Source organism: Giraffa tippelskirchi, chromosome 2, assembly GCF_054371585.1.
Source record: "Giraffa tippelskirchi isolate mGirTip1 chromosome 2, T2T-mGirTip1v1.2.pri, whole genome shotgun sequence".
Classification (NCBI taxonomy): Eukaryota; Metazoa; Chordata; class Mammalia; order Artiodactyla; family Giraffidae; genus Giraffa; species Giraffa tippelskirchi.
The window spans coordinates 96,155,039-96,299,217 of record NC_137276.1 but is presented as its reverse complement, the minus strand read 5'-3'; the positions used below and the strand labels follow the sequence as shown (position 1 = coordinate 96,299,217).

Here is a 144,179-nt window from a genome sequence, read left to right as displayed (position 1 = left end):
GGCTCCTATATCCCTAACTGGGTGGTACCCAACAGGCACATTTTTAAAATAACTCTTCTGCACACAAGTCTCAATCACCCACAGGCTCAGGACTCAGGAGGCCCAGGTCATAGCCACCTCCTTCCTTTAGTCCTAGATCCTCCTCCCTGAGTTAAAGATGGTGAATCTCCTGAATGGAGTTCCATCTCCAGCCCTCTGTGCCTGGACTCAGGTCCCAGGGCACCTATGCACAGAGCAGCAACAGAAAGTGGGCATAGATAAAGAACCGGGTACTATGCTTCTCTGGGGGACACCAGATGGGCCTGCCCTTTCTCTGCGTCTCCTGACCTCCAAAATGTATTGATCACATGGAACCAGCTTCCAGGCTCTCTCTGCACAGAGGAACCTTGTAGAAAATGCGCTCGGCCATGCAGGGCAAAGGAGTGACAGCTGTGATGCACAGGCTGGCCTATTAGCTTCATAAGGATTTATTTGCTTCACAGATGGGTCATGTTAACAAAGAAAACTTCCAGCCTCAATAGCAGAGATTGTTACAAGTGTCTTTCACTTAGGTATCAGAGTAAGACGATAAATACGCTTATTTTTATTTCTTAGTTCTTTTTTCCCTTCATAAATATTCATCAAAGTCTGGAGAGAGGCAATGATGTAAGGTGGGCACAGTAAGGAGGATCAGAAATAGATACTAGGATTTCTCTTCCAGGAATTTCCCACTGAGTTGCAGAGCTAAGACTTAGGCCCACACAGAAGGTACAAGGTGAAGACTGTCTCATAGCGATTCAGTCTTTCATACATTCCACACTTGGGGATGGAGAGCTCAGAACAGCCTCAGGATTCTGTGGGCCTGGCACCCACAAAATGTGAAAGTGCACACCAGGGTGGTATAATAAGGTGACAAGTAAGGAAGATAGAGGGCTAGTGCTGCAGGAGATGAGACGAAGATGACTTGCTCAGGAAGAGACCCACTGGGAAGGAAATCCCACAAGTGACACTTGAAAGGTAGTTACGAGTTAGAGGTGCAGCATTACAGCAGTAAAAACAGCATGGGCAAAGGCATGAAGGTGCTTCCACCTGAGGCTTACCCGGGAGAAAATGAAGGAATGACCTTGGTAGGAAGAGAGGATTTATATGGAGACGACAGTGGAGAGCACTGAATGCCAGGCTAAGAGAGCAATGGCCTGTATACAAATGAGAACATAAGCCAGATCCCTGGGTGACCAGTGGCTGATTCAGTGGGATCTCCCTCCTCCAGAGACTGGAGAAAGATCAGCCACTCCCATGTCTCTATGTCCTGCTGACCCCTCCTGAGCTCCAGGTATAACCATCTTCCCTTGGAATTCACCCTCAACTCAAATGCAAAATGCCCCTGGTCTCTCAGAGACCTCAGCTCATGGGCCTGGGTCCACACAGAGCTAGAGGCCTTGAAGGAGAGAGTCAGACTGAGGCAGAGCACCCAAGTGACATCTGAGGGGTCATACAGCTTCATAAATTGCACACAACAATGGCAGACCAGGCGCTAGCACTTGAGCCAACAATTGCCTTGAAGTACTTTGTGTAATCTCTACAAGCCACCCCGTCCATGAACTTGTTGCTATCAATACCACCCTTTTAGAAACAAGGAAGCTGAGCTGGGGTGACTTGCCCAAGGTCACATGCAGATAGAGCTAGGGCTCAGACTGTGCCCTACCTGCACCCCAGTCCCAGCTCACAGCCCTCACAGGGAGCCCCTCGGCTCTCAGACACAAAGCAGAAATCCCCAGTGCAAAGGCACCTTCCTAGCCTCACCTCTTACCTAAGACTGAGGCTGCAGTCTTGGGGGCATCTTAGAGTAGCAACAGCTATCAACACCCCCCACACCATGTTTATTTTGCAGGTCAAGACATGGAGACTCAGAGAGGCAAAGTGACTTGCCCACATTCACAGAGCTAAACTGAGGCCAGACTGAAACTGTTTTAGGGCCTTCTCTTAGAACCTTTGTGTGTGTTCATATGTAAAGATCCTGCCGCTAGATAGTTCAGAGAAGTATTTTTCAAAAAGAATTTTGTAGAAATTTGTTTTAAAAGAAAAAAATTCTTGCAGCCCTTCAATATTGATTTCAATTATACTCATTTTATGTCACTTTAACATAGACACATATAACAATAGATTTAAATTCCTAATGCACATAAATTTTATACAAGGAACCAAAACCACATTTGCAATTGTAATGTAAATACCACTAAATAAACCCAAATGTCAAAATTCATTTAGTGTTAGGGATATTATTGGTTTCACTTGGAGTTTAATAAGACAAAAATACAGTTCAATTTTGTATTTCACCTCTCTCAAAGCTTTGACTTTAGTATTATTAATGCAGATTCCCTATTCACATGAGTTTGTTTTACAAAGTGGTATTAATAAATTCAAGGTACTCGCATCTCTCACCCTTAGCCACCACTTCATTAGGGAATTGTCCTCTCTTATCCGTGGTAATGAGGCATCTGTGACGTGATGCTTTTTGCAATGGTTTTGTTCAGTTGAGTTGAGGTTGGGATGCGGTGCTTCTGAAATGTGGCTCTAAGACTATTGACTTGATTATTTCTGGGATCTGGGGAGGAAAATTTCTCTGCTGTGTATTTGCAAGTGTGTGTGTTCAGTCGTGTCCCCCTCTGTGACCCCATGGATTGTAGCAAGCCAGGTTCCTCTGTCCATGGAATTTCCCAGGCAGGAATACTGGAGTGGGTTGCCATTCCTTTCTCCAGGGGATTTTCCCGACCCAGGGATCAAACTCAGGTGTCCTGCTTTGAAGGCAGATTTTTTACCATCTGAGCCATCAAGGAGTGGGTTGCTATTTCATACTCCAGGGAATCTTCCTGGCCCAGGGATCAAACCCAAATCTCCTACGTCTCCTGCATTGGCAGGCAGATTCTTTACCACTGTGCCATCCACCACTAATTGTTGCAATCAGGTTTGTGCAAAATAGGACGTGCAGTGCTTGTTGGTGATGCTCCTGCAGAATTGACCACCAGGGCACAGGTGTCTAAGTAGTAGTACCAGTGCCACAAGGTGGGAGAAATTCCCCTGACTCCATTTCTATTTGAGCTGGAATGAACCCTTTGTTCATGGATCAGTTAAGGCTTTCACTTCACTGACTCCTGGCATAAACATGATCATATATACCTACGCAAACCTAGACTGTAAGTGGCCAGCCTGAGGGTCTGGAACATATTTGCTTTAACTTTTTTCCATTGCCATTGAAATGAAAGCACAGAATTTTTTAATTTCCGTGGAGAAGCTACACACTCCCAAGAATGCAAACACAGATACTTAGGCTCAGAGGGAAGAAGTCAAGCACAACCGAACCCTCCAGAGAAACGCGAGGTACTGGACTGACAGTCAACCTTCCTAGACAAAGTCATTTCGCTAGAACCAAAACTGGCACCCACCCTATCCTTGACTGACCGAGTTTAGACAAGGTCCCCTCTTGGCAGGGACAGGAAGGAAAACTAAAGCCTTTGATCTTCCCATACACACAGAAGTAATAAGGAAATAACTGTAACACACACAAAAAAATAAAAGTAAAAAATTTTAAAACTCAGTAACACAGAAATCATGGCACTAGAAAGAACATTTATGCATTCAACAAACATTTGTTGAGTACCTACTATGTCCCAAACTGTCTGCACATGGGGAAAGGCTCATAAATCTAAAAGAGAGACAGAGGATAAACAAACCATTGCAATGCGAAGGTTCTCAACCTAGGCTCTATTGATACTTTAAGCCATATAATTCCTTTTGTATGGTGCTGTTCTCCACATTACAGAATATTTAGCAGCATCCCTGGCCCCCACCCACTAGATGGGAGTAGCAGCACCTTTCCCTCCCTAGTTGAGACAGCAAAAATGTCTTCAGACTTGTCATATATCCCCTGGGGGCAAAAGCGGCCCCAGTTAAGAATCACTGTTATAAAGCACAGTCAGTGCCTCATATGGTGCAGGATGTAGACATGAGGGAAAGGAAGACTTCCCAAAGGAAATGACAGCTGAGCTGAGTTAGTTATGACATGTATGAGTCACCCAGAAAGACAAAGAAGTAGAGGGTTTTTCAGAAAGAGAGAAACATTATTGGAACAGACACAGTGGCATGAGAGAGTGTAGTGTATTAAGAGAATTAAAATAACTTAAACCTCTTTGTGAGGCAACACAATACAATGTTATTTGTTAAACACTAGGAATAATATCTTTAAATGTTAGGCAAGAAAAAAATGAAAAAGGAAGTTTACTAAGGAAAATTTAAATGTCAATTAAAAGGAATATATACTACAGGATCCTAGATAGGGATATTATAAAAATGTGAATTTCTTCCTAATTAATGGATAATAAATAATATATTTAACTAATTGTATTATAATAATAATAAAACATATTGAGACCTTACTCTGTCCTAGGCATTGGTTTGAGAAATTAGCATATGTTAACCTCAGATATGCAGATAACACCACCCTTATGGCAGAAAATGAAGAAGAACTAAAGAGTCTCTTGATGAAAGTGAAAGAAGAGAGTGAAAAAGTTGGCTTAAAGCTCAACGTTCAGAAAACTAAGATCATGGCATCCGGTCCCATCACTTCATGGCAAATAGATGGGGAAACAGTGGAAACAGTGTCAGACTTTATTTTTTTGGGCTTCAAAATCACTGTTGATGGTGATTGCAGCCATGAAATTAAAAGACACTTACTCTTTGGAAGGAAGGTTATGACCAACCTAGATAGCATATTAAAAAGCAGAGACATTACTCTGCCAACAAAATCCGTCTAGTCAAGGCTATGGTTTTTCCAGTGGTCATGTATGGATGTGAGAGTTGGATGGTGAAGAAAGCTGAGCGCCAAAGAATTGATGCTTTTGAACTGTAGTGTTGGAGAAGACTCTTGAGAGTCCCTTGGACTGCAAGGAGATCCAACCAGTCCATCCTAAAGGAGATCAGTCCTGGGTGTTCATTGGAAGGACTGATGTTGAAGCTGAAACTCCAATGCTTTGGCCACCTCATGCGAAGAGTTGACTCATTGGAAAAGACCCTAATGCTTGGAAGGATTGGGGGCAGGAGGAGAAGGGGATGACAGAGGATGAGATGGTTGGATGGCATCACCGACTCAATGGACATGGATTTGGGTAAACTCCAGGAGTTGGTGATGGACAGGGAGGCCTGGCGTGCTGCTATTCATGGGGTCGCAAAGAGTCGGACACGACTGAGCGACTGAACTGAACTGAACTGAATTTATATTTTAAATCTAATTTGTGTGATTATATAAATTAACATAAATTACCTCATACTTACTTTAATTTTCACAACAACCCTATGAGGTAAGTAGTGGTACTATGTCCATTTTATAGATGAGGAAACTGAAGCACAAAAGGGCTATAGAATTTTCCCAGCAACACTGTGATAGTAAGTGGCAGTTGAGAATTCAAACCCAGGCAGATTTTTTGCAGAGCGTAAGCCTGTAAGGATAATATTACAAGAATTCTAATCAAAATGCTAGTGAGAGTTTTCCCTTGGGAGCTTGGCAGAGTGGTTATCTATAAGAAGAAGCAGATGAAATTAATTTTTAAATGTTTTTTTAAGTATAATATTAACATAAAAGTAGAGAGTTAACTCTGCCAGATATTCAACCAAATTCTAAAGCTGTGATAATTAAAAGCGTGCTTTGTCCCAAAGATAGACACAGGTAATTGGAGCAAAGTTTAAAATTAGGAAGACATATATGTGAATTTAATATAGGTAGAGGAGGTTTTACGAAGCATGAGGAAAGGGAAAGTTATTTAATAAGTGCTGTAAAAATTATTGATTAGCTTTTTTGAGGGAAAAAATGAATCATAGACTACAAACCAAAACAGGTTCCAGATTAATTAAATGTAAAGATACACAAAACACTTTTAAATTTTCTAAAATTCTAAAAATAATTCTAGTATCATTTCTAAATGGAAAATAAATTTCTAACCATAGAAAAGAACACTCATTTTACTACATCATTTAACAGATTTTTATTAAGCACCTATTATGCGCCAGGTACTGTGAACATATAAATGGAAAACATTGTATTTTTCTAAAACCACGAAAAAAATTAACAAGCAAATATTCAATGTGAAAATATCTTTTTAGTAATCATAACACTATATTAAGACCCTTAACAAATAATTCATGTAAGTTGATAGAAAAAATGCCGAATTCCAGTAAATATATGAGGAAGAAGTATAAACTGATAATTGAAGAAAAAGAAAAACAAACTCTCCACAAATATTTGTTTAAAAAATAGTTTCAAACTCATTAATAATCAAAGTAATGCAAATTTAAACATGCGATCATGTAAATCAACAAATTTGCAAAGCAGGTAAGGGTTTCAGTGAGGCAAGATCTTTCAAATGCTGTTACTAAGAATAAAATTCATAGAAAAAAAGTCTTCCTCTACATAAAAAAGATTTTTTTAAAAAAAAGTTTTTTTAAAGCCTCATACCCTTTGACATCTTAATTCCTCTCTTAGGAATTTGTCTTAAAAGAGTAATCAGAAATGCTGGCAAAAGAGTCATGTGAAAAATGTTTATCATTAACATTGTTTTTCATACAAACTAAAAACTGCGGGAGGGGTAAAGTCTAATTATCTAAGAATAGATGCTGTTTTGGTGAATAGTTGCACTTCTATATGAAAGTGAAAGAGTTAGTCGCTCAGTTGTGTCCGATTCTTTGTGATCCCATGGACTGTAGCCCATCAGGCTACTCTGTCAATGGAATTCTCCAGGCAAGAATACTGGGAGTGAGTAGCCATTCACTTCTCCAGGGGATCTTCCCGACCCAGGGATCAAACCAGGATTTCCTGCATTGAAGGCAGATTCTTTACTGTCTGAACCACCAGGGAAGTCCAGCATTTCTATATAATGAAATACTACTGCTAAGTCACCTCAGTCGTGTCCGACTCTGTGCGACCCCATAGACGGCAGCCCACCAGGCTCCGCCGTCCCCGGGATTCTCCAGGCAAGAACACTGGAGTGGGTTGCCATTTCCTTCTCCAATGCATGAAAGTGAAAAGTGAAAGTGAAGTCACTCAGTCGTGTCCAACTCTTAGTGACCCCATGGACTGCAGCCTACCAGGCTCCTCCATCCATGGGATTTTCCAGGCAAGAGTACTGGAGTGGGGTGCCATTGCCTTCTCCGAATGAAATACTAACATACTCATAAATTAAATATTTAAGATTAAATATATTAAACAATGTTTACAAAGTACTTTAATTGTATATGTATGGAATTAAGTGAAAAGAGAAAAACATTAAATTGTATGATCTCTTAATTATGTAAAAAATATATACAGAGAATAGATTAAAAAGAAAGTATGCCAGATATTTTGTCTAGGGTTTAAAACTATGAGTAAGATTTGTTAACATTTTCCCGCTTCTAAATTTTCTATTATGAACACCAAAAGGTGGAGTCAGAAGTTAAGAATATAAAGTGTGTTAATATTTTAAAAGAAAAGAATCAATGGATATATGAATCATTTGTCTTGCTAATAATACTAATTTAACTCCTCCCATATTCCTAGCTATAATATTTTATATTGCTATTTGACTGCCATTTTGCCTAATAGCATAGATATTGTTGTATTAATATTCCTATAACAAGGTAAAGAAAAATTAGGGGAAATGTTTTCTCCAAATCAGTAAAATAACATAAGCTCCTGAAAATGTACAACCTGAAATGGCAACACCAGAATCATATTTAAAGTTGAATATAGGGAGGATTCCCCTCAAGAAGTCAGCAAAATTTTTTGCTCCATTGTAAAAGTGATTAAACAAAGTTGAAACAGACCCATTATTGTTAAACACAATGAGATCATGGATTGTTATCATTATTATTATATACTATTATAATCAGACCATGAACTGTCATTATCATTAGAGATACATTTAATATATTTTAACAAAGCCTATTGCCATAAACAAGGAAGCCAGATGTTCCTCTGTGGACCCCCAATTACTCTTTAGCAGTGACTGCTAAAGCAGCAATCCACTCATTCTGGAGCACAGAAAACTCACCAGGAAGTGAAAAATCCCATCTTGCACATGTTTTAAAGCATGTTAATACTTGTCAACCCACTCCAGAATTCCTGGCTGGAAAATTCCATGGACAAAGGAGCCATGGAGTCACAAACAGCTGGACACGACTGAGCTTGCAGGCATGTAAACATATACTTATTTCATATTTTTTAAAGTGTGTACACTTAGAATCGGGAGAAGGCAATGGCACCCCACTCCAGTACTCTTGCCTGGAAAATCCCATGGACGGAGGAGCCTGGTAGGCTGCAGTCCATGGGGTCGCTGAGAGTCGGACACGACTGAGCGACTTCACTTTCACTTTTCCCTTTCTTGCACTGGAGAAGGAAATGGCAACCCACTCCAGTATTCTTGCCTGGAGAATCCCAGGGACGGCGGAGCCTGGTGGGCTGCCGTCTATGGGGTCGCACAGAGTCGGACACGACTGAAGCGACTTAGCAGCACACTTAGAATCCCTCTCTACTCATTCAATATTCTGCCTAAGTAGAGGGAGCTTTACTTTAACCTTTAAAACTAACTTTTCCTTCCTCCAGAAATATAAAGTCACTGTCACCATTTCAAACAAGAAAGAAAGCTTAATTCATTGTTACCTGAATATCTTTTTATTCTGTCTTGAAATTTTGCATAAAAACATTTTCGTAGGGAAGAGGTAAAACTGTCACGAATGAGACTAGGTAACTATAATAACCTTTTCTTTTTAATTTTGCCATTTTCAGTCTACATTTGGGTGGTCAATGATGGGGGTGAGGGAGTAAACAAATGTCATAAAACGAACAACTGGAAACCAAACTCTTATAAATCTCCTTGTGAATAAAAAGCCTAACTTTTAATTGAAATAAGAGTGAAATGAGCTCTGTCCACAGAAACAGTGGCAGAATCATTCCTGAATTATTCCAACATTTTCCAATCTAATTGGTGAATCCCCATCCACCATCAGAGACCAGAGTCACTTCTTCTAGCTGCCCTCTCCCCACCTTTTAGACTTGGCCTTGTAGCTCAGTTCAGGAGTTACAGAGCCACCAACAGAACTTCACCTAAGTCATATAACTCTTGCCTACTCTCTTCTTTGGGGTTTTCTGGCTCATTCTTCTTACCGTGCAAACCCTGATCACAGAACCTAAAGCAAGGTGTGTGGTTGAGGGGAGTGTTGCCCCCATTCAAATCAGAGGGGAGAACTTGCATATTTGCTTTCTGTGTTTGCTGGGAATAAAGCCATGGGAGTGGTGACTGGGTGCACCCAAGATAACATTGAAATGTCCAGATGCACAGGCTTGTTTCCTGGAGAACGTGTATAGGCTAGAGATTGGGGTATAGGTGTATGTGGGTGTGTATCAGGGCCTTGACATCCAGATTCGAGGAACATCTCGCTATAATGTGTCTGAATTCAGACGCCAGACACACACCACCCACAGGAAGTAGCAGGTCCATCAATTCTCTAATGTAATTCTAAAATCAAATTATGTAGACAAAACACACTGGCTGATCTCTGGCCAAGTCTCTGTTTTGGTGATTCTATAATTCCTGACATTTTGACCAACTGTAGCAAAGATTCTTTTGCAAAATGTAGAAGAGAACAGTGTATGACACCTGAAAGGGCTCTGAAGTGTTTCAGCTTACCCTGCCCATGTTACAGATGAAACACTGTGACCCACATAAGTGGAGCCATTTGCCCCAGTCACCCAGCACACAGCATGTTAGGGACAGGGTCAGGAGCAGGTGCTAGGCCTCTCAGTAACCAGGTCAGGGTCTCTGGTCCAGCCTGCCTGTTTCCTCCTCATGGCCTTTTGTGGAACTTTTGTGTCTGCTTGCCACATGGTCTTCATATGGTTCCTGCAGCAAGAGTGAAAGGGTGAGATGTCTGTCAACACAACGCCCAGCTTCTTCCCAGCCCAGATCCAATTCCTGAAGACCCAGAGTATAACTGTAGGATATGGCTGCCTGTTCTCAAAAGTGGGGACAACTCTGCCTGCCCCAGTCATTCCACATGGAAGCAGAGAAAGAGTCCCAGACTAGAAGCTGAGATGGGACTTCCACCTTTGCCATCTTTTAAATTAAGCAGCTGTGGTGCAAGGCACGGGGGCAAGTACCTTAACCTCTTTGTACCTTGCTTGACTCACCACCCTCTCCCCCTAAAACTATCGGTGGGGAATAATTAATACTTGCTCTATCCATTTCTGAAAGACCAAAATGGAAAGATGTCAGTGTAACGGTGGTTTGCAAGTTGTGAAGAGAAAACGTCCGGTGTGAGATGGAGATTTCTGGGGCCGTGTTTTTTAAGTGAGGTCAGTCGAACTGGTTTCCCATGAGAACAGGGCCTCAAGGAAGGCTTGTGTGTGTGGTGAGGGGTGGAGGGACGCGAGTCAGCTGCGCTTCTTCCCTCGGGGCAGACCCGAGCCGGGGTGGGGCGGGGGGTCCACTCAGACTGCCGCGCCCTCAAACCAACCCGGCCTGTGCCGCTCCCCAGACAAGTGCCTCTTGGAGCTGCTTCCCTAACAAATGAAAAAATAATGTCCTTGAACCAAGAGTGAAACTGAACTATCTAAGGAAAACACTGTGAACAAACACAGAGGGCCGAGGAAAACCATCTGATCAGAGCAGCTCCCCGGGAGCACAGCAGGACGAAGGCGGCAGCTGGGCGGGAGGACGGGGAGCGGGCCATGTCCACCACCAGATGCCAAGTGGTGGGCTTCCTGCTGTCCATCCTGGGCCTGGCCGGCTGCATCGTTGCCACGGAGATGGACATGTGGAGCACCCAGGACCTATACGACAACCCGGTCACCGCCGTGTTCCAGTACGAAGGGCTCTGGCGCAGTTGCGTGCAGCAGAGCTCGGGCTTCACCGAGTGCCGGCCCTACTTCACCATCCTGGGCTTGCCAGGTAGGCGTGGGCACAGGTGAGGCCGGGAACCGGCTGCTGCTTTCACCGCAGCCAGGAGGGACCTCGGAGTTGGGCTCAGGGCAGGACCCTCACAGCACTGGCTCCCATCAGAGGTGTAAGAGGAGAAGTTGGCCCCGTGTCAAAGAGGGCTTTGCAGACCTAGGGAAGAACATCCAAGATTTTACACTCTGGTCAAAGGAATCGCCAGTGAGGAAGCGGGTCATGAGAACAAGGGGGCTATGGTGAGGGCAGGCTCATGATACTAGAATAGATGATATTTCTCAAGGAGAAAAGTATTCGTGTGCAGGTATGTACATGTGACTTGCTCTTGCCTGCACATACCTGGGGCTAGGTAGGATGGTGTATATTTTCTTACCATCAAAAAAATTTATCAGGAGTTAATATAATTTCATTATCAATTTGGTTAATTTTTCCTTTGAGAAGTCAGAGTCTCAGTCGGTGCCAGAAAGTATATATTGCCTTTAAATTACAAATATCCTTTCTCTGCATTTGTGTGGAGAGGTTCTGGTGTGCACTCTTAAAAAACAATGCATGTCAAAATATAATTACAGAACTAAGGTAATCATAATAATCTCAGAATATAAATATAATTATAAATGACATCCTTTCACCCCTGAAGATGATATCAGCTAAATCCTTGTTTTTAATAGATAATTAGTTCAAATAGGAATCATAGGAACTTTGCATTCTAGATATTATGGGACCTCTACTTGATTTAAAGAAAAAAAAAGCAAAGAAAGAAATAAAAGGTTAGACTTATCAGTGGCCCCAAGGAGTGGCCCTGATGTGAGTTTGTTGAAGAAAGGAAAACAGGGCTAGGTTTTGCCTCTCTGAAACATACCTTGTAGACAGGTAGATGGGGATAAATTTTCAGGAAACTGCAAGGCCTATGAAGCCCTTGAAATTGAATTGTCAAAAGCAATTCAATTAATTATCTCCATTTGCATAAAGAAATAGAAAGTGGGTGTCAGAGTAGAACTGGGCGTTTATTCCATCTTTAGAAGTCACTTGTATTGTGAAACAGACTGATCAGTGACTGAAATCTGCTTAAAGCAGTAAGGGAGGCTGGCTGGAGGGAAGGAAGCCCCAGAGAGGGGCTGATGCTACAGGGCAAAGGTCAGAAGGCAGGAGATGCAAGACCATGGATTGCTGAGTTGCTAGCTACACTCAATTTTAACTATTAAATAAAAAAGTAAGAATGACCTTGTATTCAAAATTAAAGCATGACATTCCATAACTTCAGCTCAATTACCTCTTTCCAGGACCCCATCACACGTTATCAATGTCTGGCTCATTCTGTATCTTTTCACACATGAGGATCCCAAATAGCCCCACTCTCCAACATGGTCAGATCTCATTGCTACCACTCTCATTGTTTTTCCTGTTCTACTGAGGGATCCCATCATCCGTAAGCCCTCTCAGAATCTCTCCTCATCGCCCATCAACAGTCTACTCTCTGCAGAACAAGATTCCTTCCCTCCCACCTGTCTAAGACCAGCCTCTCCACCAGGGCTCTGAGGGCCCTGCACCCTCTTGTCTGGCCACCCCTGCTGATCAGTCCCTCCCCTTCTTGCCTCTTTCATCTTTCCTCCTCACTTACGCTTATATCATCTTTTCCTGGAAAACCTTTCTGATTCAGAGCATTGTCAAGTTCTCTCTCTCCCTAGCTCACTGACGATCAAACTAAAAGACAAAGTTTTTCTCCCATCCCTCCCTCCTCACTCTTAACTTCTCACATTCAGGTTTCTATCCTTTATTCCTTAGAATGTTTGCTCTTTTGACTATGGCAGAAGGTCAGGCAGAATCTTTCAGTCACCAGCTTGCAGTTCTCTGCTCTCCTCTCTCTGGATATTTCAAGGCCCAAACACCTTCCATGGTCCCTCAGTCTCAGCTTAACTAGGTGCAGATGTGACAGCCTGACACACACTTCCAGCATCACTCACCTTCCTTCCCTAACCCATCTCTTACCAGCCCGCTGCCCCCAGCCCTTGCTTCTCCCTTCACAGAGGGAACCCCTGCCCTGCCTGTCTGCTTCAGGAAAACTGCATCCCACCAAAAGCCAGGAAAGCAATTTCCTGGGACTGAGTTTGTGGAAAAAGAGATACTTTAAATCACTAATCATGTGCGGCCATGGAGAAGAGTGTGGATTTAAGAGTAGCCAGTCCTCAATGCGGAGAAGGAAATAGCAACCCACTCCAGTATTCTTGCCTGGAGAATCCCGGGGGCGGGGGAGCCTGGTGGGCTGCCGTCTATGGGGTCGCGCAGAGTCGGACACGACTGAAGCGACTTAGCAGCAGCAGCAGCAGCAGCCCTCAATGCAGCAGGAGTGACTACAGTGCAAATTGGCATCCTGAAATACAAATATTTGTTTGATGACTTAAAATGTGGCTGAGGTAAGGGAAGGGCGGGAGGATTACTAGAAGGAAAAGACTAGGAAAAAAACCTCAAAAGTTGCAGGCAGGATCATAAGGCAATGAAGAAGCCAGAGAGGAGGCCAGAGGATGGCTTGTGGATACTTATGGGGCTCCCAAGGGGGTTGAAAGGATTAACATGAACCAGCCAGGACCCAGCACCTAGAGGGGATGCAGCCACCAGAAACAGTTGCTGAAAGCACATTCTTGAGCATGATAAAGGGCCTTGGAAAGAGACATCTGAAGCAGAGGAGCTGGGAGGAATGCCTGGAGGTAAAAATGTTGCAGAGAGCTTAATTTTGACCTGGAACTCAGGGAGGAATATTATCTTCCTGCAGACAAGTAAGCCTTCAAGTGCTATAAAGGCATGAGGCAGATACCACTTTAATGCTTTAATCATCATAATCACCACTACCAATTATTCAATTCTTCTTTGCTCTTTACTTGCAAAAATCTCACTTAACTTTTCATTCATCTGATAAAAATGTATCACATTTAGTTGGAACTGACAGCCATAGAATAACTTAATTCCATTCATCTAGGTGTACTATACCTACAGAGAGATGAATGAGGTAAATGGTGGTGGTACCAGGACTGTTTACCTGTATATTACCAGCACTGTATAATTTATAGCCCAGGATTCTCTGCACTGGAATCCAGACAGCCAGTGTAGCATGCAATTCTCCAAAGACAGTGCCCAGAAATAAAAACAGCTATGGTTTATTGGACTGCACATAAACTCTCTGGTTTAATCTTCACAATAATATAAGGAAATATGTATTAGCTTTATTTTTACAAAAGTGAAAACTGAGGCTCAGAGAGAGTGGCAAGGTAACATGCCCAAGTTCCCACGGATAGAGGATGGCAGAAGTTGGCTATAAACACAGACTGAAAGACTTCCAAGTTCTGTCTTTTCCCTGCCCACACTCATTCCAGCTAGAAGGGGCTTCCTTATGGTTGAAAGGATTGGTCTAGGCTTGAGCACATAAGAATAGAGGGTGCATTGGCACTCTGACCCATTGATAGTAATATCATTAACAATGCACAATCAAGAATACTAAGTATAAAGATACTTACAAAAATGCTAATTTCCATTTCCCCTCCCTGGAGACTGGAGACTGTGGCAGGAAAACACAAAGGGCTGTCAATGGACAGGATGGAGAGGAGGCAAAAGCCTGGCAAACTCATGTTTCTGGCCTCCATGATGGTATCAGAGTCAAGTGATGTTTTCTATAGCATGTTTGCAAATATTTGGACTGAATTTGCTGCTGTAGCAGGATCTTGTATTTGAAGCAGAGGAGTTGGGATCCAGGGCATAGCTTGGCCACCTACATCTCTTGACCTGGCTTTCTCTAGGTCTGTAATGCCTCACAAGAAGGCATTTGTGTAAACATGCTCTGTGACCCATTTACAAGATCTGGCTGTTTTTATTTTTTTGGCCTTACCTTGCGGCATTCAGAGATCTTAGTTGCCCAACCAGAGATTGAACTCTCCCTGCTTTCATTCAAAGTGCTGAGTCTTAACCACTGGATCTTCTGAAAAGTCTCTACAAGATCTGGCTCTTGGCAACATTAAATCATTACTGTCATGTCTACACCACCCAAAGCTCTCAGTTAGGATATTTGATCTTCCAGGTTTTTTTCTTCTCCAAAATCAGATGCCTTTTATGAATCTAAATATCCAAAGTAAATATCCTAAATATCCTATATATCCAGATTTATTTAGGGTCCTTTTTTTCTCCTTTCCACCCCCCATCCCCTGTGTTCTGAACTCTTCACTGATTCTCAGCACCGTTGCAGGCATTGAAATCTTGATTTTTTTCACACAACTGAGTGCATTTCCCCTTTACCACCTCAATGTGCAAAAACAACAGCCACTGGAGAGCTAGGGAGTTTCCCATCAACCTGTCAATCATATTGACACACACAGCAATGGGGGTGTTTAAGGAAACCATATTAAACTCAGAGAACAGTTTCACAAAATCTGAAATCCATAAAGAAAAAAATATGAAACTGCTCTTATGTATCCTTTCGAAAGGAGCTATCTTGTTTATTTCTTCTTACTATTAGCTAATGTTTCACATAAAGTCTAGCGCTCCTGATGCTGTATGTGAAACCAGCTTGTCTTTCCTCAATGTCCAGTGGAAGAAATTGGCCCTGAAAGGTAGAGCTAGTATAAGTTAGTTGTAAAATTGAAATGAGACCTGGAGGAACCTCTTGGATTTGGGTTAAGCTGCTTTCCCTTTCTTCTAAAAAAAGAGACATGTTTTAGCACAAACATGATTTTTTAAGTATGTGGACAAACATCTGATGTGTACACATTATGACACATCTGAAGGAGATTCCACAGAGAACTGAGAGCACATCTACAAAGCTGAAGAGAACCTGTACCATGAATGTAAAAGGAGGCTGTTGCTCTGACTTCTTGATTCTCAAAGCTATGTAGACCCAGGAATCAAGATGCCTCCTCAGGTTGTGGTTGTAGAGGTTGTTACTATGGTTTTGTTTTTTTTTTTTTTTTTAATGTTTATTTATTTACTTGGCTGCACTGGGTCTTAGCTGCAGTACTTGGAATCTTCAATCTTCACTGCAGCTTGCAGGGTCTTTAGTTGCAGCATGCAAACTCTTAGTTGCAACGTGTGTGCCAGAGAAACGTGTGCTAAGTCACTTCAGTCATGTCCGACTCTTTGGAACCCTATGGACTGTAACCCCCCAGGTTCCTCTGTCCATAGGATTCTCCAGGCAAAAATATTGGAGTGGGTTGCCATTCCCTTCTGCAGGGGATCTTCTGGACCCAGGATTGAACCCACGTCTCTTATGTCTCCTGCATTGGCAGGCGAGTACTTTACCACTTGTACCACCTGGGAAGCCCCTGGGATCTTTAATCTTCATTGAAAATTGTTATCTAATTCCAAATGTAAAACATACAATATCTAATTAGAACATATCATATCTGACTCCTGACCAGGGATCGAACCTGGGCCCCTTGACTGGGAGCATGGAATCTTAGCCACTGGACCACCAAAGAAGTCCCAAGGTTGTTAATTTGATAGCAGGGGCATCACACCCTGGCATGAATTGGTCAGTGGTGGGGCATCGTTTCTTTGTGGGAACATACATGGTCATAGCTATGTAGTTGGAGCCCACCTTGGAGTTGAAAAGGCCATAGGACAGAGCCCACCTACACTGCATCAGCCTGCTCATTGCCCACCAGATCCTAAGCCCACTTTTCCTGATCTCTTCCCTGTGTTGGTCCAAGCCTTTCTCTTCCTCCTCTTCTCAAATCTTCTTCCACTCCTGCCCTTCACACTCTCTCACACATGGCTTTTTCAAATCCTCAACTGTATTTTAGCAAATGAAAGGATTCAGGTTTGTACACGATTAGTACAAGCCAAAGCCATGTAGAGTTGGAGAGAGATAACTACTTTTTTTAATTGTCTTATTTTTAATTAATTTTTATACAATTTTTAAAGATTACTTTCCATTTACAGTTATTACTGAGTGTTGGCTACATTCCTCGTGTTGTACCCTACATCCTTGTAGCCTATTTACATCCTCCACTCCTCTACCCCTATATTACCCCTCGTCAATCCCCACTGGTAACTACTACTCTGTTCTCTATGGAAAAATAGCTTCTTTTTAGGGAAGGGGAAGAAACTGAATCTTACAGATCCTGACTTAGTTCTATGCTGGACCAAGCAGCATCTGATCTTCATAACATTTCTTTGCAAGAAATCTCTCTATCCCACTCCAGAGTTGGGGAGACTTGGCTTCTGTGAGGTTAAAAGACTTGCCTAATGACACTCACTTGGTAGCATGAAGTCTGTGGGATCTCATGAGATGCAAAGGACCGCCATATGGGTTCCTCAGGATCTCTGGAGAATCGAGGCCCTCCCACCTTGTTCTGAAGGCCCTTCCTCTAAGGTCTGGCCTCAGACTTCCCTCTTCTGGGATCCCCCTCTTTGGACTCCTCCACCAGACCTACCTGCCTCCAATCTGAGGCCAAGCTTTGCCTGAAGATATGGGTCATCTCCCCTCCCCATCCCAAAGAAGACTCCATGTCCAGGCTTTGGCACTTGGTGACTTGCTGTCTCATCAGCCCCACCCCTCACCCTCAGTGATATCAGCTACTAGAAACTCTTTCCTCTCAGCTCCCCATTCTGAGTACCTCTTCCTATGCCCTCTTGAGGGCTTTTTTCCCAGATTATTCCTTGCAGTTTTATGTTATTGAACAATTAAATGAAAGTTCCTAGGGATCAGGGCAAAACATAAATATTTATCTAAAAGTTTCCCCAGGAGATGCTAAGGTACAGCCAGGATTGGGAACCATGTCCAAAGACACCTTGCCTGTCAGTTCATAGCTACTTTGGGAGAATAAGATATATAGCAACAGGGAAGGAACATTCTGTTCCCATTTTTCTGTTTGCTTCTGTCAGCTCTGAATCCTGTCCACCCTTCAGCTCTGATAATATGTCTTTGTTCATTGGAAAGAATGCTGTAGTCACACCTTTAGTGCAGGGAATCAGTCTACAGAGCTGGTTGACTCACCTGTTATCAGCTGATAAACCTATGCCTCTTGCTCAGAATATCAAATAAGACACAGAGTAGCTAAAAGAGAAATGTACCTCCTTTAGGAGCCATTTCTCTGGTTATGTATCTAAGGAGAAGGATTAGAATCCTGGATGGTAGAGTCTTCCAGATGGAAAGGAAGTTCCAGTCACCACCAGGCAGCTCCATGGTCATTACTAAACATAGGGGATCTAGCAGTGAGTAGTAAAGAACATTGTCCCTCACTCTGGCAACTGCCCCCATCACAGCCCCCACCCTCAGAAGAACCCCTCCCCAAGGGGTCTCCAAAGCAAGGAAGAGCTTAATTCATCCATCCAGGTTCAGAGTTTTGGCTCTGACAGTGGTTCCACAAAATATAAAACAGGGTTATCTTTGTCCAATCACAGGCTAAAAGAAAGTGGTAGGAGTAAGCTAATCCTATCCATAGAATGAGATTCTAAAAATAAAAAGGATCTCAAAGTCACAGTGGACCTGATTCAAAGCAAGTACCAGTGTTGATCAGAAATCCAGAAATCAAGAGAAAGCAGAAAAGAAATAAGATCTTATTTCTGACCTTAATCTGACCCAGCAGAGGCAAGAGGGCATCTGAGAGTCCGAGGCAAAGACTGGCCAAAACAGGCTAACTGGGGCTCTGGTACCCAAGGGCTCCTGTGGCACACACAGCAGCAGCTGCTGTCCACATCAGGCAAGACCAGAGCTTTTATTAATACCTCCTACCAGCTGGCATTGCCATCCCTTCTAGTCCAATAATGCCAGGGTAGACCACATATCTCAGCCACAGACACAGTCACAGCATATATGTGATACATTTTCGAGACTAAATACTAGACCATTCAATTGAAAGAGATTCAGTGACCCCATCCCTGCTCAGGATAAATATAATGTTCATAGAATGAGGAAGGGACATTTCTTATTCTACTTGGTTAATATTGTTTGGTTCGTTGGTTGGTTGGTTAGTTGGTTGATTGAATTTTGGTTGTTTTAACCAGATGCCTTGCCAGATGCTTCCCAAAATGGAAAAAAGATTTTGTTCTCTGAATGGCTTAAGGTTTAAGATATCAGAACAAGAGCAGTTATTACAACTTTAAATAGGCTTCTGAGTATATTTGAAGTTCATAAAAGGCCCATGGGGACAAGATAGAAGGAAAGTCAAAGTCTCTTCCTCCTCTCATATGTCCGGTTTTCTGGTAGCAACATTCAAAAACAGAAGAGCCCTAAGGATATTTCCTGAAGTCTGGGGATTCCCCACAATGTCCTCTCCTGAACTAACCTTCTTGAACCACAGTTCTGAAGCTTAATTGTGTGTGTGTGTGAAAGAGAACTAGAACCACACAATGGGTGATGTCAGAAAGTGGTTTATTATGATTTCTTAGCCAAGGTACTTCCAAGGTGAAAAGACATTTAAGGTTCAGTATTTCCAATGAAAATATAATCTTCCCAGGTTGTAAACTGCTTGAAGACAGTGATTATTTCTCATGAAACTTTATTCCTCATACAGCACCTGGGAAAGAGCTTGGCAGAGAATTTGAGCTTAAAAAATTCTTGATGAATAAATGAATGAATTCATGGATGAGTGCATGAATCTGTTAACATATGACTATGAGAGTATACCAACATGCTGAGTGAATACACAAAGGTGTAAATGAATACATGAGTAGATGACACACGCTTGCATTTGCCAGTGAGGGAATGGATGGGGTGTTTGTTCTCAGTATGTATGAGGCCAACAAAGCCATTGGGCAAGGCATTGGAAAACAGAGGTAAAATGCTAGAGCCCTCTTAAGGAGTAGAACCAAAGGCCATTCTTAAACCCTCATGAGTTCTTTTCAGCTTCCTGGGGTCACCATGACACTAGCATCAGAAAGTTGCAAGCCCAAGATGCCAGTGTTCATCAGTTCTCCCAGGAGTGAATGGTCAGATCCTAGAGGACTGAGCCACACTGTAAACCAACACATTTACTCTGGGAATATACTTGTTAACAGGACCAAGATTGATGATGGATGCCTACAGAAATCTCTTCCCAGCAAGGAAGCAAAGTTAAAATCAGTTTTCTTAGAGAGAAGAATAAAGGGAATGGAGGTCAATGGCATAGAACTAGAGTATCTGGTTTCCATTGTCTCCCTACCTGGTGAGAAAGTTCCCAGGGCTCCATTCCTCAGACACAGCAGAAGGCTCTTTAATGAATTCCGCATGATCTACCTCTCCTCTTTTCAGTGTCTTTCATTGATTGCCAATTCTCCCATCATGACAAATTGCTTTATGATACGCATCTTAGAGTGAATAAGCAGGCAGTTCCATGGATATTGGCCATATTTGAGATGGAAATCTTTGCATAGAGATTAGAAAGAATTTCTCCCAGGGCTTCCTTGTCTTGTGAGTCACATTTATAAATACGCTCCTGGGGCAGGTAATTCCCTGAGATGACCTTTGGAAAATATTACTTTATACACTCTTAGCATCCATTTCAGAGGATGACATTTTACGGCCGAGTCTCCAAGTTTGAAGGATACATTCTATTAGGAGTTTACAGGACCCTGTACCTTGCTGGCAGCCAGAACTCTGCCTGTTTTTCCAGGATAAAGTACCTCAGAGCAATGTACTGTGATGGGAAAATAACTATTTTGGGACAGCTCCAGTTTTACCCCCCAGCTCTGCTTTTCCTTTGATATGTGTGTCTGGACAGGTTATTTAACCTCTGAGTTTCTATTTCTTTAAATAATATTACTTACATTGTAGGGTTTTTAAAATATGGATTCAGTTTTTTAATGTCTGAAAAGTCTCTAATAGCTTTCAATTAAAAGTAGCAATTGGCTATGACAATTTGGATAGGACAGAGCTCTCTGCTTTGCTTCACATGGTTCTTCAGTTCTGTTCCACCAGAATTACCCACCCTACTGGTCTCTCCCTCTAGAAGACACAAGAACTCATTTGTCTTCCTTTTATAAAGTTCATTTTGCTTGTAGTGGACATGTTTGATGACCGTCTTTCCCCACTTTGGCATAAGCTCCATGAGGGCAGAGACCTGTTAATTATTGTCATCCCATGTATAGTCATGGCAGGGGGGTTCACTCAGTAAAAACCTGTTGCTAAGACTCACTGCACTTTAAGGAGGCACTAGAAACCACTTTAGAAGTATCTGGAGGGGAGGTCACTGCAAGAGAGTCCCCAGAGGACAAAGAATTTCCATTGATTCCTGGAAAGGGAACTGCTGATAAACTGTGGTTGTGCTGAAAGACCTGAGATTAATATAATCATCTTTTTATATAGGCCCCAAATACAGCTCACCATGACCTTAATAGTCCCTTTGGGAAGAGGCAATGATACAGTGCCCTTGGTATAGCATCTAGTGACTTTGCTTCATTATAGGCTATAAATTAAATTGAGTTTTCTGGAAATGGACACAACGCTATGAAGCACTGAGCCCCTGTGAAAAGACTAGAGAAGAAACATATTTGAATTGGAAGATAAAGCAACCCAGTTTTACTATAAGTTCTATTAATAATTTTTTTCTATCAGTAATCTTTAATGTCACCTTAGTCAAGCCATTTCCCCTTCTTGGATCCCAGATTATCAGGTTTTAAAATGAGGAGATGAAATATTAATAATTAATATTCTTAATAGCTAAATTCCCTTGACCCTCCCAGCTCCAACAGTCCATAGTTTTCTCATTCTATAGACATCAGCATGCGTGTTTTTCATCAATCAGGGGAGTGTAAGTGATGGTTTTGCACTTTCCACAATTTTGTATCTCCTAACAATGACAAGGTTCACAGTTTCTGGACTTTCTGCCTCTCAGAAGTTTGGTATTGGTTGGTTGTAGTTTCTCTGTTGTATTAAACCAGAGCCTAATCAATCTGGCTGAAGTGGTCTTATCTGTCTGCTTGTGTCCTGCCCCTTGTCCCACAGCCATGCTGCAGGCAGTGCGAGCCCTGATGATTGTGGGTATCGTCCTGAGTGTCATCAGCCTCCTGGTGGCCATCTTTTCCTTAAAGTGCATCCGCATTGGCAACATGGATGACTCTGCCAAAGCCAAAATGACACTCACCTCCGGGATCATGTTCATCATCGCAGGTAAACAAGGAGCCTGGGGATCCCTCTTTCGGATACACATCCAGGAATGTCAAAGCAAAATCATTCCGGCAGAGAAAACACAGCTTCTCCCTACTTAGCATAGTCTGAACATGGGTAAGAGCTTTACACACTGGGCTTCAAGATCTGAGATTAAGCCTTGATTACACTCTACAGAATTACCACGAGTGCTAAGGTCCCTCTTAGCTGCCAGCCTCGACTCATTATAGGAGATTCTCAAGTCTAAGGTAGTCATGTGACTCTATTCCTAAAGGCATTATTTTGGTGAGACTTTACAAAATGATTTTAAGGGAAGAGCCCTTGACATTGTCAAAGGACGAGGCCCCAAATATTAATATTTGTACTATTGACCCCTTGTCCTGAGATGGAAAATCTCTTTCTGCACACACAGCCATTCTTCCACAAGTAGAGATAAGAGACAACCCAACTCATAGTGAGAAGTCAATAATCAGTGCTTGAATTGACCATTCTGTTATAGGAATGGAATATTCTGCAAGCTGCTCATCTAAACTCATGTAAGCATACACTGCCTCACAATGTGATCCCTTTAAAGCTGACCCCGGAGTCTTCTTGTTCTTTGCTTGCAGGTCTCTGTGCGATCGCTGGAGTGTCTGTGTTTGCCAACATGCTGGTTACTAACTTCTGGATGTCCACAGCTAGCATGTACACCAGCATGGGGGGGATGGTGCAGACCGTTCAGACCAGGTAACCTCCTAATCTAGACTCAGTATTTCTCAGTGAACATTGTTGTAAAAATCCGATTAAGCACATATGCCTAATGTGACTGTCAGCGCCTGAAATAGCAAAAATTTATCAGAGGCAACCATGCCATATCATAAATCAACAATGATCTGTAAATTCATAAACTTCATTTCAGTGAAATATCCTTGGTGATATGACTTGAGGCTGATCTGACATTTCCATTGAAATACAGCGACAGTTCACAGTATTTATCTAACACTCTTACACAGGCCCCATTGTGGTGGCAATGAGACAGGCACTGTTAACCCAAGCATGTAAATGAGCATCACCCCCACATCTCCAGTCAGTGACAGGAACCCAGCTAGGGACAGGGAAAAGCTAGAATAGAAATGAGTGGGGTGCAATATAGGTGAAAAAGTGATGTTTCTTCCTTGTATGGCTGCTCTTTCTCTCATTCATTAACTCATTCATTCTACAAATGTATCGAACACCTGCTGTGGGCCAGGAATCATTCTGAGTTCTCGGAATAACAACAAAGTCCTCGTTCTCATGGAGGTCACAGCCTAGCAGAGGGAGATGAAACCTCACCTGTAATTTGGTGTCACAAGCAGAGTAGAACTTTTCAAAGATGCAAGAGGAATTCCAACACCTGTATTCATTTAGCCACTTCAAAGGAATGTATTTCATAGCAAGAAGCAGCAGCAAATTCCTGAAGGAGAAAGATCTTTTTCTAGGAGAGCCATGTAAATATTATACCTAAGTGACCCATCATCTCTGGAGTGGATATGATTGGTATTTCTCCAGCAACACCATCATGGAAGACAGATGAGTATGAGCATGTGATAAATCCATTACTCTCTGGCTCCCTGGAACTCCATTCACCATGTGTGTTCCTGCATTGTTTTAAGAATGGGAAGGATATGAACCCCATAAGGTGCCCTCATCCTCTTTTACAGTCCTCCCATGATCTCTTGACTACAAGGACAACTTAGAAGCATGCTGATCAACTCATCCTGGTTTCCTTGGGTGGTGGTTGTTGTTGTTTAGTCACTAAGTCATATCTGACTCTCTGTGACCCCATGGACTGCAGCTTGTCAGGCTTCCCTGTCCTTCACCATCTCCCAGAGCTTGCTCAAATTCATGTCCATTGAGTCGGTGATGCCATCCAACCACCTCATCCTCTGTCACCCACTTCTCCTCCTGCCTTCAATCTTTCCCAGCATCAGGGTCTTTTCCAATCAATCAGCTCTTTGCATCAGGTGGCCGAAGTATTGGAACTTCAGCTTAAGCATCAGTCCTTCCAATGAACATTCAGGGTTGATTTCCTTTAGGATTGACTCGTTTGATCTCCTTGCTTCCCAAAGGACCCTCAAGAGTCTTCTCCAGCACCACAATTCAAAAGCATCAATTCTTAGGCACTCAGCCTTCTTTATGGTCCAACTCTCACATCCATACATGATTACTGGAAAAACCACAGTCTTGACTATACGGACTTTGTCAGTGAAGTGGTATCTCTGCTTTTTACACACTGTCTAGGTTTGTCATAGTTTTTCTTCCAAGGAGAAAGCATCTTTTAATTTCATGGCTGCAGTCACTGTCTGCAGTGATTTTGGAGCCCAAGAAAATAAAGTCTGTCACTGTTATTCTGGAGCTTACCCAGTTTTAGCACTGATAGGCCCAGATTCTGGGAAACTTCTCTGTTACGGGCAAATCAGGATGGTTGGTCACCCTACTTAGAAGAGCCCACCTTGTCTGCAGTATCTGGATGCCTAGTATCACTGCCCCTGCCTGGAAAAGTCACCCACTACTGGGGATCCAGGGCTAATGCCCACCATTGGTCTCTTACATTATCTCCTTAGAACCTGCCTATGTCTCGTGGACAGGCAACTTCAGAGATTTTTGTTCTCAGATAATCCTGTTTCGATATAATTGACAAGGGGAAGGTCACTAGTTTTAGAGTCAGACCTCCACAGGTTAGAATTCAGTGTGGGCTGGAACAGAAGCACCATGAGGGTGTGGTCTGTGTCTGTCTTGTTCACCCCTCTGTCCCAGTACCAGGCAGTAGGAGGCACATAGTAGGAGATCAATAAATACTTGTTGACCAAGTAAATAAAGAAATGAATGGTCTCTTCACATTAGGTCTTTCAAAAAACAGCATCCATGCTCCTGGCATGGATGGTTACCATAGTTACTTGAGTTAGAGATGATGAAAGCTTCTTGGTCCACAGTAAGAACTCAAGAGACCAAAATTCCTTCTGAAATAATAACTTGAGACTGATCCCATATCACTCAAACTTCTCTTACCAAACCTTCAAGACACTTCCCTTTGCCAATAGGGAAGAAGTGGAATTTTCCTGAAGTGTTTCTCTGAAATTAGAGACTCACGATGAATTCAATGCCTGAGTAATGTTAGGGGCATAAGAATCGCACAACTGTTTTGGTGAGTAGCTTCAGTTCCAATTCTGATCTCAGAGCACCTGATTCAGTTGACTGTGACCAAAAGGACTGTGTGTTCAGAGGCGGGCTGGAGTGGGTGTGGAATCCGAAAGTAGGGACTGAGAGGATGAGCGTGGCCAGATTCACAGGGTAGAGCCTGGGCAGTTGAGTCAGCCTCATTCATAGCCACTGTCTCCCCACCCAGGTACACCTTTGGTGCGGCTCTGTTCGTGGGGTGGGTCGCTGGAGGCCTCACGCTGATTGGGGGTGTGCTGATGTGCATCGCTTGCCGAGGTCTGGCCCCCGAGGAAACCAAGTGAGTCTCCCCATCCCAATGTAATCAGACATTGATCCAAGTCCATTTTAACATATCATTTGCAGCCAGAATGATCAGCATATGTATACAGAAGAATGCTGTTGACAAAAGGATCATGAACCTTATCTTTTACAGGGAAGCCTAAAGATCAGAACAGGAATATGTCAGCCTGAGCAGATTTAGAAGTGATGCTATAGAAGGAAAAACGAAACAGCCCTCTAGGCAATCCCCCAACTCCAGTTTTCTGTAACTCGATGATTCTCAGCTGGGAGCAATTGTACCCACTTCCCCACCTCTCCCCACCCCCTACCTCTGCCCTGGTCCCCAGGAGATATTTGGCAACATCTAAAGATTCTTGATTGTTACAGCTCTGGAGTGGAGGGTTGGGTGATACTGAAATCTGGTGGGTGGAGATCAGGGATACTGCTAAACATCCTGCACAGCACAGGACAGGCCCCTACAACAAAGATTTTCAGTTTCAAAACGTTAGTAGCACTGCTGCTGAGAACACCTATTGTACTTCTCTCGCTGGGACTGGGATTGGGAGACCTGGGTCCATCTGGTTCTCCTGCTCACCAGTCCTGTGACCTCTAGCCAGTCATCTGCCTTCTCTGAGCCTCTGTTACCTCATCCACATACTGAGCAGATTAGCAGAGATTGGTTGCTCATACGTACTGATCAGCTTACAAATTCTATGATTCTTTGGCATAACCATGTTCCCCTGAACATTGTTTCTGGTTCAGCTTCATCTGAATTGATGAACAGATGGAACTCACTGGTCACTAACCCCCAGCTCTAATACAAAGCAAGAAATTCTGCTCCACTGCAGAGGCTGAAGAGCCAGTGTCCCAAAGCCCAAAACAGCAGCTGTCTCAGTTTACCCAGGGCTAAGGGTTTCCTGGGACACTGGACCCTCAGTGCTACAAGTCAGACATCCTAGAGAAAATGGGTAATTTGTCCTGCTACCAAATACATCTCTAATTGGTCACAGAGTGTTTCTTTTTCTTTCAGCTACAAAGCCGTCTCTTACCACGCCTCAGGCCACAATGTCGCCTACAGGCCTGGAGGCTTCAAAGCCAGCACTGGCTTTGAGTCCAACACCAGAAACAAGAAGATATATGATGGGGGTGCCCGCACAGAGGATGAGGGACAGTCTCATCCTTCCAAGTATGACTACGTGTAGCCCTCACCCCAAGTCACCCGGGCAGGGGCAGAAGAAACCCCTCAACAAGATCTCACCCCAAAACAAGGAATTCTACCTTGACTTCGCATAGCTTTTGACTCACAGTTGGAAGTTAGAAAGCCTTGGTTTCTCCTGTGGTGAGGCCAGATGGTCTTGGCTACATGTCTCTGTCTCTAAACGTTCCATCACAAAACGCTAAGTTATCATGTGGCATTAGAGGCTACAGCCCACATCTTCCAGTCCTCTTATTTCTTTTTTTTTGACATAACCTTTTTAATCTGATGATAGAATATGGTTTGAATTCCTATCAATCACTTAGATCACTTAGGCAAAATGTCCGTCCTCCTTCTAGCCAACAGCTCATTGATGATCTATTTCCCAACTGATCCCCCAGAACAATTCTGAAAGGAAAAAATGAGTCAATCAAAAGATATCATTTTCTGCTATTTGATTTTTGCCTCCCCTCCCACCCTCAGCCCTCACTTGGCTACTAATAAACACTGATTGAAGAAGAGATAGGGAAAGGGGAAAATATTTATCATATCTGCAGTTCATTATCTGAGTTTTCTTACACTGTGATCTTTAACATTACTTGGCCCAAAGTGATTTCACTTGGAGGAAACCAACATTTCCACCTCTGCTAACATCTGCGGGACTCCCCACTGCATGTCCTCTTTCTGTCACAAGCCAGAAAGAGTCTCTGGAGGAACAAGAAAAGGATTTTTTCTTTTTCCTTTTTATTTTTTTTGTAATCTAAATATATTTGGTATTCTAAATATAGTTAGAATAAATAATGTATTAGTGAAATGATACACTGTCTCTGTGAATTAGCCTCACCCCTGCACATGAATAGAAGAAAACGAAAAAATAATTGCTTTGATGTTGTCTGTATTGTACTTGGTAAAATCACATTGAAGTCTGAATTTCATGAAATGCTCACTGATCCTATTTCTTTCCCTTTGAGGTCTCCTGGACTCTGGTTATGGATGATAGAACCAGTGTAAGCCATGTAAAAACCAAATAATGGGACACAGCAGGTCCTAGGAAGTGAGTTGAAACTAGCTGTTTTTTGAAAAGTGATGAGCCTGAATGTAATGCTTCCCAGTGACATGTGGCCACACTCACAAGCCTACAGGCCACTGAGAGTTGAGGGTAGCGCTTACTTGCTGTTCCCTTCACTGAATTCACCTCCACTGGTTGGACCATTAGATGTTCAAGAACTCTCTGCAGCGACCCACCTTCCCTGCATTTGTGTCACTACTGCCAAAAGCCTAACCTCCTCCCTCCAGGCCACCAGCATCCCATCCCAGCACCAGAGCCATAACAGGCCCCCCCAGGGAACTGTGGTAAGGGTAATCTCTCAAAACTACCTAGTCAGGCAGCGGCACTGCCACTGAGGGAATCTGACCAGTGCATTATTATTTGAGGGGGTGGGAGAGGAAGTCCTCATGCCAATAGTGCATATGAAAGTGGCTTCCAAGGAAACAAGGAATATTCATAGGGGTCTTCAGGATCAAAAGACTATGTTCAGGGGAACTCCAGACCATGGCCTGTTAAACAGAGAGGAATCATGTTCACCAAGAACCCAGATAGTCAACCCAGAGACCCTACTCACTGAGACAAGCATGCGTGTGTGCTCAGTTGCTTCAGTCGTGTCTGACTCTTTGCAATCCCATGGACTGTAGACTCCCCAGACTCCTCTGTCCATGGGATTCTCCAGGCAAGAATACTGGAGTGGGTTGCCATTCCCTCTTCCAGGGGATCTTCCCAACCCAGGGATCAAACCCAAGTCTCCTGCATTGCAGGCAGATTCTTTACCACTGAGCCATTGGAGAAGCCCTCTCACTGAGACAGCAGTGTTTAAAGACCAAATCAGTACTCATGAAACTCTAAGATGGGATAAAGAATTGACAGATAAAATCAGGATGGACCTAGAAATGATCATACTAAGTGAAGTAAGTCAGAGAAAGATTAATATCATATGATATCACTTATATGTGAGATCTTAAAAAATGATACAAATGAACTTATTTACAAAACAAAAACAGACTCATAGGCTTAGAGAAAAAATTCAAGGTTACCAGAGGGGCAGGGTTGAGGAAGGGATAGATTGGGAGTTTGGGATTGACTTGCACACACTGCTATATTTAAAATAGATAACCAAAAGACCTACTGTAAAAAAAAATTTTAAGTTAAAAAAAATAATAAAGTCAGCAAATGCATGCACACCAAAAAAGTAGGGGTTGGGAGAGAGAAAGCTGAGCAATGTAAGACATGGAGATTGTTCAGAGTCCTCAGGGTTTGAGTTGAAGGCCATGGGCACATTCTCCCTCCCACCAGTGCAAAGTCCTGGTCAGTTCTGAGGCTCTGAGGTGTGGCTCAATTGAGTCTTTAATGAGCATGTTCTCTATCAACACTGAATTGTTTGAAAGCTTCGATGTAGTTACAATGTGGTTTGTAATTTTTTTGTTGCTCTGTCTTATTGTATATGCATTGAGTATTGACCTGAATGTTTTGTTACTTATTAAAGATACTGTTATCTCACTTTTGAACAGCTTCTGCTCTTTTTTCCTAAGCTTCAGAAAGTGGAGTTAGGAGCCTCAGCACCTCAAAGCTGAGTGTCTCTCCCTGGGATGTTCCGTTTGCAGAATCCATGTCTTCTCAGCAGTAGCCAGGCTGCCTGGAGGTCGGCCAGGTCTGTTAGTAGTTTCTGCAGGTTGGGAAGCCTGAATAAAAAGGGATTCCCAGAGCTGCCAGGCATGCAGCGAGGGGTCCAAAAACCAAGATTAGCTTGTCTGACCCTGAGTGCACCAGCCTGGATGTCTAATGTCATAGGTCAGCCCAGGAGCTAGTAAAACAAGATAGCCAGTGCCTGTGCCCTTGATGACATCAAGCGCTGGCTTGACCAGCTCAGTTAGCCGTACTCACTGAGGCTGCAGCAGTCTTTGGGAACAACATGAACTACAGAATCAGAACGTCCCAACCCCTAATCCAGGCCACATCACTTCTCAGCTGTGTTAGCTTGAGCAAAGCAGTTAACCTTTCAGAGTCTCAGTTTCCTTATCTATAGAATAGAAATAAAAAGGCTAATGGAATAATGTAAGTAAAGGATCTATTTAACTGAAAACATTTGACTTGAACAACTTTAAGACAAACAGGGCCTTGGCTTTGTGTAGCTAGGATATGAGGCCAGGGTAGGTTTCAGGCACAGCTGGATCAAGGGATAGGATCAAGACTCTACCTTTTTCTCCCCACATCTCACATCTGCTTTCCTCTCAGTTGGTGTGCTTCTCCGGCAGCCTGTCCCCATAGGATAGCAGTGATGGATCTTATTTCCAGGCATAGGCCATCTTTCAGCTAAGGAAACTTGCCAAACTTTCTTGATATCTGTAGGAGAAAAAAGTCCTGATAAAACTCATTGGACTATTTGAGTAGTGCATCCATCCCTAAACCTCTTCCTATAACCAGAGTGATGGTATTTAGCTTAAATAAGCCTGGGGCCCTCAGTCAAAACATAGAGATTCGTCACTTGCCTCAGAATCTGCCTACAGTGCAGGAGATGCAGGAGACACAGGTTTGACCACTGGGTTGGGAAGATCCCCTGGAGGAGGAAATGGCAACCCATTCCAGTATTCTTGCCTGGAGCATCCCATGGAGGGATTGTGGGAGCCTGGTGGACCACCAGGGTCGCAAAGAGTCAGACGTGACTGAAGCGACTGAGCCCACATGCACAAAGACTGTATTCTAGGGACCCAGAGTCCTTAGCAATCAGACACTTACTGCTTTGCCTCATTTTTTAGCCCCTTTGGTTGAACCTGAACTCCAAGAAAAGCCTCAGAGGCACAACCTCTGAACCTCTCTGATCATTTACCAAAGAGCACACCATTTACAGTACAGAGAGGGAAGGTCTGGGGGACTGGTTTTAGTCTCACGGGAAACTGATAATTATAACCTAAAAATGACAACAACAACAACAATGAAAAAACCTTCACATTCAATTTTTAAACAAGTGGGATTACCAAACTGGATAGTAGAAAACTAAGATTAGGGACATTTTGAATACTGTGCAAAAACAGAGTGTGCAAGTCACAATGTACATGCTCAAAATATGCCTCATCACTGTTACCCGTAAAAATCCCTGGACAATCCTGAGGAGTAAGCTAGTGTTTTGCTGTCATTCATATTGAGGCAGAAAAGAAAGGCAGTTAATCGATGTTTCCATAGGATGTCCAATTCTTTTTCTTTTTTCTTAGGTAATAGCCTCATCCTGCCTCCACAGACATTATACAGGGTCACCCACTGCAATGACCACACCTATTGCCAAAGTGCCTCTCATCTCAGAGTTGGAGCATTTCACTGGAGACAGCACTTGGAATCCAGTCTTTGGGGAAACCTGAACTCCTGGTCCTGACTCCACGGCCAACCAGTTGTGTGACCTTGAAAGGATTCATCACAAAGATTCCCCAACATGTTTTCATTATTTTGTTTCTTTATTGAGTCTTTGAGATTATCAATACTGCATTCAGGGCTTTACATACTTTAATCTTCCAACACCCCTGATCTCTCCCCACCAACCTTCATTCTGTGACCAGATACTCAGAGAACACACACTCACAAACATGTACTCATAGATACTCACACACACTCAAACATTCAGCTGTATCTCTGGGTGCTGAGAAGAATCCACAGTTTCCTTGATTTTTCACTTCTCAGGCATTTGCAGACCCCTCAGAACCTCTTTTAAACTATTTAATTGGTCCAGCTGAAGCCAGGCTGATTTATCATCCCTCCCAGTCCACACTAAAGAAAGTGAAATCGCTTAGTCGTGTCTGACTCTGTGCAACCCCATGGACTGTAGCCCACCAGGCTCCTCCATCCATGGGATTCTCCAGGCAAAGGTACTGGAGTGGGTTGCCATTTCCTTCTCCAGGGGATCTTCCCGACCCAGGGGTCGAACCCAGGACTGCCGCATTGTAGGCAGACGCTTTACCCTCTGAGCCACCAGGGAAATCCACGCTGAAGAAGGAAAGGGACTATTTTCTTCAGAATACCCAAAATTAATATTAAACAAGTAAAAGACATATTAGGAGTTAAGGCTACACAGAGTTTCCTTTTGGTTTAGTGTTAAGTGCAAGATACTATATCGTGGAGACAAAATGTCACTAAAATTCTTCAAAAGTATTCAACCCTACTCTTGAGCAAAAGTATTTAATCTAGATACAGAAAAAGGATCTAACAGTGATGGTTTTCAGTATGTACACCACCACAATATTCAATACTAAAGGAAACTACTACCTAACGATCAAATAAGACGAAAACCTAGCCACCTCTACTATAGGATTGCTAAGAGAAATCAGAGATTTCTTCCTGGAGAAGGAGGAGTTGGAACCTGCTTGGAGATGAGGAACATGCAAGTCCCTTCTATAGAAAATATTGTATTTTGTCTTATCCTTTAACTTAGATTTTGGGGGGAAATGTAAAGATAATGGAATACCTAATATGAAACAAGGCTAAAAATATTTGTTCTTTAATCCAGCAGTTCCTTTTTCATATTCTCTAAGGAAATAATCATAAATATTTATACCTAAAGATATACATCAATTGTTTGGAAGAGTGAAACTGGATCAACTTAAAATTCAACTAGAAGACTTAAGTAAATAATTGTATTTATTAATCATAAATTAATATACAACCATTAATATAGTAAGATATTTTAAATATTAATTCTTTTAAGTAGTGCATTGAAAAGGCTATGGAAAGAAATATATTCTAAAATATGTTAAAGTGGCTGCTCTTATAGTGATATAATAATTCTTTTTCTTTATTCTTCTCAAGATTTTCCAAATTTTCTTCAATGATAATATCTTCATTTCATACCCAAAGGGAAAAAAAAAAGACTAAAAATTTATGGAGAAACAAAAACTTGAAAATGAGATCCAGACATGGTACAACAATATGAATATACTTAAATATACACTTCAAAACAGTTAATATGGTAAACTTTATGATACATACCTTTTTAACTATAATTTAAAAATAACATCCAAGCAGGAAGTCCACAAGGGCAGGTGCAGCCTGTTACCTGGAGACCTGACCATCTCAGGCAACTTGGTGGGAGGAAGCTGATAAGTCCTGGCTGAACAGAGCTCTCTGTTTGTTCTGAACCAACAAAATGAAAATACTCATGAGCCCAGAAACTGGACCTCTATTGAATTGTTTCTGCTTGTCTTCCCCTATGCAGATCCTGTGGCATTCATTTCTCCATTTCATCACCTTTACTCATCCTTGAAGATGGGAGACAGAGGCCCACACCCCATAGAGGATGAGGACCAGCAGAGAGCTAGGGGAGCCAGGAACAAGAGTCCACACCTACGTTTAATCTCTAGCTTTCTCCCCAGGACCACACATTCCCACTCCATTAGCCTCCCAGTTCCCAACTCCTTTTTCTGGGAAAAGGACCAACACAAAAGAGCAAGGACAAACTTGCTGTGGGGCGGATGATCTAATGTCAACAGGTGGTCTAGACCTCCACTCTCCTGTGTAGGGAAACATCCCGAGCAGACTCTTAGCTCCCAAGCCTTCAACGCCTGGAACACGTCAAAACTGCATCTGAGAAAAACAGAGATTAGTGTAAGCTGTGTGTCTTGTATGTGAAGAGGAAGCCTTTAGGGGCCTCAGTGAGTTTCTCGGGTTTCTAAAAGATAATCTGAATCTCAGTTGGTGTGTCATCATTAGGCTCCACTCAGAGATGTTAGGAATCAGGCAAAATTTAGCAGTTTTTTTTTTTTTTAATTGGGGAAAGTAAAGTTTTAGAAACCTAGGACTTACATAAAAATGAAAAAAAACAAGGATTTCCCTGGTAGTCAAGTAGCTAAGACTCCTGGTTCCCAGTGGAGGGGCCCAGGTTCCATTCCTGGTCAGGGAACTAGATCCCACATGTCGCAACCAAGACCCAGGGTAGCCAAATAAATAAATATAAATATTTTTTAAATATACTTTTAAATGAAGAAACCAAAATAAACTCCCCTTTCCTGAACAGACGTTAGAAGTTAAGAGAAAAGTTTTGATGGCAGAAATGAATAATGATGAAAGATCACTTTGAGGCAGAAAATTACTAATATTAATATTGCTATCATTATCATGTATTGAGATCTAGTAGATTTCAGATACAGCTTCAGGCCTTTTTTTTTTGTACTCTAGCCCCAATCCTTAAAATAATTCATGAGACAAATATTACTATCCCACTAAGCCATGGAGATGGAGAAGGCAATGGCACCCCACTCCAGTACTCTTGCCTGGAAAACCCCATGGATGGAGGAGCCTGGTGGGCTGCAGTCCATGGGGTCTCAAAGAGTCAGACACGACTGAGCGACTTCACTTTCACTTTTCACTTCCATGCATTGGAGAAGGAAATGGCAACCCACTCCAGTATTCTTGCCTGGAGAATCCCAGGGACGGGGGAGCCTGGTGGGCTGCCATCTATGGAGTCGCACAGAGTCGGACATGACTGAAGCGACTTATCAGCAGCAGCAAGCCATGGAGGAGTAGGACGTGTGCTCATCTTCTCCTGTGAGAACACCAAACAGCAACTAGTTGCTGAAAAACCATCAACAGGAAAATGTTGAATCCCACCAAAAAAAGATAGGTTGCATCCAAGGGCAAAGGAGAAGCCCCAACGAGACAGTAGGAGGGGTGCAATCATACATAAAATCAAATCTCAGACCCACTAGAGATGCTCGGAGGGTGCAAACAAAACCTCATGCACACCAGGACCCAGGGAATGGAGCAGTGACCTCCACAAGAGACTGAGCCAGACCTGCCTTTGAGTGTTTGAGTGTCTCCTGCGGAGGCACAGAACCTACCATGGGGATGGGGGCTCTGGCTGTAGCAGACTTGGGAGGCGTGGCACGTGGCATAGGTCCTTTTAGAGAAGGTCACCATTGGCTCCACTGAGCCTCTGAGCAGACAACCCACAAACTGGAGTACAACTGTATCAAAGAAGTTCTTGCACTGTTGCAAAAGTTCTAGGGCTGACAGCAGATTTCCCAACCTGGGGATCTAGCAAGGGAACGGAGAAAACCCAGGGAATTTGACTTTGAAGGCCAGAGGGATTTGATTGCAAAATTTCATGGGACTGGGGAAACACACTCTTGGAGGGCACAAAGAAAACCTTGCACACACCAGGACCCAGAAGAACAGAGCAGTGACCCCATAAGAGACTGAGCCAGACTTGCCTGTGAATGTCCAGGAGTCTCTGGCGGAGGCGTGGGTCAACAGTAGCCTGCCGCAGGGTCAGGGGCATTGACTGCAACAGTTCTAGGAGCTGTGGCATGCTGGCATAAGTCCTTTTGAAGGAGGTCACCATTACCAACATTACCCCACCATAGTTTGGCTTCAGGCCAAACTACAGGGAAGGAACACAGCCCCACCCATCAGCAGAAAATTGGATTAAAGATTTACTGAGCATGGCCTTGCTCACCAGAGCAAAACACAGTTTTCCCCATAGCCAGTCCCTCCCATCAGGAAGCTTCCACAAGCCTCTCATCCTCATCCATCAAAAGGCAGGCAGCATGAAAACCACAATTACAGGAAACTAACCAACTAACATAGGGCTTCCCTGGTGACTCAGATGGTAAAGAATCCGCCTGCAATGCGGGAGACCTGGGTTTCATCTCTGGGTTGGGAAGATCCCATGGAGAAGGGAACTGCTATTCACTCCGGTATTCTGGCCTGCAGAATTCCATGGACTGTATAGTCCAAGGGGGTCACAAAAAGCTGGACATAACTGAGCGACTTTCTAAAGTGAAAACGACTTTCACCTTCTAACCAAACTGATCACGTGTAACATAGCCTTGTCTAACTCAATGAAACTATGAGCATGTCGTGTAGGGCCCCCTGAGACGGATAGGTCATGGTGGAGAGTTCTGACAAAACATGTTCCACTAGAGAAGACAATGGCAAACCACTTCAGCATTCATGCCTTGAGAACCCCATGAACAGTATGAAAAGGCAAAAAGAGAAGACATTGAAAGACGAACTCCCCAGGTCAGTAGGTGCCCAATATGCTACTGGAGAAAAGTGGAGAAATAGCTTCAGAAGGAGTGAAGAGGCTGAGCCAAAGCAGAAACAACTCCCAGTTGTGGGTGTGTTTGGTGGTGAAAGTAAAGTTCGATGCTGTAAAGAACAATATTTCACAGGAACCTGGAATGCTTAGGTCCATGAACCAAGGTAAATTGGAAGTGGTCAAACAGGAGATGGCAAGAGTGAATATCAACATTTTAGGATTCAGTGAACTAAAATGGACTGGAATGGGCAAATTTAATTCAGATGACCATTATATCTACTATTATGTGCAAGAATGCCTTAGAAGAAATGGAGTAGCCCTCATTGTCAACAAGAGTCCAAAATGCAGTACTTGGGGGCAGTCTCAAAACTGACAGAATGATTTCTGTTCATTTCCAAGGCAAACCATTCACTATCACAGTAATCCAAGTCTGTGCCCCAAACACTAAAGCCAAAGAAGCTGAAGCTGAACCGTTCTTTGAAGACCTATAAGACCTTCTAGAACTAACACCAAAAAAAAAAAAAGATCTCCTTTTCTTTTTTTTTTTTTTTTTTTTTTTTATAAATTTATTTATTTTAGTTGGGGGCTAATTACTTTACAATATTGTAATAGTTTTTGCCATACATTGACAAGAATCAGCCATGGGTTTACATGTGTTCCCCTTCCCGGACCCCCCACCCACCTCCCTCCCCCTCTCATCCTTCTGGATCATCCCATTGCCCCGGCCCTGAGCCCTTGTCACATGCATCGAACATGGAATGGTGCTCTGTTTCACATATGACAATACACATGTCTCAATGCCATTCTCCCAAAACGTCCCACCCTCACCTTCTCCCTCAGAGTCCATAAAATTGTTCCATGCATCTGTGTCTCTTATTCTGTCTCGCATATAGGAAGATCTCCTTTTCATCACAGGGGACTGTAATGCAAAAGTGGAAAGTCAAGAGATACCTAGAGTAACAGGCAAGTTTGGTCTTGCAGTACAAAATGAAGCAGGGCAAAGGCTAACACAGTTGTGCCAAGAGAACACATTGGTCATAGCAAACACCCTCTTCCAACAACACAAGACACTTGACAATACACATGGACATCACCAGATGGTGGTTACCAAAATCAGATTGATTATATTCTTTGCAGCTGAAGATGGAGAAGCTCTATACAGTCAGGAAAACAAGACCAGGAGCTGACTGTTGCTGAGATCATGAACTCCTTACTGCAAAATTCAGACTTAAATTGAAGAAAGTAGGGAAAACCACTAGACCATTCAGATATGACATAAATCAAATCCCTTACAATTATACAGTGGAAGTGACAAATAGATTCATGAGATTTGATCTGATAGAAAGACTGCCTGAAGAACTATGGATGGAGGTCCATAACATCGTACAGGAGGCAGTGATCAAAACCATCCCCAAGAAAAAGAAAGGCAAAATGGTTGTCTGAGGTGGCCTTACAAGTAGCTGAGGAAAGAAGAGAAATGAAAGGCAAGGGAGAAAAGGAAAGATATACCCATCTGAATGCAGAGTTCCAAAGAACAGCAAAGAGAGATGAGAAAGCCTTCCTAAGTGAACACTGCAAAGAAATAGAGGAAAATAATAGAATCAAAAGGGCTAGGGATCTCTTCAAGAAAATTAGAGATACCAAGAGAGCATTTCATGCAAAGATGGGCACAATAAAGGACAGAAACAGTATGGACATAACAGAAGCAGAAGATATTAAGAAGAGGTGTCAAGAACACACAGAAGAACTATACAAAAAAAGACCTTAATGACCTGGATAACTGTGATGGTGTGATCACTCACCTAAAGCCAGACATCTTGGAGTGCAAAGTCAAGCAGGCCATAGGAAGCATTAGTATGAACAAAGCTAGTGGAGGTGATGGAACTCCAGCTGAGCTGTTTCAAATCCTGAAAGATGATGCTGTTAAAATGCTGAACTCAATATGGCAGCAAATTTGGAAAACCCAGCAGTGGCCACAGGACTGGAAAAGGTCAGTTTTCATTCCAATCCCAAAGAAAAGCAATGCCAGGGAATCTTCAAACTACCACATAATTACAGTCATCTCACATGCTATTAAAGTAATGCTCAAAATTCTCCCAGCTAGACTTCAACAGTATGTGAACCGAGAACTCCCAGATGTTAAAGTTGGATTTAGAAAATGCAGAGGAAACAGAGGTCAAATTGCCAACATCTGTTGGATCATAGAAAAAGCAGAAGAATTTCAGAAAAACATCTACTTTAGCTTCATTGACTATGCTAAAGACTTTGACTGTGTAGATCACAACAAACTGTGGGAAATTCTTCAGGAGATGGGAATACCAGACCACCTTATCTGCCTCCTGAGAAACCTGTGTGCAGGTCAAGAAGCAACAGTTAGAACTAGACATTGAACAATAGACTGGTTCCAAATCGGGAAAGGAGTATGTCAAGGCTGTATGTTGTCACCCTGCTTATTTAACTCATATGCAGAGTACATTATAGGAAATGCAAGGCTGGGTGAAGCACAAGCTGAAATCAAGATTGTCAGGAGAAATATCAATAACCTCAGATATGCAGATAATGCCACATTTATGGCAGAAAGCAAAGAAGAACTAAAGAGCTTCTTGATGAAGGTAAAAGAGGAGAGTGAAAAAGCTGATTTAAAGCTCAATATTCAAAAAATGAAGATCATGGCATCCAGTCCCATCACTTCATGGCAAATAAATGGGGAAACAATGGAAACAGTGACAGACTTTATTTTGGGGGGCTCTAAAATCACTACAGATGGTGACTGCAGCCATGAAATTAAAAGATGCTTGCTCCTTGGGAGAAAAACTATGACCAACCTAAACAGCATATTAAAAACCAGAGACATCACTTTGCTGACACAGGATCCATCTAGTCAAAGCTATGGTTTTTCCAGTAGTTATGAATGGAGGTAAGAATTGGACCATAAAGAAGGCTGAGCACTGAAGAATTGATGCTTTTGAGCTGCGGTGTTGGAGAAGACTCTTGAGAGTCCCTTGGACTGAAAGGAGATCCAACCAGTCCAACCTAAAGGAAATCAACCCTGAATATTCATTGGAAGGACTGATGTTGAAGCTGAAACTCCAACACTTTGGCCACCTGATGCGAACATCCAACTCATTAGAAAAGACCCTCGTGCTGGGGAATATTGAAGACAGGAGAAGAAGGGAATGACAGGGGACGGGATAGTTGGATGGCATCACTGACTCAATGGACATGAGCTTGAGCAAGCTCTTGGAGATGGTGAAGGACAGGGAAACCTGGTGTGCTGCAGTCCATGGGGTTACAAAGAGTTGGACATGACTGAGCAACTGAACAACAACATTTCACAAATGAATAAACCAAGGCTCTGAGAGGTTAGGTGTCTTGTCTAAGTGAGTTGATCAACTGTCCTGATTTGTTCAGTACTGTTCTGGGTTTAGCACTAAATGTCCCACCTTCTAGGAAAACCCATAGCCCTCAGCAAGTTAGGACATCTGGTCACCCTATGCCAAAGCTACATAGTTAATAGGAAAACATGAACTTCACACCTTGTCTGGCTTCACATCTCACTCTCTTTCCACTATGCCAGAATGAATCCTACTAAAGGAAAATACATACATATATGCACACACAGAAGAGGGAAGGAAGGGAGAGGGGAAGGAGAGGAAGAGGGAGGAAGAAAGAGAAAGAGAGGAGGAAAGGAGGAATAAATCTACTTTAAAGGAAAAAGTATTTGCCTATGAAGCCAACAAACATAATGCTTAAAACAATATACTGTAAAATTTCAACTTTTAATTCTCAAATTTTAAAAAGTATCGAAAAAAGGTCAAATCTATTGTGAATGATGGGCAAACAGATGGTAGGGATGGAGAAGGACATCAGGCTAGCTGATTCCTCTGAGCTAACACATTCAGCCTCTACAAAACTCTCAGTGTGCTGTGTGATGTGGGTACACTTTTAAGGGTTTCCCGGCTAAGGAAGTCTGAGGTGTGATGCCACGCAGAGGGTCAAGGAAGGCCCATGGCCCCCGTCTGCAGGTGAAATCCCTGAACCTCAAGTGGTGACAGCCAAAAGCCACCCAAAGTTCACTGGGGTTGCGTTTGGGCTGAGGCTCATTTCATCTCAGTGCTAATCTCAGGTTAGAGCTCTCTAGCAATCTGAGATCTCAGTCAGTCTCCGCCAATCAAGAGTTTTCCCATTCCTTTCTTGTCTCTAGTGGAGTTGGATGTGACCTGCTCACTCTGGTCTGTTTTGTAACCAGTCCAGCCTTTCCCTGTTATCAAAGCCGCCGCCCTTAACCTTTGTTGACAATAAAAAGCATATTTATTTTGTTCAACAAGCCAACTTGAATCTCCCCAGAGAATTTTTTGAAAGGTAAAATATCAAACATATTAATCATGTAGGACTTTGCCACCCGTACTCATTGCCCAAAGGAGGACAGTTGCCATGGCAATGGTTCTGGTAAGGAGGATGGAGTCTGGCTGAAGGGTGAATAAAATACCATAACGGGGCAGAAGCCACCCAGCCAGCCAATCCCTTATGATCCTGGAAGTGTTTACCCAAGTCTCAGGAGTTAAGTCATAACTAAGAGAGAGTGAGAGAAAGAAAAGTGTCCAGCAAACATTTTGAGGGGTGGGGCTGAGGGGTCAGAATGTGGGTAGAGATATTTTGAAAGTCAATGGAGGGTGCACATGACTGTGTCTTCTCCTGAGAGATCCCAGAACCTTCCCACCAGTAACCCTTGTGCAGTCAGATCAGCCCCATTCATCTGCAAAGAGGCACAGCCAATGGGGCAGAGAGAAGCCAGGGAAGAGTGCACTGGAGACTTGGTGTCAGAACGACCATCATGGCCACTTTGGCAACATACTCCTAGTCCCTACCTGGTTCATTCTCTGTGACCCAGTGGTCGCTTCCTGGGAACCTGCCCAAAGCGATTATGCACGTGTAGGCTGTTCCTCAGTCATGTCTGATTCTTTGTGATCGCATGGACTGTAGTCTGTCAGGTTCCCCTGTCCATGGAATTTTTCAGGCAAAAACATTGAAGTGGGTTATCATTTCCTTCTCCAGGGTATCTTTCCCACCCAGGATTGAACCTAGGTCTCTTGCTTCTCCTACATTGCAGACAGATTCTTTACCACTAGTGCCACCTGGGAAGCCCCAAAAGGGAATCTTTCTGACTTAAAAAAACTTGGTCTACAGCTAAGGAACCATCAACTGAAGGTACTTGGTAGTACTTCTGGTACTTCAGTTCAGTTCAGTCGCTCAGTCGTGTCCCACTCTTTGCGACCCCATGAACTGCAGCATGCCAGGCCTCCCTGTCCATCACCAACTCCCAGAGTCCACCCACACCCGTGTCCATTGAGTCAATGATGCCATCCAGCCATCTCATCCTCTGTCGTCCCCTTCTCCTCCTGCCCTCAATCTTTCCCAGCATCAGGGTCTTTTCCAATGAGTCAGCTCTTCGCATCAGGTGGCCAAAGTATTGGAGTTTCAGCTTCAACATCAGTCCTTCCAATGAACACCCAGGACCGATCTCCTTTAGGATAGACTGGTTGGATCTCTTTGCAGTCCAAGGGACTCTCAAGAGTCTTCTCCAACACCACAGTTCAAAAGCATCAATTCTTAGGTGCTCAGCTTTCTTTATAGTCCAACTCTCACATCCACACATGACTACTGGAAAAACCATAGCCTTGACTAGATGGACCTTTGTTGGCAAAGTAATGTTTCTGCTTTTTAATATGCTATCTAGGTTGGTCATAACTTTCCTTCCAAGGAGTAAATGTCTTTTAATTTCATGGCTGCAGTCACCATCTGCAGTGATTTTGGCGCCCGGAAAAATAAAGTCAGCCACTGTTTCCACTGTTTCCCCATCTATTTGCCATGAAGTGATGGGACCAGATGCCATGATCTTAGTTTTCTGAATGTTGAGCTTTAAGACAACTTTTTCACTCTCCTCTGAAAGAGGAGACTCTTTCATCAAGAGACTCTTTAGTTCTTCTTCACTTTCTGCCATAAGGGTGGTGTCATCTGCATATCTGAGGTTATTGATATTGCTCCTGGGAATCTTGATTCCAGCTTGTGTTTCTTCCATCCCAGTGTTTCTCATGATGTACTCTGCATATAAGTTAAATAAGCAGGATGACAATATACAGCCTTAACATACTCCTTTTCCTATTTGGAACCAGTCTGTTGTTCCATCTCCAGTTCTAACTGTTGCTTCCTGACCTGCATACAGGTTTCTCAAGAGGCAGGTCAGGTGGTCTGGTATTCCCACCTCTTTCAGAATTTTCCACAGTTTATTGTGATCCACACAGTCAAAGGCTTTGGCATTGTCAATAAAGCACAAGTAGATGTTTTTCTGGAACTCTCTTGGTTTTTCGATGATTCAGCGGATGTTGGCAATTTGATCTCTGGTTCCTCTGCCTTTTCTAAAACCAGCTTGAACATCTGGAAGTTCACAGTTCACGTATCGTTGAAGCCTGGCTTGGAGAATTTTTAGCATTACTTTACTAGCATGTGAGATGAATGCAATTGTGCGGTAGTTCGAGCATTCTTTGGCATTGCCTTTCTTTGGGATTAGAATGAAAACTGACCTTTTCCAGTCCTGTGGCCACTGCTGAGTTTTGCAGATTTGCTGGCATATTGAGTGCAGCACTTTCACAGAGTCATGTTTCAGGATTTGAAATAGCTCAACTGGAATTCCATCACCTTCACTAGCTTTGTTCATAGTGATGCTTTCTAAGGCCCACTTGACTTCACATTCCAGGATGTCTGGCTCTAGGTGAGTGATCACATCATCATGAGTATCTGGGTCATGAAGATCTTTTTTGTACAGTTCTTCTGTGTATTCTTGCCACCTCTTCTTAATATTTTCTGCTTCTGTTAGGTCCATACCATTTCTGTCCTTTATTGTGCCCATCTTTACATGAAATGTTCCCTTGGTATCTCTAATTTTCTTGAAGAGATTTCTAGTCTTTCCCATTCTGTTGTTTTCCTCTATTTCTTTGCACTGATCACTGAGGAAGGCTTTCTTATCTCTCCTTGCTATTCTTTGGAACTCTGCATTCAGATGGGAATATCTTTCCTTTTCTCCTTTGCTTTTCGCTTCTCCTCTTTTCCCAGCTATTTGTAAGGCCTCCTCCGACAGCCATTTTGCTTTTTTGCATTTCTTTTCCATGGGGATGGTCTTGATTCCTGTCTCCTGTACAATGTCATGAACCTCCATCCATAGTTCATCAGGTAGTCTATCAGATCTAGTCCTTTAAATCTATTTCTCACTTCTACTGTATAGTCATAAGGGATTTGATTTAGGTTTGCCATTCCCTTCTCCAGTGGACCACATTCTGTCAGACATCTCGACCATGACCCGTCCTTCTTGGGTGGCCCCATATGGTATAGCTTAGTTTTATTGAGTTAGACAAGGCTGTGGTCCATGTGATCAGATTGGCTAGTTGTCCATGACTGTAGTTTCAGTCTGTCTGCCCCCTGATCCCCTCTCTCAGTGCCTACAGTCTTACCTGGGTTTCTCTTACCTTGGACAGGGGGTCTCTCTTCACAGCTGCTCCAGCAAAGCACAGCCTCTGCTCCTTACCTCGGATGCAGGGTAGCTCCTCTCGGCCCCCACCCCTGACCTCCGTCCCCGGGTAGCTCCTCTCGGCTGCACTCTTGCACTCACTTCTGGTACTAGTATCAGACAATATATGTATTTCCATGTGTAAGAAATACCACTGAAAGTGGTGGGAGAAAGCTGAACAAAAATAAAACTTTACCTTTTAAACAAGCAAAATTCAGTCCATATGGAGAGAATAAGTTCTCCACTTACAGAATTTGCAAAAGTTCTATGCACCAACCCAGGTTCTTATTACTGCCAGGGCTGTATCTATAAAAAGAACATCTGTGCAATGTGAGAGAAAAGGGCTTTAGATACCAAAATCCACCAGCGAACATCTGTCTAGATGATTGATGCCACTGCTGGCTTTCAATATAATTTTACTTTCTTCTTGGACTTTTCAAGGCATTAAGTAGATGTTCAAGTTACAAAATGATATGTTTTAAGACAAATACTTAAGTTTAAAGCAGGAGAGTTGATAGGTGCTCATTCTTTCCCTCTCAAGAAGTTCTGAATAGCAACAATGTAACAATCTTTTAAATAGATATTTTCCTTACAAGCATTTTGTTGAACTAGAATAAGTGGCAAATTTAATGGAAAAAATTACCTGGTTTAGAAACACTTTTAACATTATTCATGTAATTCTTATTATCCTCTCCCTCTATTCTATTACAGATACTGCAGATATGAGCAGGATATTATTAATATTTTGATCTGAACTTGGCATCTAGACTTAAAACTCTCTCCTCATTGCCTTGGTTGCACAGTTCTTTGAATCAACAGTCCTTTAACAAATTACAGTTTCACAGAGTATTTAAATATTTGAGACCATTGTTGCTAAATAGTTGCTTTGTAATCTGCTCAGACCCAAATCAAACACAAGTTAGTTGTACTTATGATTTTTTGATTTGTTCTTGAAGCCAAAATGTCAATATCTTTCACATGAGACCAAGAACACAAGGAACACTCCACATAGGTCCAAATGAATACACTGGACTTCAGAAAGCATCACACATATTAAGTGGAATTCAAACTATCATGAAAGCCAGGAAAAGAGTGTTTGAAGCAGAAACCAAACTTTTCTTTTTAACCTCTTCCTCTCCCACCAAAATAGATTATTGATGCTAGATAGAAGATAGGTAGATAGATAGGAAAAAAGGCATGCAAAGGATTTGGGCACAAAGAATTTCAGGACAGGGTTGTTTTAATTCTGTAAGACTAGAAAATTGGGGTGGGGGAACCTTATTCTTAACCGCAAGAAAGAGGTTAAACTATGATGTGGTAGCATAGTGAAGTATGATGCAGACAATAAAATGATGTTTAAGAAATCACCATAACAGATAGAGAAATGCTCATCCTTTCATGTTATAAGAAAAGGTAAAATTCATCATTGTAAATACAATATGATCTAAATCATAGGGAAACCAACAAGAATCTGGAAGGAAATGCATCAACTATTGACAGTTCTTGTCCTGAAGTGCTGAGACTATGGTAAGTTTATTTTCTTCTACACTGTTCTTCTAAAACTTCTATAACAGGCAGGTAATTTTTATTTTCTCGATAATAATCAACTCTAAAAGACTCAGTATTGTCTCTTACCTCATAGCTACTCCCAACCCTCATTACTCTTATCTGCTTATACTAAAGAGGCTTGAAAACTCAAATGGTCACTTTTCCAGCCACCTCTGACCTAGCAGAAGGCACATTACAATTCTAACAAGTGAGATGTGAGTGGAAGTCTGAGACCTGCCTTTGCTCCTTCCTCCTCCTTCTTGTCTAGAATGGAGTGACTGAGCCTGCAGCAAGCATCTGTAACCAAGCTGAAAAGGCCAAGAGACCCACATAGATGCTGGCTATAATGCTGTCAGGTGCTGAACCAATGCCAGCAGCTGAGAGTTGTCAAGAATATGAAGCAAAATGTTGGAGAAAGCTGTCCACCAGCAAGGCCAAGATCAGGAGTTCTCCACCATTAGATGTATGTGGGGAGATCTTATAAATACTGATGCCTGGGTCCTGACCCTGGAAATTCCGATTTAATTGGCCTGGGCTGTGCTCTAGACATCGTGATTTTCTTAAATTCCCTAGGTTATTCAGCCAGAGTTGAGAACCAAGTTCTGGAGGCATATTGAAAAAGAAGGTCTGAGCTAACATCCCACTACCCAGTGGTGCAGACTTTCCATTATGTAAAACCAATAAACCCCACTGTCATTGCATTTTCTGTTGGATGTATTCCTAACTGATGTGATTTTACTGTTTCTTAAGGCTGGCCCAAGAATGTGAAAACACAAGCAAAAAATAAAATAAAATTTCACAGCACATAGTAGTCATGTAGATATTTCTGTTTCTCTGTGTGGACTCTTCTCCCTTTGAAATCAAACCCAGGCAAAGACAGATTTATGAAGTATGTAAAAGTACAATTTCATTGCCAAGACATGACCCCTCATTTCTCTATGCCTCCATTGGTACTGCCCCCTTGTGGCAAAGGTCAGGAACTATGGCAAAACTCTCACATCTCATCCTTGTCCAGCCCCTAGTCTCCCTTCCCTTGAGGTCAACACCTGGCTATACCTCTGAATTGAAACACCTTGATACTCAAAGTATGGTCCATGGGCCAGCAGTTTTGGTATTGTGACCAAGAAGGATTGTATGGGACTTTCCCAGGTCAGACCCCTCCCACATAACCTTTAGCTTTATCTCGTCTCTGATGTACCTAGCTAATAGTATCCAATGCACATTTGCAGCAGGCTCTTCCTCCCTCCCCTTCTCCCCAGACTAGGGTTGGGACCTGGAGCCCCCTCGGCCTCAGCCCTCTCCCTACTAGTGTGCATCCCAGGAAGGAGTGGGAAAGGAACATATTAACCTTCTTTTAACCTTTTTGCTGCAGCAAGTGTGCCAATCCAGTAGCAAGTCCTTTAGGGAAGTAAAATTTCAGACAACTTTCAAGAGGAAAAAAATTAATCACCTCTTTTTGTGTGTATCTAGAAGAAAATAAGACCTTAGAGGAAATGAAGGGATCAGGATGGGAGAGGAGAGGGCAGGAGAAGTGCAGTTGGGTCGAGCCTATATACCCATTCAGAAATTCTTACACAACAGAACATCCACCATGAGGAAAACCTTTTTGCCGGAAGATCTGGGAGAAAGATGACAGACATCTATGAGACTAACACTTGGATCCTGGCACACGAGGTTAAGGCTTTAGCAACAAGAGAAGACAAATTCTGTCTCCCAGTTTACAAAGGAAGGGGCTATACATGAAGAGAAAAAAGTCACTCTGAGGCAGGAGAGAGGCTAAGTGCTCCAATGTGGTCCTGGATCAGTGGTTCAGCATATCTGGTGAAGGACATTTTTAAGTCAGACATAGGCTGGCATTGCTCACTAGCCCCTTGTCTCAGCTTATGCCAAGGTTTAGGCAGAGGAGTCTGGAACTGGGTGGGTAGCATTCCTCTTGGATGAGAGCCTCCTCCAAGCTCAGACAGAAGTAGCTCAGCAAACTGATGCCTGTGTCAGCTGAAGTTGCAACCCTTGCCTCTCAGTCAAGGTGGCAAGCTGAGCTGACACAGGACGCTCACCCCCAACCACCACCAGTTCAATTACACAGAAATTCTATATAAAATTGACCAAAAATTTTTTCTTCTCTTTAGCCAAACTGGAGTGGGGCACCCACAAGTGTTGGAAATGAAAAAGGAAAGAGAAAGAGAGGAAGAAAGGAAGGAAGGAAGATGGAAAGAGAGAAAGAAAGAAAACCCCCTGAAATAACTGAAACTATAGGGTCCCAGAGCAGGTACTCCGTATGGATGCATCCACATCCCACCATACACAAGCTTCCCTCACAAAAACATCTTTCACTAAAGTTAGGCTTACTATCAAAAGTTATAAGGCATGTAAGGAAATAAATCATGATGAGAAAGTCTCTAGATTTGACAACCAAGAGGAATCAGAAATCAGGGTCTATGACTAATAGAAAAATATAAGAGGCTGTAAAATAAGGACACTTTAAATGTATCTTCCCAAAAAAAGAATTGGGGGGAAAAAAAGCAGGTGGTATTTTAAAATGAACCAAATAAAAATGCTGGAAATTTAAGACTTAGTTGTTGATCTAAGAATCATGGTCAAATTAAATAGTGGACTATATATAGCATGGTGTCTCAGAAGAGTGAGTAAAGGAAATGAATTAAGCTATACTTAGGGACACAGTCATGAAAATTCAGAATATCAGGAATAAGAAAACCATCTTAAAATAAGTAAAAAATAATTATTATAAATCCATGGCAATGAGACTGACATCAATACCAACAAATACCAGAAGACTTTGTAATCATATCTTCAAATTTCAGAGGAAAAATAATTTTCAAGCTATAATTTTACACCCAGCTTTGCTATCATTTCAAAGTAAGGACAAGATGAAGGCTTTCCAGGGACCAGCATAGGAGATACTAGCCATTCCAGCTGTCATTATGCTCAGGAAGCACAACGTGACTGTATGAGCCATCCAGAATTCCCCTAGTGGAAAAGGGTCAGATCTGAGGAACTAGAGATGTTGCTGATCTTATTAGGTGGGTGTTTTCCCACCTAATAGTCCCTAGAAATATTCCTAATATTCCTGAGAAAATACTACCGAGGATTATACTCAGACACTCAAGAACAAGTGGGCCCTTAAAGATCAAGCATTATCTTAGCTTTAGTGCTTTTTACACATCAAAATTACTTCATTAGTTTGAGAAGCACAAAGATAACACATCCTAGGTAGACAGAGGGACCAGCTAAATCTACATTGTGCTCAACCTCGAATGCAGACATTTATGAATATCCTGATCAAGTCTTTCTGTATACAGGAGCAGAAAACCCATTGTAAAATTTGGGGCCTCTCTGCCAGCTGCTTACTCCTCAACTAAAAATGGTTGCGCCACCCAGATCCAACTCTGCATGAACTTCTAGTTAAAGTATCTATTACACTCTAAGTAGAACCTATGTTTCTCTTAATTTAAATTATTCTCATGAGAATCTGATTGATTTTCTAATCACTAATCAACAGAAAGTTTTGTCACCCTTTGTGAAAGGTTCACCTGTGATCCAGTTAGTTCTGTCCCTGCAGTAGACTTGGCTTTTCGACACCCAATCTATTACCATCACTTTTTCTTGCTAAATAACTGTATCCACTGCTCAAGGGATATATTTTGATTGACATAAGTCAGTCATAGTGGCTCATTCCCCTTCCCAGTTATTAGTTTAGGGAAAAGAGCATATGATCCAGTTTAGACTAGTGCTTCCTAAAGGAAAGGCCGTGGGAGGATTCTAAAAAAAGATTTCTTCTCTCCTAATGAGAAGACAGCAAAATCTACAGAACCATGCCCCAAGATACACACACACACCCCTTTCCTCCTCTAAGCATAGAAAATGTGAAAGTCACTCAGTCATGTTCAACTCTTTGCAATCCCATGGACTGTATAGTCCATGGAATTCTCCAGGCCAGAATACTGGAGTGGGTAGCCTTTCCCTTCTCCAGGAGATCTTCCTAACCCAGGGATGGAAGCCAGGTCTCCCACAGTGCAGGCAGATTCTTTACCAGCTGAGCCACAGGAGAAGCCCAAGAATACTGGAGTGGGTAGCCTATCTCTTCTCCAGCGGATCTTCCCAACCCAGGAATGGAACCGCGGTCTCCTGCATTGCAGGTGGATCTTTTACCAACTGAGCTATCAGGGAAGCCGTTCCTCTAAGCATAATCAAGACTAAAAATGCTGATTGACGTATGTGAAACAGAACACCATTCCAGGTTTGATGCATGAGACAAATGCTCAGGGCTGGGGCAATGGGATGACCCAGAGGGATGGGATGGGGAGGGAGGTGGGAGGGGGGTTCAGGATGGGGAACACATGTAAACTCATGGCTGATTCATGTCAATGTATGGCAAAAACCACTACAATATTGTAAAGTAATTAGCCTCCAACTAAAATAAATAAATTTATTTAAAAAAAATAAAATAAATAAAATAAAATAAAAATGCTGATTTAAAACACTGAAGCTAGGTTGCTACCAGCCTGAAGATGAAGGAAAGCAGAAGAGAAGCCTAGGAAAAGTGGAGCCAGAACACTAAATTTTTGCTCATTTGCAGACATCCCATCTCTAAACTCTTTGTGATATATGATAGTTAGCTTTTTTATTACATAACCAAATTTCACTATGGATTTACTATTACTCCCTCGTAGCTCTGCTGGTAAAGAATCTGCCTGCAATGCAGGAGAGCCTAGTTTGATTCCTGGGTCAGGAAGATCCCCTGGAGAAGGGATAGGCTACCCACTCCAGTATTCTTGGGTTTCCTTGGTGGCTCAGCTGGTAAAGAATCTGCCTGTAATGTGGGAGTCCTGGGTTCGATCCCTGGGTTAGGAAGATCTCCTGGAGAAGGGAACAGCTACCCACTCCAGTATTCTGACCTGAAGAATTCCATGGACTGTATAGTCCATGGGATCACAAAGAGTCGGACACAACTGAGCAACACTTCACTTCACTTCAAAGCCGATGCATTTTAATGCAAAGAAACACGGACACCCAGGCCAGGCTTTCTCAGAGGCCTTGAGTGGGTACAGTGCCCACAGAAATATCCACTGTGCCAAGTGGGTTTGGTAGACTTGAGGAACATAAGGAATAAAGAATGTCCTAAGACATCCCAAGAGAAGAAAAGTGACAAAGAACAGATTTGTTTGAAGCATGAGTAGGGATGATTCTGCATGCAGTGTAAAGGTTGTTGAGTAGGGATGATTCTGCATGCAGTGTGAAGGTTGTTGAGTAGGGATGATTCTGCATGCAGTGTGAAGGTTGTTATTTTGATTGTCATCTGGTCTAGTGAGCACACACAGACTTTGAGTTCTAGTGCAAATGCATTACAAAAACAAACAAAATATACTAACGACAATTAGTCCTCCCCTCATCTGTGGTTTCAGTTATCCTCCATCAACAACGGTCCAAAAATATTAGAAGGAAAATTCCAGAAGTAAACAATACATAAATTTTAAATTATGCACCATTCTGAGCAGCATGATGAAATCTCATGCCATCCCACTCTGTCCTACTCTGTCCTCTCCAGGAAGTGACTCATCCCTTTGTCCAGCATTTTCCTCCCATTAGTCACTTAGTAGCCATCCTGGTTATCAGATCAACTGTCCTGGTATAAAAGTGCTTGTATTCAAGGAAACCTTTATTTTACTTAATAATGACTCCAATGCACAAGAGTACTGATGAAATTCAGATGTGCCAAAAAGAAGCCATGAAGTGTTTCCTTTAAGTGAAAACGTGAAAGTTCTTGACATAGAAAAGAAAAAATACACTAAGACTTACGATTAGAATGACTTTTCTATCTGTGAAATTGTGGAGGAGGAAAAAGAAGTTTGTGCTGGTTGTGCTATCATACCTCAAAATGTAGAATTTATAGCCACAGAGCATGATAAATGTACTTTTATTAGTATCTTGTTATAATTACTCTATGTTGTTATTAGTTATCATTTAACAACAAGTATCTCACTGCATCTAATTCACAAATTAAACTTTATCTTAGGCATGTATGTATAGAAAAAATACAGTATATATAGGGTTAGGAACCATCCGAGGATTCAGGCATCCACCGGCGGGTTTGGAACATATCCCCACGGTTAATGGGGAACTAATCTTAATGGCATCCCGAGAGGTTCTAGTAGTTTGCTGCTATGACCTAGCCATGTTAGGAGATTAGACTGAAGCCTCTTTGGAGGGAAGAGAGGTCTTTGAATCTTGGGTATTAAATGGGCACAAACATCTCCCTGTTTGGAGCCAGGGACAGCAATGATTTGGGTATTAAAGGTCAGACAGATTCCAACTGACTGTGCTGAGAACCAGGGCTTCCCAGGTGGCGCTAGTGGTAAAGAACCTGCCTGCTGAAACAGGAGACGTGAAACAGGTGAGTTGGATCCCTGGGTGGGGAGAACCCCCTGGAGGAGAGCATGGCAACCCACTCCAGTATTCTTGGCTGGAGAATCCCATTGACAGAGGAGGCTGGCAGGCTATGGTCCATAGGGTCCCAAAAAATCAGACACAACTGAAGCGACTTAGTACAGCACGCCCCTGCTGAGAAGGACTCAGGCATGAGAGACTCCCATGGTCAGTAAGCAGAGTCTGCCAGGAACTGGCTGGGGACAGGCAGCACCTATGCCACACGCCTGCCCTCCCAAATCCCTTTTGAGACCTCAGCCAACCACCACCTGCCTCACAGGGAGGATGCATTCCCTTCAACACATCATGTATTCAAAAATCTTATATTTTATTCTTTATGCTCTTAAACAAGGATATACTTACAAAAGTGCACTGTCTCCAACCAATTCAGGCATTGCTGAACAATCCTTCAAGCACAAGAGCCATTCTCATCACATTTATTGTGCCTAGCCAATCCTCAACTTGACACTCCTCAACTTGCTCTTTCTTAAAGATCAACAGCACTCCACCTAGTGAATTTTACTTCAGAATTTTAGTATTATTGTTATTTTAGGATTTTTCTTGTCTTCCTGCTCTCATCCTAAAGATTTTAACCATGAGTAGCTTTGACGTGCTTCAAAACTGCTTTTGTTCTTTCAGGGAGCTTTTGGAGAGGGTGCAACTTCACAGCGTCCCTATGAAATAAGGCCATGGATTTACCTTCCTCAAATATTTCTTGAGTACCTACTTTGTACCAGGTGCCATGGCAGATACAGAGATGAATAAAGAAGGAAAAGAAAATATCACTTGTTGAGATTCTGCTGTGATATGTGATGTCCCAATACCACGCCAGGGAATTGGAAGTGCTTCAGCTCATTTCATCCCCATAGCAACATCCCAAAGCTTCATTCTCACAATTAGACCTGAGGAAATTGAGACTCAGAGAGGTTGCATGACTTGTCCAGTCATTCTTCTAGTGATTAGTGGAGTTGGCATTAGAATCATGTCTGTCTGACTTGTGGACAAAAAATATTGTCTGTCACATCATTAAAAAAAAAGGATGTTGGAGCCATCAAGCCATCAACCAACTCAGTCCCTGACTGTGCACCGTAAGGGGATTCAGGATGGACACAAACAGAACACTGGCCATAGATAACTGAGGTGTATATCAAAGGAGTGATTTAAAGAAGCCCAGACTCTTACATCTTCCCATGCATAGAAAAGCACTAAATTCATTAACCTGAGAAGTCTGGTTTTCTCTAATTAGCAGTAGCCTTTTGATGTTCCATCTATCTGGGTATTTCTGTTTGAACTTCTGTATGTTATGGCTCTTGCCTTACCCCTTCAGATTAGCCCCTCAGAGCTGTCTCCAGGGCTTATGTCCTCAGTAAATGTATCGAATAAACATAATTCTCAGTTTTTAGGGTGTGGACTTTTTTTCAGTCAGCAGACTCAAAGCCCATAGTGTTTCAATGCACCAAGACAATGGACCAAATGAGAAGTGAGGCTCAAAGGGAAGGTCGAGGAGGAGTCCTGGGAAATTTGGAGCCAGACTATTTGCTAGTGAGTTGTACAAAATCAAGCCAGTTACTAACCTCTCTCAGCCTCAGCAGCCCAGTCAACGTGGGCTAACACCTACCTTGCAAGATTGCTGTGAGGATTCAAAATATTATGTATAAAAACAACTAGCACATGGAACTAGCCTACAAAGAATAATTATTGTTATTCATAGTTATGCAAAGAGTTGGACACAAGTGAGCACTAACACTTTCATGTGCTTTGTCTCTCAGTCATTTCCAACTCTTTGTGACCCCATGGACTGTAACCCTCCAGGCTCCTCTGTTCATGGAGATTCTCCAGGCAAGAATACTGGAGTGGGTTGCCATGGCGTCTTCCAGGGGATCTTCCCAATTCAGTGATTGAACCCAGGTTTCCCACATTGCGGGTGAATTCTTTACCTTGTGAGCCACCAGGGAAGCCCCAGGGGCACATCCAAAAGACCGCTTGCTGGCACGAGGGAGCTCCCAAAGAGGGACTGGCCACGGGGGCCCACAGGTCAGGGCCTCAGCGTGAGCTCTCTTTCACTCTTCCCTCTCTCGGGCAGCATGTCCCCCCGACACCCCCCAGCCTCCAGGCTCAGACGCAGAGGCGGGGGACACCGTGTCTTTCAGAGCTATGCAAATTGCCATTTCTTATAAATATAGATAAAGAAAACACTTTCATAGCTATGCAAATTACCGTTTCTCAAAGAGACAGGAGCCATTTTCCTACACACCAAGTTCTCAAGTTTATGGGTATAAATTCTAGAATCTAAGGTAACAGGATTTTGCTATATAGCTTTGAGAAAGCATGCGTTTGTCTCAAGAATCCCCAGAAAGTCTGCAAGAAGAGAAAAGCCCAAATAAGACGTAAGTTCAGAGACTCGTGTCCCACTCCCACATCCTTATCAAGGTAGCTATTGAGCAGGAATGCCAAGAGGACCCACCATTGTTGGAGCCTGCTTGTGAATTGTCTGGCCCCCTGGAATAGCCATGGGCCATGAGAGGAAGGCTATTTTTAAGCTGCCTGGAGTGTGTGTGAGCTCAATCGTGTCAGAATCTTTGCGACCCGTGAACTGTAGCCCACCAGGCTCCTCTGTCCATGAGATTCTCCAGGCAAGAATACTGAAGCAGGATTGAACCCACATCTCTTGTGTCTCCTGCATTGGCAGGCAGATTCTTTACCACTAAGCCACCTGGGAAGCCCCCAAACTGCCTGGAATCCTACCGCAAATCTTTACAGAAAAACAGATTCACTTTGCATCAGGCTTTCATGGGTCTCCAGGGAATGCTGATTTTGTTTGTTAATGTCACAACAAATGTGTCCCTGAATGAGGGAATTGACAGGACACCTGTCTCTGCATTGAAACCTGATTAAAAGCAAGTCCAGCCCCTACTATTCTCAGGAGTCTTCACAGTTTCTAAGCTGTTTAGTCCTTTGTGATTTAGTCATTTCTATGGCAGGAAGGTTTCATCCTTGTTTCTTCTAGGGATAATCTATCCACAGCACAGCAAGAATACTCAAGGAACAGGCTGCCTCTCAAATAGAGACGATTGCCTAAGTGGAAGGACTTGATAGGAACTGAAAATGCATCCCCATGACACCAAAACCCATCCCAACAAATAAGAATTTTTACCTACCTCCTGTCGCTGACACTGTGAATTCTCCTCTGGAGGCAGAGTGGCTGGCAGGCAGCACCCCAAACATTTTCATGAAAGAACTCCTCAAAAAGAAGGTAGCAGTGAGGTGGTTGCACAACATTGTGAATATACTAAAAACTACTGAGTTGTAGACTTTAAAGTGGTGACAATTATGTTATACAAATTTCAGAAATGGGATATTTCCTGCCATATCAGTAAACAAAAATGGCACGGTTCTCAGAGATTCCAGCCACCACAGATGGTGAGCTGGTAAGCCCCAGGAACTCAGGAAAGAAAGAATACCTGCCATCTAGCAGCCGGCAGACTACAGCCACTCCCTAAGGTGAGCCCTGAGGAAACTCAGGATGAGACAGCACAGGATACTGGCCCCAGATAGCTGAGGTACAGATTAAAGGAACAATTTCAGTGAGCCCAGACTCTTGAATGTTCTCATACATAGAAAAGTGCTAAATTCCTTAACTTGGTATATCTGGTTTTCTTTAATTAACAGTAATTTTTTTTGATGTTCCCAACTGCTTGCCTTTTGTTGCAAAAACTCCTACATATCCTAGTTTCTCCCCTCACCTCCTCAGAGCAGTTTCTCAGTGCTATCTGAAACACTGTCTCCCAGGCTGCAGTCCTCATTTTGTTCCAAGTAAAGCTTAACTTGCAGCTCTCACGTTGTGCAAATTTTTTTCAACAATTATATCTCAAAAAAGCATTTTTTTAAAACATGCTTTTAAAAAAAAGAGAAACTCAGCATTGGGAAACTTGTCCTTGGGAGGCCTGGAGAGCCCAGACTCAATTACAGCTCTAGGTAGGGACTCATTGCACATTGCATTCTGTTCCACAATATATCTATACTTGTAATGTTTTAAGGGTTAAAGCTAGTTTAAAGGTTCAACCTTTATCCCCTCAGATATCTGAATAAAATTGATAGCCCAGGAAAATGTGCCTTGGTCTCCTGGCTGTTTGGAGAACCTTGTGACAGCACCACTTGCCTGTGGGCTTAAGAAGCATGAGAAGACAGCCAGGCTTACCAGGATGTGATCCTAGGTGTTAGCTTCCCAGGATCTCAGGATGCTATCCCAGTGTTTATCAAAGAAATGTTGTCTGCTGTTCCAGTAAACAACAAATGCTGTCCACCATCAAGCCATCAGCCACTGCAGCCACCTCCGATGGTGCTCTAGGAAAGGAATTCTGGATGAAGAAAAATGGGATCCTGGTCCTAGAGAGTTAGGATGCAAATCTAAGGAATAATTCCGATGAGTCCAAATTCCTGCCTTTTCACATATACAGAAAAGCACTATTGTTAACTTGAGATGTCTGTCTTTTGTGGTTAGCAGTAATCTTTCAATATTCAACTACATTTGATTTTTTTTTTCAGCAAAAATTTCTATATATCCAGGCTCCTCTCTTACCTCTTTGAAACAATTCGTCAGAGCTATCTGAGAGGCTGCCTTCCCAGGCTTTAGTCCTCAGTAATATCCCTGAATAAAACGTAACCTGCAACTTTTAGATTTGCATTTTTTGGTTGACAGTCCTAATGCGTGCATTTTTTGGTTGACAGTCCTAATGCATGATTCTGTTCCCAGAGAATGCAAGTTCCTTTCTCTGTCACAAAAGGATTCAGAGACAAAGCAGAGAGGTTAAGAAAGTAAAGTGAGAGTTTATTTAAGCAAAGATATACTCTCAGAAGGAGAGCAGGCAGATAGGTGAGGAGATGCCCCCCTGGGATTCTTTGGCAAGCTTGTCATGAGGGGCATGCAAATGAAGGGGCGGAATCTTCACTGGGGAAGGAGGAGTTTGGAGGTCTTATTCCCCGATTTTCATCCCAGTTCCATTTTTCAAAGGGGAAGAGGGATTTCTGTCCTTATTTAGCTTAGATCAGAAGTGTCACGGCATCGGTGCATGATGGGTACTTCTTACCTGTAAGGTTAATTTTATTGTAATAAGAGCATAAGAAGCAACAGGTGACATTCAGAAGCTGGAGAATTCCAGGTGAAGCAAGAAAGAAAAGTTCCTCCATCCAGGAATGGAGCCCCGTGAGGCCAAGTTTAGGGCTGACTTCTGCTGATGAAAGGACCGTCCTTGCCTCATTATAGGTTCAGCCTATACGTCAAGAACAAAATAAATGCTTCTTTTCACAACAGCATTCACTCTAATAGATCAAATGATAAAAGAAGTGATGATTCCAAAGAGAAGACTTAGAGGATCTGGGTCCATCCTCACCCACCAAACTGGAACTCAGCCTGACTTCCTTCCTGTGCCAGTATGCAGAGGCCGAGGTCTGACTCTACAATCACAAGTGTGGAGGTGGTCACTGTCATGAGGAGACCAACAGGAGCAGTACATGGCTTAGCCCTGGGCAGGCAAGGGGCCCTGTGTCTTCAGGTGCCTCCATTGACAGTTTCTAAGTCCCCCTCAGGGCTTGGAATCCGCTGGGGCCAGCAGTGCCATCTGACCAGGTGCCTCAGGCCCAGGCCCAGGCCCAGGACACAGAGAACTCCATCCATCCCTCCCCTTCTCAGTGCTAACTCTCTACCCTGGATGTGAGGATGCCCAGAGGGCTCTGGAGTATGTGTCTACATGTCCCCAGGCCAGCAGTTGGGCCAGCAGCTCACCCTTCCTACTTAGTACAGTATTTCTCTGTGATGACATGCAAGATCGGGCCCTTAAAATGGTGCGACATACTGATCTGGGGGTGACACATTTTCCACAGAACAAGTTCAGGGCCACTGCCTCCCCCTCCCCCATGTTCTCTGCCCAGTTCCACCTCAGATCTACAACATCAGGCAGCAGCAGGTGTGACTTACCCTGTGTGTCCCCACCGCTGGTGCCCAGGGAGGTCTCCCAAGCCCTCACAGGCTCTATGCCACACGTCCAGCAGTCCTCTGGGGGTGGTCTCACCCACAGGCTCTAAAACGTCTTCAGATCACCACTCTGCAACATCAGCAGGTGCTTTAATTGAGGTCTCTTGCTCACTCAGTTTTCAGCTGTAGAAGACAGATGGACATGCCTCTCACAATGCTCATACTTTTCACTTCTCACTCTCCCCTTAGGTCCCTCACCCATCCTCCCTGCAGACAACATTGTCTATCAACATTGAAAGAGATCACATCCTAGGAAGGAAATGATTCAAGCCTAAAAATTTCAAGAGAAGATGTGGTCTACCTTTAGGGTAAAAAAATTCCAAACGGTAAAGGCAACAAGACCAGAGAGCTATTGCTCTCAGTTTCCTATAAGCTCTGGGTAAGATTTTTGTGCTCCTCCACCACAAAGCATGGCAACATTTGAGAGAGTCATTGAAAGCCAGGATTCACAGATAGCCTGATGCAGATGTTGACTATGAGGGCTACTCCACTTCTTCTAAGGGATTCTTGCCCACCATAGAAGATATAATGGTCATCTGAATTAAATTTGCTCATTCCAGTCCATTTTAGTTCACTGATTTCTAAAATGTTGATGTTCACTCTTGCCATCTCCTGTTTGACCACTTCCAATTTACCTTGATTCATGGACCTAACATTCTAGGTTCCTATGCAATATTGTTTTTTACAGCATCGGCCTTTACTTCCATCACCAGTCACATCCACAACTGGACATTGTTTTCTCTTTGGCTCTGTCTCTTCATTCTTTCTGGAGTTATTTCTCCACTCTTCTCCAGTAACATATTGGGCACCCACCAACCTAGGGAGTTCATCTTTCGGTATCCTATCTTTTTGCCTTTTCATACCGTGTATGGGATTCTCAAGGCAAGAATACTGAGGTGGTTTGCCATTATTGCCATTCCCTTCTCCAGTGCACCACGTTTTCTCAGAACTCTTCACTATGATCCGTTCATCTTGAGTGGCCCTACATAGCATGGCTCATAGTTTCATTGAGTTAGACAAGGCTGTGGTCCATGTGATCAGATTGATTAGTTTTCTGTGATTGTTGTTTTCATTCTGTCCACCCTCTGATAAGGATAAGAGGCTTATGGAAGCTTCCTGATGGGGGAGACTGACTGTGGGGGAGACTGGATCTCGTTCTGATGGGCAGGGCCATGCTCAGTAAATCTTTAGTCCAATTTTCTGTTGATACGCCGTGCTGTGTTCCCTCCCAGTTATTTGACCTGAGACCAAACTATGGTGGAGGTAATGAAGATAATTACAGTCAAGGCTGTATATTGTCACCCTGCTTATTTAAGTTATATGCAGAGTACATCATGCAAAATGGTGGGCTGGGTGAAGAATAAGCTGAAATCAAGATTGCCGGGAGAAATATCAATAACCTCAGATACACAGATGATACCACCCTTATGGCAGAAAGTGAAGAGGAACTGAAGAGCCTCTTGATGAAAGTGAAAGAGGAGAGTGAAAAAGTTGGCTTAAAGCTCAACATTCAAAAACTAAGATCATGGCATCCAGCCCTATCACTTCATGGCAAATAGATGGGGAAGCAATGGAAACAGTGACAGACTTGATTCTGGGGGGCTCCAAAATCACTGCAGAAAAGGCAGAGGAACCAGAGATCATGTATGGATGTGAGAATTGGACTATAAAGAAAGTTGAGCACCGAAGAATTGTTGCTTTTGAAATGTGGTGTTGGAGAAGACTCTTGAGAGTCCCTTGGACTGCAAGGAGATCCAACCAGTTCATCCTAAAGGAGATCAGTCCTGGGTGTTCATTGGAAGGACTGATGTTGAAGCTGAAACTCCACTATTTTGGCCACCTGATGCGAAGAGCTGACTCATTTGAAAAGACCCTGATGCTGGGTAAAATTGAGGGCAGGAGGAGAAGGGGACGACAGAGGATGAGATGGTTGAATGGCATCACCGACTCAATGGACATGAGTTTGAATAAACTCTGGGAGTTGGTAATGGACAGGGAGGCCTGGTGTGCTGCAGTCCATGGGATTGCAAAGAGTCGAACACAACTGAGTGACTAAACTGAACTGAGATGAAAATCACTGCAGATGGTGACTGCAGCCATGAAATTAAAAGACGCTTGCTCCTGGGAAGAAAAGCTATGACCAACCTAGACAGCATATTAAAAATCAGAGACCACTACAATATTGTAAAGTAATTTGCCTCCAATTTAAATAAATAAATAAATATATAAAAAATTAAAAAAAAACAAAAAGCAGAGACATTACTTTGCTGAAAAAGGTCCGTCTAGTCAAAGCTATGGTTTTTCCAGTAGTCAGGTATGGATGTGAGAGTTGGACCAAAAGAAAGCTGAGCACTGAAGAATTGATACTTTTGAACTGTGGTGTTGGAGAAGACTCTTGAGAGTCCCTTGGACTGAAAGGAAATCAAATCAGTCAATCCTCAAGGAAATCAGTCCTGAATATTCATTGGAAGGACTGATGCTAAAGCTAAAACTCCAATACTTTGGCCACCTGATAGACCCTGATGCTGGGGAAGACTGAAGGCAGGAGGAGAAGGGGATGACAGAGAATGAGATGGCATCACCAACTCGATGGACACGAGTTTGGGCAAGCTCTGGGAGTTGGTGATGGACAGGGAAACCCGGCATGCTGCAGTGCATGGAGTTGCAAAGAGTCGGACACAACTGAGTGACTGAACTGATGCATATGTAGCATTGTAAGCAGTGATGTCATGTTACAAGCATTAAATTGCAGGTATCAGGGAATTTCAGGGACTAGAAGATCTATGCTGCTTCAATACAAAAAGCCACAGTAATGGGAACAGTAACAGTATTGCTATCTTTTCCTCATAATGAGGGGTATGAAGCCAAGAATGGTGCATTTGACAATAAAGAAGATGAAGAATGGTTCCTGGACCTGAGCAGGATGGGAGGATGCCAGGCCACTACAGAGTCTTCACACGCACCAACTGGACAATGAACAAATCGCTAAGTACCTCTTCACCCATTTTTCTGTATTCCAACAACAAATCACTGTGACACACGAGACCCTGTCCATGGATTTTAAATTCTTTAAAATTAATTAGTTTAAAATAAATAAATAAAATTAATTAATGTAAATTTTAAATTATTGCAATTCTTTGTCTTAAATAGTTTCATAGACAGCTTTATGAAAAATATTTGGTCAGAGTCCTCCACATGCTAGAGGTTCCCTGGCAGAAATACATCTTTCTAAGATAGAGGAGGAAACAGCTGGGCAGAAACATGCTTGGGAAAGTGCATTCAAACGTGAGAACAGAAAAAGCTAGTTATGAGTGGAGACTTTTGTCCCTTTTAAGTAATCTTTATTAGCCCACTAAGAGCTTCCCCAAATATAATAAAAATACAGTTTATAAAAGAAAAATAAACATACCAAGTTTAAAAACTTGAAGCTAATATCAAGAGGAAGTATAGCAAGAACAGTAGTTGCTGAAGCATATTGCCCCACATTTAAACCCTTCCTCTACTATGTATAGCTATGTCACCTTGAACCCACCTGGGCCTCAGTGCTCCATTCTGTAAAATGAGGGAATAATAGTACTTCTCATCAAGGCACTTATTGTACAATAAATTCTCCATCACTCTCAGCTGCTATTATTTGTTTGTGGAAGGAACTAGCTAACCATATGCAGAAAAAAAAAAATCCTAGATCAGCTTCTATAGTGTCCAGTTTATGTCTTTATATTTAGAATACGTCAAATTTTAAAGTTTTTAAAGATATAAATCCTCCCATTTAAAATCATACTGTGTCTTAATAAAGATAGACAAAAACAAATGAATCCAGGGGCTTCCCTGGCAGTCCAGTGGTTAAGACTTCACCTTCGAATACAAAAGGTGCAGGTTCGGTCCCTGGTTAAGGGGCTAAGATCTCACATGCCTCATGGCCAAAAAACCGAAATACAAATAGAAGCAATATTGTAATAAATTCAATAAATACTTTCCAAAATGAATCCAAATTTATAAACACCATAATTAAATTGTGGAATTGCAGCAGTAAAGAGAAGATCTTAAACTTAAATCAAGAAAAAAGACTGACTACAAAGCAATGGCATTTAGAGTGATAATAGATTTTCTAGAACACTGTAGAATCACATCTTTAACGTAATGATGGAAAACAATCATCATGGTGCTGGAGAAGATTCTTGAGAGTGACTGCAAGGAGATCAAACCAGTCAATCCTAAAGGAAATCAACTCTGAATATTCACTAGAAGGGCTGATGTTGAAGCTGAAGCTCCAATACTTTGACCATCTGATGCGAAGAGCCGACTCATTAGAAAAGACCCTGATGATGAGAAAGATTGAGGGCAGGAGGAGAAGGGGACGACAGAGGATGAGATGGTTGGATGGCATCATTGACTCAATGGACATCAGTTTGAGCAAGCTCTGGGAGATAGTGGAGCACAGGGAAGCCTAGCGTGCTGCAGTCCATGGGAAGGTAAAGAGTCAGACATGACTGAGTGACTGAACAATAACAAATTCTACACCTAAGTATTCTATAATTTAAGAATGAGAGGGAAATCTTTTTATTTTCTATTTTCACTGACTCTAATGCCTTGGTCACCTAATCAAATCATCACCCCAAAACCCCTTCTACAGAGAAACTGGCAACCACCTATATGACTAAAGAATGTATTGGGAATGCCTGAATCCACATCTAGAATGAGAAATATAGACACAATCAGGGAGCATTAAACCCAAGTGTATTTGCCACCTCACCTGCAGCAGCTGATGTATAGGAATCATGTAATCATTCATACACAGCCATACACCAGACATGGATGCTCCAAACCCTGTGCCATTGACTAATAGGAATTCCCATGCTTTGCTGCAGTACCCTCCCTAAATGTTTCATATCTCTCAGAATTTACATGTGAAATCCAAATGTACCTAAATATACCCATCTGTGGGTCCCAGGTAAGGTCTTATTCCTTCCTGGAGGGCCCAGAGTGCCCTGCATCAACACAGAAATTCCGCCTGACCCACCGTTGGCTCTTACCTTCCCAGAGCTGAAGCTCCAATAATTTGACCATCTGATTCGAAGAGCCAACTCGTTAGAAAAGACCCTGGTCCTGGCAAGGATCAAAGGCAGGAGGAGAAGGGGACAACACAGGATGAGATGGTTGGATGGCATCATTGACTCAATGGACTTGAGTTTGAGCAAACTCCTGACCTGCCTCCTGAGAAATCTGTATGCAGGTCAAGAAGCAACACTTAGAACTGGATTTGGAACAACAGACTGGTTCCAAATAGGAAAAGGAGTACATCAAGGCTGTATATTGTCACCCTGCTTATTTAAATTATATGCAGAGTACATCATGTGAAATGGTGGGCTGGGTGAAGCACAAGCTGGAATCAAGATTGCCAGGAGAAACATCAATAACCTCAGATATGCAGATGACACCACCTTAATGGCAAAAGCAAAGAAGAACTTAAGAGCCTCTTGATGAAAGTGAAAAAAGCTGGCTTAAAACTCAACATTAAGAAAGCTAAAATCATGGCATCTGGTCCCATCACTTCCTGGCAAATAGATGGGGAAATAATGGAAACAGTGACAGACTTTATTTTGAGGGGCTCCAAAACCACTGCAGATGGTGACTGCAGCCATGAAGAACATGAAGAATGGTTCCTGGACCTGAACCAGGAAGGCTTGCTCCTTGGAAGAAAAGCTACGGCCAACCTAGACAGCATATTAAAAAGCAGAGACATTACTTTGCTGACAAACGTCCATCTAGTCAAAGCTATGGTTTTTCCAGTAGTCATGTATGGATGTGAGAGTTGGACCATAAAGAAAGCTGAGCACTGAAGAATTGATGCTTTTGTACTGTGGTATTGGAAAAGACTCTGGAGAGTCCCTTGGACTGCAAAGAGATCCAACCAGTCCATCCTAAAGGAAATCAGTCCTGAATATTCATTGGAAGGACTGATGCTGAAGCTGAAACTTCAATACTTTGGCCACCTGATGCGAAGAACTGACTCATTGGAAAGGACCTTGATGCTGGCAAAGATTGAAGACGGGAGGAGAAGGGGACGACAGAGAATGAGACGGTTGGATGGCATCACCGACTTAATGGACATGAGTTTAAGTAAGCTCCAGGAGTTGGTGATGAACAGGGAAGTCTGGCGTGCTGCAGTCCACAGGGTCGCAGAGTCAGACACGACTGAGCGACTGAACTGAACTGAATGGGAGAGTGTGCTCAACTCTGCTGCCCCCTGCTGGTCTCACTGGACATATTCATCCCTTCCCCTGGAGTCCAGACTACCATTTACTAGCTTCTTCCAGGCTACCCTTAAACCACTGTCTACTACACATCTTAGAGACACCACCTGCCTCTGGTCTCAGCTACTCCCTTCTCTATTCCCAGAATGGGCTGCTCTCCTTTCTGAGACCTAGTTCTCTCTCCGTGATGTGTGGGCCCCTAGTAACACAGCTATGAACCCAGAGTTCCCACAGGGCATTTTTAAAAGTCATTTTGTTTCTGTTATACATTAACCACAAAAGAACTAATTCCAAAGCAAAAAAAAAAAAAAAAAAAAGACAATTATGTGAAAAACAGCTCAGAACCATGAAATAGATGTTGATTATAAATATAAGCTTTAGGCATTATGAAATGAGGCAGCTCTAAATTTTCAAAGAACAAAGAGAAAGCAAGAGGATCTTTTAAATATCAAAAGGATTTTCAGGTTATAATTAGTAAATTGACTAACCTTTTTAAAGGTAAAAGTGAATTTCCAAAGCCTAAGGCATTCATGGTATTATAGAATACTGTAAGTCTAGAAGATTGTCACTGCCAAGCTTCTCACTTCACAGGTGAGAAAACAAATGTTACATGACTTTCCCAAGGTCACAAAACAGGTCTGTGGCTTTCAGGATTTGAATCAGGGCTGCCTAGTTCCCTGCTTCAGGCTCTGTCCACTCAGTCTACAGAAGAAGCTATGTTTACAAATGAGTGACAGTCCCCAGAATTAGTGTACAGTGGTGATGGTTGTGGAGGTGATAGTGGTGTTGGTGAGGAGGCAGAGGTAGAGGAGGTGGTGATGATGATGGAGATGGTGGTGGTGGTAGGAAAGATGGTGGTGATGGTGGAGGAGGAGGTGGTGATGGTGGAGGAGGTGGTGGTGATGGTGGTATGTGTATGTGCTGGAAAAACTGAAAAGTAGCGAACAGTTCATCGGCAGCTTAAAGGCATGTCAGGCAAGACTGAGATTCAGTTATGACTGGGTTTATCTAACAGATTGATGAAATGAGGCCTGGGTGTGGCAGGTATAGGCAAATCAATTAGATGTATCTATAAACAAAATGAGAGAAACAGGAAGGCAACCGAGGAAGCAGTGAGGTCATAAGGACTTTTCTGTGTGGGGTTGTCCGCCCGTGTTGGATACTACCAGGTTGGGGAAACCTCCTGACAATGAGTCTCCTTGAGAATACAGGTTGTGAAAACACATCAGTATCTATAGATTGCCTTTCCCATGCAAGGCTCTCTGCTGGGCTTTGGCAACACAAGGGTAAGCAGGAAAGCGCGACAAGTCCCTGCTCTATACTTATCTTCAAAGGTTTTTGATTTTGCTTTTTTATTGATAAGGCAGTTTCCCTGCTGAATAAGACAATCTGCCAAATCCTGCCCACCTGATCTGAGTGGTGGTGCAGGATGGAAAAGCCCTGGTTATCTCTTGCAGAGGGGTTCACGTGCCCTTGAGAAGTCCTCATGAGCCATCCAATCTGTGGTCCACAGTGCCACTGCACGGTAGGCACCCATGGGCTGATCTTGCAGAAAATAAAACAAGCAGTAGCAGCTGCAAAGTCTACATACCACTTCTAGTCAGGAACTCAAAACACTTTCTCTATATAACTATTGTGCTGAACCATGGCAAAGAAAAGACACTTGAATCTTGGGGCTCGATGGACCCTTCATGATCAGCTATCGGTCCCAAGTTCTCATGGATCTCCTCTATAAGATATCTGATTACAATGAAAATCATGGAATCAGGACTTCCCTGGTTTTCCATTGGTTAAGACTCTGCACATTCACTGCACGGGGCATGGGTCCAATCCCTGGGTGGGGAACTAAGACCCCACATGTCACACGGCAGGGCCAAATTTTTTTAAAAAAATTAATTAAAAAAATAAATAAATAAAGCTCTCCCTCAGGTTAGTTTAGATTGCTGCTAATGTTAAAAAAAAAAAAAAAAAAGAATCATAGACTTAATGAGCAGAGGGCAGGTCTCTACTCCTTTAGACCATCTATTTGATCCATGCCACCGATGGGCTCTGTTAGGCATGGAGCACATCTTCATTCCTACAAAGGCCTGACACTGACCAGTTATTGCAGTGGCAGCAACAGTTCAGTTTATTACCTCATCCTGGTCCAGGTCCTCCCATTGACTCCCCTCTGACCTTTATTCTGAGTTCTCTCTATTCTTTGGGAATGTTTCTTTCCTTGCTTAGGTTGGTTCTTCTTTCTTGTCTTGCCATTAAGTATGTCCTCATGACGTACATATGAAGACACTCCTGGCACAATAACTGACTTGGAATCGGCCCCATCAGCTTCTCAGATGACGAGTGTCTAATGTCTGTAGAAACAGGTGGTACAAGGATCAGCGACACATCCTCCTCCCTAAAGAACTTAGCAAATGTTAGTGTCTGGCAGCTCTATCTTCTATTATTCTAATGCTGAACCTGCACCATAACCTCCAGCAGGGAGTCGGGTGTGTAAATGTTTGTAACAGCCACAGGCATGAGAACAGACACAGAGTAGGCCGTATGGGTCAGGATGATTCTTTCCACATCCTTTCCTCCCCAGAGGATTTGAAGGATCTCAGCAGCTACCCTCACAACCTGGCAGGGGACACACCTCAGGTAGAGAGAAAAGTGCAGGATCACACCTGAAGTTTTGTTGACTTTAGTCTGCTTAACTTCAGTTCAGTTCAGTCGCTCAGTCGCGTCCGACTCTTTGCGACCCCATGAACCACAGCACGCCAGGCCTCCCTGTCCATCACCAACTCCCTAAGTCCACCCAAACTCATGTCCATCGAGTCAGTGATGCCATCCAGCCACCTCATCCTCTGTCGTCCCCTTCTCCTCCTGTCCTCAATCTTTCCCAGCATCAGGGTCTTTTCCAATGAGTCAGCTCTTCACATCAGGTGGCCAAAGTATTAGAGTTTCAGCTTCAACATCAGTCCTTCCAATGAACACCCAGGACCAATCTTCTTTAGGATGGACTGGTTGGATCTCCTTGCAGTCCAAGGGACTCTCAAGAGTCTTCTCCAACACCACAGTTCAAAAGCATCAATTCTTTGGTGCTCAGCTTTCTTCACCGTCCAACTCTCACATCCATACATGACTACTGGAAATCCATAGCCTTGACTAGATGGACCTTTGTTGGCAAAATAATGTCTCTGCTTTTTAATATGCTATCTAGGTTGATCATAACCTTCCTTCTAAGGAGTAAGCATCTTTTAATTTCATGGCTGCAGTGATTTTGGAGCCCAGAAAAATAAAGTCAGCCACTGTTTCCACTGTTTACCCATCTATCTGCCATGAAGTGATGGTACCGGATGCTATGATCTTAGTTTTCTGAATGTTGAGCTTTAAGCCAACTTTTTCACTCTGCTCTTTTAATTCCCTATAAACTGAGAATTGATAACAGCGTATAAATCAACTTGTAACATGTCATTTCACTTTAGATTTTCCAAAACTGAAAATGGTCTTCATGTGTATCTCAGGTTCCCATCACTATCAGATTCCAGCCATGATATCAAAGCATCTTCTATTTCCTAAATCGTAGGTTCAGATTTTTAGATGATAAAAAAAATCTTCTTCAGGTTGTAACCATCAATCTATTACAAACTTCCAGTCATTGTTATCCCTACATGCATGTTAGTTGCTCAGTTGTGTCCGACTCTTTGTGATCCCATGGACTGTAGCCCACCAGGCTCCTCTGTCCATGGGATTTCTCAGGCAAGAATACTGGAGTGGGTAGCCATTCCCTTCTCCAGGATATCTTCCTGACCCAGGGATCGAGCCCAGGTCTCCCACATTGCAGGCAGATTCTTCACCATCTGAGTAACCAGGAAAGCCCCCTATATGCATAAGTTAAGCTCATGATTGAAGTTACGTCAGAAGATACAACTTATTACATTTTTGTTTTCATGTTGAATCATGCAATCGCGGAATGGATGGTCCACAGATACAAATTGTGCTTCCCGAGTGCCAGGCGGGGGACCGGAGCTGGTCCATAACCACGTCTTTGTTTGTTCACCACATCTCAAAGGGAATGAGTGAAATGAGGGATGCACGTCGTTGTAAGGGGCCTATTCTTGGGAAGTTCAGTTTTCTACTCCAAGATTAACCCCATCTCATTCTTCTGGTATTAAAAATCTTCTATAAAATAATGGTGCTAGTGTGTTAACTGTTGCATACTTTCTGTTATTGGCAAAATAAAAACTGTTAACCTTGAATCACGTTTTGTTGATTGAGCCTACAGCACACTGCCACCCCACACTAACAGGGACTATGCTTCCCTCTACAAAGAATCAGCCTGATGGAAATCTAGAAAGAATTGTGAGATCCAGGAAGAATTGTGAGAAACAGAACACTCTACTTATAAGTATTCAAAAGATATCCAGTTAAGGTTCAAGACAGAGCTTTGCTAAGATTTCAAATGAGTTGTAATCAAGATTCATGAAGGTGCATGTTGAGCCATCCATGTTTATTTGCTCATTTATAAGAATCTGATATAATTTCAACTTTGAAAATTAGCCAGTAGTAAAATTCTGAGAGGTAAAAATAATTTTGTGTCCTGTAAGATGATAAATTTTAATGATTAAGAACAGTACAATTCTAGTGCCAAAACTGTCAGATTAATGGAATAAATAAAAAGCCCAAAAACAGACTTAAGCACATACAATAATTTACATTTGATAAAGGGGATATTTTTAAAAGTGAAGAAAGAATAAATTGTCAAATAATGTTGGTGAGACCCCTGGCTAATTTTTTGGAAAAAAATAGGTAACATCCCTAACTCACAGCTTGTAGCCATCAATCCTCCACACACAAAGTCCAGACATATTAAGTCAAATTTTAAATTTTGTAATAGAAGAAAAATATATTTGAAACTGTATGAATACTGGAATGAAAAAAAGCCTTTCTAATTCTGACACCAAAGGCATACATCAGTTAGATATAAAGGAAAACATCAGTTAGATATATAAGAATTTTAAAAATCTCTCTATGAGAAGGAACCTATAAACAAAAAGACAAAAAATAGCAATATGACAATGGATTAATATTTTCAGTATATATAGACTTTTAATATAATAGTATATGTAATTTTAATATTTTTATATATTAGCAATACATATATATATAAGCTATATGAAGCAAATTAAGATACAATCTCTAAAAATCAAAAGTACAATGAAGAAGCAAACCAAATTATATAGCCATTCAGTAGCGTAACCACAGACAGAAACTATTGGATGTGATTTTAAAACATAGTAATTTAATTGCACATCCCCAGTGGGATATACCCTAAGGACCCCAAAACTCCAAAATGTAACAGCAATAAACGTTAAACTGTTTCCAATTATCATATTGTGGACAATAAAGCTGTTGTTGCTATTCTGAGACTGAGACTGTGCTGTTGGGAGCCAAGACTCTTTAGAGTGGAAGAAAAAAGATACAAATAGATATTAGATCAGTGAAATAAAGTAAAAATCCTGTAGTCATAAATTTGAATGGGAAATATCAGTATGAACTTATCTTTTCTTACTTGTTTATTTCCTGTCTCTGTCCACTGAATGAGCTTAGAAGTAATGACAAGACCAATAGTAATCAGTACCCCCTGCTCCCAGATTGTGTCTGTAAATATCATTTTCCTCTAAAAGAAATCAGGATTCCCCCAAAGAAATTACTAATTTCAAATCTGAGGCGGGAAATGTATGCTATGAGCCTGGATCATCTCTCATAACAGATAGCAAGGAAGCTATCCGATTACTAAGGTTATTCAAAAGGACCCAGGAACCAACTTGAAGAGGCACCCACTGGCCAAAGGCGGGACAAGTTCAGCAACAATAAGGATAACAACTGCAATCAATTTCAACAAATCAAATATGTTTCAATGTAGGAGTTCATAAGGTACCCATGGAGAATGCTAGGAAACCATCTCATTATTTTGAAAGAGGAAAGAATCAATCTCTTAGGTGTCTTACCTATATAAACTATATCTTAAGGCAACCAGGCAGTTCTATTTGGGGAATTCCCCCTTATAGAAGTTTTCCAGCTAGTAAATACCAAAGGAATTTTGGAAATCCCTAATCAATAGATTAGGCAATGATCTTCAATACATCATCAATGCCATCACCAATACCATAAAAAAGAGAGAACCAGTCATTATGTGCCTCCTACCAGAGGTGCATAGTGCTACATAAGAAGTTCTTGTCAAAAAAGAATCAAAAAATCATAAAAGTTGAAACTGATCATGTATTCAGTCCTTGCTAGTCACTCAGTCATGCCCGACTCTTTGCGACCCCATGGACTGCAGCCTACCAGGCTCCTCTGTCCATGGAATTCTCCAGGCAAGGATACTGGAATAGTTTGTCATTTCCTTCTCCAGGGGATCTTCCCAACGCTGGGATTGACCCAGGTCTCCTGAACTGCCTGAAGATTCTTTACTGACTGAGCTACCAGGGAGGCCTGATCATGTATTTAGATCTAACTAGAAATTTACAGATAGATAGTGCAGGGGAAAGAGGAATGCATTAAACACCATCATAGCAATGTAGTCAGCAAAATCCAGACCGGGGGAATTCTTCTAAGCAAATAACCGCATTTCTTTAGCAACAAAAACAAAATAATAATAAAGATTGTGAGGAAGAAAATGTGGGAGGGAAGGAAGGAAGGAAGGGGAAAGTAGAGAAGGAATCTATGGATTAAAAGAGACTTAAATATATAGGAAAAGAGAGGACACGTGAGCACAGTAGATATTAGACGATGCTTAGACGAGATTACTGATTTTTGTTTAAGTGGTGGTGGTATAGTGGTTATTTTGAAAAGAAAGTACATATGGAAGATACATATGAAGTATTTGTAGATATAATAATATGACTATTTGGGGGAGGTTGCTAAGAGGTCTGCAGGAAGTAAGAGTCATCAAATATTGATAATTATTAAAGCTGAGTGATGAGAACATCAAGGCCATTATACATTCTCTGTATTTTTATATATGCTGGAAATTTTCCATAATAAACAGATAAAGAAAAAAGCAACAAAGAAAATTGAATCAACTGACCAAAAAAGCACTAAGAATACAATCAGGCAATTTATGAAAGAAGAAATAGAAATAATCAATAGGAAAATGAAAAAAAAAATCTGCCTTAGGAGAAAACTAAAAAATGTAAATTTTTTCAAAGATGAGGTTTCATTTTTTACATATCACGTTGTCCAAGCTTTTAAAGATGAATGATACCCCCTGGTGGCAAGAGAATGCCAAAGGGAGCATGTCAAACATTAGACTCAAGTGGCTCAGGTTTTCTGGAGAGCGTTTATGTAACAAAAATTCCCCAAAATACATGGTGAGGAGCCAGGGCTCCAGGGCTTGCCAGCCCCATTGGATCCCAGTAAACCACTTACTGGAGACAGGATTCAAGGCAAGTTTCTTAACGGCTCTGTGTCTCAGGCCCTGGTCCCAAAATGACTGTAAGAGCATCACCACCTCGAAGAGTTGCTGTGAAGTTCAGTGAATATTCATAAGAAGCTTGGACCAGTGCCTGGCATACAGTGCTGGCTTTCATTACCATGTTGGTTCAGCAACCTCACTTCTAAGTACTTATCCTAAGGAAATCTTAATTAAGCACACAAAGATGTATATACACATTTGTTTATCATTCCATGATTTATTAAAGGCCCAAAGTAGAAATGCCTGGTTAAATAAATTTTTGTAATCTTTTCCATGTGATACTATGTGGCCATTAAATATAATTAAGTTGATACATATGTACTGATGGACATTTATAATCTATTTTCAAGAAGGAAAATCAAATTAGAGAAGAATAAATATAGTTGAACTGTAGGAAGGAGACATATGTATTTTTTTAATCAGTGCATGCATATCTAGTAGCTGACTCTGGAATTGGGGGTTATTCAAATTTATTTTTCTTTTAGATCATCTGTGTTTTCTAATTTTTCTACATCAATCTTACTGTTTGGATAATTTTAAAATAATTTAATACACTACATATTGTGATGGTTAACTTTATGTGTCGACTTGACTGGGCAAAAGAATGCTCAGATAGCTGGGAAAACTTTATTTCTGGGCATGTCTCTCAGGGTGCCTTTGAAAGAGATTAGCATTTGAATCAGTAGACAGAATAAAGAAAATCCACTCTCACCAGCCTTGGCTGGGCATCATTCAGTCCACCAAGGCCCCAAATTGAACAGAAAGGAAGGAAAAAGAAGGATGACTCAGCTCTCTTTTTCTTGACTGGGATGTCCATCTTCTCCTGCCCTTGGGCATTCCAGCTCCTGGTTCTTGGCCCTTCGCACTCCAGGACCAACACCAGGGGCTCTCCTGGTTCCCCATCCTGCATACAGCAGATCAGGGGACTTCCTGGCCTCCATACTGCATGAGTCAATTCTTATAATAAATTTCCTCTTCTATGTATTTAAATCTACATCTGTATCAATATCTATATCCTATTGCTTCTGTTTCTCTGGAAAAGTGAAAGTTGCTCATTCATCCATGGAATTCTCCAGGCCAGAATAACTGGAGTGGGTAGCCTTTCCCTTCTCCAGGGGATCTTCCCAACCCAGGGATCGAACCTAGGTTTGCTGCATTGCAGGCAGATTCTTTACCAGCTAAGTCACAAGGGAAGCCCGAGAAGCCTGATTAATACACATGTTCCAAAGTTCTTATAAATCTTGCCCCAAAACTTTTCAATGTATTTGAAAGTGGGAAGAGGTAAACAGCATTTGCTCAGTTGCTAAGTCATGTCCGACTCTTTGCGACCCTGTGGACAGAAGTACACCAGGCTTCCCTATCCTTCACTATCTCCCTGAGGTTGCTCAAGCTCATATCCATTGAGTGGGTAATGCTATCCAACCATCTCATCCTCTATAGGCCTCTTCTCCTCCTGCCCTCAATTTTCCCAGCATTAGGGTCTTTTCTGATGAGTTGGCTCTTTGCATCAGGTGACCAAAGTATTGGAGCTTCAGTTTCAACATCAGTCCTTCCAATGAATATTTAGGGTTGATTTCCTTTAGGATTGACTGGTTTGATCTCCTTGCAGTTCAAGGGACTCTCAGGAGTCTTCTCCAGCACCACAGTTCAAAAGCATCAATTCTTCAGAGCTTGGCAAATGAAAAACTAATACATTAGTCACCAAAGTAGAAAAACAGATTCGGAAACATAGAATTTAATTATGAACATTCAGGAATAGAGTCATTCTTCATGGGTGATTATCACCAGCGTATGTGAAAACACATGGGCTTTCACGTCTATTTCACTTGGGTCCCCTGAAAGCAGAGCCTGAGGCAACAATTTGGGTACAAGTGAATTTATTTCAGAGGTACTCCCAAGAAGCAGATGTGAATGAGAAAAGTGAAACCAGAAGGAGAAAGGCCAATAAAGGATGCATTAACAAATTGTAATGTTCAAGGCAACTGGGATTCACCTATCCTGGGGACTTTGAAAAACTGTGGAATAAACCTCCAAATTGTCAAACCAAAGCGCAGGAAGCTGGAGCAATTATTCACCAACTCCCACTCCACCTCGAGTGCAGGCTGCCCTGGTAGAGTCAGCTCTCTGCCACTTCCAGGCTACACCTGCACAGAGCCTGTGCTGCCTCCTACATCAGAAACAACCCTGAGGCCAAGAAGCAGAGATGCCAGCGTGCACTGTGATGTGGGGAGCTGGCATCAGCAGTGCACTCAGAGCTACAGGAAACCAGGAGGTGGCAAGGGACTCCACAAGCATCTTTTTTTTTTTTTACCTCCCTCGCCCAAAGCCTGTGAATAGGAAAGCATGACTTTGTTGGCAGAATCCTGAGAGAGGGATGAACCTCACTACCACTCCCCACTCACTGCCCCTTCCCCTCCTCACTGAGCCACTGGGACAATCCATACATATTCTCAGCTGGACAAAGGTATGAGATCCACAAAGGGAATTTACTCCCCAGCAGCCAAGGTGGGCTGACCCCGGGTCCCACATAAGGCCCTTCATAAACTGTGCCCTGGCCTCACTGAACAGCTTGATACGGTGACACTCCCAAGCCTCCCCAGACCCCTTTATCCTCGGCAATGCCTTTCCTCCTCATTTCCCCTAGTTCTTCCTGCTAGAACCTCAGGGCTTACCACCCAGAGGTCAAAAGAAGCCCGGATGGAGAGCTGGGGAGAGACTCGAGGTAGTGGGGAAAGACAGATGAAGCCAGACTGGCCATGAGCTGAGTTGATAAGGGTTGAAGCTGGGCGTCAGGGATTCATCACTCTGTTCCCTCCACTCATGAGGCTTGGAGGTGTATGGCTGGGCTTCCCTTTAGGGAAAACTAATTCTACCACTAGTTCTCTACTAGTTCTATTAGTTCTCACTTTCCTAGGCACTGCAGCCTATGGTCAAGCAGGGTGGGGTGCCTGGATCTGGCCAACCTGCCCAGTGGGGACTCCCTGGTTGGCTGGGCCTGCTCTGGAGCTCCCACCAGCTTGGTGAGGGTGTCAGCTGCACAGCGGTCTGGCCTCCCCTTGCCCACTCCTGCTGCCTGCTCTCCTCCTCTCATGGGGGTCAGACCCGCACTGCACTTGAGCACTTGCCCTGATCCAGCTTCTTCTGCCTTCACCTTTCACAGGAATGACTCCCCAACAAACCCACTGCACCGCTACCACCATCTTGGCAACTTCACCCCAAAGTCCTAAACTGACAGCTGGGGTACAGATGGCTCTGGCCCCCACCCAGTCCCTGCTGAAGCTCCAAAACAAGGAAGAAATACCAGAGAGTGACAAACATGCTGTATTTAAGGGTTTACATATAATAATTTAATGCTCTTCACATTAAAAATAAATACTACAGATATGTATATAACCTAATTTTAGAAATATTATCAAAACTTATTTTGTGGTCCCTTGAGGATATGAGGCCCCAGCCAGGTGGCCCTCCTTCCCTCTCACCCATGAGCAGGTCCTGAGGACATCAGCTGGGAAGCTCTCCACATTCACACCCAGCTGCACTGAGAGGCTCTGTCTGTGCTCCCATAACGTCCCAATCTCTATTATGATCCCGTACTTTTCGTCTCTCCCCAATCTCTGCCTACACCCCAGCTCAGCAGTAAGAGGCCAGACGACCTCAGTAAATGACTTTGGGTCAATTACCGAATGACTGACTCAGGCGTAAGTCCCCCAAAGGACCCCATAAAAGACCCAGCTCTACAGTGTTGCCAAGGTTTACAAAACGCTGCAGAGTAAAGACCAAGTGTCTCCTTTTAGTCTGGAGCGAACATGGAGGTAGAAGAAGGATGCTCTTTCAAGGTCCTTTTACAACCCCTTCTCAGCCCTGGGACCCATGGGACACTGCCAGGGCTGTCACGGGGGACGGGAGAAATCATATCTGTCTTCCACTCTGTGTCTGTCCAACGAGAAGACCTCTCGGCTCCTGAGGAAGACAAGAGGCCCAGCAGCCCCATCGTTGCGGATCTCTGAGCCAGCCCCACCCAGCTGGGTGACAAGGCTGGTCCTCTGACTGCCAGAATCAGAAGCAGGCTCACCAGCCAGGGACTTTGGGTTGACAGGGGCTCCAAGAGCTAGTGCCAAACTTCTCCGGGAGCTTTGAGCGAGACAAGGGCTTCGGTTTCTCTCTCTGGTTTAGGTCCTGCGGGAGATCTTCCAAGGAAGAGATCTCCAAGTCACTCTCGTCCTCAGAAAGCTGCAAGGAGAACAAGGGAAAAGAAAATGCATCTGACCAGGGAGGATGGGCATGGGGACAAAATGCAGATTTGGAAGAAAGCAGGAGGGGGCGCTACTCCTTCCGTCTTCTCACTTCCATGTCTTTGAGAACCTGCTTCAGAGACCTGGAGTCACAGCCATTGCAAACACCCCTGAAATTCCACTGGCCACACAGAGGGCAGCCCCAAGGCCTGTAGAAGATCAGGTTGCTCTTGTCGAAATTTAAACTTTGTCCAGATTTTTGAACTGCCCACAGTGACGAAGCCCAGGGACTTAACTTCTGCAAACTCCTGAGCTGATGCACCAGGGGCTAATGCACCCACCCCACCTGCCACAGACCGCTGGTCCAGGGCTGGGAAACACTCTGACCAAAGGTGCGTGAGGGGAACTCCAAGTGCAGGAATCCTTCAGCCTGGAAAAGGTCTGAGCTAGGGCCAACAGGGGAGCCCAGAGTGGGCCAAGCTCCCAGGCTGTCCCCAAACCAGAATCACGGCCACTCCCACCCCCACCAGAGCTCTCAGTGCCCAGACCATTTGCCTTGGAACGTAAGGACAAGCAACAGAAACCACCAGGGCCCCAGGTGGCAAGCAGACTCTGGACAGTGCCTCAACCTGCATAGGGCATTTGGTGCTCTCGCACAACTGAGGATGAATTCTTTCTGAATACATTTTGAATCATTTAGAGTCATTACTCACAAACACACACGAGCTACATAATAAACCGAACATGTTACATAGCACAGGGTGGGTGTTGGGGTTGCCAGGGGAGGTATATGCTAGGAAAAACCGAAAAGTGATTGCCCGTTATTTCCGAATTTTAGAGCAATAACATAGGTCATCCTAGGATGCATCTTTCTGATTGAGAAAGGAGTGTAAAGCTACAAGAGCTTGAAATGTTTCTGCCTAAGAAAATACAACAGGAATACAGAAGTGGTTCCCTTATGGGGGGAGAGGGGAGGTGGCAAGGACATCCTAACAGGAATGGTCTGGAAGGCTGAGCATCTGAGCGATAAATCTGATGGCAGCTGGAGCCGGAGAGAGGCCAGGCCATCAAGACATTCTTAGTGATGCGGAATGGCCTTGGATATTTGGAACAAAAGTGCCTAATATCCCCACTGTGTATTGTGGAGCAGTCTGCTCTGCACACGGTCCTGCATTGAGGTCCTCGGGGAGTGAAGAAAGGGGAGAGCTTGACTTGGGATGAGCTGGAGCCCGAATAGAGGAGCTACTGCTGGAAGCCAGGCACAGAGCCAGGTCCAGGCCCCATCAGAGCCAGAAGTGGGGGCATGCGTGGCTGGGAGAAACAACCCACCGAGCAGTTGTTCATGTAATGAACCACAAGGCTTTTCGATGTTAACAAGAGACAGAAACAACAAGCACTGGAAAGTGGGCATCCCGCCACTCCTGCGGGGGCAGAGGAGACAAGGGGCATGAGGACAACTGTAGTGTCGCACATGGGCCCTCCCTCAGGACCAGCCCAGGGCCCCAAACTCGGAGCTAGCTCTACTGTAAGAGACTGCAGGGGAGCCTCCTAGGTCCTACAGCCTACCTGGGGCTTCCCTCCTGGCACAGAAGCTCTCTGGGGCCCGGCACTGGGCACTGAGAACAGACTGACCCCTCCAGCAGGCTTCTTGGCTGGAGCCTCCAGCTGCTTCTCGAGGTTTCTGACCATCGATTGCACCAGCGTTCCTGGAAGGCAACCAGGGGAGAAGACCAGAGTATGCATGCATCATCCCCATGGGTCATGTCCCAGCTCCAGTGTGGATAAAGGGAGTGTGGAGAAGAGTCCGAAGGGGAAAAGGAAGGACAAAAGCAGTAGAAGACAGGCAAGGAGAGAGAGGCCCAGGCCAGCGTGTGCAGGGAAAAGAGGCTTGGAACATCCAGAAACATACTATGTCCTGAAGGGCACGGCTGGGCACAGAAGCTTAGCAAGCTGCCCTTTCCTCTTAGCAGGAGGAACCGCTGCGCAGTTGGTACATGAACTGCAAGATTAATGTGAAGTTTTTCCTCCAACATCTTCACAGAGAAATGAAGAAATATCATCAATATAAATAGGCACAGGAGGGCTGTGGGGCCAGACCCACTTTCTATGAACTCCACACAGGAAAGGAGCTAAGCAGTGACTACATTATCAGTGTGAGAAAGCAAGGTGGATGTTCAGACCTCAGGACTGGCCAGGAAGCAGGGAGCCAGCCATGGCCTTCCAGGATTCAAATGTCTGGGGGCCTGAGCAGAGGTCCAGAGCGATGATGACCCTTGGCTCACTGATTGATTAAAAACCAGTTCATTAAGGGTCTATTACGTTCATACTATGTTCCTTGCCCCCACTCATCTTGTCCAGATACCTCCCTTTACAACAAAGGAACCAAAACCCTCCCACCAGCACACAGGGAGCAAGCGACAGAGTCCAAAGTGTGTTCAAGGACTCCAGACTCCCAGTTCCTAGATGTTTATACCCTACCATCCGCCTGGCAGGTCATCAGTTCTCCAGAGATCTGGTTCTGGTGAGTTCGATGGGCTGGCAGGCTGGGACCATGCCATGGATAAGATGAAGTTCCTCAGAATTCATGACACTGTGGACTTGGCAGTTGGCACAGAACTGGGCTTACCCCCCAGCTCGTCCACTTACTTTCTTTGTAAAGACAAAACCTCAGCTCTATATTCTTTAAACTTTGGCTAGAAAATGCAACTGAAGCCAGAAGCTACAAGCCTCGTTAATAGTTTTATAAGAAAACCTTCCTCACCTGAGGAAGTCAGCCCGCCTGAGCCCTTGCCAGCAGGCTGGGCACTCCCCTCCGAGGTCTCGGTGTCAGACCAGTCCCCGTCATCCTGCGGCCAGGGCCCCACCCTCGAAGGAACTCTCGGGGGCTGGAGGGGCGCACGCGGCCCAGCATCTCCTTCCGAGTCCTCTTCAGAACTGAACGGGGATGTACTGTCAAGAGGGAGAAGAAATGAGGAGTGCGTGAGCTGGAAGGAAGATGGTCAAAGCCACATTTCACCACTTGTAAGCTGGTTGGCCCAGAGCCAGTCCTGCCCCTGGCACCCCTGGCCCAGACTCCAGCCAGGAGTCATCTGGAAAGGGGCAGCCACCCTCTGCTAGAAGATGAAGACTCAGCCCCTCCACGGTGGCAACTGGGGCTTGGGGATGAGTCAGTAAGAGGAAGGGAGGCTTACCCTGGCCAGGAGCAAGGGACTCCAGTCTCTTCGTGGGTTGGACCCCACCTGAGGGCCCTCCTGTTCACTCTTTCTCTGCCCCTCACCTGTCTGCGGAAGCCGGTGGGGGGCCCAGGACAGGGTGGGAGCCACACTGTGGACCCTATGAGAATGCAGAGCCCAGCTCACCTCAGCCCAGGCCCTGGGGAAGAAGGGGTGCTGGGGGGTCCAGACGCTCTGGAGCGAGGTGCAGGGGTGGGCCCTGGGGCCAGGCCCAGGCTATGGCTGCTGCGGCTCTGAAGACTTGTCACGGGGGGCTCTGCCGGCTTGGATGGCTGTGCCACGTGCAGGGTCCTGGCCTTTGGCTGGATCTCTTTGGTGACCAGTGGGCTCTGCTGGCTTTTGACTAGAAACACAGATAAGAATGTGTTTCAGGGCATATCCATCTGGACCCTTGAGCCCAAGAGGAGGCAGAAAGAGGCTCCAACACACTGGAAAAGGACAAGTCACTCTGTGCAGTGTACTGCTATAACCAGAGTGGATTTAATTATTTCCCCCACCCCAAGTATCCCATGGCCATCCAGGCCTGGGGCTGGACCCACGGTTTCATCAAAGACCAGGAGAGCGGCTAGTGTTCCAGGGTCATGTCATCATTCCAGGAGACCTATGGGAGGCAGCAGGTCTAAGGAGGGACCCAGCGTGTCTGCAGCTCACCCTCAACACAATCCTAGAAGCTGGCCTTGCCAAGGCCACCTACCCTGTCTACCCAACCCCAGCAGCTGCTGCTGGAGTTCAGGCAGCCTTGCAGGAAGGCCCTGATGCCACCAGAGGGCACTCTAGGACCACCTGGGCCGTCAAGATCCTCCTCCCAGAAGGGGCCTGTGGCTGGAGTGTTTAAGGGAAGCAATCAGACACAGCCCCTCCCTCTTCCCAATTACCAGGACAGCGGAGCGTGGGGGCTGGTGGGGGGGGGGGGGCGGGGAGCGGGGATGTTCTGCAGGACCCACGATTTTTTTATGCAAAGAGAAGAGCAGAGAAAGTACATCACAGGGAGGCGAAGTAAGTACTGTTTCATGAAACTCGAAAGTACGGACTGAGCCACAGCATAAAATGAATTTTTTACTGTAGTTCAAAGTTAAAGGTGTTTGAAATGCACTACTCTGGAGGATGCATTTACACAGAAGTGGGCCTTCTAGGAAAGAGTAAACTAAAGTTAACTTGCTAAAGTAAACTAAAGTAAACTTGCTGAGGGAAAACAATAATAGCTACAGCTACAGTGCACAATTGCACTCATCTCACACGCTAGTAAAGTAATGCTTAAAATTCTCCAAGCCAGGCTTCAGCAATACGTGAACCGTGAACTTCCAGATGTTCAAGCTGCTTTTAGAAAAGGCAGAGGAACCAGAGATAAAATCATCGAAAAAGCAAGAGAGTTCCAGAAAAACATCTATTTCTGCTTTATTGACTATGCCAAAGCCTTTGACTGTGTGGATCACAACAAACTGTGGAAAATTCTGAAAGAGATGGGAATACCAGACCACCTGACCTGCCTCTTGAGAAATCTGTATGCAGGTCAGGAAGCAACAGTTAGAACTGGACATGGAACAACAGACTGGTTCCAAATAGGAAAAGGAGTACATCAAGGCTGTATATTGTCACCCTGCTTATTTAACTTATATGCAGAGTATATCATGAGAAATGCTGGGCTGGATGAAGCACAAGCTGGAATCAAGATTGCCTGGAGAAATATCAATAACCGCAGATATGCAGATAACACCACCCTTATGGCAGAAAGTGAAGAAGAACTAAAGAGGCTCTTGGTGAAAGTGAAAGAGGAGAGTGAAAAAGTTGGCTTAAAACTCAACATTCAGAAAACTAAGATCATGGCATCTGGTCCCATCACTTCACGGCAAATAGATGGGGAAACAGTGGAAACAGTGGCTGACTTTACTTTCCTGGGCTCCAAAATCACTGCAGATGGTGATTGCAACAATGAAATTAAAAGACGCTTACTCCTTGGAAGGAAAGTTATGACCAACCTAGATAGCATACTAAAAAGCAGAGACATTACTTTGCCAACAAAGGTCCATCTAGTCAAGGCTATGGTTTTTCCAGTAGTCATGTATGGATGTGAGAGTTGGACTGTAAAGAAAGCTGAGTGCCAAAGAATTGATGCTTTTGAACTGTGGTGTTGGAGAAGACTTTTGAGAGTCCCTTGGACTGCAAGGAGATCCAACCAGTCCACCCAAAAGGAGATCAGTCTTGAGTGTTCATTGGAGGGACTGATGTTGAAGCTGAAATTACAATACTTTGGCCACCTGATGCGAAGAGCTGACTCATTGGAAAAGACCCTGATGCTGGGAAGGACTGAGGGCAGGAGGAGAAGGGGACGACAGAAGATGAGATGGCTGGATGGCATCACCGACTTGATGGACATGAGTTTGGGTAAACTCCGGGAGTTGGTGATGCACAGAGAGGCCTGGTGTGCTGCAATTCATGGGGTCACAAAGAGTGGGACATGACTGAGCGACTGAACTGAACTGAACTGAACTGAACAGTGCACAGACCAAGCTAAGCACTTTACATCCAACATCCATTTAGCCCCAGACAGGCTTCCAGAGCTTCAGGAACTTGCTCAAGACCGATGATTCCATGGGAGTCCATGGCAGATGCAAACCCAGGTGGTCAGTCACCCCAAATCTTGGGCTTTTGCCACTGCCTGGACTACATCCCCGAGCTTTGCCCCCAGACGAAAGACGCACGGTCTGAGCAGGGACGGGAGGTGCGCATTTGTCCAACACTCCTGGGGACTAGAAAGAGAGCACGTGGGTGCAGAGCCAGAAAGTGGCCTAAGAAAGGCCGAGAGAACAGAGCTCATCCCACAGGTCAGTAACGGGCCCTGAGAAGGCAGGACTCAAGGCCAGGGAAGGGGAGACAGACAGTGTGGGGCAGGGATGGTTCCACCCCAGGCTCAAGCTCTGGGGGAGGGGGTGGCACCACAAGAGCAGAAGCCTTTCTCTTCTCTTGGAAACCAGGACTCAGAGGGGCTTCCATCCACCTCCCCACCCCCACCCCCAGGGCCTGTCCCCTCTCCTCTGAGCTGCCCCGGCCTGTGCTGGGCCCCATTACATCACCTAGTTCTGGCTGGTTTCCAGCTGAGGGGCAGGCCCTGGCCCAGATCAACTTCAGTAAAGTGAAAAAAGTCTCTCAGTCATGTCTTACTCTTTGTGACCCCTTGGACTGTAGCCCACCAGGCTCCTCTCTCCATGGAATTCTCCAGGCAAGAATACTGGAGTGGGTAGCCTAACCTTTCTCCAGGGGACCTTCCCGACTCAGGAATCAAATCGGGGTAAATACTGCACCTCAGTCAATACTGCACTAAATTAAACAAATTAGGCATGAAGGAACATTTGAGGCAAGGGCTTTGTGACAAATCTCCTTCAGCCTGAGATTTCTGTGTAAGACTGAAAACTATCCTTTCTTTAGAGGTTTTAAGGTCAGGTGTTTAAAACAAATAGAACAGAGTTACCCAGACCATTGACATAATTTTTACCATATTCTCATACCAACTGTCCTGTTTTCTATGTAACATTTTTTTTTTTTATAAATTTATTTATTTTAGTTGGGGGCTAATTACTTTACAATATTGTAACAGTTTTTGCCATACATTGACATGAATCAGCCATGGGTTTACATGTGTTCCCCTTCCTGGACCCCCCACCCACCTCCCTCCCCATCCCATCCTTCTGGATCATCCCATTGCCCCGGCCCTGAGCCCTTGTCACATGCATCGAACATGGAATGGTGTTCTGTTTCACAAATGATAATATACATGTTTCAATGCTATTCTCCCAGAACGTCCCACCCTCACCTTCTCCCTCAGAGTCCATAAAATTGTTCCATGCATCTGTGTCTCTTATTCTGTCTCGCATATAGGGTTATCGTTACCATCTTTCAAATTCCATATATATGCATTAGTATACTGTATTGTTGTTTTTCTTTCTGGGTTACTTCACTCTGTATAATGGGCTCCAGTTTCATCCATCTCAGTAGAACCGATTCAAATGTATTTTTTTTAATGGCTGAGTAATATTCCATTCTATGTAACATTTTTATAGAAAATGATACCACTTTTAAACATAAAATTCCCACTTTATACTTAGCCAAGTAATCATTTCCATGAGCTTTCAGGGTTGCTATGTTAGTAATATTTTTCCAATGTACATGAAGAAAAATAAAGATTAAATCTTAAAGTTACTGATTCATGTACCTAATAACTAAAATATAGATAACTAAAATCACCTTGCATACCTCCCAGAGATGTGTGGACCACACTCTGGAAACTTCCTTTGCATAAAGAGCTCAGGTTGGGTCTGCCTGGACATGAGGAGATAACAAAAGTGACCCTCCTCTGACCACATACACCCATGACTGCAAGGAGCTAGGGCATCACCCTGCATGCGGATCTGGGACCCCTCTAAAGATGGGGGCTCCTGGTGCAAAGACACAATTTCCTTGCTCCCTAAGTTCCTTGAGGACAGAGACCAGAGGGTCCTCGCCCACATACTTCAGTCTTCCACAGGAACCACAGGGCCTTTCCTTGTCACAACCCCTAGGGACAAAGCAGCTGGCTCGCCCAGGGAAGGAGTCTGAGTTCTGAGGGAGTGTCCGCCTGCTGAACTGGCCCAGCCTCTCACGCCCTCCCACTGCTCTAGGGCAGAATATTCCATTTGATTGATCCTTGCTTCCATCTGCAGCCCCTGCGCTGACAACACTCTGTTGGAGCCAAGTTCAGCCTGTGGTCCAAGCAAGCAAAACGGTGCAGAACTGAGCTGCTGAGGAGGCCTTGTGTCTGAGCAGGGACAGCGGCCCTAGTTCTCCTCTGCTTCCCTGAGGGACCCAGGTGACCACTCCACCCCTAGACCCTGTTTTCCCCACAGAGGTCTTTTGGACTCAGCCACCTGCAAGAGCCCTATTGTCTGGCCCTTCTGAGCAACGAGCAACGCCCCGATGAGGACAGAGATTATATCCCTCCTCCACAAATGCAAACAAGCCTGGACCCTCCCAGCTCCCAGTCCCAAGCAGGCCCTCTTGCCAGCTCACCTGGCACCTCGCCCTCTGGCTGGGACACCGGGGCCTCGTCCCTCTGTCTGTCCTTCACTCTGCTGGTGGCTTCCTTAATGAGCTTCTCCCTCAGGCTCAGAAACTCAGAAAACCTCCTGGCCTTCTGCTCCCGCTGGGCTCGCAGGATGGACTCCAGGTGTCTGAGGGTCTGAGCGGGGATTCCCTTGGCATCCTGGAAGACACAGAGGTCCCCTTCGGAGGTCGGCTCCCCTCCTCCTTCCCTCGGCCTCTCACACCTGCTGCTGGCCTGGGAGTCGCTGGGATCCGTGCTGGTGCCTCTGGGAGAGGATGAGCTGAGCATCAGGGCAGGGCCAGCAGGCTGCTGAAAGCGAGGTGGGCTAGGGCTTGGGAGCCCCAGCAAAGCACGAGTATAAGGATGATGCAGAGGGGCTATGCCCAGTTCTATCAACATTAAGCATACAGGCTGAGATGGGACATGCCTCTCCACTATCCTTGTGGGAGACCAGGGCTTGCTCCTTTCTGTACTTGCATTACCATTTGGCCGGAAACATTGTCCTCCGTGGCTGACAATGGTTGAAAACATCAACTGCAAAAAATCGAAGCCAGGCGCCCTTCCAACACTTATTGGAAGTTTCTTGGGCTTTTGACATCCACCCTTGAGGAATAATTTAAGATTAGAAGAAATGTTTTAATCAAGTCTGAACATAAGGCCCAAGTTAGATTGAGCGGTAGTTGAAAAAAGTCAGTGATTAAGGAGCATCTTTGCTAAATTAAACCTAGGTGTTTGGGGGTTTTTTTCTTATTTTACTCTATACACACAGTATCCTCAATGATGTGATACTCCAGCTGCCTTAGTAATAAGGTGGATGTTTTTAATAATGGATTTCACTGATGCCTTTAATGATAATATGTATACTCTGGTTGAACGGGAGCATGAGAAAACAATGGTGTTCAAATATTAATTTGTACTAGATAGGGCTATCAGAGCCTGCTCCACCCACAGCCACCTGCTGAGTGGGCATGGCCACGGGTGCTACTGATGAAAGACACTTCACCCCTCCAAAGGCCAGATTGAGCCAATTAAATTCCCCTTGTCAGAAAATAGACATAGTATTTTGGAGCACGCACAGTCCCTTTGTCCAGGAGAAGATGGGACATCTTATTTAATAGTTTCACCAAGACTATCTAATTGTAATTTGTCAAAATAATATCCATATGAAAAGTGAAAGTATTAGTCACTTAGTTGAGTGTTTTAGCAACCCCATGGACTGTAGCCTGCCAGGTGACTCCTCTGTCCATGGAATTCTCCAGGCAAGAATACTGGAGCGAGTTGCCATTCCCTTCTTCAGGGGATCTTCCCAACCAGGGATCAAACCCAGGTATCCTGCATTGCAGACAGATTCTCTACCATCTGAGCCACCAGGGAATCCTTTGTCCAGTTAATGTCCACAAGCAGATCTGGACCTTCAAACTAAGGCACATCCCCTTATTATTCATTCTTATAGTATCCAATACTTCACTTGCAAAGCATTTCACAATGTTAAATTATTAAATTTCTAGACAACCATTTTTTAGTATCTGAGTTCCCTACCATCTATAAACTCCATGAAAAAAATTTTCAGTTCTAATTCATCACTGTATTCTCAGCATGCGTGTGTGCTAAGTCACTTCAGTCATGTCCAACTCTTTGTGACCCCATAAACTGTAGCCCGTCAGGCTCCTCTGTCCATGGAATTCTCCAGGCAAGAATACTGGAGTGGGTTGCCATTTCCTTCTCCAGTTTTCTCAGAACCTAGCACAACATAGCATAAAGGTGCTCAATAAATATTTGTTGAATATGTGAACGACAACAAAGAAAAAGAAAGATAGATACAGAGAAAGTAGCCAACGGTGGAGAGCACAGAGAGGTCAGGACAAGGGGTGACGTCTCAGGAAGCCACTGGAGGAGACAGAAAAGACCACAGTGCCAGCTGTGTGAGTTTATGCTCCCGGACACCAAGGGTGCCCCACTGGAACAAACGAGATGAATAAGCTTACACTATAAAGAACAATTGACCCTTTGTTGGTTTAAGAACGCCCTGTGTCCAAATGGTAGGTGCGGCCCTGCCACGGTGGTACCGGAACTCACTCTCTTTATCCCCATGCTTTCCAGCTTCTCCTCCAGGGTGTCCTCCAGGACCGGTCTGAACTGCTTCAGCAAGGTGGGGTTTCGCCTCAGGGCTTTCAGCACCTTCTGCTGTCCACTGTGGGAGTCCTCCAGCTCTGCAGCACAAGACAACCACCAAGGTCAGCCGGGGTGCCCAGAACCTCACTCCCAAAGCCCCAGCGCACCCAGCCAGGAATCATGGTCTCCAGCCTACAACCCATGGCCACTGACCCCACCTCAATGTCCATCCACAGGTTGTTCCTCTGGGAATCACGGCAGGAGACCCTCCACCCACCTTTGGGATCCTCATCCCCTGGACCTTCAAGATCTGGCTCAGTCCTGTCCCAGGTTGACTCAGAGCTTTCAGGGTTCTGACTCCCAACAGCAGCTTGTTCCCTGGGCTCCATTCTTTCCCCCCTCTCTCCCCACCCAAATTTATTGAGTATAATTGACATACAGCACCGTATACATTTAAGATGTACAGCATAATGATTTGATTCACATTCATGATATATGTATACACATATATACCATGGACAGACAGCTGCCTGCTCCCCTCGAGTCTACCGTCTAAATTAGGTGTTCTCCCTCCAACTATACACAATAGAATTGCATGGGTTTAAAGGACGATTCTCTGGCCCCACCTTCCAGAGTCTGATTTCACAGATCTGGGGAAGGGACCTGGAATCTGCATTTTAACTTGCTCAGATGATTCTGATGGAGGTGAGCCACAGACCACTCCTTAAGAAATACTGACCCAGTGTGCATGCATGCTAAGTCGCTTTAGTCATGTCCAACTCTTTGCAACCCCATGGACTGTAGCCCACCAGGCTCCTCTGTCCATGGGATTCTCCAGACAAGAATATTGGAGTGGGTTGCCATGCCCTCCTCCAGGGAATCTTCCTGACCCAGGGATCGAACCTGCGTCTCCTGCAAGTCCTGCATTGCAGGCTGATTCTTTACCACTTAGCCACTGGGGAAGACCTACTGACTCAGAGAGTAACAAAATAGGCAATTAAAATGTGATTATTGCTATAAAGGGGCCATCCAGGATGAGTCAGGGAAGACTTCCCAGAAGTGCTCTTCAGGTCCAATGCCAGGGGCCACTGTGGTTAGAGGTGGACCAGCCTACTGACAAGTAATATGAGTGTCAACAAGCCAGCACTAGGGACCCAGAAGAAAACCCTCAAGGAACTCAAAGTCAAGTAGTAGTTTTATCCCTTGGTTGCATCCCAAGCTAAGTACTCAGAATCTTGGAGGGTCAGCCCCAGGCCTTAAGACCTATTTGTGAAACTTCCCAGATATTTAAACAGCAGCCACGCCTGAAGATCAATTGGTCTAGAGCAGCGGTTCTCAAAGCATGAGCCACAGCATGGGAGCCATCTGTCACTTATTAGAAACACAGATTCTCAGACCCCACTCCAACCTGTGTGTGTGTTAGTCGCTCAGTCGTGTCTGACTCTTTGCGACCCATGGACTGTAGCCTACCAGGCTCCTCTGTCCATGGAATTCTCTAGGGAAGTTGCCATTTCCTACTCCACCACTTCAATCTGACTGAATCGGAACTTCTGGAGGTGGAGCCCAGCAATCTGTGTTTTAACAAGTCCTCCCCCGCCCCCAGGGTCAATTCTCTACTGAGTCTGCACAGGGCATGAGCCCCAGCTTGGCTGTATATTGAAATCACCGTTGGAGCTTTGTGTACTACTGATGCCCGGGGCCCTGCCCTGCATGTGGTGATCTAGGCAGTAGGCAGCTGGTGTGCTCCTCCAGGGAGTTGCAAGCAGCCCGGGAGATTCTTAGTGTGTGACCATTGCAGAGAGTTGTGGGAGCCACAGAGGTCCTCAAACTTGAGCAAGCACCAGAGTGCCTGGGAGGGCAAGTGCAGACAGAAATGGCTAGGTCCTGCCCCAGAAGTTCTGATTCAGTCTGTGCAGCCTGGGACTGAGAATTTGAAAATCTGCATTTCTAGCCAAGTTCCCAGTGGATGCTGCTTCTGCTGGTCTGACACTAGAAGAAGTAGAAAAGCAAGTGAAGAGGAACAACAGAGTCTGACCAAGGTCTGGGTCCTCCCTGCAATGGGATGGGGTGTGGAGGAGGTGGGGAGGGGGTCTCCCTCACTCAGTGTTCACCTCCTAGAACTCTGTGCCCCCACTGGAGGATTTGGTTCATCCTCACTGTGGACCTTGTGTTACTCAGGGTTACCTGTAACTTATTTTTACTACTATACTCCAAGGTTAAGTGCACTGGGGCAGGAGGGTAGCAGAGGACTGATTAAATTTTGGTTCGTCCATCCAATGGAGTACTGTGAAGTCCGGAAAAAATAATGGAGCGGCTCTATATAAAGGGATAAGAAACGACTCCCCCAAATAAGTTGTTAAGAAACAACCACAGAACAATATGTATACTGTGCTCCCATTTAGGAAAAAGGAAAAGAATGCATACATGTACATGCTTGTGTTTGCACCAAGTGTCTCTGGAAAGAAACGTGACAAACCATTAACAATGGAATCTGGGTGGAGACCGGATGGCCTGGCAGGAGGGTGACCTACTGTGCACCCTTTTGCTTTTTCTGCCAAAAGCATAGATGACTGCCTCAAAAGTAAAGAAAAACATTACATTAAAAAACAAAAAATACCTCATGATGAACTCTCTGGTGACACAAATAAAACCCTTTCCTCAGTCCATCTGTTGGGTCACTCTGGAACTGTCTGTCACATCACAGCCAGGCTGGGCATGCGGGCCTGGTCAGCAGGTCGGCTGTGAGCTCTCTCTGCTCTTTCCTGGGAGTTCCTCCTCCCCGACTCACCCAGGAGAGTCTATTCTTTTCACTTCTCCTTTGCATCCCCTGGAAACATTCGGCTGAGAGCTCTGCAAATCAGAGTCAGTCACTGACCAGAGTGAATGAAAGTGGCAGGCTCCCAGGGCTCCGCAGAGGGCACCAAGGAGGGTTCCTGCACATCAGTTTGGCCAGCGTGATCTGCCTGCTGCATGCTCGCCACGCAGAAGGAAACTGCAAAGGTCACCTAAGCCAACACAGTGAGGCTGCATCCACTGCTCTGGGTCATACCAGGAGAGAGGCGGTGGGGCAGGTACCAGGGACAGGTTACGCAGCAGGCGCCATCATGCCAAACCCTGACTCCACCATCTGCTGCTCTGTGACTCTGGGCAAGTCACTGATCCTCTCTGAGCCAGGGAGAACCAGGAGGTTGCGCATGTGTACCTTTGTGTAATGTGCCTGATAAGCACAGGGTGCTTAAGAAATATTTACTTCATATCCCTAGTTCCCTGCACCCAGATTCAGGCAGCCAGATCCAGTTAAGTAGAGACAAACTCAACAGTGAAGAGGGCAGCCCCCAGGGAAGAATTTGGAGCCTCACCTTCCTCAGAAGAGTCCTCATCTGTGTCCACAGCCTTTGGGCCCTCACGGTTCCCTGAGGAGAGCAGGAGTAGTTAGTGTCTCCAGGGCCTTGGGCCCCACCCCCACCTCAGAGAAGAGCACAGGACAGCATGTGAGTGTAGGCAGGAAACAGCAAGGAATCAAGTCGGTCCTCTAGCAGACAGAGGCAGGATGAAGCAGTGGTCACAACCATGACCTTGGAGGCAGAAAGATCAGAATCCACATTCCAGCTCTGCCCCTCACTAGCTGCCCATGACAGAAGTCCTTGAACTTCTCTAAGCCTCAGGTGCCTCTTCTAGAATGTGAGGACAGTCATACACGTCCCACACTAAAGTGTGGGGACAAAGTGCTGAGACAATGGATCTGAAGTCTATGACACCCAGCTCTCATTAATGGTCCACACCAGCCCTGGACTTCCCAAGTGGCTCAGTGGTAAAAAATTGGCTTGCCAATGCAGGAGACGCAAGAGATGCATGTTCAACCACTGGGTTGGGAAGATCTCCTAGAGTAGGAAATGGCCTACCCACTCCAGTATTTTTGCCTGAAGAATTCCATGAACAGAGGAGCCTGGTGGGGTCGCTAAGAGTCGGACATGACTGAGCAACTGAGCATGCACACACGTACACGCCCCAGCCCCAGCACTCAGATCACAGCCATAGAACGGTGCCTCTCTGAACTGGTTGCAAGACTGCAAAAGAAACATCTAACCTCAAGGCAGAGGATGGGGAAGATGTGTGGGTTTGCCAGAAAAGGCAGAAGGGAAGCTACAGGCATAGGGCAGCAGAGGTGGGGTGGAGTCAGAAGGTTTCACAAGGGGCTAGCAAGGTCCTCCACGCAGGCTGGTCCCCTATAGGTTACTGTCGCCCTTTAGACATCAGCACCTGCATCTGTCAGACATGTACACTAAGAAGCACGCACACAAGACGAGGAGCGCAGGCTCTCTAGACAGGCATATTCACAGAGATTTGGGGTCAACTTGCTGCAAGATGGAAACACGGTAAAGTTGGATGGAACTGAATCACAGTTGTGGTGAATTAGAAACAGCCTGTTCATGAGCCCTGCTGCTCCATCCATCACCTCCCGCCCAGGATTCTCACCCCCTACCCCACCTCATGTCTCCACCTACAGAGAAGAGCAGGCCAGGCAAGAAACCCTGCTACCTGCACAGAATGCCTTCAGCACGAACCTGGGCTGGAGCCCTGTCTGTCCCAGAAACAAGCATCTTCTCACCCTCCCTTGTCCAGCCAGAGAGCCTGACGCCACAGGTCCCTGAGCAGCTGCCACCATGCTCATCCTATACATTGACTGGTATAGCATGACAGAGACAGGAGAGGGGACCAGAGGCAGGAGAGACAGGAGACAGGAGAGGCCGAGACACAGACTTACCCTCCACCTTCCGGAGAGACATGGCCTGCATCTGCAAAGACATGGAACAAAGCAGGTTACAGCCAGCAGGGGGCTCTGCTGTGAGCGGTGGGGCTGCCAGCTCTGTGAAGAAGGGATGGCCAGTGTTTCCTCACCATCCACTGGGAGCTGGAGTTCAGAATACTCTACCCCAGCCCCGCAACACCTCCTGCCGTGCAGATGTGAGGGCGTGGCACCAAGACTGAACAGTGGCAATCAGGCTGGCACCATGCTCTGTTTTCCCATGGTGGGGAGGCAAGAAGGCCCTTCTACAGAGAGGGACTGTGGCCTGAAGGACAGGAACCCCATGCAAGCAGAGGGGCACAAGCACACAAGTAACCTCAGCCAGGACAAGGGAGGCTCCCCTCCTGAGATGTGGGCCTCTGAGCTGAGTGCCCCTCTGGGGGGAAGGGGGCATGATGTGAACAGTCACTGACTCTCTGCTCAACCCGTTTTCCAGGAAGTGCCTCTTCTTCCTCGGTTTACAGAGTCGCAGACAGGACAGCCCCTTGTGACTATGTGACCCCCACACCACAGCCATAGCTGACTGTCCAGGTTTGGGCAGAGAATTCTGGATTGTAACATGTGAACTCAAGAGCTCTGGGCAGCTAACTGGTTTGAGTTTTTATTTTCTTTGTTTGTCTTGCCACATGGGGTAGTCATGGAATAGAAGCTGACCTTCACAGGAAAAATCAAAACAGTTACAGAAAAAGGAACAGAGACATATCACAGAGCACTGACTTGACCACATTTCATGTCTTTGGATTCAGTTTATTCCTAGACTTAGCTGTTCACCTGCCTTGAGCTTTCTGAGAGACCTTGTCTAACCTTATAACAAATCTCCTCTTCTGCTTAGGCTTGAGTTGTTTTTCACTACATACTGATGAATGATTCATCCAATGTCCATTTCTATTCCTCCTTTGCTTACTTCTATCCTAGAAAGTATAAAGCTAATTATTTCTTTTCTAACCTTCCTCACAACTATAGTTTCCACAGTTTTGACTAGTAAAATATAAGTAGAAGTCTTGAGAAGAGCCTTTCATCAACTTTTTCCATTGAATATGGTTGTGATGGTTGGGGCTATGGCAGCCACTTTGCAACTATCAGAGTCAAGCATAAGTTAATATGCTAAAGTGAAAATGAAAGTGTTAGTCGCTCAGTCACTGACACTTTGCAACCCCATGGACTATAGCCCATGAGGCTCCTGGGTCCATGGGATTCTCCAGGCAAGAATACTGGAGTGGGTTGCCATTCTCTTCTCCAAGGGAATCTTCCTGACCCAGAGATCAAACTGGGGTCTCTCATACAGCAGGCAGATTCTTTACCATCTGAGCCACCAGGGAATATGCTAAAGACGGCAATTAAAAAAAATAATAATAACTGTCTAGAATTCCAATGGCATAATGTTGCTGCTAAATCAAGTATGACCTCTTTCGGTGTTACAATAAAAATAAACACCGGTTAACCTATTCTGTTATATTTAGCCAGTGGGTTCATAACTGAAACAACTATAAATAACAATTCTGGTAACAAAAGGAGGAAACCTCCAGGCAGCCACAGCTTTGAAGAGCTAAATGTGTTAGGGGAAGTAGTGAAAAGAAAAGCAGCAAGGAAGTGGGTTAGATATGTTGACAGCTGGAAGAACAGAAAGGCACAAATAGCAAGAGGTATAGGAACAGTGGATTAGATAGTGACAGTGGGTGTTCCACCCAGGAAAGCTATGGGGAGGATGGTTCATGGCAAGGACCTGAGGCCAGAGGAGGGCCCAGCTGGGGACAGATACACATCTCCACCAACCTGGGGCTCAGAAAGGGGAGCTGCACCTGGGCTGGGCAGAGAATGATCCGCATCAGATGAAGAGTCAGAGGGGCGAGTTTTAGAAGAAGGGTGCTTAGTAAGTGATGCCTTCTCGTCATACTAGCTTATCTAACAACCTCCTCAGAGGCTCTTAACTTATGAAAAAGGAATTAGTTAAGAAATGGTGTCTGAGAACACAGTGAAAGGAGCACAGGCTTCGCATTCCACCTACCTGGCTAGGGTTGACTCTCACCCCTGTCATTTATAACATGCACTGTGTGGACTCAAGTGAGGTGCTTAACTTCTCCAGCCTGTCTCATCATCTGTCAAAGGACGCTGGGGAGAAGGTAATGTCTACCTTGAAAGGCAGCAGTGAGGTTTACATGGAGGAATAAGCAAAGTATCATCCAGGTGCTGGCATTCACATGGTCTCTGCTGGTACTGTGAACCCACCAACACAGCCCCTAAGGACAGCAGTCACGTCTTCCACATCCTCATCACTTTCTGCCCCTCAAGTCTGAGGGCTCTTCCCTCTCCTCAGAGACGAGACTGGAGCCAACAAGTCCAAGAGACTCTAAGGAGATCCTCACAGGGAAGGGGTCTACAGCTCCAGGTCCCAGCTGGGAGGAGGGACACACCTACCATCTCCTCCTGGGAAGCAATGAGCCTGGCTTGTTCCTGGAGCTGGGCACGGAGGGCATTGATCTGGCGCTGGGCCTGGGCGGCTGCTTTCCTCTGATCCTGAGACAGGGTAGCCTGGAGCCTCTCGTTCTGCTCCCGCAGCTGGTGGCACAGGGTGGCCAGTCAGTCACATGTCTGCAGTGACCTCTGAGAGCTCAGTGCCTGCAGCGCCTGCACCTGCAGGCAAACACTGGCCGGAGTTTCACCTGAAGTAGGTGGAGGATTTCCAGACCTGGGCGAGTAGCTTTCTAACAAGACTGACTTCCTTCCTATTTGAGGACATTTTAAGTGGTACCTGGGGAGAAGGGAGAATTGAGTGCAGGCCCCTAAGGTCAGGGCAAAGGCTCTCTGTCAAGTGTGTCACCCACAGGAGGACAGTCAGGTAAGTTGAGTCATTCAAAAATCATCAAATGGGTACTTTTAGGTGAAGACAAAAGATGAAGGAAATGTGGTTACAAGCTACCTCTGATGTAAGAGCAGAGAGAAAATGGCACCACTTATTTCTGCATAAAGAACCTCTAGAAGAATACAAGACAGCAATAAAAGTGGTCACCTGTGGAGTGGGTGTCAGGGATAGGTAGATGGAAATGGAGCAGAAGTGATACTTTACTCCATGTACCTTAATATAGTTCTTCTGCTTTTTGGAATAAACTTGAATGCATTTCCCATTTTTTAATTTTTCAAATAAGATAAACCTATCAGGGACTTCCTTGGTGGTCCAATGGTTGAGACCACCACTCCCAATGCAGGGGCCAAGCGTTTGATCCCTGGTCAGGGAACTAAGATCCCACAAGCCACATGGAACAACCAAAAAATAAATACATAAAGATTTTTTTAAAAAGATAAACTTATCAGATGGGAACCACTTGAATGGGGGGCCATCCATCATGCACCAGACTCAGATCTAAGCACCTTTACCTTCTGAGCTTTCTGAAGCAGAACCTAGGGCTTTTCTTAACTGGCTTCATCCTCCACTTGCCTTCTCCTCAGGGACATTTTTATAGAAGCTGGTTTCTCTGTCCTGAGGACTACTGCTCTCTCCCCACTGGTCTCAGTATCTGAACCCTTCCATTTGAGCTGCCCCTAAACTATCACTGAGGTCCACAACCACCTGGATCTCTCCTGGGTGGGGTTTCAAAGGAGGGCCCAAACACTAAATGACCAGGCAATTCTCTGCGTTTTATAGCACAGCCCTACTTAGAGAGCCTTAAGGGGTCACTGAAGAGGAATCCATGGAGAAAGGATGTGCTGGATTCAGAAAAGAAGGCCTAGAGGCCCCTGCTCCCAGCCAGGGAAGCAGCCGTCTGGGCAGCTGACCCCTCTGTGTATTGACGGGGGTGAGCAACGGGGAACCATATCAGCAACAAAATATCTGCCAACCAGTTCAAGGCAGAGGGCAAAGGATGGGGAGCTGAAGGATGAGAGGAAGTCATGGGAAACCAGGCTCCCCCAGACCGTCCGGTGAGACCTACCTCTCTCTTCTGAGCTGCATGCTCTTCCTTCAGTGCCTTCATTTTCCTCCTCCATTCTGTTTTCTGAAAAAGATTAAATGCTTATCAAATGGGCCCTTCTAGATATTAAAATATAGTACAAAGCTAAAAGAATTAAAATGTACTGGCTCACAGAGTAGGCAGACAGAGCAGTGAAAAGACTAGAAAGCCCAAAGATGGGGGTGGAAAATGGAATCTACTCTTGGGGGGAGATGGATTATTGATAAATGGTGTTCAAACATGTAGTTAACTACTTGAACTTGGATTACAAAAAAATATGAACTTGTATCCTTATTTCACATCTTAAATGAAAACAAATTCTAGGTGGTCAAAGATTTCAACTTAAAAAATGTAAGAGATGTCAGCAAGATGACGGACTAGTAGGTTCCAGTCCTCAAAATACTCACAAATGAGAATACCTTTATGAGAGCTCGAGAATCCAGCTGAGAGGTCCTAGCACCTTGATGAAGCAAAAAATCCAACAGTGGATACACTGAAGAGGGGAAGAATAGTTTCACCTTACCTGTGTTACCCCTCACCCAAGACAGCACAGCTCAGTGCTAAAAGAGACCCCCTCTTATCTCTCCCACAATCTCTCCCACAAGGAAAGTGAGTGCAAGTGAGCACTCGACTGCCCAGGGCTTGAAGGATGCTGCCCAGGAGGCCCACTTTTGTCTCACTCCACCAGAACTGAGGGAGTCGACACAGCTGAATCGGTTTTCAGCACTGCCACACAGATCTCAACGCCAGCTTCAGATCCTACTGGCTAGTTTGTGAACACGAGAAGGTGTGGAGAAAGAGAAGTAAAAGTGTAGACTATTTGTATGCAATCAAAGTTAAGTTGTTTCCAGCTTAAAATAGAGTGCTGTAATTATAAGATGTTTTATGACTGGAAAAGGTCAGTTTTCATTTCAATCCCAAAGAAAGGCAACGCCAAAGAATGTTCAAATTATCATACAATTGCACTCATTTCTTATGCCAGCAAGATTATGCTCAAAATCCTTCAAGCTAGGCTTCAGCAGTACATGAACTGAGAAATTTCAGATGTATAAGCTGGATTTAGAAAAAGCAGAGGAAGCAGAGATCAAACTGTCAATATATGCTGGATCATAGAAAAAGCAAGGGAATTCCAAAAAAAATCTACTTCTGCTTGATTGACTATGCTAAAAGCCTTTGAGTGTGTGGATCACAAGAAACTATGGAATATTCTTACTGAGATGGGAATACCACACCACTTTACCTGCTTCCTGAGAAACCTGTATGCAGGTCAAAAAGCAAGTTAGAACCAGACATGGAACAACAGACTGGTTCAAAATTGGGAAAGGAGTATGTCAAGGCTGTATATTGTCACCCTGCTCATTTAACTTATATGCAGAGTACATCATGTGAAATGCCAGGATGGATGAATCACAAGCTGGAATCAAGATTCCTGGGAGAAATACCAATAACCTCAGATATGCAGATGATACTACTTTAATGGCAGAAAACAAAAGAGGAACTAAAGAGCCTCTTGATGAAGGTGAAAGAGAAGAGTGAAAAAGTTGGCTTAAAACCCAACATTCAAAAATGGTATCTGGTTCCATCATTTCATGGCAATTAGATGGGGAAAAGTGGAAATAGTGACAGATTTCATTTTATTGGGCTCCAAAATCACTGTGAATGGTGACTGTAGCCACAAATTAAAAGACACTTGCTCCTTGGAAGAATAGCTATGACAAACCTACATAGCGTATTAAAAAGCAGAGACGTCACTTTGCCGACAAAGGTCCGTATAGTCAAAGCTACAGTTTTTTTCAGTAGTCACCTATGGATGTGAGAGCTGGACCATAAAGAAGGCTGAGCACCAAAGAACTGATGCTTTCAAACTGTGGTGCTGGAAAAGACTCTTGAGAGTCCCTTGGACAGCAATAAGATCAAACCAGTCAATCCTAAAGGAAATCAACTCTGAATATTAATTAGAAGGACAGATGCTGAAGCTAAAGCTCCAATACTTTGGCCACCTAATGTGAAGAGCTAACTCGTTGAAAAAGACCCTGATGCCAAGAAAAATTGAGGGCAAGAGGAGAAGGGGGCTATAGAGGATGAGATAATTGGATGGCATCACTGACTCAATGGACATGAGTTTGAGCAAACTCCGGGAGATGAAGGACAGGGAAGCCTGGCATGCTACAGTCCATGGGGTTGCAAAGAGTCAGACACGACTGAGCGACTGAATAACAGCAACCACCCTAAAGCCAGAGCGAAAACAAGAAACTCGGTTGGGAGACAGCACATTTCTTGCCTGGTTCAGGAAGTAAGGCATGGGACTCTTGGCACACCTGAATTTCCATCTTCTCCTTCAGAGCCCGGAACTCCTGAGCCTGCCTGAGTCGCTCCTCGGGCTCCTCATCCCGCAGGGACCCCAGGTTGGACTTCATCACATTGTGGGACTGCAGTGCCTGCAGCTTCTGAAAAAGCCAAAGTGTACTTTCATTCAGATGAAGATCCATTTGTGACATTGTCTTTTATACCCTGAGCGGTGTCAGAAGGGCATACTTACCCCAACCACAAAGTCCCAACTTGAACTTACTGGGTATCTGCATGCCTGCAAATATTCCCCCAAGTCCACACTCCCCTTCACTATGGTTCTCCTGAAGCTCAGCTCTTGCACAGGAGAAGAAAATCCCATGGAAGAACACAATTCAAGACTGTCACTTCCATTGCACTGAAATTCTGCTGTACTTCAAGCCCACAACTTGCCTGACAGCTTTCCCATTTCTTCCTCAGTCTCGAATAGGCTAAAGAGAATCAGGCTCTTAGAGCCTTGAGGAGGATCTCCGGCATTCCAGACCACTCCCTGAGGACTTCTGCTCCTCTTCCAACAAAGAAAAAAATCTTGGCTGTCACCAAGAAGGCCTGGCTTTTCACAGCTTGAAGTCATGTCACCAATGCCTAGTGAGTGCTTCCTGAGCTAACAGTGTATGACGTGAAGGAAAAGGTAAGGAAAAGTGGATCAAAGAGAAGACACCTTTCCACCTCCTCCCCATAGTTATATTTTTAAATATATCACTACTGTAGTGACAAAAGCAATTACCTACATCTCTATTACTATATAAAACTCATGGATCCTATTACAGCTTTAGAGAACTGTTAAGCTCCTGAGTTTAACTTTGCATTCTTATTATCTTTAACTCTTCTGCTAAAGCAATATTGGGTCCAAATGTTAACCATTTCTCATACAAAATACAGTAGTGCGTTCTCAGTCATGTCTGACTCTTTTGAGACCCTGTGGACTGTAACCCCCCAGGCTTCTCTGTTCGTGGGATTTCCCAGTCAAGAATACTGGAGTGGTTTGCCATTTCCTTTTCCAGGGGATCTTCTCCCACCAGGGATCAAACCTATGTCTCCTGTGTCTCCTGCATCACCAGGTGGATTCTTTACCACTGGCGCCACCTGAGAAAACCATTTCTAACCCCCTTGTTTATTTCTGTAGTGTTCAAATGCTTTATCAGATGTACGCACAGCTTTCAGCCTCCAAAGTGTCACTTCTGTCTTCACACTGCTGCTGATGACACACCAGAGAGTGGCCTTCTTGGTGTCACCAACCATCATGGTACTTTCCTTTCAGCTGGGGCCTCCTTTGGCAGCTGGGCTTACCCTACGTCTAATCTAAAGTTCTCTCTTTAGTGAGATGATTTAGCCAAAGGAAGTTCTCTGACTTCTGCATCAAGGACAAAGTTACGAGAACAAATATTTTCAAAATGCACTTAGCTCTCACTGGCCCTCCTAACATCTTCTCTTGTGCTTTGCAAGTAGACTTACATTGTTTCACACAATCATTCTAAACAGAATCTTACCTGTTTCCCCCACTCCCAGAATTTTTTAAAAGTAAACCAACAAAATAATTACCCAAGCACACTGAGAATTTTGTATCCAGTTTGGTTCCTATACTTTAATAAAATTAAAATAATAAAATGTCAGGTGAGAGGAGATGAGGGGAGACACACAAACACAAAAATTCAACAGAAGTCATCCTATGGGGGAGACAAAAAAATGGATGTTCCAGTTTAAGACAATGCAATCCCAGTTAAAAGGAAACCATGGATGGTAGTAAGAATTACGTCCTTATTTACCACAACTCAGAATTTCCTAACAGATGTAACCTTTTGATTTTTGAGGACGTGGTTTATGCACAACAACTCCAAATTTAAATCAGTACCTATTTACAGAACATGTCTAGTCAGTGAGCAATGTCAGGGCAAGCATGGGAGTCAGAGGTTCAGATGAGCTCAGAGATGCTGAGTGTGGAGCTGGGGTCAGGACCATGACCACATGTGGGAGCAGCATCTTGGCTTCCATAAACCATCCCTGTCCACGCTAGGGGAACATTTAGGATGGGAGGGCTCAAGTCCCTACACATACACATACACACACATGCGTGCGCACACACACACCCCCCTACCTCTCATTTCAACCCCACCACCCTCCATCCTTGGTTTTCCATCTCAGATTGAGATGATGGATCACTCAAGGCTCCCTCCATATCCTACAACAATCCCCTTATGGAAAAACTGCCTAGGTGTTTCTTTAGGCAAAATGTAGAATGATTGTGAGAAACATTATTAGACAATTCATTTTCATAATTAAGAAAAAATATTCCTTGCTGTTCAGAGAACCAATAACAGCTGAATACATTCTGAAAATACTTCTCCTCAAACGTTTTCCCTGATATAGCTCCCCTAGTGACTCAGCGGTGAAGAATCTGCCTGCAATGCAGGAGACTCAGGAGAAGCGTTTGATCTCTGGGTCAGGAAGATTCCTTGGAGAAGGAAATGGCAATCCACTCCAGTATTCTTGCCTGGGAAATTCCATGACAGAGGAGCCTAGCAGGTTACAGTCCATGGGATCCCAGGGTGAGACATGACTGAGTGACTAAAACATAACAACATTCTGAAAATACTTTTCAAAATGTTTCCCTGATAGTTTTAGTTACACAGGTTTATACGGGAAGATACAGTCCAGGGATAATTTTAATAAGTTTTTCGTGAATAAATTTGATAATATATCCAGTAGAGGAACAGGGGCTTTGAAGTTCAAGGAGCTGGGTTCAAATCCCAGCTCTACCTCTTAAAACAGCCGTGTGACCTTGGGCAAGTTTTGTGGCCTCAATGTCTTTGCTTGAAAAGGAGGAATGATAATAACTTTAAAAAAAAAAAAAAAAAAGCATTTTATTTTATTTTTTACCTTTTGGACTCACTGTGTGGCATGAGATACCCAATCAGGGATCAAACATGCACCCTGTACAGTGGAAGCCTTAACCACTGGACCACCAGGGAATTCCTTTAAAAAATAAATTAGGGAGATTTCCCAGGTGGTACAGTGGATAAGGATCCACTGCCAATGCAGGGGACACAAGTTCAGTCCCTGGTCCAGGAAGATTCCACATGTTGAGGAGCAACTAAGCCCCTGCATCACAACTACTGAACCTGTGTGCCCAAGCTACTGAAGCTCGCATGCCCTAGAGCGCGTGCTCCACAACAAGAGAAACCTCCACGATGAGAAGCCTGCGCATGGCCATGAAGAGTAGCCCCTGCTCGCCGCAACTAGAGAAAGCCTTACACGTAGCAATGAAGACTCAGCACAGCCAAAAATAAATAAATTTTTTAAACTTTTTTAAAAGCGAACTTAGGGACTTCCCTGGTAGTTCAGTGGTTAAGGATCCACCTTGCAATGCAGGGGACACAGATTCGATCCCTGGTTGGAGAACTTAGATCCCACAGGCTGCAGAACAACTAAGCCTGCATGCTGCAACTAGAGAATTTGCACAACAAAAGATCTCTCAGTGCTGCAACTAAGATCTGATAAATCTTAATAAATAAATATTTATATTAAATATTTATTAAATAAATATTTTTTAAAAAAGAAATTAACAAACTAATGACATGTCTACCTTTAGAATATTATAGTTGCCTGGTTGTTATGGGAATTAAAAGCTAGTGTATATAAAGAACTCTGTACAGGGGCTGGAAATGTTTCAGTAAATACTAGTTACTATGTGACTCCACAGGCCCCAACAGAGTGCCTGCTTGTAACCAGCGCTCAGCAAATACTTGTTAGAAGGAAAATGCATCCATTTACATTTTGCCTCATTTCTTGTCCAGTGAAGCCCTTTGCAAAAATAAGCATAACATCTCTGGAGCTCTTACTATAATATATGCCAGAATATGTGCTAATTTAACCCTTTCAGAAACCTATCTTACAGAAAGGAAACTGAGGCAAAGGAAAGTTAAGTAACCCGCCCAAGATCACACAGCCAGTATGTGATGGAGCAGGGGTTCAATACCAGCCGCTGCCCTCTTGTGTCTGGACTCAAAGAACTAGTACAAAGAAATAAATTTTGTGAACTAAGCAGGTTTTCAGCTAAAGAACTCTGAGAAGTCTTTTAGGTTGGGTACCTCCTCTAAGGTAGAGTTCTGGTTGGCAACACTTTTAAATTCATCCCAAAATAATTTTTTGAGCTTGTCTATTTCCCCATATAGTTTGGCCCGCTCTTTTTCTTTCCATTCATCAAATTCTTTCTTAGCTTCTGCTTCCCTCTGGCGAATGATCTCTGCTTCCTACAAAGAAAAGCAAGAACAAGAGAATCATTAATTCCACACTATGACAAATATTTACCAAGAAACTGCCAGGGCCCCTTTTCCGTGCAAGTCACTATGGAGACCCAAAGAACATTTATCCCCCAGTCCCCAGTGTTTGGACTGGGAATGGGATTAGTCTTATCTGAACTGTAAAGGATGGGGATCACGTCTCTTCTCTCTTTATATTCTTCACGATGCCTGGCAAGGAGTGATGAATGAATAAATGACGGAAGGAGTGACGCAAGTGTATGTATTTTCATTCGACAAATATTTACTGAATACCTCCTCTGAGCTGCCTTCTGGAGTTTACCCAGTCTTTGTCCTCCAAAAGCTAACAGTATATTGTAAGAAGTTAAAATTCAGGTTCAAATGCCCTCAGAGGGTGCGAACACAGGAAGCTGCACCTCTCTTTCGGCCACATGGTTCTGGCCAAATAATTGAATTTTCCTTCCCAGACTACCTAAAATCACTTGGCACATCCAGGAAGACACCATCCTAGCCCTGACTCTCAGCTCTGGGAAACAGCCAGAATGTCGATTCTGTGGGATCTGAGCACATTACAGGTCTCCTGGCCAGTCCACGACCGAATCCCCTGCCATTTCTCCTCCATGCCCACCTGGAGCTGCCGCTGCCTCTCCGCCTCCCTCTGGGCTTCCAGCTCCCCTTGGGTCCACTTGAGTTTGGCCTGTAGCTCTTCTAACACCTCCTCCACTGGCTGCTCCTGCTTCCTCTGCTTTCCTGTGGGATCCACGCAAAGCGAGGGTGACCAGCATAGTCAGAGTCAGTGGTGTGTACAGTTCCTTGTGTGCAGTTACACCTCAGTCTGAGACCAGCTTTGCCACTTACATTGTACACTGACTCTGGGCAAATGACGTAACCTCCCTGACCCTCTGTTTCTCCAAAGTGGAAAATGGAAGCAATAACAGCACTTAACCCAGAGAGTCAGGAGGAAAAGGCAGGAGGAGAAGGGGACGACAGAGGATAAGATGGTTGGATGGTATCACTGACTCGAAGGATATGAGTTTGAGCAAGCTCTGGGAATTGGTGATGGACAGGGAAGCCTGATGTGCTACAGTCCATGCGGTTGCAAAGAGTCGGACACGACTGAGCAACTGAACTGAACTGAGCCCAGAGGGTCACTGTGAGGATGAAATGTGATAATACAAAGTACCTAGTGTAGCACCTGACAGGACAGCTCAATACATGTGAACTATAGTTGTCATTTAAAATAATTATTTTTTAAATATGCATTTATTTTTGTTTATTTATTTGGCTGTACCAGATCTTTGGTTGCAGTATGTAGGATCTAGTTCCCTGACCAGGAATCGAACCTGGGCCCCTTGTATTGGGAGCTTGGAGTCTTAACCACTGGACCACCAGGGAAGTCCTTAAAATAACTATTTTGACAGTACTTCCAAATGGGAAATATGAATGCAAAACTGGTAGAGTAACAGAATCAAGATACCAATTAGTATGTACACACTGATTAATAATACAAAGAGGGGAATTTAAAGTAATGATAAGAATTGTAGTTTTAAGTTCATTCTTTTCAGTAATGTAGTACAGTTCAAATGTGTAGTTTTAAATTTCAAATTAAAAAAAAGGCACTGTGCACTATGAAGAAAACTTGAATTATAGAAGAATATTCTAACTAAATCACATAATGATAAACTAAGAGTTAAAGGTTAATGAAAAAGACACCAATTGTACTTGAACATCTGTTTCTTTTCAAAGTACATTTAGGGATTATTAGATGGTACTTTTATTAAAACTTCAAGCTTTTTTTTTTGAAAGATATATGGCTTTTCTCAAATGGGGCTTTTTAGAAACAAGCAACTTTTAGATGCAGTGAAAATTAATTTGGATTAATAAAGTGATTTGAGGGACTTCCCTGGAAATCCAGTGGTTAAGACTCAGGATTAAGATTCCACTGCCAGGGGCACAGGTTCAAACCCTGGTCAGGGAACTAAGATTCGGCATGCCATGCAGCACCGCCAAAAACATAAAATAATAAAATAAAAATAAAGGGATTTGAGGTGAATCTGGAATAGGAGAACTGCGGTATCTGAGAAGTCAGCTGCCTGATAATAAATTAATGAATGTTAATATAGCCAAAGTTGTCTTCATTGTTGTTGTTTTAGTTGCTAAGTCACATACAACTCTTTTGTGACCCCATGGACTGTAGCCTGCCAGGCTCCTCTGTCCATGGGATTTCCTTAAGAACATATTTTTCTTCTCGGTATTTTCCCAACATTGTACATTAAGGAAGTAATAAGGAACGTGCACAAGAATTTATACACAACAATGTTACCACCATGTGATTTATAACTAGGGAATGTTTTAGTTATCCAAATAAATTAAGAAATAATTCAGTTGTGAAATAAATTATGATCAGCACATGATGAAATACTATCCAGCCATTAAAAACCATGTTTTCAAAGATGATTTAATGACTTTGGAAAATATGATATATTCTTAATTGAAAATAAGCAGTATCAAAACTGCACCCTATATGATAATATTCATACGCAAAAAATAGTGACCACGGACACACCAACATATTAGCTGCAGATGATATTGTCCATGGTTTTTATTTTCTCTTGTCTACCTTTCTGCATTTAAATTTTCTATATCAAAGGCATGTATTTTCCAATTTTTTACTGTGGTAAATATACCTAACATAAAGTTTACCATCTTAGCCATTTTTAAATGTACAGTTCAGTAGGATTAAATACACTCATAATGTTGTTCAACCATCACCACCACCCATCTTCAGGACATTCTTCATCTTGTAAAACAGAATCTTTGTCCTCACTAAACACTAACTTCCCATCCCCTCTTCCTCCAGCCCCTAGCAATCTCTATTCTACTTTCTGTTTCTATACATTTGGTTATTCTATGTACCTCATATAAGTGAAATCATATGGTATTTATCCTTTTTTAACTGACAGTTCACTTAGCAAAATAACCTATTGTAGCAAATTGCAGAATGACCTTTCTTTTTAAGGCTGAAAAATATTTCTTTGTATCTCTCTCTCTCTCTCGCTCTCTCTCTATATATATATCACATTTTGCTTATTCATTCATCTGTCAGTGGACATTTGGGTTGCTTCTACACCTTTAGTTACTTTGAATAATGCTCCTATGAAAATGAGTGTACAACTATCTCTTCAAAAACATGTATCTTTTCCAGAAAAAAGTATTTAATAAATAGAAACTCTGTTTTTCTTTAGTTGCCTCCAATGTAGAACCAAGAAGAATCAGATATATAATAAATGCATAGTGACTAGGTGAATAGTGCTATTTTAACTCTGTTCTTTCAAAAGGAAATTAAAATAAAGGGAAAAATGTTTTACTCAATGAGATTTTATATTTAATTTATATTACATTTTATCATAATATATTTGCATTAACAGCTATTTCTTATTGAACCTCAAAAAATCTCTTAAAGGGGAAAACATATAGCCTTGATACTTGTTTTAGAATTTGAAACAGTAAAACTACAGTGATTAAATCATAATGAATTCATGTACATTAAAAAGTCAAAGAACTGGTCTGACTGCTCCTTAGGCCCAGTTAGGCTTATTCATAGTCAGCACCAGATTCACAGATGGCTGGGAGGTAAGGGCCCGTCCAAGTCACTGTGTCTAACTGCCCCAGTGACAGTCAAGGACACTGAGACTCAGAGAGGGAAACCACTCTAACCATGGTCACATAACAGAAGGGGACAAAGTGAGGACTGGAACCTACCTGTCTGACTCCCAGCCCTTTTTCTCCAAACATGTGGTCAGAAACGTTCCTAAGCCCCCGTGGGATCCCTCCATGTGGATGGTGGGATCACCGGCTCCTCAACTGGATGATGAGGCTTTGTACACATTCTCCACCTGCTGAACTGGGCTGGTTCAGACAGGTAGCTTCCAGTCTTTGTTCTGTCGCTGATACCATGTGACCATGGTCAGTGTTTCCTGAGTCTCAGTGTTCTTGACTGTGAATGGGACAGACTGAGTGACTCTGAAGGGCCCTTACCTCCCAGCCTTCTAGAGAAGCCCAGGCCCTTCCACTCACCACCTTCCACCATGCTTGCGTGCCTGCGCTGGATGTGACCCCGGAGAAAGGTGGCATTCATGAAGGTCTTGTCACACAGGTGGCACTACACAGAGGGAAGCAGTGGGAAGTGCAGGATCAGCTCACCTGAGTCATCCTGGGATGATTCTCCCTCTGTCAACACTCCCATTCCTTGGGAACCCTGGGCTGCTTCACAAATGAAGAGTTTGACTTACAAAGTAAGGTAGTGATGCGAATCACACACATATATATATATGTATATATATATGTATATATATACATATACATATGTTGTTGTTGTTTAGTTGCTAAGTCATGTCCAACTCTTTTGCAACCCTATGAGCTGTCACCCCCCAGGTTCCTCCGTCCATGGGATTTTCCAGACAAGACTACGGTAGTGGGATGCCACTTCCTTCTCCAGGAAATCTTCCCAACCCAGAGGTTGAACCTGCACCTCCTGCATTGCTGGCAGATTCTTTACCACTGAGCCATTATATACACATATATATTTTTTATACAGCCCCTTCAAAATATTTATTTTCTGAGCTTTAAAACACTACCAGTGCTGTAGGGAGCTATGAACAACAACTAGGCATTTGATGATACTAAGGAATTTTTGTTGGTTTCTCAGGGAATGATAATGGTATTATGCTTATGTTTAAAAGTGGGAGTCCCTGCCTTTCAGAGATACAAAGTGAAATATTTACAGGTAAACTCATATGACTGATACACTTCAAAATAATCCAGCGCTGGGGGAAAGTGTGTAGGGGAACGAATGCAACAACATTGGCCGTGAGTTGAAAACTATTGGGCTGAGTAGTATGCAGATGAAGGTTCATTATATTATTCTATCTACTTTTGTATACATTTGATATTTCCCACAATTTTCCCCTCCTCCCCCTCTTCCCTGCTTCCCCTTTCCCACCCCAAGCAGCACATTCACAAACTAGGCACTAAACACAGCCCTCTGCCATGCCAGCTCTGAATCTGGGAAAATGAAATACTGGCAATGCAGTGGCCCAACTTGCTACCACACAGATAGATTTTTTCTGAGAATGGAATCCACACTGACAAAGAATTGCCAAGAGCTGCAGAGAGAAAAACTAGACTCTGGTGCCATTATCTGAGCCCACCATAATCCCAGATTTTTTTCAGACAAATTAACCAATAAATTCCTTATTGGCCTAAGCCAGGTTAAACTGCGGTTTTGTAATTTACTACTGGAAAAGGTCTGATCCTTTTGTCATAATTAACATTGCATTAATTGCATCAATTACCATTCTAGTCACTAATATCATATCTTAGTGATTCCCTCTGTCCAATCACCCTTACACTGTGAATTGCTGAAAAATCTGAACAAGTACAATTGGTGCCTTCATCCTCAGAGCCTGCTAGAGGGTCTAGCCACCAACAGTTCATTAAAGGGCAACTGATTCCAGTGTACACTTTTCATGGAAAGAGACGCAAATGCTCAAATGCTACTTTGGGTGATGAACTCACTTGGTTGACTAATGGAGTCACTTTTCCAGAACGGGCTTGTCTTGTTCCTTGTCACACACTGATTTCACACATCTCTTACACACGGTTATCACATCACACCTCTACACACACACAAAGCCTTCATACATACACACTTAGGCCTTTACACACATACACACCCTTCGTACATCCACACATGTGACAAAAGTATATCTTTACATGCACATTTTACATAACACGTTACATGCCACACACTCTACATACACACACGCACATACCATTCACAGACATACCCTCCAAGTAATCATATACACACCTTATGTTTACCCACCATCTGTAAACTCACACACACCATGCATATGTTCACACATGCACACATGAGACATAAGACATCTATACTCTGAACTCATACACACTTGCCACACAACTACACACGCATTGTAGACCTAACCAGACACCAGGCGGCTCTCTGGTGATGAACGGCCTCTCTCAAATCTGCTCCCAGCACCAGTAAGCATGACCACAGCTGCCTCAGGGCCCAGGCGGCAGTGCCACAGAGGTGGCTACTGGCTGGGCGCACAGCCCTCCCAGGGTCCCCGCCCCACTGCTGTGCTCACGGTGTGGTAGCTGTGGGCGCCCGTCTGCAGGAGCAGCTGCTGCAGGGCACTGATCATCTTGCGCCGCCGCCGGCTCTCCTCCCGCACACCCTTGAGCTCGTCGGCCTGGCGGCCCAGCTCCTGCTGGCCACGCTCCTGCTGGCCCAGGCTGGCCTGCAGCCGTGCCTCCAGCTGGGCCACGCTGGTGCTCAGGCAGTCCTGGCAGTGCAGTAGGTACTCGATGCTGAGCTGTGCCAGTCGCAGCACCTTGAGCAGCACTGGGTCCACGGGCTGCCCGCAGTGGCCGCACACTTCCCGGTCCAGGTTACAGAAAGTGACACCGGCGATGTTCTCCTGCAGGGTAGCCACGTCCAGCTCCCGTGCCACACGGTCCACATCCAGGGCACTGATGCGCCTCCAGTCCACACTCTCACGGCGAGGCTGGAACTTGAAGGTGGGGAGAGTGTAGGCCCCAAAGAGGGGGCCGCTGAGGCCCTGGGCAGTGGTGGTGGGAGACTGCATGGGTGAGGGAAGCCCTGGGCTGGCCTCCGGGGAAGGGTGCCACCAAGGCCACGGCAACAGGCACAGGAGATGAGAGAGGGCCTGGAAAATGAGAAGAGAGTCAAAGTTAAGCCTGCTGCATGTGGCTGCACATACCATACTGGACAGCAAGAGACTTAGCGCGCATGGTGTGCATTGACATGGCCAAAGCAAGGGTGTGGGCTTTATAACACACAAATGTGGGTTCAGATCCTCAGCCTTGAGCAAGATCCTTTGTATTATTAAGCCTCCATGTATACTGGGAATCATGGTGCCTCCTCTGCAGGCCTGTGGTTAGGAATGAGGCAGGAGAAACACCCAGCCCAGTGCCTGACACACAGTAGGTCCTCAGTGAACCCCCCACCAGGCCCAAGTGCACTGCAAGAGTGCCTGCCAGAGGGCTGCATCAGAAGGGAGCTGTCAAATATATAAGGAAGTCTTTCTGCAACCCTATACTGATCTCAGGATGAAGTCCAGTAACTTTGCCTTGGGAGGCAGAGCCACTTAACCGTGGACATTAAATGGTCTTCCTTCGGTAACTGCAAAATTTAATGGACGGGATGGGCTATAGTTCCCAGTTTCCCCAGCTGTAAAGTGGACCCATATGACCATGTTTTCTCTAATGGGATGTGAGTGAAATGATGTCCAGCTCTGCCACGCGGTGGCGCTCAAGACAGCAGTTGGGTCTGCATAGAGATCTTGTTCAGTCCACAATGGTCTCTTTTCCAATCCTTATGGTTTAGAAAACAGATCCAGTTTGTTGTTAAAAGACTAAGATTTTACTTGCCACTCTCTTGTTAGACAAAGAAAGTGTTCTCTTTGTAACTTGACAACAGCAACTGGAATTTAAAATGAACATTTCACTACTAAGAATTAGAATTTATTTCACAGATAAACTCATACAGGTGAGCAAAGGTGCTTGTGCAAAAATTGTCATTGTAGTATTATTTGCAATAGTAAAGAAAAAGAAAATTACAAGAAAGTACAAAGTAAGGTATCTCTATACAATGAAATACTATGTACTGATAGAGAATAATGACTATATATACACACATATATATGCATTTGTTTAAATAATATATTAACATGATATTTAATAATAATTTGAAAAAATAAAGGAGATATGTGTATCTCACATATGTATAGGTATACACACACACATATATATTGGAGCTTCCCAGATAGTTTAGTGGTAAAGAATCCACCTGCAATGCAGGAGACGTGGGTTCAATCCCTGGGTAGGGAGGATCTCCTGGAGAAAGTAATGGCAATCCACTCCAGTATTCTTGCCTGGAAAATTCCATGGACAGAGGAGCCTGGTGGGCTACAATTCATGGGGTTGCAAAGAGTCAGACACGACTGAACACACACACACACACACACACACACACACACACATACACATAGGCTCCAAAGCTCCAAAGCCTGGGGACTTTGAATTGCCCTACATCAATTCTTGAGGCTATATGTCCTACAATTTTGCTTTAATCAGATCATCACTCCTTATCCATCAAATTCATCCATTCATTCACTCAACCTCCCCCCATTTAGAGCATGCTTACCTTGGCCGGGCCTGGTGCCAGGCACTGGGGCTACCGAGATGCATTAACCACAGAGCTGCCCCCGTCCCCCACCCCAGCAGCTTAGCACAGCTCCTTGCTGCCACAGTACCCAGTGAAAACCCTTAGCCTAGTCTTGAAGCTGCCACTGGATGCCACTGACCCACCTTTTCCATTTCAGCTCCCATGCTTCCCTTTCTCAGATACTCTTCCTCAACAAAAACTCCAGAAAAAAAAAAAAAAACCATCCAGCCACAAGCATACCAACCACAGCCATGAGGAGACTAGCACATTTCTCTTAACAAAGCACGTTATTTTTTTTAAAAAAGAAGGCAGGTGACATGACACTCACCATGCTCAGCTGCTGGCTGCAACCTTGTCACCAAAGCCTCAGAGACAATTGCCACAACAAGCCATGCCTTGGAGCAACAGCAGGTTACCAGGCGTGCTGTGGGTGAAGGTAACAGGACTCCTGCTTCCTGTCCTCCCACAGACCAGGAGCTCACCTGAGAACTTACTATTTAACTATTTAAGCTTTGGCCTCAGATGTCTGCCCACAGCCCCTCTCTAATAATAAGGCCAAGAATGTTCCATCAGCCACTTTCTCGGCTTGCCTTCCACCTCTTTGAATGCCTTTCCCTTGAACAGTTACTATCCTTTTGCCCTTCCTTTAAGGCAGGGTGTGCAGTGCCCCCATGACAGTCTGCTGTTCACCGCCCACCCCACTCCCGGCACATGCTCCCTGGGGATGAGTTCACACATACCCTTAGCTTCAGCTACCATAAGCCTCAGCCACTCCCAAATCTGTTTTTCACAGGCCTGTCTCTTGATATCTTTAGATTTACCTTCCAATATTGATAAAGAATGTTGGTAAAGAATCCACCTGCAATGCAGGAGACGCTGGTTCGATTACTGGGCAGGGAAGATCCGCTGGAGAAGGGATAGGCTACCTACTCCAGTACTCTTGGGCTTCCCTTGTGGCTCAGCTGGTAAAGAATCTGCCTGCAATGTAGGAGACCTGGGTTCTATCCCTGGGTTGGGAAGATCCCTGGAGAAGGGAAAGGCTACCCACTCCAGTATTCTGGCCTGGAGAATTCCATGGATTCTAAAGTCCATGGGGTCGCAAAGAGTCGGACACAACTGAGTGACTTAAAAACAATTGATTATACTAGAAATAGCAAATCTGAATTCCATCAGGACCAGGAAGGTAATGTTAAACATAGGAAACATGCCAGGCATAAGAAAAAACCATAAGTTTGATGATAAGCAGCAACCAATTCCCTAACTTAGTGTCCAAGATGTAACTGGGCAGGGACTTCCCTGGTGGCCCAGGGGCTAAGACTCCGTGCTCCCAATGCAGGGGCCCCAGGTTCAAACCCTGGCCAGGGAAGTAGATTCCACATGCCGCAACAAAGATCGAAGAGCCTATGTGCTACCACTAAGACCCAGTGTAGCCAAATAAATATTTAAAAAGATACAACTGGGCTGTGGTTCTCAAATGTGGTTGCTGGCCAGCAGCAGCAGCATCAACTGGAAACTCATTAGAAATGCAGATCTTCAGACTAACTGACTGAGAACCACTACAGGGAGTGTTGGCATAGGGAGCGTTAGGGACTGTGGCAAAATGGGGAGTGCATGCCCTGTTTACAAGGGGCAGCCACCACTGAGCTTCAGTCATATGGGAAGGGATGGTCTGTGTTCCTTGTGAGCTAATTCCAAATTCATTAAGAAGATATTCAAGTAGGTATGGGCAATACGGTGAAGTAGGAAGACCCCAGCTCACCTCCTCCCACAGACACACCAAAATTACAACTGTTTACAGGAATAACTATCTACAGGAATTACCTGAACACTAGCAGAAAATATTTTCCACAACTAAAGATATAAAGAAGAAAAGATAAGCTAGGTAAAGGGATTGGGGGCACTGGGTGAGTAAACCACAAACAAGAGGATAATGACAATTGCAGAGGTTCTCCCCAAGGAAGAGGGGGTCTGAGCCCCACCTCAGGGCTCCCAGTCCATGGGTCATGCACCATGAAGATGAGTTCCCAGAACATCTGACTCTGAAGGCCAGCAGGGCTTGCATACTTGCATATGGGAGAGCTGCCACTAGCCCTGAGCCCCACAGCCAGCTGTTCCAGGACTCACCCCTGATCACCAGGGGGCTGGCAGCCACCACGTGAGGCAGGGCCACCCATGCCTACCAGCACACTCACAGCAGCCAGCCCAGCCACACAGAAAGGCCCACTCAGCCCACATAGCTGGCACCCCTAGAGCATATAGCTCTGGTGACCAGCGGGGAGTTCGGTGCTAGGCTCCATGGACGTGTCCTATGTAACGCCCACTTCTCCAAGATCTGGACACAAAACCTGATCTACCTAATACAAAAATAAACAGAGAATTAGACAAAATGAGGAAGACAGAGAAATGAGTTTCAAATGAAGGAACAAGATCAAACACCAAAAGAATCAAGTGGAGATATGCAATCTACCTAGTGAAGAATTCAAGGTCATGATCATAAAGATGCTCCACAAACTCAGGAGAAGAATGCATGAACACATTGAGAAGTTTAACAAAGGATTATAAAATATAAAGGAGAACCAAACAGATCTGAAGAATACAACAACTGAAATAAAATATATACTAGAACAGGGGTCCCCAACTCCCCAGGTTGTGGACCAGTACTGATCCACAGTCCGTTAGGAACCGGACTGCACAGCAGGAGGTGAGCAGCAGGCGCTCTAGCAAAACTTCATCTACTGTTCCCCATCACTCACATTACTGCCTGAACCATTCCCCCAACCCAGTCAATGGAAAACTGTCTTCCATGAAACCAGTTCCTGGTGCCGTGAAGGTTGGGGACTGCTACACTAGAAGGAATCAACAGTAGGTTAGATAATACAGATGAATGGATTAGTGAACTGGAAGACAGAGTAGTGGAAATCACCCAAGGTCAAAAGAAGAATGAATTTTTAAAAGTGAGGGCAGGGCTTCCCTGGTGGCTCAGTGGTCAAGAATCTGCCTGCCAATACAAGAGATGTGGGTTCAATCCCTGGTCCGGGAAGATCCCACATGCCAAGGAACAACTAAGCCCATGTGCCACAAGTATCGAGCCTGTGCTCTAGAGACCAGGAAACACAACTACTGAAGTCTGCCTGCCCTAAGAGCTCAGCAACCAGTGAGCCACTGCAGTGAGAAGCCCATGCACCACAACTAGAGAGTAGTGCCTGCTCACTAAAACTAGAGAAAAGGCCATGCAGCAACAAAGACCCAGCACAGCCAAAAAATAATAAAATTTTCAAAAAAATTTTAAGTGAGGGAAGTTTAAGAGATCTCTGGGACAAAATCAACTATACTAACATTCACATTATAAAGATCCCAGAAGAAGAGAGAGAAAGGGGAAGAGGATTTATTTGAAGAAATAAAAGTTGAAAACTTTCCTAGCCTGGGAAAGAAAGCAGACACCCAAGTCCAGGAAGCATACAGAGTGCTAAACAAGACGAATCCAAAGAGTTCCTTACCAAGACACATTATACTTAAAAATGAAAAACATTCAAGATCTTAAAAGCCGCAAGAGGTAAGCAACTAGTTAGGTACAGGGAACTCACATAAAACTATGAGCTGACTTTTCAATAAAACTTTTCAGGCCAGAAGGGAGTGGCATGACATGAAAAGATGCTCAAAATCACTCATCATCAGGGAAATGCAAACTAAAACTACAGTCAGATATCACCTCACACCTGTCAGAATGGCTATCATCAAAAAGACAAGAAATAACAAGTGTTAAGAAGTAGAGAAGTGAGCCCTCAAGCACTGTTGGTGGGATTGTAAACTAGTACAACTCTATGGAAAACAGTATGGAGGGTCTTCAAAAAATTAAAAATAGAACTACCATACAATCCTGAAATTCCACTTCTGGGTATTTTTCTAAGGAAAACAAAAGCACTAATTCAAAAAGATAACTGCACTCCTGTGTTCACTAGAGCATTATTTACAACAGTCAAGATATGGAAGCAACCTAAGTGTCCATCAACAGATGAATGGATAAAGGAGATAAATAAATACATATATATATGTATATGTATGTATGTATTACTCAGCCATAAAAAAGAATGAAATCTTGCCATTTGCAACAATATTGATGGGCATAGAGGGTATTATGCTAGGTGAAATAAGTCAGACACAGAAAGACAAATACTGTATGATCTCACTTAGTACGGAATCTAAAAAACAAAACAAGTGAACAAACATAACAAAACAGAAACAGACTTATAGATACAGAGAAAAAACTGCTGATTGTCAGAGGGGAGTGGGGCGGAGGAATGAGTACAACAGGTAAGGGAGATTAAGAGGTACAAACTTTCAGTTACAAAATAAATAAGCACTAAGATGTCATGTAGAGCATTGAGAATACAGTCAATAAAATTGTAATAACTTTGTATGGTGACAGATGGTAACTAGACTTATAGTGGTAATCATTCTGTAAAGTATAAAAATATTGAATCACTATGTTGTACCCCTAAAACCAATATAATACTGTAAGTCAAATATACTTCAATAAAAATTAAGATACTCAAACACTTCTACAAACTGTTTTCCAACCACCTTTCTAACTGCATTTCCCACCTACTATTTACTTGCTGTCCACACCTTCATATCTCTGGGTTATTTATCAATAGCCACTGTTTTTAAGTGCTTTATAAAGAATAACTCGAGACTTCCAGTTCAAGATGGTAGAGTAGAAGGACGTGTGCTCATCTCCTCCTCCAAGAGCACCAAAATTGCAACTAGCTGTTGAACAATTATTGACAGGAGTGAAGCAGAGCAGGACCATATGGTCCTTGCCCTGCCCTGCACCATGTCCTCTGCCTGCCTTTTGCCTGTCGAAAACTTTAGTCAAAAAATAAGTTTAATCAGAGAAGTGAGAAATGCTGAAACAAAGGAAAACAGTCTAAGGAAAATAAATAATAATAATGTAGTCATTAAGCATAGTCAAGGACCTTTAGTTCTTTCTCAAGGGCTATAGGTAATATTCTGAGCCATATCCTGTGAGCTGTCTTATAGATATACTAAAACACCAAGTGGAGAAGTTAACTACGTGATGACCAGACTACCCAGGACATGAGCTGCCACAAGTCAGAGAATTGATGCAAAGAAATGGGAACAAGTACACCGGGAACTGAAGATTAACTATACCTAAAACAATCAAGATGATGCTAGTCAGACCACTCGTGACCATTTGGAAGACAACTGTTAAAGATGACTGTACTGTTTCTGCATGTAACCCCACACACACACACTTTGTCCATAAAAGCTCTCACCCTCTGCTTGTTGCGGCGGGGGCGGGGGGGGGGGGCGGGTAGTTAGCCTTTGTACAGATGTCTGCCACCACCCCACCCCCCCAGTTGCCAGCATCTGAAATAAACCAAACTTTCCTTTCCACCAACCTGGCCTATTTACTGACTTTTGAATGGCAAGCAGCCGGATCCCCAATGCATACCTTTTGGTAACAGGAGGACACTGGAACCCACCAAAAAAAGATACTCCACTTTCAAAGACAAAGAAGAAGCCACAGGAATGAGATACAAATTGCTAGGCAGTCAGTGAAGGACTCTGAGACCTCGGTTTTGTTTTCAATAAACATCTCACTCCATTAGCCTGAAGCTATACCTGCTGTCCCAAATTCCTGGAATGTGTCCTTGGTCTGATAAATTAACAGCAGTGGGATCCAGGGAAGGGCAGCAATTAACTTCTCTTCCATATGCCTGAGGAAAAAACAACCAGTGATCATTAATCTTAAGGCCATTCAGTTCAGTTCAGTCTCTCAGCACACCAGGCCTCCCTGTCCATCACCAATTACCAGAGTTTACTCAACTAATATCCATCGAGTCAGTGATGCCATTCAACCATCTCATCCTATGTTGTCCCCTTCTCCTCCCACCTTCAATCTTTCCCAGCATCAGGGTCTTTGCAAATGAGTCAGTTCTTTGCATCAGGTGGCCAAAGTATTGGAGTTTCAGCTTCAACATCAGTCCTTCCAATGAATATTCAGGACTCATTTCCTTTACGATTGACTGGTTGGATCTCCTTGGAGTTCAAGGGACTCTCAAGAGTCATCTCCAACACCCAGTTCAAAAGCATCACTTCTTCCAGGCTCAGCTTTCTTTATAGTCCAACTCTCACATCCATACATGACTACTGGAAAAACCAGAGCTTTGACTAGATGGACCTTTGTTGGCAAAGTAATATCTCTGCTTTTTAATGCGCTGTCTAGGTTGGTCATAACTTTTCTTCCAAGGAGCAAGAGTCTTTTAATTTCTTGGCTGCAGTCACCATATGCAGTGATTTTGGAGCCCAAGAAAACAAAGTCTGTCACTGTTTCCACTGTTTCTCCATCTATTTGCCATGAAGCGATGGGACCAGATGCCATGATCTTCATGTTTTGAATGTTAAGTTTTAAGCCAGCTTTTTCACTCTCCTCTTTCACTTTCATCAAGAGGCTCTTTAGTTCTTCACTTTCTGCCATAAGGGTGGTGTCATCTGCATATCTGAGGTTATTGATATTTCTCCAGGCAATCTTGATTCCAGCTTGTGCTTCACCCAGCCCACCATTTCTCATGATGTACTCTGTATATAAGTTAAATAAGCAGGGTGACAATATACAGCCTTGACGTACTTCTTTCCCTATTCGGAACCAGTGTGTTGTTCTATGTCCCATTCTAACTGTTGCTTCCTGACCTGCATACAGATTTCTCAAGAGGCAGGTCAGGTAGTCTGGTATGCCCATCTCTTTAAGAATTTTCCACAGTTTGTTGTGATCCACACAGTCAAAGGCAATAAAGCAAAAGTAGATGTTTTTCTGGAACTCTCTTGCCTTTTCGATGATGTTGGCAATATATCTAGTCTTTTAAAATGGCCAGGGGGCATGAAAAAGGGTGGTGACTTAATCCAAGGATCAAGAAAAGTCATAAAGATGTTAAACATTGTGACCCTTAAACTGATTGGTTAAAAATGATGTATTTTAAGGACAGGAGCCAACCAAAAATGTACAAATTAATACTGGTAAGGATATAAACTGCTGTAATACCCACCCTTTGGGAGACTCTTTACCCCCTCTCAATACCTATGCTGAGAGATTTGTACTTTCCTTCTCTTTAACAAATTCTATTCACTTGCTACTGTGTTTGCATGTTTGTGAAGTTCATGCTCCACAGAAGAGAGCTCGGATTCCCATCTCAGCAAGATGGTAGGAGGGGCACAATCACGATAACATCAACTCTCACACCTGCTGGATGGGTGACCTACAGGCTGGACGAAAGTAATACCAAAGAAGTTCTCACACTATTGTGAAGGTTCTGAACCCCACATCAGGTTTCCCAGCCTGGGGATCTGACAAAGGACTGGGAATTCCCAGGGAATCTGGTCTTGAGGGCCAGAGAGATTTGATTATAGACCTTCCAGAGGACTGAGGGAAACAGAGACTCTAGTCTTGGAAGGCATAAACAAAATTTTGCGTGCACCAAAACCCAGAGGAGAGGAGCAGTGATCCCACAGGAGACTGAACCAAAACTAACTGCTGGTGTTGGAGGGCCTCCTGCGGAGGCATGGGTCAGCAGGGGCTCACCACAAGGATGGGGCACTGGAAGGTTCCCCTTGGCCTAAGTCCTCTTGGTCAGTCAGTTCAGTCACTCAGTCATGTCTGACTCTTTGCGATCTCACCAGGCTTCCCTGTCCATCACCAGCTCCCGGAGCTTACTCAAACTCATGTCCATCAAGTCGGTGATGCCATCCAACCACCTCATCCTCTGTCACCCCCTTCTCCTCCCACCTTCAATCTTTCCCAGCATCAGGGTATTTGCAAATGAGTCAGTTCTTTGCATCAGGTGGCCAAAGTATTGAAGTTTCAGCTTCAACATCAGTCCTTCCAATGAATATTCAGGACTCATTTCCTTTACAATTGACTGGTTGGATCTCCTTGGGGTCCAAGGGACTCTCAAGAGTCTTCTCCAACACCCAGTTCAAAAGCATCACTTCTTCCACGCTCAGCTTTCTTTATAGTCCAACTCTCACATCCATACATGACTACTGGAAAAACTATAGCTTTGACTAGACAGACTTTTGTTGGCAAAGTCATGTCTCTGTTTTTTAATATGCTGTCTAGGTTGGTCACAGCTTTTCTTACAAGGAGTAAGCATCTTTTAATTTCATGGCTGCAGTTACCATCTGCAGTGATTTTGGAGCCCAAAAAAATAAAGTCTCTCAAACTGTTTCCACTGTTTCCCCATCTATTTGCCATGAAGTGATGGGACCGGATGCCATGATCTTAGTTTTCTGAATGTTGAGTTTTAAGCCAGCTTTTTCACTTTCCTCTTTCACTTTCATCAAGAGGCTCTTTAGTTCTTCTTCGCTTTCTGCCATAAGAGTGGTGTCATCTGCATATCTGAGGTTATTGATATTTCTCCCTATTATATTTCTACCTATTGATTCCAGCTTGTGCTTCACCCAGCCCACCATTTTGCATGGTGTACTCTGCATATAAGTTAAATAAGCAGGGTAACAATATACAGCTTTGACATACTCCTTTCCTGATTTGGGACCAGTGTTCTATGCTCAGTTCTAACTGTTGCTTCTTGACCTGAATACAGATTTCTCAGGAGGCAGGTCAGGTGGTCTGGTATTCCCATCTCTCTAAGAATTTTCCACAGTTCGTTGTGATCCACACAGTCCAAGCCTTTGGAATAGTCAATAAAGAAGTAGGTGTTTTTCTGGAATTCTCTTGCTTTTTTGATGATCCAACAGATGTTGGCAATTTGATCTCTGGTTCCTCTGCCTTTTCTAAATCCAGCTTGAACTTCTGGAAGTTCATGGTTCACGTACTGTTGAAGAATTTTGAGCATCACTTTGCTATCGTATGAGATGAGTGCAATTGTACAGCAGTCTGAACATTCTTTGGCATTGCCTTTCTTTGGGATTGGAATGAAAACTGACCTTTTCCAGTCCTGTGGCCACTGCTGAGTTTTCCAGATTTGCTGGCATATTGAGTGCAGCACTTTCACAGCATCATCTTTTAGGATTTGAAATAGCTCAACTGGAATTCCATCACCTCCACTAGTGATGCCTGCTAAGACCCACTTGACTTTGGATTCCAGGATGTCTGGCTCAAGGTGAGTGATCACAGCATTGTGGTTATCTGGGTCATGAAGATCTTTTTTGTATAGTTCTTCTTGCCGCCTCTTCTTAATATCTTCTGCTTCTATTAGGTCCATACCATTTCTGTCCTTTATTGTGCCCATCTTTGCATGAAATATTCCCTTAGTATCTCTAAATTTCTTGGAGAGATCTCTAATCTTTCCCATTCTATTGTTTTCCTCTATTTCTTTGCATTGATCACTGAAGGTTTTCTTATCTCTCCTTGCTATTCTTTGGAACTCTGCATACAAATGGGTATATCTTTCCTTTTCTCCTTTACCTTTCACTTCTCTTTTTTTCTCAGCTATTTGTAAGGCCTCCTGGGACAACCATTTTGCACTTGTGCATTTCTTTTCCTTGGGGATGTCCTTGATCACTGCCTCCTGTACAATGTCACAAACCTCTGTCCATAGTTCTTCAGGCACTCTGTCTATCAGATCTAATCCCTTAAATCTATTTGCCACTTCCATTGTATAATCAGAAGGAATTTGATTTAGATCATACTTGAATGGTCTAGTGGTTTTCCCTAATTTCCTCTTGGGGGTCACCATTAACCTTACCATAGAGCCCTTAGACCCTAGGGCTGGATCATCTCAGGCCAAACAACTACCAGGAAGGGAAACAACCCCACTCATCAGCAGATAATTATATTAAAGCTTTACTAAGCAAGGCCCTGCCTATAAGAGCAAGACCCAGTTTTTCCCACCACCAGTCCCTCCCATCAAGAAGCTTACACAAGCCTCCTTAGCCTCATCCATCAGAGGACAGACAGAAGAAGCAAGAAGAAGCAGTTAAAACAAAAAGCATATTACAGAAAGTTAATCATGATGAAAAACCAGAAGGCTACGTCCCAGATGAAGGGATAAGATAAAATACCAGAAAAACAACTAAATGAAGTAGAGACAAGCAACCTTCCAGAAAAAAAAATGATAGTGAAGATAAACCAGGATCTCGGGAAAAGAATGGAGGCAAAGACTAAGAAGATGCAAGAAATGTTTACCAAAGACTTAGAAGAACTAAAAACAAATAAACCGAGATGAATAATACACTAGAAAGAATCAATAGAAGAATAACTGAGGCAGAAGAAGGGATAAATCGCCTGGAGGACAGAATAGTGGAAATCACTGCCACAGAAGAGAATATAGAAAACAGAATGAAAAGAAATGAAGACTGCCTAAGAAACCTCCACAACATTAAATCCACCAACAGTCACACTATAGGGGTCCCAAAAGGAGAAGAGAGAGAGAAAGAATCTGAGAGAAATATTTGAAGAGATAATAACTGAAAACTTCCAGAACATGGGAAAGGAAATAGTCAACCAAGTCCAGGAAGCACAAAGAGTCCCAGGAAGCATAAACCCAAGGAGGAACACACCCAGACACATAGAAATCAAACTGACAAAAATTAAAGACAGAGATAAAATATTAAAAGAAACAAGGGAAAAACAACAAATAACATACAAGGGAACTCCCAATCAGGCTATCAGCTGATTTCTCAACAGAAGCTCTACCAGCCAGAAGGGAATGGCACAATATATTTAAAGTGATGAAAGGGAAGAACTTACAACCAAGAATACCCTACCCAGCAAGACTCTCCTTCACATTTGAAGGAGAAATCAAAAGCTTTCCAGACAAACAAAAGTTAAGAGAATTCAACACCATCAAACTAGCTTTACAACAAATGCTAAAGGAACTTCTCTAGGCAGGAAACACAAGAGAAGGGAAAGACCTACAGAAAATATACCCAAAACAATTTAGAAAATGGTAGTAGGATCATACATATCAATAGTTATCTTAAACGTAAAGGGATTACCGGGGGTCCCTGAGAAGAGAGCGGTCTGCGGCTCTCAAGGAGGAGTTAAGGGTCTGGAATTCTCAAGAAGGAGGAAAGAACAAATTTTTTTTTTCCCTCTACAGTCCTTAGTCTTAGTCACATAAATTTTTTTTTCTTTTCTTTAAGCCTGGAACTGATGATTACACAACAAACAACTCAGTTTAAACTCTGTACTAAGGATTATATAACTGCTTGAGGACAGTTTCTCCTTCCTGAAAACCTTCTGGCTAATCCTGTTCTCTTAAAATGTAAATTATGGGAGTGGGTCTAGTAAGATCTTTACAACCTTGAGACATTCTTTTGATTTATTGTAATAATTAATTAAAAAGTATATAACTCCCTTGCTAACACTAGTCGGGGGGGCATTCTCCGACACCCTTCTGATGTCTATGTCAGAAACTTTCTCTGTCCCTTTTCTTACTTTAATAAAACTCTGCTACACACACACACACACACACACACACACACAATGTAAATGGATTAAATGCACCAGCCAAAAGACACAGAATGACTGGGTAGATAAAAACATGTGCAAGTATGCACTTCCAATTACCACATCACTCAGCTTGACCCCCCCAAATAATTGTATGTAATTATTTTATATTGTTAAGTTAATTATGTTCCCATTATGGTTTGCAATTATAATTGTCTTTTAATTTTTGTCTGGCTATTGATTGTGAAAACTGACAAACATCTCTTACTCTTGTGATTATGTAATTATTACTCACTTAATACCATTGTACCATTATTGATCAACAGAAAAATTATAGAACTCTATATTACCAAAACTAGGATCTAATAGAAAAGCCTGTAATCATTTACTAAAATCCAGATGCATATCAGAAATATCTTGAAATTTTTGAAAAATGCTAATGCTCAGGTATTGCTTATTTTCTCCAGAGCTCCAGATATGTTTCTAACGAGCAGTCACGTTTAAAAACAACTGCACTATATGATGATCTTTTACTTTTATCTAGTTGATTTCACTTTTTCTATTTTATATTCAGTGCTCCCATTTCACTAAATTTATGCTTTCCAATTTCTCCATCTTTTTTTTTAATGTTCTTTCTCAAGCCTTTATCAAGTGTAGTAGAAAAACTTTTGTATATTATATATATATATATATATATATTTGATTGAACAAGGAGCACGTGATTGAGGCCCTCTGCAAGGCTGAGTTCAAATTTAATGCAGATGAATTTGAAAACATGGCTCATCCCAGGGGTCAAATATATCCCTAATCATAGCCCTCTGGACAAACAGGGGACCCCACACTCATAAGAGTCTTGGCACTGTCCCCTCCTTACTCATGCCCACCAATAAATCCTACTTTCCTGTCAAAAAAAGAAAAAAAGAATTAGGACAAAGAGTAGGAATGGAATTGTACTTAGTCACTCTTTGCAACCACATGGACTGTAGCCCACCAGGCTCCTCTATCCACGGGATTCTCCAGGCAAGAGTACTGGAGTGAGTTGCCATGCCCTCCTCCAAGGGATCTTCCCAACCCAGGGATTGAACCCAGGTCTCCAGCATTGCAAATGGAATCTTTACTGACTTAGCCACCAGGGAAGCCCAAGAATTGAGTTAGGGTAAGTTAATTTGGACTCCGTGGAGAGAAACGCCACTCAGACAGTAAAATGCTCAGTTTGTTGACCATCTGTGTGCTCAGCTTAATCCCCCAGGCTGCTAATGAAAGCTTAGCGTGCAGGAACCCTTATGGGTGGGCGCAGGCTCATCAGTGAGACAACCCAGGGTGCATGTTGACTGTCAAGAGGTAACAGCTGTGTTCTAGTTGGCCTCCTAAGCAGCCCTTAAACCCTCATGTTTACACTCTGAGCACACTCTGTAAATACTCAAGGTGGCAGCCTCAATCCAAGTTATAGAAAATACTGAATTAGGGGGTCTGTGTTCATGAGTTTTTGCATTGTGTGGCATGCTCAGTCGTATCCAACTCTTTGCAACCAGACTCCTACCAGGCTCCTCTGCCCATGGAATTACCCAGGCAAGAATACTGGAATGGGTTGCCATTTCTTACTCCAAGGGATCTTCCCAGCCCAGGGATTGAACCTGCCTATCCTGCATTGGCAGGTGGATTCTTTAACACTGCACCACCTAGGAAGCTCCTCATGAGTTTTTACCGAACCACAAAAGTATCATCCCTGTTTGTCACTGGAACCCTAAGAGTCTAGTTCTCAGAAGTCCCAGGGCTCTGACATAAAAAGGTAAGCAGAATTCCCTGGTGGTCAAGTGGTTAAGAATCTGCCTGCCAATGCAGAGGACATGAGTTCGATGCCTGGTCCAGGGAGATTCCACATGCTGCAGGGCAACTAAGCCCATGCACCACATCTACTGAGCCCGAGCTCTAGGTGCAACTACTGAAGCCCATGTACTCTCCAGAACAAGAGAAGCCACCACAATGAGAAGCCCAAGTGCCGCACTAAAGAAGACCCCTTGCTTGCTGCAACTAGAGAGAGCCCATGCACAGCAATGAAGACCTAGCGCAGCAAAAATGTATTTATATATTTTAAAAGGTGAGTAGAACTGTGGGAATCTGAAGTAGATTAAGATGACAGCAGCTATTACTTATTAACTATCCATGTGCCAGGCACTGTGCCAGCATTTTATAGTTCTATTTCTAACCATCATACAGCCTTGTATGTGGCTATGATTTGCATCATCTGATAGATGTAGAAACTCAGGCTGAGAGAGGCTAAGGGACCTGCCCCCAGGCCTTCAGTTACCAAGTTAGGAAGCTAAAATCGAAATCAAGTTCTGAGTCCAAAGCTTCTGAATTTTGCCAAACTACCTCCCAATGGTGATGATGATAATACAAAAAATCCTTTCCCATTTTGTAAGTTATAATACCTGAGATTTCTTGATCAAACTGCAAGGACTGAAAGAGTTTACAGCACATCATAACACATCAGTGCTGGAGACCCTAAAGACTCCCTGTCTCCTTGCAGAACTTAGCCAAACACAACTCAGCTCCTCAGCTTGCATCCTGGTGCAGATGGGGAGAAGACAAAGCCAAGTGAGAATGCTTCTGGTTACCTGGAGACCACACACCCCAGAGACAGGAACGCCGTGTTTTCTCCAAACTGAATTATCAGCAGACTGCTTTTCCACACCTGGGAACAGAAATGCAAAGCAAAAATGACTCCCCATCATTAGGAAATCTGGAACTATTAACCATCTCTAGATGTTTCAATGGGGTCCCAGGAACTTCCCACTAATAGACCACTGTCACGAACTAGTGGGATCCAAAAGAATGATATTTATGCTAGCATTCCAAATCATTCATTATTGAAGAGACAGTTTCTACCTGGAGCAACCTCACAGCTGAGACGGCAAGCCCATCTACTACCTAGCTTTGCACACTCCCAATGATGGGATGCTCACTACCTTACAAGGGAGCCACTTCTCAGTGAAACAACTCCTGGAAACTTTAAAATTCTTCTGAAACCTACCACCTATCAACTGTCAAAGATGGTTTCCACAAAAACCACCAGTTGATTTTTTCAAAATAAAAGTCTGACTTTTTTTTTTTTAACATAAATTAACAACTAGTGTACACCACCACCACTGCCACCTTGCTGTCTGTTCTGCTTCTTCAAGGATGCTGCCAGGACTTCCCTGGTGGTTCAGTGATTAAGAGGCGAAAGTGAAAGTCACTTAGTCATGTCCGACTCTGTGACCCCATGGACTGTGGCCCTCCGGGCTCCTCTGTACGTGAAATTCTCCAAGCAGCAATACTGGAGTGGGTAGCCATTCCCTTCTCCAGGGGATCTTCCCAACCCAGGGATCTAACCCAGATCTCTGGAATTGCAGGTGGATTCTTTACTGTCTGAGCCACCAGGTAAGCCCAAGAAAATTGGAGTGGGTAGCCTATTCCTTCTCCAGGGGATCTTCCCCACCCAGGGATCAAACTGGGGTCTTCTGCATTGCAGACACATTCTTTACCAGCTGAGCTACCAGGGAAGCCCAGTGATTAAGAATCCACTTGCCAGTGCAGAAGACTTGGGTTTGATCCCTGGACCTGCAACTTAGTTGCCTCAGGGTAACTAAGCCCACCCACCGCAACGTGCCCTAGAGCCCTGGCTCTGCAACTAGAAAAAGGCCATGAGCAGCAATGAAGACCTAGTGCAGACAAAAACAAAAATAAATAAGAAACAACCTTTCAAAAAAAATTTTTTTTTTTTTAAAGAATGCTGTCAAACCAAGAGGAGCATTTGGAGGAGCCAAGCTTCCAAGGCAACTGCCAGGCAATCATTTACAAGCCTGCCCTGACTACCAGCTAACTTGGCAGTGCAGGCCCCGGGGGAACTCAGGTGTGTCATTAGCGCTAATTGTTCTGGCTGCCAAGGAAACCCTAGCAGAGTTTGCAAACAGGCTGTGCACACATGGTTGGCAAGGGAGCACTAGAGACCCCAGTGGAGACAAGAGTAACCCAGGAGCACTTCTAGAGCACTACCATTACAGACCTTGTTCTGCTTTGCTCTCTGTTTCTGCTTTTTTCTAAAAAAAAAGGAGACTTCCCTCCCCTTTCAGTCTTTCTTGCCCATAATGTAGCAAGAGAGAGAGCCACTCCACCAGGCACACAGCTCTCCCTTTATAGAACGTCTCCAATTTTTAAGAGATGATTCCTTGTTTTGGTTAAAGCCTATTTTAAGTTTGCCACAAAAGAATTTTCTTTAAAATAAAAATGGGATGGGACTTCCATGGAGATCCAGTGGTTAAGACACCGCACTTCCACTGCAGTGAGCATGTGTTCGATCCCTCGTCAGGGAACTAATATCCCACAGGCTGCACAGCTCGATCAAAAAATAGAAATAAATAAATAAAGTAAAATATAAAATAAAAATGGGAGATAGGGATTTGATTGACATCTCTTTGAAGTATTTTAGACATGACTACATACTGATAAGATTTATCTTCCCAGGTGCAAAACCGTCAAAAACCAACACAACTTTTCACATCTAAAAGAACGGCAGTTTAGAACATACTGGGCTTCCCTCCTGGCTCAGATGGTAAAGAATCTGCCTCCAAAGCAGGAGACCCAGGTTCAATCCCTCGGTCAGGAAGATCCCCTGGGGAAGGGCATGGCAACCCAATCCAGTATTGTTGCCTGGAGAATTCCATGAACAGAGGAGCCTAGCAGGCTTACAGTCCATGTAGTCGAAAAGAGTGGGACACGACTGAGCAACCTTTTTCTTCTTTCTTAGAACATACTGGTGTTTTTCTTCTCCGTGGAGAAGTCATTGCTTCTCAGTAGAGTTTTTCCAACTCAGATCCTGGGACACCAGATCCCCTTCAAATCCTCCCTAGAGGTAGGAGGTCCAGTGACAGATGGCATTGCAAGTGGTTAGCCTGCTGATCAGGACTGGCCCTCCCTGCAAGGGGCCCACAAAGAGGTTCAGAACAGCCCATCAAGTTATTTCCTTCCCTCTGTCACTTTCAGTTGAGCAACCAACAAGTTGGACCAAACTTCAGTTCCCTGGCAGAACCCAGTTATGCTGCACAAGTGAATTCAGGTTTCTGTTTCTACCTAAAGCATATAGAGAGAAGGCAATGGCCCCCCCCTCCAGTGCTCTTGCCTGGAGAATCCCAGGGACGGCGGAGCCCGGTGGGCTGCCGTCTATGGGGTCGCACAGAGTCGGACACCACTGAAGCGACTTAGCAGCAGCAGCAAAGCATATAGCTTCATGTGACCATCTTATCAATTTGGATGGTATCCAAAAAGATTTCCACGTGAGGGAAACGTCTCCAGAGCATTAGTGCTGACAGAGACAGACAGAATACCTCTTATCAGCCACTTGACTGCAGAACCGGCCTTCTCTAGGTGGGGCTGTCCTCACTGGCCAGTCCTCAGCTCCAGGAGGAGGTGTGAGAAGCTGAGACAAAGGAGAGAAAGACCACCCACCCAGTCTGCCTCTGTGGGAGGCCTGTCAGAGCACCTCCCATTCATCAGGCCTCTCTTCAAAGTCCCGTTAGAAACCGCGTTCCAAGAGACCGTGCAGGGGCAGGGCCTTAAGGAACAGGCCTGGATAACCCCTGCCCAGGTCCCCAGGAACCCTCCTCTGACGGGCCTCCTGGACCCTTGTCCGGTACTAAGCGAGTTACCCTGGGCTTTTATCTGCAGCCACCACAAACGAAAAACATGGTTGCTGCCTCCTGCTACACTCCAGCCTTGGGAAGCAAGGCGGAGGAACCAGAGATGCTAATCCGTTTGTTTTTACATCACCTCATTACTAGAAGATCCCCCTTTACCTACAGAACGCAAAGCAGCAAACCCACCCCCACCCCCAATCATTTTACTTTTTTCAAAAAGTGAAAATCCGAGGCCGTCCTCCCAGGGAAGCCCAGTCCTGCGGGTTCAGTCATTCCTTCTCCCCCGCCCCCGAGCACCTCGGTCCGGAGTGGGCCAGGCACCGGGGATGGAGAGGCCGCCGGGCGTAAGGGGGCGGTGCGTCCGGAGGCGGAGCTCCCCGCCGGACCCCGCTGGGCGTCGGAGGCGCTGCTGTTGAGCCTACTGCGACCGAGGCTCGCGTCACTCGGACTGCACGCCGCTCCCGCTCGGGCCAAATTCCTGGCATAGTTTTCCCACGCGACCCGGCTCACCTGGGGGTCCCCGGAACCCAGGCAGTGGGCAGAGGTCGCGAGAGGGCGGCTCCGCTCCTCCGGCCCGGCCCCGCCTCCCGGACTCGCTCCACCGCCCTGGACCGAGGCTGTTCCCGGAATCCTCGCCGGCCTGGGATGCTTCCTCCTCCCCCCACCCCTTGCGGCAGCTCGGGCTCTGGACCGCGCGGGGCAGAGCCGCCCGGCCACCTGCTGCCAACCTGCGGGACCGGGGGCACAGAAAACCTCTGGGCACCAGCAGCTGGAGGCCGGGGTCTCCGCTGCCTCCTGCTCCCGCGAGAGCCACCCCACCCGACCCCAAGGAGAGGCGGAGCCTCTCCCCAGTCCCTCCGGGACGAGCTATTTTTAGGTCCGTTACGGAAGCGGGAAGGAGGGAATGCCACGTTTAATCCTTCAGGAAAATCCAGGATCCTAGTGAGTGGCTCCCAGGCCTTGCTGAGAGGCGGGGACGCCCTCCCGTCTACACACACACACACACACACACACACACACACACACACACAGCCCCCTACACCCCACCCGTTACAGCCGCCTGACCTGCTGAATGCTGGGGGCCACCAGTACCAAACTAAAGGGACCTTCTTGTTTTCTGATGTAGAAGGAAATGGCAACCCCCTCCAGTATTCTTGCCTGGAGAATCCCATGGACAGAGGAGCCTGGGAGGGGGGCTGCAGTCCATGGGGTCACAAAGAGTCGGACACGACTGAAGCGACTTAGCACGCACGCATGCACTTGGTTTCTGATCCGAACCCGTGCTAGTCCCTTGAGTAAATCCCAGGTCTGTTCAGATGGCCACCACTTTCGCCCCAACCCCCAACCATCTGGTCATCCCTGGGGATCCAGTTGGGAAATCCAGGACCATAATAAGCTGTTTTGGGGTAACGGTCTTTGACCCCTTTCTATAGCCATTTGTTGTTTTACTGAGACTCGGATTTCTGGGGGATTTTTGTTTTTGGTTTTTTTTTTTCCTTTAAGCTTCTTCCCACTCCAGCTACCAAGCTGTGTGATGAGATATTCAAAACAAAATTGCGTGGGAAAAAGTGTTGGCAATAATGTGGAGAAATTGGAACCCCTGTACACTCCTGTGAGAGTGTAAAATGGTAGAGCCATTGTGGAAAAGAAAATGTTGACTCCTCAAAAAATTAAACACGGAATTACCATATGATTCAGCAATTCTGCTGTGTATATACACTAAAGAATTAAAAGCAGAGACTCAAAAAGATATTTGTACACCCATGTTCATAAAAACATTATTCACAATAGCCAAAAGGTGGAAATAACCAGAGTGTCTATTAACGAATGGAAAACAATGTTATATATACATACATATATGCACACACACACATATATATGAGTCCTTAAAAAGGAATGAAATTCTGATACATGCTACCACATGAGTGAATCATGAAAACATTATGCTAAATGAAATGTTAGGCACAAAAGGACATAGATGATATGATTCCACTTATATAATGTACCTAGAATAGTCAAATTCCTAGAAACAGAAAGTAGTATGGTGATTGCCAGGGCTAGGGGAAGGAGGGAATGGAAATTATTGTCTAATGGATATAGAGTTTCTGTCTGGGATGATGAAAAAATTAGAGAGGTGGATGGTGGAGCTGGTTGCACAACATGAATGTACTTAATGCCATTGAATGGTATACATTAAAATGGCTAAAATTGTAAATGTGTAAATGTAAATTGTAAATGTATAAGTTTCACATTTATGGCATATACATTTTACCACAATTTTTTAAATGTAAAAAAAAAAAAAAATGGTGGACAGGGACCAGGCCCAAGTAGAAGTATCTGTGAGCCGCCAGCTCTCATGGGGAGTCTTGTTCCCATGCTTTCCTGGCCAGGGCACCCTTTTCCCTCCAGGACTTCTTGCAGGAAGGCAGAGAATAATTCAGACTGTGGAGTCAAAAACACATTTCATTCTACCTTCCCAGGCTGTGTAACCCTGGGAAGTCACTTACCCTCTCTGTAAAATGGGGAAAATAAACTCTACCTGCGTGCTAAGTCGCTTCGGTCATGTCCAACTCTTTCCGATCTATGGACTGTAGCCCGCCAGGTTGCTCTGTCTGTGGGATTCTCCAAGCAAGAATGCTGGAGTGGGTAGCCATTTCCTCCTTCAGGGGATCTTTCCCACCCAGGGATCAAACTTGCATCTCTTATGTCTCCAGAATTGGCAGGCGGGTTCTTTACCATTAGCACCACCTGGGGAAGCCCAAACTTTACCTAGCAGGTCATTATAAGAACCAACTTAGTTAAAATGTCTCAGCCATGGGCCTGGCAGTCGCTAGCATGTCTTCCCAAGTTCAGTCAAGTGTGAGGGCTGGGAGGCTTCTCAATGCAATTCCCTGAAGTATACAAAAAGTAGCTCTGTGCACATGCACATGTGTGTGTGTGTGCGCATGTGTGTGTGATTTGCACCAACCTCAATTTCCCCCTGTGGAAATGGGTGCTATCTGTTGCAGGGCTGTTGTGGGAAAATGAACTTGACACGCACCCAGATCCACCTTCTCAGTAATGCCAAAAGCTAAAGACTCCATCTTCAACTGACCAAGACCTTCCATGCATGGAACCCACACACTCTCCCTTTACTGGGCCACAGTTTGACATTCAATACCACCAAGAGTTTCCGAGTGCCTGCTAGGAGGCAGGCTGTGTTCTAAGACCCACTAGATCACGTAGCACTAGGAAGCCGTCACCTCTGCTGTGTCCCCTGTGCCACAGCACAGACGTGGTGGCACGAGTGACAACAGGTATGCAATGCAAGACACAGGAACAGGCCAAAGGAGACTGCCCTAGACGGCTACTCCAGGGGACACTCCTGTCACCCTGAGTGGCTGGGCCATAACTATAGAATGGGAGAACAGAGGGTAGGTTCTCAATATCTGTGGTTTCCATTTTGCCCTGTAGCCTCTCACCACTTCCTCAGGCCAGTGTCAGATACCCACTCTCTGAGAGGCATAGACACCACCACAACTGGTCTCCTTCCTACACTTGGGGTTGTGTCAGGAAATGTGTCAGTGGGACATGTCTGCTGATTGAAGGTCTACTTTAGACTCTGTTGTTATTGTGTAGTTGTTAAGTTGTGTCTGACTCTTTTGCAACCCCAGGGACTGTAACCCACCAGGCTTCTCTGTCCATGGGATTTCCCAGGCAAGAATACTGGAGTGGATTGCCATTTCCTTCTCCAGGGGATCTTCCCCACCCAGGGATCGAACCTGTATCTCCTGCATTGGCAGGTGGATTCTTTACCTCTGAGCCACCAAGGAAGCCCACTTAAGACTCTAGGGAGTCCACAGTTGGAGTGCCCTCTGCTGTCAACTGCTGGCATCACATTTTGGAAGCCAGCTCAGGTCCCAGATCCCAATTTCTCAAAGGGCTTCTGGTGTGTATGGGACAGGTCTCCCAGGGCTGGGCTGCTGACCACTGATGGTCCCAGCGGTGATTTGAGGTCAAAGGTGTACTGTTGAGTTCTCACTGTATTAATATATAGAGACAGGCATATAGTTAGAAGGACATTTTACATAAAAACCTGATTTGCTAGTTTCTTCTTGAAAAATCTGAGGCTCTGGCACCAAAAAGCCTGCACTCACATATCAAGAATTGGCTGGAACTGAGAGGGAACCTCTTACCTACTCTCTAACCCATTCCCTGAAAAAGATCACTTTGAAGAAGTCTGTGCGCTTAGAGAAAGATCTCTTTTCTCAGGAAAACTCTCTCCTCTATTGCAGAATTCGATGCAGGATCAGTTTAACCAGGACCCACTCTCTGAATCTAGAAACAAACACTGGGTGGGGCAGGCTGAGACAGATTGAAAAAAATGCAACGAAATAATAAAATGTTTGTGTCCATGATGTACAAAGACCAGTTAAAAATCAATAAGAAATAGAAAATCAATCCCATAGAAAAGTGAACAAAAGATTAGGCAAGTCATAGAATAATGCTGCTGCTGCTGCTGCTGCTGCTAAGTCGCTTCAGTCATGTCCGACTCTGTGCGACCCCACAGATGGCAGCTCACCAGGCTCCGCCGTCCCTGGGATTCTCCAGGCAAGAATACTGGAGTGGGTTGCCATTTCCTTCTCCAATGCATGAAAGGGAAAAGTGAAAGTGAAGTCGCTCAGTCGTGTCTGACTCTTAGCGACCCCATGGACTGCAGCCTACCAGAATAATAAAATATACCAATTAAATATATGAAACACGCAACTTCACCAAAAGTAAAATAATTAGATACATTTTTAAACAATTATATTGGCTAAAATTAAGTAGAATGTTGGCCCTGGTGAAGGATGGGCAAATGAGCAACTTCAAAGAGCCTTTTTGAAAACAAGTGGACAGCACATATCAAATTTTAAAGTCTTCAAAATGTAGTAATCAGAACTACAGTACCACTTGTATGATTAAAATTAGAATCATCTTAAATGTCCACCAATTGGGTTTTAAATAAATAGATTATGATATATCCTACAATAAAACACTCTGCAGCCCTTATGAAGAATATATCTTATGTTAATGAAAAAAGATGTCCAAGACATATGCATTGTTAAATTAAAAAATAACTGACATAATACTATGTATTATATGAATCCATTTATGTTTTTAAATTATACATATAAGAAATTCAGGGGTGATATTCAAAATATTTAACCATTATGCTCACACAGTCACTAGCCCTCTGGGGCAGTCTTCACACATTAGTTGCTGCATCATGGAGGTCCTGGAGAGAAAAGTTAGGGCAGATAAGCTGATAGTGAGGGATACTTGGAAGACTATGGCCGAAACTATTTACAAATAGCATGGATATATATTCAGAGAAAAGTGAGAGACATATCAAACTTGACAGTGGTACAAGAGGGACTTTAATCTTTTACTCCATACAATCTTATTGTTTGAAATTCTAAGAATGAGTGTCAGATTTGAAAAAAAGAAAAATTAACATGGGGGAAACACTAGTATGATCTAATTTCAAAATGTATCATGATATAAACGTGTGGCATATATTCACCAAAGGCCAGAAGGAATCCAGGGTCATCTGGAATCCACATTTCTGATGACTCATTACTCTTTTTACTTTGCCCAGTACCCTCCTCACCACCATGTTTTCTTTCCAGCTTTATTGAGAAATAATTGTTATTTATCACTCTATAAGTTTCAGGTATACAGCATGATTTACATATATTGTGAAATGACACCACAATATTTCAACTAACATCCGTCTTCTCATATAGATACAATAAAAAGAAAAAAGGAAAAAATATTTCTCCTTGTGATGTAAACTCCTAGTATTTACTCTCTTAACAACTTTCCTGTGTTTCACACAGCAGTGTTAGCTGTAATCATCATGTTGTACATTACATTTCTAGTACTTATTTTTTAATCACATACCTTTTAGTCTATGCATTTTTCCCATTGCCACCAAGTTTTGAAATATTCTTTTCTACTAAACAAACTGCATTTATTAAGTAATACATTATTAATTTCTGCCTGACGTCTTATCAATCAAAAAATCTTGCTGCCAGGTAAAACTCTCTATAATAGTCAAATTATCAATATTGCTACAGTGAATTCATACAATCACAGCCCAGCATAAAGAAATGTGACATTCAGCTTGACCTATTTGGTCCCATCATATAAAACAGTTCATATAATTTTGAAATATTGAAAATATTTCTAATCAAACTTTTCAAAACCCTAGTGATTGGGAATGTTAGTCATGCATTTGTCATGCATTCTCCAGATGTGGAAATTAGGTCCAGCGTGTGACCCTGCTCTACCCTCAAAGGGCTAGTGCTAGGAGACATGCCTGTGGAGACATGCAGCTGAGCTGAAACCCAGCAGGGACTCTGGGGACACAGGTCAGAGGGCTGCCACGGTGAGTAGCACCAGGTCTCAAAGTCTCACTCTAGCATCAGACTGGACCTAAGAATCGAGAGCAATTAGCTGGGAATAAACAAAGCTAGGGCAGGAGACATGACTTGTGATTATTTTTTAGTAAGATAGTCAGAGCAGTGATTCTCAAAGGGGGAAATATCAGAATGAAAGGGGATGGGTGGATGTAGTTTGAAAAGCATCATCACTTTATATCTGGAGGAAAACATAAATTTATGCTTTCTTTAAAGCAAACTATCAAAAAAATTTCTAGAAAATCTTGATTGATGACTATTTGTGGAAGAAATATTAATTCTCATACCTCCTAGGAAGAGGAAGTAAATTTGTATGTGACTGTAGAAGGGGCAGCTGTTTTTAAAATTTGAGTGTGTGACTTGCTTTTTTAAGACAACTAGGGTAGAAAAGGGAATAGCAGACACCCTAAGGAGCAGAGGAGACTATCCCAGGGGGTATATGGCCAGTCATTAGATATAAGTACTGGGGACCTCCAATGGACTGAATGTGATCCCCCCAAAATTCATGTTGAAATCCTACTACCCCAAAGTGATCATATCAGGAAGTGGGACCTTTGGGAGGTAATTGGGTCATGAGGGCAGAACGCTCATGGATGGAATTAGTTCCCTTATAAAAGGGACCCCACAGATTTCCCTTGCCTCTTTCCACCATGTGAGGATTCAACAAGAAATGTGCTATCTCCTGCTTGGAAGAGGATCTTTTCTAGAGCTCAGCCATGCTGGCACCCTGATCTTGGGCTTCCCAGCCTCCAGAACTGTGACAAATACATTTTTGTTGTTTAGCCACTCAGTCTATAGTACTTTGTTATTGCAGTCCAAGCTGACTTAGGATCTTGTCTGCTTGATCCAGCTGAATCTTCAGCATCTAAATCAGTGCTTGGCACACAGAGAGACAGAATTAATATTACTGACTGAATGCTTTAATGAGTATCAAATTAAAGGCTAGAAATCAAGCCTCTTTTTTCCCTAGCCAATTCTCTAACACAGCTGTCCTCAACCTATATGTCACCAGGGACAGATTTCATGGAAGACAATTCTTCCACGGACCAGGGGTTGGGGGGAGGGGGATGGTTTCAGAAGATTCAAGTACATTTCAATCTAATGCCACCAATGATTTGACAGGATATACCCGTCCACAGCCCAGAGGTTGGGGACCCCTGCTCTATCAGATTCTGTAATTAATTTTACAGAAGTAAATTTAATGCTCTATCAGACTCTGTAATTAATCTTACAGAAGTAAATTTAACGTGTAGTAAAACTGTCAGCTGCCTATCATAACACCCATTTTCTCTTCCTCCTTAAATGTCCCAGCCTCTCTTGCAGCTACATACTGGTCACTGAGATGTAAGATTAAGTGTTATATGGTAAGTTGCAGGAAGAGTTTATAAAATAAGGGAAGTGCACCTTGCCTCTTTCCTTCATCCTGCTGCCCGAAATGCAGAAATGATGGGCTGGAGACCAAGCTGCAGTATGAACCATGGGCTGTGGACACTAAGAATGGTAAGCAGAAAGATGCAAGAAGCCAGGGTCCCTGATGACTGCAGTGACCATACCCACCCTGATCTGCCTACTTTCAGACTACTTTTACATGAGAGAGAAACTTGTATATTTTATATACCAATGGGCTTTGGGATTTTTATTGTAGACACAGTCTACCCATCCCAACTGACAGGCGGGGCCTGTAATTCCGCCACTGCCTGCAGGGAGCAGTGAGTGGGGGTGCATGAGAGTTTTCATCTTGCTCTGTTGCAGGAGCTCAGCCTCCTTCAGCACCAGTAGGGATTCAGCTTCACATACCACAGGTCAGTAGGACCTGCTGAGGTTTCAGCTTGAGGACAATATGACGCTGTGTCCATGCAGATAGGAACAGTTTTCTCAGGACACACCCCAGGAGGTCCCACGGGGAGAAAAAGGTGAGGGAAAAGTGAAGTGAGGGAAGATGGGGAGAAACTTCTTGTGTGCAACTGACTGCCAGGAGTTGAGGGTTGGTGGGGGTTGAGCGGAGTCCATCTTCAGAGGACCCAGGAAAAGAAGGTCTTGATGTGGAAAAGTGTAGGTTTTTAGCCCATGGTATGTGCAATGTATACTGTGTCCAGTGTCATTCTTTGGTGTGGTGTCGTTTTCCTTGCATTGTTTATTGAGGGGATTGCACTTGCCCAGCTGTATGTTCTTGACCCTTTGGCTATAAATAAACTGACCACATCCACGTACGTTTATTTCTGGGCTCTCTCTTCTGGTCCTCTGGCCTGTGGGTCTGTTTTTGACCTCACAATTATTCTGGTTACTGTAGCTTCAAAATACAGTTTGAAGTCAGGGAGCAAGATACCTCCAACCTGTTCTCCTTTCTGAGGATTGCTTTGGCTATTCCTGGTCCTTTGTTGTCCCACATAAATATCAGGATTCTTTGCTCTATTTCTGAGAAAAATACCATTGGAATTTTGGTATAAACTGCTTTCAGTGTGCACATTGCATTGGGTAGAATGGACATTTTAACAATATTAATCCTTCATGAGCATATGATATCTTTCTGTTTCCTTGTATCTTCTTCAGTTTCTTCATCAGTGTCCTAAAGTTTTCAATGTGTGGGCCTTTCACATCCTTGGTTAAATTTATTCCTAGGTGTTTTGTTCTTTTTGATGCAAATGTTAATAGAATTGTTTTCTTTTTCTTTCTGATGGTTCATTATTAGTGGTTAGAAATGTAGCCGATTTTTGTGTATTGATTTTGTCACCTTACTGAACTCATTTATTAGCTCTAATGGTTTTTTGGTTAAATGACATGGAAAATTGTGACTGTAACTGATATGTGGGTGAGCCTCTGCACTCCAGCAAAGTGGAGATCAGGTGAAAGCCTGGCACTCCAGGAAGTGGCTAAATCCGCAGGGTTGCACCAACAACCCAGCATTGGCTTATTTGTTACCTAGACCCTGCTCCCTAGTCACTGACCCCTCTGGACCTTGAAGCAGGTCCCTGTAAGTCTTGGGACAGTGCTTACGGTAGAGATTTTCCACCAGTGTATTACTTCCTCTGACCACAGCCTTCCCTTCTTGGTTCATGTGGTTCCACAGATGGAGGGCATAGGAATCGTTGAAGCTCGGTTCTGTATCCCAGACTTCATAATAGCGCCGCCAGGCTTGAAAAGAGATGGGGTAAAATCTTTGTGGGTGTAAGAAGGAGAAGTTTAAACACTTGAGGTCACTCACCTCCTGGAAGTCTCTGAGTTTGCACCATACTCTCAAAAGCCTCGTCATCAATTCGGGACCCTGGTGGCCCCAAATATTTGGATTGTAATTTTCCACAAAGTTTTCCATGCACTCCCACAGGAAAGGGTGGTGGGGGAGGAATCCAAACACCCCATTACTGGAGAACTGAGACTTCTGTGCAGCCAGAAAGTTGTCCTCAGGGATAGGTCTTATGGAGATGACATCTGTGTCCATGTAGACACCACCGTACTTCCAGATGAAGGCCAAGCGGGATGCATCTGAGCTGATATGGAGCCAGAATCTCTCGGTACTGCTGTTGATCTGCAGGAGCAGGTACAAATCAGCCCCCAGAAAGGGGAAGGGGGAGGCCCGGCACAGATAGCTGAGGAGGAAGCAAGTCGACCTCCCAAAAATCTATTTGAAAAAGCCCAGTGTTGCAAATTTATCAAAATTACCTCCAATCCAAAAAAGCCTTTAAGTGAAAAGTTTACAGCAGTCAGTATCAACAGGAAGATTTTTAGCAGCTTCTAAAGATTTCATGAAATTGTTTTTAAAAGCAGTAGAAAGATGAAACCCAGAAGGGACTTCATGAGTCACTTTCAGCAGGATGTAAATTAACCACAAATATGAAACTGTGAAGAATTTTTTGTACATCCTAAAAATGCTGAGAACTGATAAAGGAAAAAATGAACTCTGAAACTATAGGATATATTAATATCTATGCTCTTTGAAAAGTTGATAAAAGAATCTTAAAATCCATCCATGCCTTCGTCCACTGATTAATTCATTTAATAACATTCATCGAAGGCCTACTTACCATTCACACAGCTCTAAGCTGCTAAGGATACAAAAGTGAACAAGTAGACAAAAATCTTTACTGGCAGAAGATAGACAGTAAAGAAATTATCATATGTTGGGTTTTCATAAGGACTCGGAAAGAAAAAGTCAGGCAAGGGGGTTATGAAGGGGGCAGGATGGAGTACTATCTTGAGTTCGAGCAGAACTTTGGATGAAGTGGGTGGATGAATTATGTGGGTATCTCTGAGAGGAGGGTTCTAGGTAGAGGAAATAGCAAGTGCAAGGGCCCTGGGGCAGGAACACACTCATGGTATATAGGAACAGGAAAACAGCAGTGCAGAGTAGTGAAGGGAGTGGGATAGGAAACAAGATCAGAGAGGGGGCAGGGCAGGAGTGAGGGTGGATGCTATGCTGGGATAGAGACCGAAATGATTTGGAAGGTTTGGAAGAAAGGAGATATGATCTGAATTAGTCTAAAAAGGGTCACCCTGGCTATGGTATGGAAAATAGATGGGGGCAAGAGCAAAGAGGCAAATTTGGAAGCTGTTGAAATAATCCAGGCAGGAGATGATGATGGTTTAGACCAGGGTGACAATAAAGGAGATGACAGAAGTAGTCAGATTCTGAGCACATGGGAAAGATAAAGCTGGTCAGGATTTGCTGATGGATTGGATATGGAGCCGGAGACCGAGGAGTAAAGGACAACTGAAAATGCTAAAATGTGAACAGAACAGAAAATGGCTTTGAAATGAACAAAAATAAACCATTATAAATATCCATGTTCCCAAGTAGAATGCTAAAATTTTGAATACAGAAAACAAAATAGATTTTTCTGAATTTAAACATGTTGATTAAAAGATTAAACCGTGACCCTTGGCTTTTGACAAAATAAACATTTTTTTTTTAATTCTGCTCTAAAGCCAAACGAAAGACATTCAGCTAAGACTGCCAAAATCCTCACTTAAACTATTAATAGCATTACATTGTATACAATTACCAAAAACCTCATGAGTAATAATAGCTAAAATTTATCAATAACTGTTCTAACTTCTAATCTACACAAATCCTCAAAAAATCATAGTACCTGGCTTCCCTGGTGGTCCACTGGTTAGGAATCTGCCTGCCAATGCAGGGGACATGGGTTTGATCCCTGGTCTGGGAAGAACCCACATGTTGAGGAGCAACTAAGCCTGTGCTTACACACTGCAACTATTGAGCCCATGCACCCTGGAGCCCGTGCTCTACAGCAAGAGAAGCCATTGCCATGATATGCTGGCACAACACAACTAGAGAGTAGCCCCCTGCTTGCTGCAACTAGAGAAAGCCCAAGTACAGCGACCAAGACCCATCTCAGCCAAATATTTAAAGAGTAATAATAAATCTTTTAAAAATCATAGTACCTATATACTATGATTACTCCTGTTTTTCAAGTGAAAACTTAAAAGGAAGGAACAAGAAGTTCAATCCTTTGTCCAGGGTAAGAGAGGCAGAGGTTGGATTTTAACTCAGGCAGTCTAACTCTGGAGGCCTACTTATTTTCAGTAAAAATAACTGAAGTTGATTGTTAGTAAATTGGTGATTATTAATGAACAGACCCAGATATCAGAAGCCACACAGAACCAGGAGGAGGAAGCCTGCCTTGATGTGGACATTGGACTGACATCAATGTAAAATAAAAACTTCCCTGGAGGTGAGCACCAGAAAGGGGAATCAGATGCTGATTGCTCATTGCCTCCCCAAGCTCACAGTACTCATCCCTGGGCATCTTCAAGGGCTACAGTTGCTCAAATCAGTGCAGTGAATACAGTGATCATCAGCAGGTGATACCACACTCAGTCATCCTCACAGCTGGCAGCCAGCTATCCTATGGTGGCTGACTGGGGCAGAAGATGCTGCAGCCCAGCTCCCTCAAGGTGAAAGCATGTCCCCCACCCAGGACAGCCCACCCAGTCCTAGGTGACTGAGAGAGGGTGTGGGACAGAAGTTTTCTCTTTTTTTATACAAATACTGTAGTAGATTGGATAACAGCCACTCAATGGTCCTAATTCCTGAAACCTACAATTACCTCCTTTAGGAAAAGGGTCTTTGCCGATGTAATTAACTTAAGGACCTTGAGCAGAGGAGATTAGCCTGGATTACCATGGGCCCTAAATGCCACCATAAGTGTCCTTTAAAGGGAAAGGTAGAGGGAGATTTTGCACAAAATTACAAAATTCCTAAGAGCCCCAGGATTTTCTTGATCATCTCTCAGTATTACACAATCCTATATAGCTGCACCCACCTGATCTTTCATGAATTATCTATTTAAATCATTTTCAAGTTCAATATTGCCTAATTCCCCCCCCTCAGGTGCATAAAAAGTTTAACATAGATGGGCTTAAAACTGTCAGTGAAAAATGAGTGGTCTACACACCTAGAAAAGATACAGAAACTCATTCAATTAAGAGTAGTATCAAGAAATCCTAAGAAATAAAATGAAAGCAAAAGGCAGCAGGGTAGAGATAAGCTTAAATCAAGTCTCTCCTGTTTCCTTGAATTGGGACTCAACACCGTAGAAAGAAGACCAGGCAAGAGTCAAAAGATCTGGGTTCTAGCCTATCTTTAATACCCTATCTCAGCCTATCTCTGAGTCCCTATCCTCAGTGAGAAAGTGAAAAGCGAAAGTGAAGTCGCTCAGTCGTGTCCGACTCTTAGCGATCCCATGGACTGTAGCCTCCGCGTCTCCTCCATCCATGGAATTTTCCAAGCAAGAGTACTGGAGCAGGTTGCCATTCCCTTCTCCAGGGGATCTTCCCCACCCATCTATTCTCAGTGTGCCCATCTATAAAATGAGTAGGTTGGATCTGATTTCTATGGTCCCTCCCAACACTGAGATTCTGAGGTTCTCTAAACACTTACTTGAGTGTACCACGAAAACAACGGTGTGTCTTCAAACAGGCTTTTCATATCCAAAGGGAAGAGGAAAACATTGTCAATTGCTGAGAGGAGGGAAAGGGCTGGGGAAGTGGTGTTTGGGGGCAGCTGCCTGGAATTATTGAGCCCTTTCATAAGTAACAGCACAGGCTGCTCGGGGTAAACCTTTGCAGCTGACTCCACAGCACAGGAGACCAGTGGGGTTGGCTCCATTCTCTCCGAGGTCTCTAGGAACACGATGCTGCGCCCATGGCCCAGAAGGGCTTCCAGCCCCTGCTGTGACTTGTAGGAAGGTAGGTAGCAGATGAGGCAGCTGGGTTTCAGGGTGAACTGGTAGAGGAAGCCACAGGCAAACAGCAGGGTGACCGACAGGGAGAACTGGAGCTTCGTCAGCATGTCCACCCCTCTCTCCTGGCCTACTCCCTAAAATCAACACTATGCATTAAAAATTATGTTCATAAAACTTGATAAGATATAGTACACAAGAAGATAATATATGACTATCACTTTCAAGCTTAGTTTTTTAATTGAAGTATAGTTGATGTATAATATCAGATTACTTTCAGGAGTACAGCATAGTGATTCAGTATTTTTATAGATTATATTCCAATAAAAGTTATTACAAAGTAATGGCTATAATTCCCTTGCTAGACAATACATCCTTGTTGCTTATCAATTTTATATCTAGTGTAGTTCATATTTGTTAATCCCCTTCCCTTTACTCTTTGGTCACCACTAGTTTGTTTTCTCTCTCTTTGGGTCTGTTTTAGTGTTGCATGTGCATTCATTTATATTACTTTTTACATTCCCCATGTTAGTGATATCATACAGTATTTGTCTTTCTCTGATTTGTTTCACTAAGCATAATATTCTCTAGGTCCATCCACATTGCTGCAAATGGCAGAATTTCATTATTTTTATGGCTGAGTAACAATTCCATTGTATATATATATATGTATATATATATGTGTATATATATATATATATATATATACATCATATCTTTATACATTCATCTATTGATGGGCACTTGGGTTACTTCCATATCTTGCCTGTTGTAAATAGTATTGCTATGTACATTGGGGTACATGTGTCTTTTCAAATTCATGGTTTTGTTTTCTTTGGATATATACCAAGGAATGGAATTGCTAGATCTATGGTAATTCTATTTTTAGTTTTTTGAGGAATCTGCATACTGTTTTCCATAGAGGCTCTACCAATTTACATTCCAATGGACTCTGTATGAGAGTTCTCTATTGTGTACCTCCTCACAACTTTTGTTATTTATAGACTTTTTGATGCTAGCCATTCTGACAGGTGTGAGATATGTCTTTGTGGTTTTTATTTGCATTTCTTTAATAATTATAAGCTTTGATTTTTAAAATTCTGAATAAAATGTGATCCAATCAAATCCAGCAATGTTCAAAAGAAAGGTGCATTGATTAGGTTTTACCTGAGGAATTTAAGGATGATTTGCAATAGGAAAATAATTAATTAGGAGGAAAACTATTAATGAAATGCATTATTTTAAAAAATTAAAAAAGAAAAACTGTATGATCATTTTAGCTCAATAGATGCTGACAACAAGATAAAATTTGACATCCATTCATGATTTTTTAAAAGCACAAGGAAAATTTCTTAAGCTGACAATACTGTTTGTCATATAGCACATATAGCAATGATCGTGCTTAATATGAAGCATTTGAAACCTCCCCATCAAGACCAGGAATGTAGTATGGATGTCCATTATCAATGTTACTTTCCCCATCATTCTGCTAAGTCTAACCAATGCAATAAACAAGAGAAAAGAATTTCTACTATGACTATTAGAAAGGAAGAGACAAAAATATCACTAGTTGTAGAAAATATGATTGCCTACAGAGAAAATCCAAGACAACTTACCGAAAAACTGACAGAATTAAGAAGAAGCAAACTGAAGGTTAAATCACTTGCCAAGATTACACAGTTAGCAGAGCCATGACTTTAACTTGGGTCTTCCTGTCCCCAAAACCCAGGCTCTGAGCGGATACCTGCAGCACCTCCCTCTCCTTCAACATAAGCTCTAACTCCAGCCAACACCAGGAGAGCAGACATCTCATTCATTAATGGTTAGTTTTTTGCTTTACATGTAATTCTTTCAGAAAATACAAATCAAATAAATCAGAGCTTACCTTCTAGCCAGAAACTTGTAGTTGGCCAATACCTGTGGCCTTAGCAGCAATGACATGGGTTTTCCTGATGCGCTTTCTGATAAATGACCACCTAATCTTCACTTCAACAGTGCCAAGGGAAGTAAATCATTGACAGAAGATTAATGCTAAACACCAGGACTTCCCAGGAAGCTCCTCCCTTTATTTACTAAGTTGCCCCAAACACAGAGACTTGCAGACCAAGGGGTTCACACGATTTTTCAGGTGACCCACACACTAATCCTACCGGTTGGTGGGCCTGTCAGGGTGGCATAAGGCAACAATTTCACCTGGGGAAAACTGAATCCATAGTATAATCTTGGAGCCAACAAAGTGTGCACCCAAGTAGTTTGGCCTCAGTCAAAATCATGGGCAGAGACAGGAAATTTCTTCAACACACAATCCTATTTGTCCAAGCTCTGCAAACAAAAGGTTTTGTTGAAGGAAAAGAAAATCCACCTCCACAAATAGGTAAGTAGTGTACAAACCCCAAGGGCTTCCCACGTGGCTCAGTAGTTAAGAATCTGCCTGCCAGTGCAGGAGATGCAAGAAATGAGGGTGTGATCCCTGAGTCAGGAAGATCCCTTAGAGGAGGAAATGACAACCCACTCCAGTATTCTTGCCTGAAGAATCCCAAGGACAGAGGAACCTGGTGGGCTACAGTCCATGGGGTTGCAAGGAGTCATGACTGAGCTCACACGTGCAAACCCCAGTAGTCCAAAGCCTGATGATCTGGAACTAGAATTGATTCCCTGATTTCAGTTATGGTGGCTTCAGGAAGGGCTTCCCTGGTGGCTCAGATAGTAAAGAATCTGCCTGCAATGCAGGAGACATGGGCTTGATCCCCGGGTTGGGTAGAACCCCTGGAGTAGGGCATGGAACCCACTCCAGTATTCTTGCCTGGAGAATCCCCATGGACAGAGGAGCCTGGCAGGCTGCAGTCCATGGGGTCACAAAGAAAACGGTCCCTTTGCCCAGAGGTCCTTGGGCTTCCTCTCAGTCTCATGAAGTCAGTGTCACCACCCTCCACTGATGTGGTAAGCCCCACATTTCCCCAGACAGTGTGACTCTCCTGTGGTCTCCTCCCCATCACCCCTGACAGGTGTAATTTTATGCGTGCTAAGTTGTTTCATTCATGTCCGACTCTCTGTGACCCTATAGACTGCAGCCCACCAGGCTCCTCTGTCCATGGAGATTCTCCAGGTAAGAATTCTGGAGTGGGTTGCAATGCCCTCCTCCAGGGGATCTTCCCAACCCAGGGACTGAACCCACATCTCTTATGTCTACCTACAATGGCAGGCGGGTTCTTTACCACTAGCACCACCTGGGAAGCCGAACAGGTGTGTGTAGTAATCCTCTTTTGAGCCATCCTCTACTCTATCTTCATCCAGAACCTTCTTTCATCCATGAAGAGGTATCACCTGGATACTCTTGTATGGACAGGGAGGCTCCCTCCTGAGCAGACTTTGGATCCTGTTATAACAGCTCAAGGGAAGTTAAGCTGTCCCACTCATCGGTGGCTTCTTGTTTTCTGTTTGGTTGGCCAAAAAGTTCATTTGGGTTTTTCCATAATGTCGTACAGAAAAACCTGAATGAACTTTTATTCAACCCACTATGTGCCCGAGGCTCCCCAGGAGAGCTCTTTGGGTCTCCACACACACCTCTTCCTTTTGGAACTGAATTTCTCCTTTGGACCTTGTCAGTTCCAGGGTCAGGGTCCTTGGAATCTTTCCAAAGCTCCCTAGCCCTGGGTAGATGGGTTGTTCCTTCCTCATGGAGGGGTGGAGGAAGCAGAGCTCCTGGTCCTCACTCTGGGGTAAAGAAAGGACTCCATTAGTGGGAGTGATGCATTCCTAGTGCCCACATTTCCGAAGGATCGTGGATCCTGGTGCCTTCTAGCTGTTTGCAAGATAGCCAACACCATCACACAAGTGGTCGAGGTAGAGAGCAGGGAAGTAGTTGGTGATCTTTGTCACAGTCACAGGGATGAAAGTGAGCATGAGTGATGCAATTAAATCTTTTTTTTCTCACTCAAGGAATTTTACTTAATATTGGAAAAATATAAACATCAATTCATTACACCTTTACAAGTCTAGTATTCCACCCATCTATTAGGCCCACATTTGATATATTTTTTAAATTTTTAATTGGAGGATAATAGTTTTACAATGTTGTGTTGGTTTCTGCTGTACAGCAACATGAATCAGCTATAA

The 144,179-nt window shown here is 43.9% G+C and overlaps 3 protein-coding genes across 9 annotated transcripts; 1 reads left to right on the top strand and 2 right to left on the bottom strand.

Moving 5' to 3' along the window:
• The first annotated feature begins 10,615 nt into the window (after positions 1–10,615).
• On the top strand, positions 10,616–28,860 carry CLDN18 (claudin 18). The gene is made up of 5 exons (XM_081531866.1): positions 10,616–10,949; positions 21,856–22,020; positions 22,626–22,743; positions 25,382–25,492; positions 26,504–28,860. The coding sequence occupies exons 1-5, from the start codon at positions 10,730–10,732 to the stop codon at positions 26,673–26,675; spliced, it is 786 nt and encodes a 261-aa protein (XP_081387992.1). The 5' UTR covers positions 10,616–10,729; the 3' UTR covers positions 26,676–28,860.
• A 45,497-nt stretch (positions 28,861–74,357) lies between these two features.
• DZIP1L (DAZ interacting zinc finger protein 1 like) lies at positions 74,358–127,284 on the bottom strand. Of its 7 annotated transcripts, none has more exons than XM_081574123.1 (17): positions 126,932–127,284; positions 123,365–123,441; positions 107,214–107,795; positions 105,118–105,202; positions 101,669–101,790; positions 100,870–101,031; positions 96,754–96,882; positions 94,418–94,480; positions 92,907–93,047; positions 90,450–90,480; positions 89,044–89,097; positions 85,649–85,782; positions 83,539–83,731; positions 78,625–78,841; positions 78,027–78,214; positions 76,832–76,971; positions 74,358–75,263 (listed from the first exon to the last, which is right to left on the bottom strand). In XM_081574123.1, exons 3-17 carry the CDS (start codon positions 107,712–107,714, stop codon positions 75,102–75,104), a joined length of 2,322 nt encoding a protein of 773 aa, XP_081430249.1. In that variant the 5' UTR covers positions 107,715–107,795; positions 123,365–123,441; positions 126,932–127,284; the 3' UTR covers positions 74,358–75,101. The 7 variants fall into 7 exon arrangements, with proteins under 7 accessions (XP_081430249.1, XP_081430251.1, XP_081430250.1 ...); XM_081574125.1 differs by lacking the exon at positions 92,907–93,047 and adding an exon at positions 114,962–115,056 and having other exon boundaries at positions 126,932–127,248; XM_081574124.1 differs by lacking the exon at positions 92,907–93,047.
• An 8,488-nt stretch (positions 127,285–135,772) lies between these two features.
• On the bottom strand, positions 135,773–140,173 carry A4GNT (alpha-1,4-N-acetylglucosaminyltransferase). The gene is made up of 2 exons (XM_081537297.1): positions 139,763–140,173; positions 135,773–136,387 (listed from the first exon to the last, which is right to left on the bottom strand). Exons 1-2 carry the CDS (start codon positions 140,171–140,173, stop codon positions 135,773–135,775), a joined length of 1,026 nt encoding a protein of 341 aa, XP_081393423.1.
• Between the last annotated feature and the right edge of the window lie 4,006 nt (positions 140,174–144,179).

Coding starts and splice junctions, on each gene's coding strand:
- CLDN18 (XM_081531866.1), top strand. CDS start 10,730: ATGTCCACCACCAGATGCCAAGTGGTGGGCTTCCTGCTGTCCATCCTG. Junction 10,950..21,855: donor CACCATCCTGGGCTTGCCAG/GTAGGCGTGGGC, acceptor CTTGTCCCACAG/CCATGCTGCAGGCAGTGCGA. Junction 22,021..22,625: donor GATCATGTTCATCATCGCAG/GTAAACAAGGAG, acceptor CTTTGCTTGCAG/GTCTCTGTGCGATCGCTGGA.
- DZIP1L (XM_081574123.1), bottom strand. CDS start 107,714: ATGCAGTCTCCCACCACCACTGCCCAGGGCCTCAGCGGCCCCCTCTTT. Junction 101,791..105,117: donor CGCAAGCATGGTGGAAGGTG/GTGAGTGGAAGG, acceptor TGGATCCCACAG/GAAAGCAGAGGAAGCAGGAG. Junction 90,481..92,906: donor TTGCTTCCCAGGAGGAGATG/GTAGGTGTGTCC, acceptor ATGTCTTTGCAG/ATGCAGGCCATGTCTCTCCG.
- A4GNT (XM_081537297.1), bottom strand. CDS start 140,173: ATGCTGACGAAGCTCCAGTTCTCCCTGTCGGTCACCCTGCTGTTTGCC. Junction 136,388..139,762: donor TGTTTTCGTGGTACACTCAA/GTAAGTGTTTAG, acceptor CTGCTCCTGCAG/ATCAACAGCAGTACCGAGAG.